Here is a 143435-nt window from a genome sequence, read left to right on the forward strand (position 1 = left end):
ACTGCAAGTAATTACTATCTTGGCACAGAAAAACTTTCCGGAGCAGCCTTCTGTGTTTGCTCACAATATAACATTATTAAAAATTTTGTAGCTGCTTGATTGTTGCTAAGCAGGCAGTGTCCTCAGTCTGCTTCAAGCATTTGTGTGAGTGTATGTGTGTGTGTGTGTGTGTGTGTGTGTGTGTCTGGGCATGAATACAGAAGCTGTGAGTATGGTTAAGTACTTACTAGTACAGCCAAAAAGTCTGGTGTGAACATAGTCTCCCAAACAGTTCAAAGATTACTAATTTAACAAAGCAAACGCTGTACATTTTAATCAGGAACGCTGTGTTCTGCCACGATACCCTCAGAAATCTTACAAGTATGTTATTCCAAGTAACCATTCCAACTGTGAGGAGAGATTAAGACTTTCCACAGTCAAACTTCAACCTGTGGTTGTTTGCAAAGAAAACAAACATACACTATCCTGTAAATGGATAATTAAATGACCTTGAAAAACAGGTTTCTGTTTCTGTTAACCCATAGTGGAAAACATCCCTTCAAATTGAACTGGAAAGCACCGCAATGATCGATTTCTGGAAAACACCTGACTCAAACGTACATTAACATATCGAATTCTCGTTAAATCCACCAAGTCTCCATCTTCTGTCATCATTGAGTGCGTCCTATACTTAAAACCTGGAACACAGAAAATGTGAGATTCATAATATGGATATATTCTGAGTCTCTTCACAGTTTTACACTTCAAGTTAAAGGCACAACCTGCATTTAAATCTATCCATATGTTCTGTATTTAAGGTCATCTGTGTAGTACCCTGTTCCTGGAAAGCTGAGGGTTCTACTGGTTTCAGTTTTCACTTTGCAATCAAACAGCAAATTCCAACCGAAAAACCAAGTGAGTTTGTTGAGCAAGAAGCTGCTTTCACTGATCAAAAGAAATCCCAAGTTAAAACCAGCAGATTCTGTGTCTCTCTAGGACCAGGGTTGCAGTCCTATCTATAGAGTTTACAGGAGATGAGAAAATGGCCGCTGTTGTTTCTGAAGCTGTGAAGCAGGCACACGCTGACCTGTGACCTCTCCGAAGCACTGGAACACGCCCATGGACATGGCCTTCCGCCTGAAAGCATTAAGAAGCGTCCAGGGGTCAAACCATCCCTCGTTCTCCAGACCTGAACACACGGGGAACATCAACATCAACGCGAGAGGTGTCAACCAATCGCTGTGACCCATCTCTGTGTCAGCGTGACACGGTCAAACCGGTCATTACTGCAGATGACCGCTAAACTGTTGGATCCCAGAGTACAGTGGCCTGATATGATGCCTTCAAATCAGATGGAAAACAAGCCAGTTCCGTACTGCTTTGCAGTGTGCTGTGGTTGCAATTATCAACCAATGACGAAGAGAAATATACTAGCAAGTTAGCGTCACATGACATGAGTCAGATCAGAGAGGGGGCGGGGCATACATACCGTATGAAGCCAGCACCACTTCCTCAGTGTTCATCCACGGGAATTTCTCCTTGAGTTGCGTCGGGGAGAGCAGGGTGACTTTCGCCCCGGCAGACCTAATATTATGAACAGCATGAAAAGAGCAATCCTCAAACACTGTTAAATGGCCACAATGCATACCTACAACGACTTATTCTTGGTCCATCAATGGAAAATTTTACAAGGAATTTAACCACATCACTGATATTACTCTAACTGAAAGATTAGATAACATAAAATCAATGTGCAAATACACTAGTTTCCTTCTGAACGTCTGACAGCTGGTGCAATATGACTAAACATTTGTAAAATACCCAAAGGTCAACTGTTTTCATAAATAAGTAAATGTATTAATAAATTACATTTTAAAGGACCGGGACCAAAAAAATAGGAATGACTGGAAAAACTGGTCCATTCCTAGGTTAAAAATAAACATAATGAACTACTGGGAGCTACTCCGTGCCTCTGGATCCTGTAGTTTTCCTCCATGATCTCCGCTCCATTTTCGCTGGCCAGAAAGAGGTACCCGGAGTGATTGAACTGCAGGTCAACGGGGTCCTCGTTCAACACGCTGAGGTGCTCCTGCAGAGATTTAAAAATACAGGCACAGTCACACATGCAGTATAAGCAGAACAGCCTTGTCTTGAGCGGGGCAAGTGTTGGCAAAATGGTGAATTATGTGAGACGGCTCTTTGTGCCATTTCAAACCGCATTGTAAAGTAGAGGAAAGTCGAAAGGTTGGTCAGCTTAAGAGATGAGTGCCACTGTAAACCTCTGAAAACGTTCTGAGTGAATGACTGACCCTCACTCACGACAGAAGTGCACGATTATTAACTGGCAACTGTGCAAATAAACAGTAAGAGACACAGTGCACATTAACTTAGACGTTAAAACCCTGAAGCGGCTAAACCCCGCCCACTCAGTCACCGTACGTTGATGTTCCTCATGAAGTCGGCCGAGGCCATGGACAGGTGGATGTTCTCCGGCATGGAAAACTGCTGCCGAATCCCTCCGGCCGACAGCACGGTGGAGGCCTGGGAATACTGAGAGCAGGGACAACGGATTAGGAATAACGGGCACAACATCAGCTTACTAGCCGATAATGTAGGGCTCCACAAATCAGAGTACTATGGTGACAACCAATAGGCCAACGCCAATGGGTGACTGAAGGATATGCATCCAGGCACATTGCAGGGACAATGAAATATAGCTAAGACAGTCATGAAATTATGATATATTGCAGACTATGTTGGAAACAAGCAACAGAACAACGCTGATGGTGATCAGTAGATACTTTCTGGCCATTTCCTGGTAATACGCAGAGAGATCCTGGAAGTTCAGACAGGACGTATGCACCAATCAGGGTTGGCGTTGTTGCACTGGTTGTCACCAATATAGTCTGTGATTGGTCAAGCTCCTTTCTGTTGTCTACCATTATGGTGATGGTCAGCAATATTTCATCCAAATATTATTATCCCTGGAACCTAGTGGGTATCCAGGAAATAGTATCCACCGATAAACATTAGTGTTGCAGATTTTTTTCAGTGTAACAACACAAATTTACACTTTCCTTATAAACAGTCAAAGTGAGATTTCAGCATCATGGAAAGCTCACGTGGGCCCGATAACCTACCGTGGGGTCCTTCTCCACCACCAGCACCCGCACCCCGTCCCGGATCCTCTCCTTCTTCTTCAGCCAGTAGGCTATGGACCAGCCCACCACGCCCCCGCCCACAATCAGGATGTCAGTCCTCTCTGGAGGCAGGCCGGGCGTCAGGTGCAGAGGGTGCCAGTCACTGCCGGGGTTAATGGCCCTGGCCTTCTCCCGGAAGTCCTTGACGTACGACTCCACATCTGCGCCTACAGCAGACAAAATTCCCGTCAGACCAGTGAGACTCGCAGCCCGGGTCAGTGTCGTGTAATTCAGACAATTTGGATAAAGACGAGAAGCCGGGCAAAGAACTGCGCTATGCAAATCGATTGTGTTCAGAAAAAGTTGAAGGCAAAATCATAAAAATGGAACTAAAAAATAATATCGTAATCATGCACTCCAAGTGTTATGACGTCTTAAAATGATTTTAAAATGGTCCTGGAACAGTGCATCAGTATTAAGTAATTAGATTAGATTGAACTTTATTGGCGTTGTGCAGAGTACGGGTACAAAGCCAATGAAATGCAGTTAGCATCTAACCAGAAGTGCAAAATATAGTATTATTTACAGATAAGTGCAGGAAAGTAAGTACTACAGCATAAGTGATGCTATATCTTACAGTATGTACAGTGATGGACAGTGGAGAGTTACAGTATGGATAAAGATATAAAATACAGCATAATAATAAAGAGATCGTTTGGATACTTGCAAACTAAGTTACCAGGAAGCTGCGAGGTTTGTATCTTGCAACAGGCACAATAATAACACACAAAAAACATCAACGCAAAGGTCACCTTTGAAAAAATCCTTTCGTACCGCTGTTCCTGTGCTGAAGCTTCGGGATCCAGATAAGGCGACAGACGTGCAATAGACATGCGAGGGAACACTACTTCTCCTATTTATTGCGCTGCAAGCCCGAGCTACCAGTCTCCACGCTGTCATCATGGTTTTGTTAAAAACAATCACCATATGATCACACTACTAACTACAAGGCTAGCTTACTAACTACAACAATTGCATTAGTAATGCATTAATGTGCCGCACCTTGTCGTCAAAACAAGTAACACGGAGATCCCTGTGCCTTCGATACAACTACGCCTCTGACTACAATCAAAACTAAGTTTAATTCATATGTACATAGCAGTAGACACCTCCTTTAGCCACGACACGTGAACATAAAGGCGGAACGGCTTCCCAGTCATGTGACAAGGGTGAGCATACTGAATGACGTATGAAGTCAGTGCCTTTCCCCTGCAAAGAAAAGATGTTTAACAAGAGGCTAGTTTTTTTATCCACTTCCATTTATAACGACAGCTTTTGCATGTGCTGTGTTTTTTGATTGTCAAACATCGTGTGTCAAGGAAGAATTTGGATGCAATCCACTTACCTGTTTATTATTTGCTTCTTGTTTCCATGGTAAATGACAGTAATGACGGTGCTAGACAGTCGTGTCTAACAATGCAGTTCAGTGTGACTAACCCTGCCCGTCAACTCAACGAATAGCTTAAAACCTCCTTGGTCTTAGTGGATAAAGTAGTTCCTGGGTCCTGCTACTTTTACAGTTAAGTCATTTTGGAATTGATGCTCATTTTTTGTTTGACAAATCAAATATTTCAAACAGAACTCCCATCCACCGACCTTAAGCTCAAATTCGTATTTCCACGATTGACCAGCAGAGGGAATACAGTTCTATTTTCCGTATATTGATCAAGACTATGAAACAAATTCCAGAAAGACATATTTATACCACACCTTTTAACGGCGGCATCGTGCCCAACCTGGATAACAGCGCAATTATTTTAATTTATAACTGATGAAATTATTGAAAGAAACTGAGGAATATCAAGTAGAAAAAAAAAACATTTATTTTAAAACAATGTATAAATATTTCAAACAGTTCCACACGACCACACATGCAATACAGCAAATATAAAAGATTACCAATAACTGTTTACAAGCATACTTTCCCCCCTCAACACAGTAATGGCTATGCCGTAGCAAATGACTTAATCTACTGTACACTGAATGGTACTGCTGGACTAACATCTTTCTAACACGTGCGATTTGCACCATTGAACCTATGCTAGTAAAGGTAGCATCAGCCAATAAGAGATTTCCCGTTCAAAACCAAGCATTCCATTCACAATATCAGGGGAGGAAGAAGTTTAAATTGCAGTTATTGCCCCAAATTAGGAATAAACATTTTATTCCAGTACCATGCCTGGACATACACACATTTCTTTAAATGAATGCTGGCCTTTGTAGTTTTTAATAAGAACTGGGACAGGAAGAGTACCCTTGCTGTGGACAGCCTGGCTGTCCTCCCCATGCAGTACAATGTTGGGGGCTCGCGCCCGGACTCTGTCCTTATTAGAGACGCCTCAGTCTCTGCGGGGGGCCCTCAGTCTCACATGGGGGGGTGAGTCAGGTGGGGGGGCCCTTTTAATATCTATCCCTCCATTTCCCTTTGGAGTGAGCGGCCGAGTATCAGCCGTTCGTGGCAGACGCCCCCGGGGGGGTCTTTGTGCGGCTCTCCCTTTCCGAACAGAGCCAGCGTGCTTCAGGGAATAAAGGGGACAGGAGGGAGCAGTGGTCTGACAGTCTTTCAGTCGCGTGTATCCAAGCCTCAGATCTCTGTGGTGGGGCCCCTCCAACCGCGGGGACAGAGAACGATCCCTAACCTTCTGTGGACCCTGCTGGACCTGTCAACACCGGCAGTCTAGTGAAAGACAAAGAGAGAGAGGGAGAGAGAAAAAGAGACAGAGAGAGGGAGAGACAGAGGGGGGGGGGAGAGAGGGATAGAGAGACAGAGAGAGGGAGGCACAGAGGGGGAGAGAGAGCAAAAGAGAGAGAGACAAAGTGAGAGAACACTGATGAATAAAAACAACCACAAAGGCCTGCCCTACTTTCCTGCATCAAAGTTTTCACCAAACTCATTGATTTTGCCCGCTGCTCCAACTGATCTCTGTCCAATAGCAGTTACAGTGCCTCATTACACTGCTAGTCACAAACCCTGGGCTACAGCTGGCACTAAGCAGATGTGGTCATAGCAACAACAAAAAAACACATCAATAATGATGATGCACAACTTGACATCTATAAAAGTTCTTATCTCAGAAAGCTGCATTATATCTCATTAAAGCATTAATAGTCCCTGCATAAATACAAATATGTGGATTTACCAGCAGACTGGACAGTCTTAGTGTAATGGTACTTCTGAACAATTCACCAGCCAATAGCCCAATTCATGTCTCTTGCTATAAGACTCAGAGATAGCAGTATAACAAGGTTTTAAATAATGTACTTGTATGTATTTTAATATCTAAGAGAGCAGGCAGGCAGTGGACACCAAGGGGGAGGGGCATGTATCAGGGCAGAAACACAATAAATAAAGCAAAAATGTACTACTCTAACACTCTGAACACGCAGAAAATAGCACAGGCAGCGAACACCACAGGGTCCTTACCGGCAGACCGCTCCCTCGGAGAGTCAAAGTCATCCCGCTCTTCATCCTCTTCTTTACCTGCGGACCGCGAGAGAATTAGCAGATTAGCACACTGTTGCCCGCGGTTATGACAACTTTCAAAAGGGCTGTGTGTGTGTGTATGAGCCCATATGCGAGTGCTCATGTATGAGCACATGTGTGTGTGCAAGTGAGTGAATGTGAGTGAGAGAGAGAGAGACAGAGAGAGAGAGTGACTGAGTGAGTGTGTGTGCATGTGTGTGAGTGCATGAGAGAGTGAGTGACTGCACGTGTGTGTGAATGAGTGAATGAGCGGGTGAGTCTGTGTGTGTGTTTGAACCCGGACACACAGCCCATGTGCAGACGGTCCCGCCCCTCACCGCTGCCGTTGACGCCCCCCGCCTCCTGGCAGCAGATCTCATTGGCCAGCCGCTGCAGGTACTGGGGCAGGTGGGTGTACTCGTCGCCGTAGGAGATGACCTTGATGCCCTTGTCCAGCATGTTGTCGCGCAGCTTCTTGAACTCGCTCACGTCCTCGCGCCGCACCAGCATGAAGTGCTCCAGGTCCGACTTGTTCTTCACCGCCTCCAGGAAGAGCGCCTGGAAGGTGGTGTCCTCCACCGTCCGCCCGCAGCCCAGGAACAGGAAGGACTTAGTCTCGTACAGCTTCTGGATCTCCCTCTGAAAACACACACGCGCGCGCGCGCACACACACACACACACACACAGTACCCCACCATCAAATCAGACCATGACCCCCTAGGGATAATCTACGACCTAAAGAAAGTCTGATGACCAATCAGGATGTGCCTTTCATCTCCAGCTTGTTATTCTTCCAATCAGTAACGCTGTCTGATATGAAAAGGGAAATGAAGGTAATCCATGGGTACATGTTACCTTCCCACAGATGCAGGTGCAGCACAAGCTGCTGAGTCATGGACCTACGGTACTAAGATGGTGGGAAGAGCTTCAAACATGGCGGATATGGCGGCCGGCTGCCCTCACCATGACCTCGGTGTTCCGCAGGACGTTCTGGTAGCCGGCGGGATGCAGCACGATGCCGCTGGGGTTGGTGTAAACGCCGTGGATGTGCAGCACGCTCATCCTGCGCTTCCCCTGCGCCCACTCCAGCACCTACACACACACACACACGCGCATACACAGGACACACACAGGACACACACACACACACATGCGCATACACACACACACACGCACGCATACGCATACACACATACACACACACACACACATGCACACACACACAGGGGAACACGTCACTCAAGGCAGAGCCCCCAATGGCTTTGGAGGCCAACCTGCATTGACTGACCCAACAAAGACATACACACAATCAACACGTCTAAGGGCTCATCCAGGAGCTTCAATACCTCAAGAAACCCAATCAGTGGATCTGAAGGAAACTTGACAAATGGCATCACACTCTGAATATCTCCTTAGAATTAGAGAGACAGAGAGCAATTCTACTGCTTGAATAGGGCATCCATTAATCCATTTATCTAATTGTGGGTGGGTTTAACCAATCCAATTTGTGGGAGGAGTTAACTAGACTAATTAGTGAATGGACTTATGAGAGTAAATACGGACGTGGACTTTATCAGGTTGAATAAAGTCTAGTAAAGGTGGGGCCCGTACGGCACCTTCTTCTCGTCGGTCAGGTCCAGGGACTCCAGGCGCGCCCCCTGGTGGGCGGAGTAGAGCTCCAGCAGGTTGTCGAAGTTGGTGGTGAGGACCAGCGCCCCGCTCTCCATCAGCTGCAGGACGGAGCTGAGCAGGTGCTTCCCCGCGTGCTCCATCTTGCACTCCAGGTCGTCGAACACCTCGTACAGGCAGTCCTTGAAGAAGGTGGAGCGGACGTTGTCCGTGCGCTGGGGGGGGGCAGAAAGAGTCAGACTGGGCGTACGTGATGGGGTGTGCCTTTCCTGGAGAGTCACACAGCTCTGAAACTTTTTAAGTAACTTTTTTTTTAAGTAAGTTTTTTTTCACCCTTTTTGGACTGTCCAGTGTTATTTACCAGCTGTGGTCATTGCTGTAGTCTTCACTATCAGCTTGGGTACACAAGCACACACTCTCAGTTGAACACTGAACACACACAAGAACACACTCTCTACTGAACACACACAATCACACGCTCTCTACTGAACACACATAAGCACACACTCTCTACTGAACACAGAGCACACACAAGCACCTGCACGCTCTTCAATGAACACACACAAGCGCACGCTCTCTACCAAATCATGTGATGTGAACCCGCTGCCTCTTCTCCCACCACCATTTATCCTGTTCATCTTGAATGTGTTGAGTCTGAGGAAAACCTTTAATATGCAGCTAGGTTAAGCAGACTGTCTGACTGACCAGCAGGGGTCACCGATGAACAATGAAACACATCACCCTGGGCCACTGAACCCCCTCCCTCCCTGGATGACACCAAGGCCAACTATGCACGTTGCCCAGTGGGGCAGCCGGCCACAATCAGCAGTGACACAGCCAGGCCCACCCACACACTGGAACACCGCCTTACCGCTAAATGCCCATTCTTTTTTTTAAAGATGGAGCTGCAGGCACCCTTCAAAGACAGGGAATAACAGGCAGAACATTTCTGATGAACGGATAAGGTCTGAGTTCCAGTTGGGGGGTTTTTGAGCATTAAACGTGTGGACACAGAGGATGGGAATGTAAACTTGTCGAGACCAGTGGAACTGAGATAAGGGAGGTAGAGAAAACTCTGAAACTATGCACGCGATTGTGAGCTTTTAGTGCATTTTGTTGACGAGTTGCTCTAATCGCTGGCGCCATTCTGATATCCTTAGAATCCTGTATAAATACCAAAACAACAGCAGACTCTGCTATTATCACACTGACACCGTGTACACTTACAGAGTTTTATATCCGGGGCCGGTCTATAAAAGACAGGCTCCTAAATCTCACCACAGGCACTGTTTCTCTATGTGTGCAGGTGTAGGAGTGCACATGCGTGTTGGTTTGTGTGTCTGCTCAACAGATGTTTGTTTTTTGTTTATAGTTTTTGTGAATGCCTGTTTCTTTGTGTTTTTACAGCAGATACATCCTGGGAAACTGAACACATGTATATATACTAAAGAACATGTGTGTGCATGTATATATACTAAACAATGTGTGTGTGCATGCGTATACGTGGATGTTCATGTGTGTGTATGCGTATGTGTGGATATGCATGTGTATAAATACTAAAGAACATACATGTGCATGTACATGCGTGGATGTGCATGTGTGTGCAGGATTATGTACACTGTGTGCATTCGTACACGCGCGCGGTCGGTCACTCACAGGCGAGAGTTTCTGGATGAGGTCGTGCGCCACGTGCACCAGGTTCTTGTCCTCCTGCAGGCTCTTCTGGAAGCGCCGGCTCTCCTCCTCCTCCAGGAGGTCGAAGTCGTCCGCGGCGTCCAGCAGGGCCTGGATCAGCCCCTTCCAGGAGCGCAGCGCCGGGACCTGGGGCGCCACCGCCGAGCTGATGCCTGTCCCGATCACCAGCACCAGCTCCGGGGCCCGCTTGGTCTTCAGGCTGGGCAGCAGCTTCCTGTGGGTGACAGAAGCCACATGCTCACAGTGCCAGCATACAGAAATATTCTGTCCATCTCTTCTAAAAGCCTTCACTACAGTGCATGGAGGACCATGGTATCACCCTTCTTTGGTAAACCAAAATAATAATCACCAAAATTTGAATAAACAAACAAACAACAACAACATTATTATTATTATTATTATTATTATTATTATTATTATTATTATTAACAATAATTTTAAAATACTGAAAATACATCAAAGCTAGCTCCTAGTAGCAGTTTGGCAATTTTATTTATCATATTTTGAAACAGTGTCCGGTCATAACCTTGCTTTAGCCACTGGCTAAGCTCTTTACAACGGCCATCTGTCCGTGTCAAGCTTATTTTGATCAACGTAACGGAAATACAGATTAGGAGACAAAGCGTGGGTCCGCGGCGGGCTGGAGCACCTGGGCTTTTTGCCGTTGGACTCGACGTCATCCTGGGCGGGCCGCTTTTCCCTCTTCACGGTCACCACGGAGGCCATCCAGCTCCTGAGTCCACAGACAAGCGCGTCACCCACAGCCCTGGCAGCCACAGACAATTCCCGGCAAGGACTAGTCAATATGTCCGCGCTCCACAACTCAAGCTTTTTATATGGCGCAAGGGTGCGACACGGTAGCCTACTATATCACCGTCAAATAGGCTGCCAGGCGAAATGTGCCAAATCGGTAGGGTGATTTCTCATGGGATTGTCTTAATAGCGACGTGAGCTCAAGTTCTTGTTTTCACGCCTGAAAAAAATTTACACTGCAAGGCGTTTTGTTATTTTTGGCTCTTGCACAGTTGATTAAACTAATGTGTTTGAATCAGAATGAATAGTATACGCGGCACATTTGAGGGGATGCACGTTTTTGCCCGGTATTATGACCGTTTGTTATTCTCCTCTACAATGCCGTTTTCGGAAACACTGAACAACTCCGTGCTTAGCTGCATCGCAATGCGCAACTTGTAAAATATCAAAGAAAGCACTCATCAAAAACTCATATTCCTTAGTCTTTGTGTACTAAATGACCGGTACGAACGCGGAAGTTGTAAATTCCTCTTTGTTTCCCGAGTTACTCCCAGCCAGAGGCGTCAGTGTTGCCATATTTACCATATGTCAAAGTGGAAGACTTTTCACTGACTGGGCATTATCCAAAAGTATCCTAAGTTCAAGCAAGTCAGTAGTATGAGATTTTAAAAAATATATTTTAATATAGCGAGGCTGATTTTTAACTGTAATTAAGAAATGATGAACGTATCAATTACTATACTTGCTAAGCATTAACAACGTTGCACAGTTAGATGCACAGTTATGATAGAAAAATGTTTCTTGTAAACCAAGTTATCTTGGAACAGATGCAACTTCTGCCAACTTTAATATTTAAATATTCGTTTCCGGGCCAGTACATTTCCGTCTCTCCTTTCTCTGTTCCTGTTTTAAACTCAATACTATATAACGCTGATTGTCTCTCAAATGTAAACAGAAATTGCTACGAATTGGTGGCGCTATAAGGTTCTAACATTTTGTACACGGTAACCCTGTGGTCACCGTATGTGGTAGCAAGAAACTTTATAATAGGATGACTAACTAGATAGCCAACTGTTCGTGCAGAATAAATGTTTCGTGTGCGGGTGTTTGCGTGTTAATCTTGACAATGCCTTCTATTTTCATATTAGGCAATATTCCTTACTAAAGACAAAGTAAGCAACAAAAGCCTGCTTGCTACAAATGACACCTTTGAGTTTTTGCTGTCTACCCAGCAAGTAAAAAAATTAATCTACTTACCACCCAGAAACTTCGGCAACAGGTTGTCTTTTAGCTATATACGCTGAAATAACGAGCTTCTTGTATAAAGCCTGTCAATTTTCTTCAGCTATTTCGATAGCTGCATCTTTTAGCAGATTCTTATTCATCTATACCATCGGTCAGCTTTCGGTCTATACTGACATGCTCTCGCCTCGTAATCACAGCTCGACAAACTGCCCAAAGCCTGATTCAGCTACGGCGTCCAGCAAAGGACAAACTAAATTATACCGGTAAACATCATGCTTGAGTGACGTCGCTATGTCTCAAAGAAAAGGTTAGTTTTTGGCACTCAATTGAATTAGTTAGGCTACGGGGTCTTCTATGAAACTCTGAGTTCAGTCCCCGAAATGGCACTGCACAGGACTTTTTGGTTACACACATATATATATTAGCAAATTAAGATAATACTCTCTATCAACTCAACAGTGCCAGTGTCATGGTTACATTGTTATCTTATATTCTGCAGTTAGGCCAGAATAGTGTTCACTGTTCTCGGCTAGAAATAGCTGTACAAAATAAGTATTGTACCTTACTGAACCCGTGTTCAGCAGTTGTCTACGACCATGAAATGCACTTTTTTTGTACGTCGCTTTGGATAAAAGCGTCTGCCAAATGAATGTAATGTAATGTAAAGAGTTTTTCCAGAACACTTGAACCAAATCTTAATGGGTCCTAACAATGGTAACACAAATATTTGTGATGTGTGCAATTTGGAAGTGTCCACATGTAAAAGACCTTGTTTTATTTATTAAAAAACCACCAGCAGGAAATGTGCAAACATGTATTGTCATTTGCAGTTTACAGTTTTATCTTAGCAAATATAACTTAAAATAGCTTTGCCTATAATCTTAATTTACTTGTATATCTTATAAGTTTCCTTTTTTTCCGCATTAGTTTACCAAAATGGAAAATCTTGCATCATAGTTTTTGTTTGGTTTACAAGTCAACTAGAATAATACAAGTACATGCAAAAAAAGTGTTTAAAATAAGGTGATGCAAATGGAGATGAGGCAAAACTGACAACACATCTTCGTACCCACAATACACTGTTTCTTTGGAAATTAGCCATTTGTAAAGAAGGACAGAAAACATGTCACCCAGTTTAATCCATTGGTTTATTTGACCACGTCATAACAACTCCAGCCCGCAACTGACAAAGTTGATCTCTCGGGCACTTTAAGCAGAAATCCATTCATTGGCATTAGATTTGAACAATAGTGATACTTTTTTCCCCCTTCTTCTTTCCCCAGACTAGACACCAAATGAAAATAAAAAATAGGAAACAAATCTCTTTCTGCAATTGCAAACCAAAGTATAAAAAGTATCATCTTCTCTTTTTCTCTCTCTCTCTCGCTCTCTGGCGGGATGCTCATCGCACGGGAGGTCTTTCAGTGCGCGGTGCTGAAAGGGCGCGCGTGTGTGTGTGTGTGTGAGCGTGTTGTGCGAGAAGAAGAAATTACGTTCGAGACAGGCCTCTGTTATCCAAGTCTTTCACCTGCGGGAGACGGGAGAGGAAGTCAGCGCTGAACACGACACGGACAAATAACCTCAAACGGACGGAGTGCAGTGAGTTCAGTCCTGACTGCGCACCAGTGGTTTTCAAATTACGACATTGAATATTTCCACACCCTGGCAGAAGTGGATAGGATGGTGCGATGCCTAAGACTTCTGTTGTTGCGGTGGCTGAACTGTGATTGAATTGTTATTCTGAGCCACCCACAATGCTCTGAGTCAGCCCATGCACCCGAGGCCACTGGACCTGAAGAAATCCTGGTGTTTTTGTAGTCTTTATATGACAACTCTAACCCCCTCATGTCATTCTTTTTTCAAGTAAAACAGTGAAGAATTACAATACAGAAGTTCTTATTGAGACTAATGGGTTTACTACTTCCTGGAAAAGTGGGCGGCGTCTGGCTTGCTAACCAGACATTAGTATACGGAGCTTGCAAAAGGAAAATAACTAGCACATACCATCACTCTTAGGTCAGAGATGCAGTTACAAATGACTCATGAATGAATCCTCATTGGATTTGTGCTCTGTAAGTGTTAGCGTGTGGTTGGATGGCGGCAACAGCCATGTGTACCTTGTATATCCTGACCAGCCAGTGCTCTGCGAGTGTTAGTGTGTGGTTTCAAGGTGGTAAAGGTCTTGTGTACCTTGTAGCCATCCTGACTAGCCAGTGCTCCGTGTTAGCATGTAGTTTGATTGTGGTAGAGGATTGTGTACCTTGTATATCCTGACCAGCCAGTGCTCTGTGGTGTAGGCCTCCTCCAGCACGTCCAGCTCAAAGTCCTTGTTGCCGATCTCGGCGTTCCTCACCCTGTCGTAACCAGGGGGGCGCTCTGGGAGAAAGATGAGACACCGGGGTCAGAATGAGCCACGTGGCGTAAGGTCAAACAGCCTTACTGGGTCATTTCAGCAGCATCTGGCATAGTAATATCAATACACACATACCCAGCCAGTCAGACTACACACAGATTTACCTTCAGCACATTTAGTGCACCACCCTGTTCTTTAAGTGTATGCAGTATAAAGGTCACAAACCCCCCCCCCCCCCACACACACACACACACAAGTCAATACTGACACGACTCCAGGATGCAGTACATTCATGCTCAACAGCCAGGATGACCACATATGGTCCACGACTCCAGGACCATATATGGTCATCCTGGCTGTAGAGCACCGAACTACTCCTCTTTAATGGAGCTGGGCTGAAAGGCACTGGGCTCCATCTTTTGGGCTGCGCTCCGGAAAGGGGCGGGGCTACTCACTGGCCTCGGTGTAGACCTGGCCGAAGCGGTAGTAGCACATCTTGTACATGAGGCAGTTGAGCAGGACGGGCGAGCCCTCGCGGTCCACGCGGAACTCTCCGGTAGGCGTGTAGTAGTCGTGCTCCTTGATGTGCCGCCCGGTGTCCGTGCTCCCGCCGATGCGCACCATCCACAGGAACTTGTTAATGTCTGCGAGACGGAGGTCGCGCACAGCACGGTGTTAATTAAACTCTGACAGAGCACGGGAGACACCCATGAGCTCCCACGGCCTTATGGGATATCTTCACAATGGAGGCATATCACAGTGCTCCAGTTCTCATATAATTTCATTACATTAATTAACTGCAGCTACATAATCAGATTTAGATCAACGCAGAGCTCTATGCCTTCTACCTTCACGCACAGGAGAGAAAGAGTAAAATTTGTTGCACCAAAACAAGAAGACTTTTTGTGGCACTGCACACAAAGCAAATGTCAGTTATTTTTCCAGAGGTGAAAAATCTGGTTTGACAGGTCTTATGAATAATTTACAATTGTTTACACGCATGCCACGTGCACACGTAACAGCAGGTGCCAGGTACATCATGTTTCTTTTTAATTTACTGACGTACCGTCCGACGAATACCCCGTCAGCCCGCCGAAGATCACCAGCACGTAGCTAACGTCCAGCTCCCGCATGATCTCGTAGGCTCGTTCCTCAGTGGAGGCCATGGCCTGTAGGGGGCGACAAATCCTCCTCAGTATAATGGCAGTTGGCACTCAGGGGGACGGTGCTAACGAGGTACGGCTCAGAGGACCGCTGACCTGGCCCACGCGGGAGATGTGAGTGTTGTTCCACGTGTTGTTGTCCACCAGGATGGTCCGGTTGGCCATGGCCGTTATCTGGTACCCGTAATCCCACCACGACATCACTTTGGCGTCCTGGAAACAGAGCGGAGAAAGGGGAGGCGACAAATCACAGTCAAGGAAACGTTCGATAGCCGAGGAAAAGGGGTGACGGCAACTTTCAACATCAAAAAACAGACAAGAAGCAGTGTTGCACAAAGACAGCTTTGAGCATAGTTCTGTGTTGTTAGCCAAACAATATGTTCAAATGGACTTAGAATTAAGATTCAAAATTAAATAAAAATTTGAATAAAATGACATGTACAATATGCAAATTGACTGTGCTGAATGACTTCCAGCTGAAAGAACCCAAGCCGCCTTCTGATTGGCCGGGAGGTGGTTCTCCTCCCGCTCACCTCGGGGGTGTTGTGCCTCAGCCAGTAGTAGGCCTCCCGGAAGTCGTCGAAGATGATGCGGCTGCCGTCGCCTCCGCGGGCAGAGAGCACGATGGAGGGGGAGGAGTAGGCCTCGCTGGTCACCCAGGTGGAGTGGAAGGTGTAGGTGATGAGGAAGAAGGCCATGACCAGGATCATCCCGCTGGCCACCTGCGGACGCACGGTCATGAGCCGTCAGGACGTATCACCGTCATGACATATTACCGTCAGGACGTATTACAGTCACGGCATATTACCATCATGACATATTACCGTCACGCTTTCCATGAAATCTGAAATCACTTCAGACCTCAGGAATAACCAGGTGAGGCGAGTTAAGTATCACTACATCTACTAATTTCTCCACTATCTTTGCTTCTATTAGGCCCTTTCTTTGTGCATACCAGCGTTCAAGCTTGACTATCTTTTGCAGTTCTGGAGAGCAATTGTTAAGGGGCGTGCGGTAAAGGGCGCCTCACCTCGTTCTTGATGGGGTAGGTGGAGTCCTGCTGCTTCTTGGTCTTCTTGTCGGGCCGGCTGATGTCCAGGTTCTTCATGTAGGTGGTGAGCACCTGGGACACGCCGATGCCCGACAGGATGCACATGACCGGGGCCAGCACCAGCATCAGACGCACCTGCGCGGGGGGGGACCAGTGATGTCACTCGCGTCGCCACGACAACCGCCAGCGCACCACGCTACACTACACTGTCTATAGCCACCACAATATACTGAACTTCATACTTTATTCAATGGGTATCAATTCTGAAACAGTTGTGAAATGGACAGTTACACCTGTCTACTACTTGACTCAAACCTAATAATACATGTAAAAATGAAGATAGCCACCCTTCTTTCCTAATTGTCATAAGTAGGTTGCCTTGATGCCGAACCGCTGGAATAAATGACCAACTATGCCTGAAACTACGGCAGGTTTTCCAGCGGCTACTGTAGCCTGCAGTAGCCTTACCATGACGGCAGAGAAGTACATGCTGGTGACTCCATACATGATGATGAAGATCCTGGCATCAGACAGGTTGTTGAAGCAGTAGTACAGCCCCACTGTGGAGAGAGAAAGAGACGCGTGAGCCAGAATGGCCGCTTCCTGCAGCACGGTTACCGCACAGCGCAGTGACGTGTGGCTTCTTACCGGGAAACATGAAGACCAGCAGCTGCAGGTCGAAGTAGTAGGAGGACCAGGTGGTGGGCTGGTGCTCGGACACGGAGGCGATGATGGGGATGTTGTTCTTGGCGTAGGAGGGGTCCAGCAGGGAGTAGAAGCGCCCCGTCCAGGGAGAGATTTTACCTGCGAACCGTACCCAAGTCACAGAGAGGCCATTCAACAATGCAGAGAGAAAGCATTAGCCACGAAGGAGGGGAAAGGCCAAGTTTAACCATGAACACCGCAGAATGTCATAGATCTCAAGTTCCCAAAATCCAAATGGGGGGAGGAACTGCTGGTACAAAAATACATTTTTTATACCAGTTCCACAATCTAAAATGCTTAAAAACCAGTAGGCCAGCCTTCACAACTGAAAACTTCACGTCTGAAAATGATGTCTTACCACTTCAATTTAAACTTTAATATTAAATTTTCAAATGAGGTACAAACTCAAAAGGAAGGAAGGGTTTGCAAGGCCCAGAGAGAGAGACAGAGCAGTAAAATCCCCATCTTAGTGAAAGGGCGCCACCTACCGGTCAGCATGAGAACTGTGCCCACGGAGAGCAGGGCGAAGCCAACCAGGGAGATGACGCTCTTGAAGAGGACCTCGAACTGCTGGGCGTTGAGCTTGCTCCGCAGGTAGTCCACGAAGGCGTGGATCTGGCACAGGCCGAAGACGCCGAAGGCCGCCATGTGCTCCGAGGACTGCACCGGCTGCCATGGTGACGGGAGAGGGAGGGGGGTATGGTCAGGTTAAAGTTTGATTTGCATTCAGCGGCTAAAGAAACGCTTGTCGGGGGTTAACGATGTGATTTCAGGCTAGCGGGCTATTCTGGGACAACCGCCACGCGTTGAGTGTGTCAACAATACGAAAGCAATCAATCCAGGATCAAAACATGCAGCCATATATTCCCACATCTTTAATCAAGAGAGCACGCTTGCACAGCTAATTTCATGAAAAAAAAAAATATATATATATATATATATACTGGGGGTTGAGCCAAGATCCACGCTTCACTGCTAAGCCAAAGTAATTTCTCCATTGAATCAGCACCCAAGAGGTGTGTGTTGCGCTCATACATTTTAAAAGGTGATCTCAGGCAGCAAAATGGCTAACGCCACTGTCTTTCCGCCGCACTGCATGATGGGACTTGCACTCACCTGGAACCCCACGAAGGAGATCTGCATGGAGAGCATGGTGCCCAGGCAGTAGACGGTGCAGTACGCCACGTAGATCCGGTGCGAGAACCGCCCCGTCAGCATCAGCACCAGCACGTGCAGCGGGATCAGGTTAATGAGGAACACGTAGCCGCCCCAGGAGGACACCTGCCAGCGCGCATTCCGATTGGACGATAGGAGGGACAGAAGAGAGGACAGTGTTAAACCTGCCGTATCATTGGTCACTTTCTCAGACCAGTCGTTTATGCATTTAGGATCCTTCTACATCACTGCATCAACAGCAATAAAAGGTTTTCATATATATATCAAAGTATTTAACAAAGTTTTTATGTACATGTTTTCATAGCAAATTAACTGTACCGTACTTTTGTAATCAGTAATATTGTTGCCCAAGAAGAAAGGATGCATACAGTAACTGGTGTCAATGTAACATTCAAAAGAGCACAATGCTGACACAAAATACATGACCCAGAATTTGTTACATTCAGAAGATACCAGTGAACCACATGAATGCAGAATAACACTTCTGCAGCTCAGAATCATTCTTACTAGCAGCCCCTGCAGGCAGGAGATCACCATTAAAGCCAACTGTGCGTCCAACAACATTAAAGAATATCAATCAAAACTACTAAAAGTATCAGTCAGTTTTCCCCGACGCACGCGATTTTGTATGACTGCGTGTGCTTGTTCATAGCCCCGCACCAGTTCTACATCCATCGTTTAGCCCTGAACTCACCATGTAGAAGTAGGCCAGGGCACAAATGGAGGACCAGTAAATGGAGCCCGTCTTCACTGCTTTGATCCACATGTAGTAAGTCAGCAGCATGCAGAAGATGGCGATCCCTGGAACACAGGACACGGGAGAATGAGGGCTAACAAACAAGGAACGGTGCGGAACGCCCCTTTTCCGGAACGTTCCGTGATGGGAGGAGCCGCAAATTGCCGGTGCTCGTACCTTCGTTGTCGTAGGAACCGGCAACGGAACGGGATATGTACCCGGGAACCACGGCGATCATGGCCGCGGCCAGGAGCCCGGCGCCGGCATCCTGGAGGACAAGGACATTTATTTGTTCATAACAACACCATCTCAGAGCTCGTCCATTATGAGCTGAAAGAGAAAACTGACCCCAGTTTCTAAGTCAGTGTTCTAGAATCCCACTGCTTTCAGTTACCAGTAGTGATTGTTACATCAGCCTTAGAATGTTCAGGCTGAGAGCATTCTAATAGCTAGTGATCACATTAGTGATCTAACATCTTAAAGCAGGTCTGCCCACCCCTGTTCCTGGAGATCAACCGTCCTGACGGTTTTCAATTCAACCATAATTTGACACACCTGACTGTACTAATTAGCAGCTCATCGAGATCTCTAGTTGTTGAATGAGGTGTGCTTTGTTAGGGTTAGAGTGAAACCCTACAAGACAGTAGATGTCTAGGAACTTGGTTGGGCAGCCCAGCCTTAAAGGGTTAAAAACCCCCCTCAGGGCCTGACCTGCTATACATTTAATGAGAGCATGACAACAGGCAGCAGGAAGTAGCCTGTAAGACTCATCGGGAGGCTTCTAAGTGAAATCACACACGTGCCGAGCTGTGCCGCACCTTCAGCTCCTTGGTGAAGTGGTAGGTGACGATGGCGGTGAAGGAGGAGAAGAGGGGAGCCAGGAAGACGCAGACGTTGCGGATGTCGATGGTGATGTGGAAGAAGTGCAACACGTGGTAGAGCAGGGCCGAGGTGATCATCAGGCCTGGAGGGCAAAGGGGGGAGGAGTCAGCTTCAATATGCTAAAGCTAACGCTAACACACCAGCTCCAACACAGGCCTGGAGCAACATCTGTCCTTAACTCAGACTGACTCAATTTTTGTATCTTAGTCACAAAAACGGATTTACAAGGCAACTTTAGTGAGTGCTGAGCACTACTACAAAACACTGAACAAACGTTGGTGCAGATAAAATTAAGACGTGCATACAACTTTGAAAAGGACTAATGCTGGTTGAATACAGGCCACAGGTCACATGACAGACAGCTCAAAAAATTTCAGACTGCAAAGCAAGTCAGCACTGGCACACTCAAGGCAGTCATCTCAAAGTCTCACCCCTACGCCAGAACTTACAATCTCACAAAGCCAGCCGCTGCATTCATTCCTAATGAATCAGCTTCAATGTGCTCGCTAACCGAGAGTCAAGGCCAACCCATGAAGGAGGAGTTAGCTGCAGCACTCTTTCACAAAAAACTGTTAGGTCACAATTTCCTGAATAATCGCCAATGCTCTCTCACACCCTAACTCACACCTCAATCTCTCACACCCAGCTCGAACTCTCACAGACACACAGCTCAATCTCTCAAATTCAGTACCAACACTCTCTCACAGACACACCTTAATCACACACAGTTCCAACATCCCCTCACAGACACACACTTCAACCTCTTAAACTCAGTTCCAACACTCACCCAGTTAAACACACATCAATATCCCACACTTCACTCTAACTCTCACACACAGTGCAGTCATACAGTCAGCCATGTGCACTTCTGCACATGGAAACACTTCCTAGCGAATACCATTTGCAGTCTGTACATGCCCATAAAACAAACCCACACAGTTATACAGCACAGTTTCCTCCAGCACTCTCCTACACTAGATATAGCTCCAATACACCCACACAACAATAGAACAATTAGGTCTGGCATAAGGCAGTAACACACTCCACTCCAACCCTCCAGTGCTTTGCAGTACCAGAGCAGCAACTCATCCCTAAAACTGCAGCTCTACCAAAGAGATACAGTATAAAACGCCAACATGCAACCATAATTGAACTAAAGTTCCAACAGATAAGAGAACGGGGTGTCATTGTACCCCATTGTGGGCGGAGCTATGGTGCACTGCCAATCAATTACCCGTTTTAACCAATCCATTGGCAGTACTCTCCAAATCAACTGGTCACTGAACATATTAGAGATCCAGCCATTTTGAGGTTCATGAAACCTCACTGTCCCATTGCACAATGTGTTCCTACATCTTATCTCAATGGAAGAGGTTCATCCCACTGGTCAACAGAACAATGCATATCATAGACTAAAAAAATCATGTACTGGATTATTCAACTCTCTTGTGTCCTTGGTGATGCCAAGCAGACTGTGTCCATGGAAACCTGAGAATTCAGGACGTGTAGCCAGTTTAATTCATACCAGGATAAATTGTGCCACCAATGATCCTGCCCAGAGGGTACCATGCCCGGTCGTCAAACCAGTTATGGAATTTGTAGAAGCCCTCTTCTGCCAAAAAACGGGTTGTCCGGTAGTTGAAATACCTAAGAGTGAAAGGGGAAAAAATGAACAAAAACACTTGGCCTATTTCAACATCCTCTGAGTCTATTTCACTGACATTTCCCTTTTTATTCACCACGTTAAGACTATGCTAAAATAAGTGAGGACTGGCTCTAACAATAAAAAGTCTCTTAAAAACACACATACACACACACGCATGCACGCACACAGAAGAAAAAGAAGGAAAGCTTACGGATCAAACTCGTGGATAACACTCTCGAACCTCAGCACTGAGAACAGCCTGGTGGAGAAGGCTATTGACGGAGGGGGGAAAAAAAGAACATTTAATTCCATCTCCCTGGCACAGAGAGACATTGTTTACACCACTCAAAGCTAACATGGAGACATGCAAATTACAAACAGAAAAATACAATAAGGTCTCAGACACTCAAGTCACACGTTAATACAATGACAATGTGTGGGGAGTCCATGTCGTGTAACCGGTCCTGACTGAACAGAGGCGGGGTCACACTCACAGAGGATGGCAGCCATGGAGAGGATGAGCAACTTGAGCAGCGTGTCCTGCTTCTCGTAGGACAGCCGCAAAAAGCCCAGCTTGGTCATCTTTGCGAGGGGGGGAGGGAGGACCAACCTTAGATACCTTCAGAAAAATAGGACCACAGACACACAGCTGCGTCACCATAGCAACCAAGACTACTCAAATTCAGTACAGACAGTGGGCCGGTTAAAGCATAACTTCAGGGCAGTTTGCCCTGTGTGTGTGTGTGTGCGTGCATATGTGTGTGGTAGTGTGTGTGTGGTGGGGGGGATAGGTGTTTCTAATGAAGTCCTGCGTGGAACCATCTTGCTGAAGCCGTCAGCATCATCATCGTGTTTCTTCATTCATGAAATGGCACCATGCTCAAGAACAATTTAGCTAGTACAATTTCACCGTGCATAAGCCGTGGTTTAAAACGAGGCTAACACGCTTCCTGAGTCCATAAGCACCATATACTGACGTGGACTTCCGGTCTTATTCGTACGTTAGGTGAATGTTTTCCACTTTTAGCTTTGTTGTAGAAACAAATGGAATCGACGTCACTGTATCAGTGCAACCGTAATTAGCTAGTTGGTCAAGTACAAAATATTTGGCAGGGTAACTGACAAACGTCAGAATGAACCGCGCTACACCAAAAACGAGTCGCTGACGTGCAAGTATCATTGAGTTGAGACTAAACACATGACCTTAAGGTGACGGGATCAAGTTCAAGTCACCGCAGTCAATCGAGATGTAAATCGAACGTGAAGAAAATCAGGAAAGTGTTCCTATTTAAATGTTACTGGAGAGTCAACGTTAGCTAGGTAAGCAGCGCTCAAAACCTAACTGAAAATGTGACTGATGTCATAGGAGTCTACGTAGGCAACATAACTACCTCACTATGTTTTTAGACAGTTTGACGGAACCTGGAAGGCTAAAAACATCGTTATTTACACCCCAGTCAACATTTGCTTATTGCCTCCAGTAAACATTATCTAGCTATGTAACAGTTACTGCTAACGTTACTACTAGCCAACGTTAGCTGACAAGATGCTGGTCTAGACAGTCAACAAGAAGCCTCTAGCATCTGCTGACAATAACCAATGTTCGAGCAACAGTATCACAGATTTTGCACATCTATGTTCAACTGGTTTCTAGAGGTAGAAACAATGAAAGTTGCCTAGTTTTCTGAATTACCTTCTTTCATTCGCGACTCTCACCCACTTCTCTTCTGCTTACAAGCACACTTTTCCACACACAAACCGTGGAGCGCTTTCAGCCCCGCCCGACCGAACCACAGCATGTGCTTATTGGCTACACACTTTCTTTCAGGTCCCTGTGCCTTTTCTTATTCGTTGAAGGGTCGTCAATCTAAATTCGACCAGGCGTGTCTCAAAGGTTAAGTCAAGTTTCTCATGGCGATTAGGAATGACGTGTCCATAGCACCGAACGTTGAATTGACAGATTCCATTAAAATGGGATTGATGCCCTTGAACAGGTACTATACTGACTGGACACATAGTTCATTTTACAAATGTGCAAATTAACCCGTATATGCAAAACGTTTCTCTGTTATTTTGGTTCCGAACACGGTGGTTGGCTTGAGCAAAGTAAGAAACTATTACAAAAAGGCGCTCGCGATAGATTCCATACAGAGGACCTGCGAGGAAAACATAAAAGCAGTCCCAAATGTAGTGCATACTGACGACTTTTAATAAACGTGTAATACTTTTACAAAATCTCACTGACAGTAATTCAAATGCATACATACACTCACACTGTGTGTACTGCTGACAAGAATTAAATACTTTATTTTTTAAATAACATTTTAAAATACTACCATCTTCCAAAGAACAGACCCCAGTTTGTCAACACTACGTGATGGTGAGATCGTCAGTGTAAGATGAGAGTGCTTTTGTGATAAGCGGGGTACAGAAACATGCCTGTACCCCACTTTTTGGCACAAAACTAAATACTACTGCTACTTTTCACAGGGAAATCTGAATTTGAAATTTTCCAGATGTGTTTCAAGCCTGCTTCTAATTTGTGCAGGTGTTTCAGGCGATGGAGGGGAGAAAATCAACACCGCGATTGTGTAAGGGCTTGTGGAGTATAGTATAGAAAACACACACTTTTACACTTCAGAACTTGCTTCAGGACCAGGACACAGAAAATTGAATTGTTCAGGCAGTTTGGCAGCATCCCCTTTCAGCCAACAGTAGAGTCATAAATCTTCATTTATCTGTTTAAATGCTGAAAGATAACTGGCTTGCCACCAGCAACTTCTACCCGACGACCCGGGACCAAATGTCCCAAACTGAAGGATCAACATACACACACGTCCGGATAATTATTTTTTATTCACTACCGCAGAACAGCCTAAGATCTTTGTCCAGGATTCTAGCATTTTTATTTTTATGCTTATCCATTTTTTTTATTATAGAAACACAATGTTCCGAACACTAAAATGAGATTCTTCTCATAAAGCCATTTAAAAAATTTAAAAAAAAACTCCCTTTTAGCCTTCCTCCAGAACAGGCCGCTAAATCCGGTTACGCAGATCCCCGAATTTACTGGGACGTCGCTGAAAAGAAAAGGCCGTTAAAACGTGTAGCAGCAGCTTCTTTGATTTAAAAGAGAAAAGAAGAGAAAAAACATTTTTCATCACGGAAAAAAAATAAAAATAAAATAAAAATAAATCAAACTACAAAAAGACACCGGGTGCTGTGCTCCTGCACGCAAGCCTGTCCCTCGACAGGAGAATGAGGACCTGCCTCACACTTGCAGCAAGCTTTGATATATAGCTCGGATTTCAGTCTGTGCCTCTTTGCTGACTTAACAACAAAACCCACGGCTGTCCGGAGAACACACTAACATAAATAAATGCCTTAATGTTTCCTGGGTTCAATTAGTCTTTTTAGGGGGGAGGGGGGGGGAGATGACAACAATATTGATTTCTTCATCATATCATATATGGTCTCAAGCGCTAACCTTTTATAAAGAATTAACTTGGGAGGCTGACCAAAAAAAAAAGATAAAAACAAGAAATGGGATTTTTTGTAGCAAAAAAAGATCAAGGGAAATTGAAGCATTTCTGTGTCAGTGAGGTGACATTTCTTCAGACAAATGGCACGTGCTGTGTTTGAGGTGAGAAAAAAAAAGGTTTGTATGTCAGTACGTGTCTGAGGCACAGAGCAATACTATCCCATGCATAACTGAGTCACATACAAACATAATTCACATGAAACACGTCTCTTCGCTTTGCATTACAGGTATTGAAACAGACTACGGAGCACAAAAGGAAACACTTCATTAACACTCCCGCCGACTCACAAAAAAAAAAAAAAGAACAATAAAATAAAATAAATACAAAAGTGTAAATCCATCCTTGTCTGATGAGTTCAGGGTGCGAGAGTTTGAGTGCTCCTTCCTGTGGGGCCGCCCCTGTTTCCGGCACATTTCGGCGCTGCCCGCATAGCCTCAACGAGGAGGCAGGGGGCGCTGGCGGGCCGGGGAGGCCTGGGGGCTGGACAGTCTTTCTGAGGAGGGCGAGGCCATCATGGAGGACTGCAGGTGCATGGTTTTGTGGAAAAGCTTGTTGCTGATCAGCACCACCAGGGAGAAGAGGCGCAGCTGGAAGTGGCTGCAGAGAGGAAGAGGAGTGAGGAAGAGGACGAGCGGAGGTGAGAGGGGGGCGAAGACGCTTACAGACGCACATTACGCTACATTTCGCACAGAGGAGGAAGAGTCTCGAGATACCGTAAGTTTGACGTGTTATTTGATGGGGAAACCAAAAGCAGAACTCACTAAAGTTTAGCTGGAGTCTTGGCCTCGTTGGCACTGATGATGAACAGTGGGAACAAGATGGAGAACAGGCATCCACTGAAGGAGAGAGAGAGAGAGTGAATGAGAGAGAGAGAGAAAGAGATGTTGACAAGTCAATTCACAAGTCTCGACAGGTCAAGAGATAACCTGTCCCTCTGATACAGGTAAACGATGGTTTTGGGACCAACATTTCTTCCGAGCAGGTACGGTTACACCTGTACCTGACGATGTAGGAGGAAGGCAAGGCCGTCAGCAGAGCCATGGGTAAACCAAAGCCGAAGTAGTACGGCCAGTTCCTCTCGATCTTGGACAGCCGCTGGTGCATCTCAATGCCTATGGGGGGGGGAACGAGAACGGCTAAAAACTTAGCAGGGTAAGACCTCTGTCTTAAAAGTACAGCAGGGTAGGGTACTGTCAGCTCAAAGTAGAGAAACCAGGAGGCTAGTATTCTAAAAACAAACACCACACATTGCAATCATAAGCTGTAAACAGTACCAGGTTAAGCACCTTTCAGAACTTTACTGCAGCATCAAAGCCATGCAGGGTCATATCCATTTTAACAGCCTATGGAAGAGGAGCAGCTCGCTCTTCAGGGAAGACACATGTACAGGAAACATGTACACTCACCGTGGTTGAACCAGCGATACTCGAAGCAGTACAGCGAATAGAGCAGAGACATGTGGAGAAGGCTGACCATCTGACCAATGGCATCGATGGGGAACAGGCTGACAATCATGCCCTAAAGAAATTTAAATAATAACATCAACTTAATTAAATGGCGACAGCTATCGTGACAAGTTAAACGTAAACATTTCCTGGAATTGACCTGAAAAAATAAATTGTCAGTTGAAATATATTCCTAGTCTTGTGTGTGTTTGTGCTTGTGCATAAAATAGACAGATCGACAGATACATAGATAGAGATATATAAATAGAGACAGTGATAGAGATAGAGATAGATAGATAGATAGATATCGTTCCCAGCTGAGGTGAGATACCTGTATAAGAAAGAGGGCCTGTAGCAGGAGGTTGAACAGCATGTCCGCGATGATCTTACTGACGCTGGGGAAGGGTTGGGCCTTTCGACCGGACACCTCAAACGCCAGGTCAGCGATGTCCTGCGGCAGCCACACACACACACACACACACACACACACACACACACACACACACACACACACACAAGCACACGCACACACGTTCACGCAGGACCTTACTACCCTCAGAACTGACGATAAGCCATTAAAATACAACACATAATCTTTCAAAAAAACCGACTTATATATCAGCAAGCGTACTCACATCCCTCGTGGTGCATGCATTCTAAAAATCGTAGTGTCAAATTCATAGGGGAGGATTCTAATGAATGGGGTCAAGGGAGAACTGGCACCCAGTTGTTTAAACAAGGTCACATGGTCTACTTTATGACCATTTCTTATCTGACAGTTGGCAACACTAAGCGTTTTTTTATTCAAACAGAAACACACCCTCCCTCACACGCGCGCACTCTGGAAGTGCTGAGGTCAGAGCCTCACCTGAAACCAAATGGCATTGACGATCTTGCTCAGCACAAAGAGGGGCAGCACCCAGAGGGCGCCGAACACCGAGGTCAGGAAGAACTCCAGCCAGGTCCACACGTCGCCATGGAGAGAGGGGTCACCTGACACGAGAGAGCTCTCATGAGCGGCAGTCAACTGCAGGCCTCAGTCCTAAAGCAAGGCCACTGTAAGAACTTGCCCCACAAGTTAGCGATACTTACCTATGATTCGCGCTGTAAGGGCCTGAAGCAGTGGTATAAAGACCCGATAGAAAAGAAACAAACTCAGCTGTAGGGTAAAAAAAAATATATATTTTTAATGAAACACCACATTTATGAAGAACAAAAGCACAATGCGTGTGAATCTTAGGACACATTTCTGAAGCAATGCTCTTTAAAAAAAAAATCCAGGAAACCTCTTTGTTAAAGATTAAAATGCTTTTATTAACATGCAATTATATTACCAAAAAGATTTTAATGACTCGTCAATGTGTTGTGGTCATATTTCAGCTTTCAACAGGCCATTACACCATTTTTAATTCATTCATTCATTTATTTAATTCAGTCATCTCTTTTTTTTTGTTCTCCCATCTTCAGATCAGTTAAAATTTAGCGGCTTAAACAGAGAGATCCTTACCCAGAACACCCCACCATTCCACGCGCAGCACTGGAAGATCCGGCTGATTAACTTGGGCTCGCTGGAAGGAAAAAGATGAAGACACAAAGTCTGAGTCAGGAGTACCCTGCATTTTCGTCTAAGTTCATTTACAGCAGGCACTCAGACGTTGCGCTCGCTGGCAACGTCTACAGCTCCCACAGTCAGCTGACTACCATCAGTCACTTCTACGCTTGCGTTCCGCCATTATTTATCTTTTACAGCATTCTGACTGGCAAAAATCTGAATGCAATTTTCCTGATTACATTTTATTATATTGATCTTCGTTGCACTAAATTTACCGAATGTCAGCTCAGGCCCATCTATCTACACCGAAGCGCTTCATGCCAAGAAGCACTGCCTTGGACAAGCAAGGTCCTGTATAATGCACAATATGGCCATGTGGACACCTGACATCCAAAATCTCATCCAGAATTATGGGCATAATAATTGCTAAAACAACCTCCACTCTTCTGAGAAGACTTTACACTAGATGTTGGAGCACTAGCCGTTTGGGTTCTGAATCAGGACAGTGTTCGGGTTCTGAATTATTACTATTATTTTACCTTGTCTGTATATTAATCAAGGGGAGATAAGCTAGTCAGCTCTGCAGCATCTGCATTTCCAGCTCCATGTCACTCTGGATAAGTCTGCTAAATGCCTAAATCCAAAGCGATGTATCGATGCACAGTGACCGTCACAGATTAGGGATTAGCTCTGCCGGTGAGGACAGTTAACAGGCACGCGGCTCTCCGGGCGTCAGTCCGTCAATGGCGCGTTCGGCTCGCCAGCGCCCCCTACCTCTCCTGCTTGCACTCCTCGCTCTGCGCACGTCTGAGCGCGAGCGCTCCCGTGGACCGTCTCCTCCTCTGCTCCTCCCTCTTCTGCTGGATGCGGGAGTCCAGCTTGGAGATCGTGCCGATCCCCAAAATAGAGTCCTTGATCCCCTGTGGGGAAAAAGCCCAAACACATACAGGAGGGTGCATAACTTTAGGTCTGCCACATTTTATCTCCTTCTAGAGTCCTACAAGAGACGTATACCCGAAATGCCTTTCAAAAGCACATCGTTCAGTTCTACAAACAACAAAGAAAGACACCTGAATTTGAAGCAGCTATGACTCCACAGGCATACACGTCATGCAAATAAATACAAATATATATAAATGAAAAAAATATTTCAAATACACAACAAAAGCATATCCTTAGGTCTGCTCAGTGGGTACACCTTAACAGCCACCCTGCCGTGCGGGAACGTGGAGAGATAACGCTGAAGGCAAAAGGCCAAAGGTAAGAAGAGCCAGAGAGCACAAACAGCTGTGCAATCAAGCATCGGTGGTGAACTCTGTGATAACGCCAGCAGATCAGGAGTTGGGTGGGCGGCTGGCTCTCTCAATGCAGCACTGGCTCCGCTCACAACTCAGACAAACTCTTCTTGTTGACAGCTAATACGTCAGACAAGAGGTTTTTTTTTTTTTTTAAAGAGAGAGAACAGGTCACTTCCCTGGTCACGTAACACTAATCTGTGCCCAAATCCATAAGGCCTAATTTTGGACAATTCCAAGAATAAGTGCATGTATGTGGTTGAATTACTTGCATTCAGTGATTCCTGCCTAGAAAAGACACTTGTCAAAACCTGTCACGGGATGCTTTAAAGGCACAGAATGTAACTGCGTTTGTATTGCACAATCCACGTTTCAGGAAATTTACATGGCTTTTCTGACATCCAGATAGCTCACGCTGGCCAGACAGCTCACAAAAGGTTGACAACACACAACATTGCTGAAAGTCACTCTGGGCCACTGTGAGTGCACTCTGTAAGAATGCATCACCGGTTTAACGTCATTCTTAAGTATATACTTGTTTGGACGTTCGTACAAGCCTGGTACAATGTGCTTTCTTAATCCATTAATGCCCTGATCTTTCCCAGAGATTTCTTACATAAGCATCTATAGTAGTCATCCAAAAAATATTCACAGATGGAAAAAGAGTGGTAGAGACTTCAGTAACTTTAGTTGCCCGTGGGCTTAATTGAGTTTCTGGGGAAGGAAAGAGTACTGACTGTTGCAACATAGTGGATGAAGGTCCTGACACTGTCTGCCATTTCCTGGTCATCTGTGATGTCATCAACCACAGAAGGAAGAGGGGTTGGGGACCTGGGAACTCATGGCGGCGAGAGGAGAACCTAACAATCTGCAGAAGAAAACAAATGCGAAGGTGGGATTACAGCATGACCCAGGGAAACCTGCTATACAGCACTTCACTGTGGACTTACATATCCCAAGCAGAACTGGAGGGAAAAATGACATAGATCAGCATCATAGATCAACCAAAATTACAGTAAAACACAAAACACGATAATCACGGCAACATTTTAGTTGACTTTGGGGGAAGAAGAAACCAATTCCAAAAAAATCAGTAATCTTCCACTTCCCAAAGCAAGGAGGCCCCAACCCCAGCAGGGTACATTTTTCTTTACTGACTGAGTGTCCCGAAGCATGGAATGACCCAAATCAACCAACTGTAGCAATATTTCAAGTGGCATTTACGTTTTATACACTAGCTAACGTCTGTCCGTTTATTGCAGGTAGGTAATTCGTTTAATAAACTATTCTAAAGCATCTTCCCAGAGAACGACAGATTTAAACTCAAAATTGTTTTACAAAAACGGGCAAAACGCGACTCTTGGAATATTGACGCCACTAAGTTGATGGCATAAGCCTGGATACTGCAACATCACAGGAGCATTTTCTTTATGTTATGAAACTGGAATTTTGTAAACGTGACCCACACAAATATCGAGCTTACAGTTTTAAAATCTCCAAACAGTTTCTTCAGCAACATAGTCGTTACCTTCTGCAGACTTCACGTACATAACATCGCTAGGCGAACAGTAATGGTGTTAACAAGGTAAATCGTCATAATTAGGTATAAGTAATTACCAAGCTAACCTACGCATACAGTAATGTTGTATCACCAGTAGCATTCAACTAGCTAGCCTTTTGAAACCTTTGCTACCTAGCTAACGACGCAAGTTGGATAGTATATCTATATAAATTGCTAGCTAATAGGTTAACAAATGATCTTTGTGTTTTATCAGATTAACTAGCTCATGTAGATATACTTAGACAGGCAGCCACCTAGTTGCATGAGCTTGCCACATATTACCGCTGGCTGGCTAGCATACTGCACTTGTAATAATTGGGCTTGTTAGCGTTAGCTAACCACCCCACCTATCTGTACTTCAGAGTGCGGTGTTCGCTATTATATCGAACGTTAGTTATCGAGCCAAATTCGAGCTCGGATAACCAGTATGAGAATGACATCAGTTAGGACACAATTCGAGTATCTCTGTTCACCTCCTCTTACCTCATACAGCTTCTTCTTGGTACTCTGTTCACCTTGTTTGGCTTCTCGATTCAGTCTTTATTCTCATTGACAAGTCCCGCACGCTCGGGCCCTGTACAGTACAGTAACGCACTGCGCATGTTCCAGCTCCCAAACGGGATTATAGGATATGTAGTCATTGGCGAAAACAAAATTCACCAGGTCAGAAAAACGTTTTGACATCTTAAAATCGTTTGGCTTGTTCATGCACAACGCAGAATCTTTCTGTGTTCGATTATGCATAGGCTATATAGTGGTTTATAGTCCGCCTCTGTTTCAACTTGTGCAGCAAAACGAATGCTACATTGTTCATTTGACGATATATGGCCTTATCACAATCTTCTCTTCGATCAGCACGTGAGAAAATGAAATGAACAGAACATCTGAACACATTAACAATTCAACTATTTTTTTTCCAGTTTATTTGAAAGTCCATTTAATCTCAGCAACCAATCAGCATAACAGCACAACTCCAAACTGTATATCTCTTTCTAAAATCATTATTTATTTATTCCCTTGGTTCCCTTGAAACACACACACACACACACATACATATGCTCAAAAATGAACACTGATTTTCTTTTTGTTTGGTTACAACCAAATGTCCCCAAATATCCAAGATCTTATTCACACAAATAAAACAAAATCAAATAAAATCACTGGTGATATTGCTACTTTGGGTTTGTACCACCATCTTCCCTTGAAATTATTCAAAATAGTGTGGTCAGGCAAATAGTGTCCTCCAAAACTATGGGAACGGCAGAGTTAAAATAGTTATTTTCGCTATATACTTAAGCCATTTGGATTTGAGGTTAAAAGATGAATATGAGACAAAAGAACAGATTCAGCTTATATTTCATGGTATTTATGTGTGTGCACATTTTCACATTTTACAAAGTCAGCTGTTTTTAAAAAAATATATACTTAAGGCATTTTGATTTGTAGGGGACTCCTAACAAAAACAGCTGTTTCATTAAAATGGAAAAACACACAAAGACCATGAAATAAAAGCTGAATGTCTGTACTATTGTCTCATATTCATCTTTTAACCTCAAGGCCAAATGCTTTAAGAATACAGCAAAAATAAATTTAATTCTACCATTAGCATACTTTTTGAGGGCACTGTAAACGTAGTATTAGAGCTGTTTATTACCATAAATAGGCAATAAAATCAGAAGGCCTTATTTCCTGATTACAATAACACAAAATGGGATTTCAGGTGCTTGTATTTTCCATAAGGAAATACAAATATGAATAAAGATGCAAACCAATAGCCCAACAGTGCAAGTTTAAACTCAGGCAGTGATTCACTTCATGCCACAATCTCTTCTGTGTACAGCCATAGTAAGATTAAAAATTATGAATATGCATACATTTTATACGTTGGTTGAGTGTTACATTCAACAGTTAGAGGCACACTATTTTTAAACCAAACACACGGCATCATCTCATGTCAAATAACCAAACCTGTTATATTCATTAGCAGCTCAACTGCTTTTGAACATGCTATCAGTAGTTATTTTTCAAATCTGTTCCCTATTAATTCATCATTAATTAATATGAATGTTCATATTCTTCATAAAGTGAACTCAAGTGGTCTATAGATAAAACCATGGGTAAGGGGAAATCTAGCATAATTTAGATTTTTGGGTAAACTGCCCCTTTAAGATTAGCAAGCTCAGTTAATCATTTTCAATGCGCAACATTTAGATAATGACTTTCTCCAGATCGAGGCTTGTGTTATTTCTAATTAACGACATGTGAAAGCATCATAATCATCCATCAGTGCAAGCCTCGGATTCATAAATCCTGTTCTCCATTATAATGCTCCACATGATATACTTGGCAAAATTCAAATAGCTTTTGCAGTCAGTCACCGACCTCTCTCACACATAGTACCGACTCATATTGAACAATGTGTCTGCCTGAAATAATGTGATTAAATTAAATTACACTGGAGAGGAATTTGTGAAAACCAGTCACAATTTCAGAATACACATGACTCAAATCAGTATAAATTACATGGAAGCCCAATCATCATCAACACAGATTAAAAACCAGGGATATATACCAAAAAGAAGGTTTCAAAACCAGTTTTTTTTGGAGGCCGACATAGGCCTGTATGGGTGAGATTTTTTCAGGCAAAACGCCTCTCTCTCCACTTCCTACTTTCGCTTGGTAAGAGCGGTGCATCTAGGGGAATGTCGGAAAGCGAAGCGCTCTACGGTATCCGCCGTGCGTCTCAGCAGATCCTATGCTTTGGATTTCTAGGCGGGAAGTGTTAGCCGCGGCGGCGCTCGGATGCTAGCAGGGAGGACCCCGGCGCCCCTACACCGAGATGGAGCCGTCTCTGAAGTTGGTTTTGCCGATGAGGACGTTGAGCAACGTCGCCGTGCCTTCGCGGCTCTCCCGCTGGGCCTGGCGGATGATGTCGTCCAGCCGGCCCTCGTCCTCGCGCCCAATCAGGTGGCCCTTGCCCCCGTAGCCGTCGGCCACAACGTGGTAATCTAGAGAAACCGGAGGGAAAAGATCGTCTAAATTTCTGTTGCTTTTTTAAAAAAAGGAACGCGTTTCTGAAGCTAATCAGACAGGCGTCTGGTTGGAAAGTTCCGGATGAGAGGGAGGGACCTACCTGTGAAGGCCAGCCCACAGGCCACATTGCTCCCCAGAATGGGGACCTGCTCCCTGGAGATCTGGCTCCAGCAGGCGTCGTTCCCCACCAGCGCAATCACGGGGGTCTGCCAGACAAACGAGAGAAATGAGAGAAACACTTCCCGTGGATTCTCTCTGTCAAAGCCTGCCATTTTCTGACCCTTTGAGAACCAGACCTTCATCTTTTTCCATAACGCAAATCACGGACTGATTCAATTAATTCAGCGGTGCACACGCTTGTCTTTGGAGAGCCGTAGCATATGTTGGTTTTTTGCCTCCACCGTAAAATCCCAAACGGTTCAGACCCCAGGGACCTGGCAAGCCGAGCTCTCAGCAAAGTGCCGGGTAACAAGGAAAACCCGGCCTGGCACAGCTGGAGCGGATGAAGGGGAAAGGTGAACGCCAATGAATTTGGTAGGGCAGAGGTGGGCAAACAGGTTCCGTATCCATTTTTGGTTTTCATGTGAACTTTTAGCCTTAATTACTTAATTAGCCCAAACATTCATGGCATATGACATTTTAGCTACGTTTCTTGATAAGTGCAAGAACGACAGCTGAAGACTGCTCTTGCATCCCTACATGGAACGTTTTACTGTGATCTAATCTACCAGTGAACCAGTGTTCGTGTGTACAGCCCAATTAGCACATTTAGCGGGGGTAATTGATGGAAACAAAAATCTGCACACACACCCGGCCCTCCAGGACCAGAATTTCCCACCCCTGAGGTGGGTGATATGACGTAGCTCTTCAGTCACTGCGGAGCAACAGCGCTAACGCTACCTTGTGCCGCGTGAAGGTGTCAAACTCAGCGACGCTGTAGCCCAGTGACCCGTCTCCGTAGACGATCCACACCTAAAATAAAACGCACCCAGAAAACATCACCCCTCACATCCAACCCACCCGACAATCGGAAATGTGTAAATGAAAGGTAGGCAGCACACAACGTTACATTTTAAAATACATTTCAAAAGATTTCAAACCTGGCAACTTCCAACAATAACAACAACTATGTGCATTACAACATTTGCTTGGAAGCATTTTATATGAGAGAACAAATTCTTTTCAACACAGCTGTGAATCAGGACCTTGTGCAACACTTATTTGTCAATGTCATTGTTGGAAGGTATAAAAAATAATAAAATCCCTGAAATTTCTGAACTATAATTTATATATTTGGTATTCATGCACAGGAGCGAGCAATTTTCTCATTTAAGCTTTTGGCACTGTCGCTATCATTACAGTTTGTAATGCGATGACGGCTTTGCCCAGGAAACCCCATTTTAACCATACCTCTGAGTCAGGACGGCAGAGTTTTGCCCCGAGGGCAAACCCTCCTCCAACACCCAGAGTCCCAAAGGCACCTTACGGGATGAAGAGAAACAGTTTAACTGAGTAAATTTAGGGTAAACCGAGAGCTTAGAATGACAGGGTTCCAAAATTAGTTAATGGACATAAGAATGCTCTGTCATTTTTGCAGTTTGGATGCATTTCATTTAAACTCAGAATAAAAGCAATGAATCAATTCAACTTTTCAATTCATTGAACATGTAAAACTCAAAGAGACATTTGAAACTCCAAATGCCACACACTATAACCCGGACCTTCTTGTTGTGAGGCATCATCCACTGCACCACCGTGCCACCCCAGCCCTGCTTCTAAAAATGTTTATTTGTGGAGCGTGTGTATATGAGCTCCGGGTTGGGAAGGCGGAGCTCCAGAGGGGGAGGCGGGGCCTAACCTGGATCCAGCCAGCGAAGGGGCCCGCGGGGCCTCATGATGTACGCGGCGCTGCCAACGAAGTCCCCCCCGTCCGCCACGATGATGCTGTCCTCCGCCATCAGGGCGTCCGCGCGGTGCAGCACCTGCAGCGGGTTCAGGTGTCGCTCCGTCTTCTCTGCGGCTTTCTCTCTGCGAATGCCAAAGAAGCCCACAGTTACACAGACAGCATATGGAGCGTGAAGCCATTATGCATATGGCTTTTGCAATAAATCTCTCTATAATCTCTTTATCTCTTTATAACTACAATTCTCCACAGATATTAGAGGGCACACCACAGAAGAAGACATAGTGTTGTTAATCACTATCTAGAAAATGGCTGACAACCATTCGATGGCACCATAGAGATAAATTTGATGGTCAAGCATACACTAGTGTCGTCCAATGAAAGAACAATAGACGCGTGACACCATTCCATAGTCATACAGAGATATAGGCGGACCTTTGGGGCCAGCTGACAGAGAATGTTCCATTTTTCCATCACGAAGTGCGTCGGACTCCATTGGTTGATCAAAGTTCCGTACCTGTTTGAGTTCTCTTTGGTCCGGTCTCCGTCTTTCAGGCTCCGGGGCCAGTCCTCGGGGCAGCGGTGGCCCTTCAGGCCCCGGGAGAGGCTCAACAGGAAGGACCCGGCGTCCCCTGGAAGGGACACGTGCGGAAGGAGACACGGAGGGGCGACAAGAGGGGGGCGGTTACACAGCAGCTAAACCCCGCCAGGTATGACGCAGAAGAGTTAATAAAAGCCGTAAAACTCGTGCTCGAGCACCAGCGTACCCTGGATGGCGACAGTGGGCTTCCAGAACATGTCCGAGTTCTTGGTCAGCTGGCCCGCGTCGCGGTTGACGGCGATGATCTTGCTGCGGCGGCTCAGCACCCGGCCGTAGCTCAGCCGGAAGTCGCACACCGTGCCTGCGGAGCCGCGGCCAATAAGGGTGAGCGCCAGGCGTGACTTAACAGGAGAGCAGGACCTGCTGGCCCCTACTGGCTAATGCAGGTGTGCAGGGGATTTTAACAGAGGTGCAGGACCTACTACTCCATACTGGCTAATGCGTGCGTGCAGGGAGCCCCTGACCTAACAGATCATGGATACTCTGCAGATGATTGCTGAGTTCAGACAAAAAGCAAAGACTCAATTAGCATTTAAAAACAAATCTACACAACTAGTAATGATATATGCAGAACAGAGCAACACAGCTCAGATTCTCATTATTGGAACTGAAAGCCCGTATCGTGTCTGTTGAGAGACCTGTCACTCACCGGCCAGCAGCACAAGGTCCGCCTCCTTCAGGGCGTCCCGTCGGTTCTGCCGGATGTGCAGGGGGCTGTCCCGTCCCAGCATGCCCCTGGCCATGCCGCCGAGGAAACACGGGATGCCCAGCGACTCCAAAGCCTTCCTGCAACGATCGTTCAGAAACTGAAATAACGTCACGCGCGATCACCACAGAGCCTCTGTTATCGCTTACACGAGCGGATTCTCCACCTGATTTCATCCACGGGGGTCGGGGGTAGCGTTGCCTGGCTACCCAGGAGAATGACAGGCTTCTTGGCTCTGCTCACCAGCTCCACACATTGTTGTATCTGGAGAAAGACCAGAAACAAAGACCCAAAAATACCAGTTTACTACTATGAAAAGTTTGCTAGCAATTAATGAAAATGCGTTTCTTACAAAGTCTCGTTTCTTAGTCCTTCTGAAAGCCTATGGAAACTATATGGAAAATACCATCTCTGCTGATGAAGGACTATACCTAGGTACAGGCTGGCTCCAAAAACTTACTTCCATAACCTGATCCTTCCTTCTTTAATCAGGCCAAACTTATAAACAGGAAAATGTATATGTTTCCCATTTATAAACTTGAAGAACGTAAGTATAGTATCTTTATCTTGCAGCTTAATGAACATATTAAATGCAGTATAAAAAGTGATTGCATGGTGACATTAATCATTAAGAGCTTCTCTGTAACAATAAACCTCACTGACATGTTTGAAGAAGAGTTTCAAAGCCTTCTGGGCTCTACTTGACCTGGTAATGCATGTGTTATATTACCCAACACACGGCAGTGGTACCGAACGAGGCAGGTACAGTGATGTCACCTGTGAGTCTGTAGCCATAGGTATGTGCACAGGCAGCGGGGAGACGGCTCTGGCCTCCCAAGCCCCAGCGAACAGGTTCTTCAGGTGATTGTGTAGGTACCTGCACAAGGAAAAAAAATGTCTTAATGAGCATCACCTCAGCATTAAGGATTCAGGTGACAGAACCAGTATTTCAGCACGCCACAGCTCTCCTTCCACACTTCCAAGTGAAGGAACAATAGAGTTTAGCCAAAATAACTTTCTTAAATAAGGCGAGCCATCTCACAGGTTAAACCTGCACCGGACTGGACGTTAAAAAAAAAGAAACGTTATATTGCTGGTGTCTTGGTCAGGTATTCATTCAAGCAGGAGAGCCTTTCCAAAAACAACGTCTGTGACATCTTTCCTGTATGTGCTGTCATTAAATCCCAGTGCACTGAATCAAATCAGCATAACAATAACACGTTTCATTCCAGTAAGTTCAGGAAAATGTAAACTGTATGGCATATTTTCTTTACCAGGCAACAACTTTCCCCATTAATCCTTTGGGGGGGTTTTTGACAGCGAATTCTTTCTCCACCAGGTGGAAGGGGTAGAGAGTGTCGATAGGGAATTCCACAAACACAGGACCTGAGGAAAATACAAAAGCAAGAGGAGATTCTGCTCAGTTATTTACAGACTGCACATCCATGATACCGTATCTACAAATATACTATGACAACTATAATCCCATTAATGTGCATATATGAGCATAATCCAATTACAACCACTGGGGAATGGGGTAGTGGATTTTATTTTTTAAATTTGTATTATTACCATCTATATTTTAAATTAGCAGTATTACCGCTTAACTTGATTGCATTATTTGCATGTGTGAGGCCATTATTCCTATACAGTCACAGCAGTATACTGCTGTAAAATTCTGTTAAATAAAGATTGTCAATTGATTCACTTGCCAATGTTAACGATAGTGTTTCTTTTGCACAGAAGCACTGTGAACGACCTGATCCAGGGGTGTTGCCAAGGATTTTGCGGCCCAAAAAAAGATCTCACATTGGGACCCACCACCCAATCCCTGAATAATGACAACACAATTGTTTTGAGGGCCCCTGTTAGTCAGGGCTCTTGGAATCATTCTAACCCCCCCCCCCCTCCATATGACACCCCAAACCTGATCTTCTACTTTCAGGTGTGACATCACAGCCCTTCATGAGCAGGGCATCTGGTTACAGGTGCGCTGTACCTGGCGTGCCTGACTGGGCGGCGGCGATGGCCTTCCTCACCACCGGCCCGATCTCGCGGACGGTCCGCACGGACGCGCAGAACTTGCAGAGCGGCTTGAAGAGGGACATCTGGTCAATGTCCTGCAGGGCCCCCCGGCCCTGTGCGCCAAAACCGCCGAGAACAGAGTTACAGAGAGCAGGCCAAAAATCCACTCCAGGGGGTTCCCAAACAGTTTTACACACTCAGCACGGTCCAGAAAGCGAACAAAAACCAGCTCTGTTCCGCGATTGGTCAAGCTGAGCGAGCGAGCCAATCGGTGCACAGGTAATGAAAAGGTGTAGCCCTACCTGTAGGAGTGTAGCTGCTGCTCCTCCAATCAGGAGCAAGGGCGACTCGGCCATCTGCGCGTTCTTCACCGCCGTCACCGTGTTGGTCAAACCGGGACCGGCGGTGACCGCGGCAACGCCGATGGTGCCTTGCATGGTGGGAAAAAAACGTCCACTATGGTCAGAACAACTGAGAAACCTCACAAGTAAATTAACACTGATTTCAGTTTGGTAAAATACCACAGTGGTACAGTCCGAAGGGTTTTAGTCGTAATTATGCAGATGTACAAATATGAAGTCAAACTGAGGCAATTTATTATAGTATTTGGCTATCCAAAGTGCTTATAATGTAGCACAACAAGACACAAAGCCCCTGTTTTCAATCCCAGCCCAAAAAGACCACTACGATTGCTGGCTTTGGTTCCAGTCAACCAAATGACAAGTCGAACTGAGCAACCAAACGTCGCATTCAACTTAGGACACAACTTCAGTTTGCTTTCAACTGTCACACCGCCGGAGACAGATAACAGGTAACAGTCTGAATGAACCGAGAGCTGGACGGAATCAAACATGGCGGGGCCAAAATCGAAGTCCGCGGACGCGCAGGGTGAACCTTACCGGAGAGCCTGGCGACTGCGTCGGCCGCAAAGACCGCGGTGGCCTCGTGCCGGGTGTCCACGATCCGGATGCCCAGCTTCTCGCACGCCACCAGAATGGGCGAGATGTGGCCCCCGACCAGGGTGAAGACGAACTTGACCCCGTGGGCCCGCAGGACCTCCGCCACGCTCTCCCCCCCATGACGCGGGCTCTTGGTCTCTGTCTGTGGAGGACGACACAAACCACAAACCACAAATCACCTGTAGCAGGCAATCCAACTGATTTTTTTCTGTGCTTATGTGTCCTCTAAGCTTTTTATTTTTTTTCCCCCTCAGAACACTAGCTTCTTCTTTCAAATGTCTTCAATAAGGACCAAGAGCTTGCAGCCACCTGCAGCCGCCTCCAAAAAAAGGCTGACGTTTTTCTGGGTTTTTTTGTTTCGGGAACTTGGTTCAACTTTTCAGAAAGGCACTGTGAATATGCCTTCTCTAGGATTTACAAATTCTCACTCCCTGCGCCTCACAGTAGTCTGCCAGCACTTCTCTGCCAGAAAAGGGCACTTACTGGACACGCCCATGTGGAGCTTTCATTGTGACGAACGACAACACCAACAGACGAATAAACCGTCATCAATGGGATCTCTCCGTAAAGCTGAGTTAATGTTGTAGGATGCGCAGCCAACAGTCAAAGGGTTTTGTGTTGCGCAACACTGATACCTGCAATTTTACCTATGACCTGCAATACGATAAGACCCTGATGTACTGATACATGTGAGCTTTTTTGAACAACCTTGAGTCTGGCCTTTTGTTAAAATGTACATTTAAATCGTCTTTACGTTTAAAATGTACAAGTGCATATTATAAAACGTCTAAAATGTAGACGTTTTATAATATGCATTTGTAGCACTGTCACACGAACAGCTGAGAAAAATAAAATATTTTCCACTTCTCCCGAAACTGTAGTATCAGCTGGTCATATTGGCCGGGTTTACTTAAGTTGGAAAACATGTAAGTTTAACTATAAAAAGGCTTAAGCAACTTTAGGGATATCTTACCTTGTGAATCAGCTGGTAGAAAACACCAAGTCTGTAAGCAGCGAGCACCAGCCCTCCCAGCACACAACCAAGAATGCCTCCCAAAACTGTACTGATGTCCATTATTAGACAAAATAAAATCTATACAAAAAAACTCAAGGAAAGTTCACTAGTTACATGCGATTGTTACTGTTGCATCTCCCAGCGCCCAGTTCTTCCTGATGAATACAGAACTTGGCAGCTAGCTATATCACAGTTGCTGGACAAAGGAAACTCAAGCATAGAAAAGCACAATGGAACGAGTGGATCATTTGTAAACTAGTCGGATAGACAATGTATCCACTTCCAGCACTAAAAAAACAAAATCGGCTTGCTTGTTAGCCAGCCCCCACTGCTCATTGACGTGAAGGCAGTGCTGACAACGTAGCGAACTAGCGACTTAGTTTGTTGCAGATTATCTGAGGGCATCAGCTAAATATTCCCTACGGTTTCAAGTTAAGAAAATAAACAGTTATCTAGCTATCTAAGTCAGTTACAGAACTATAACTACGACGCTTGTAGCTAACAATTGCACACGAGCTTGCTGATAAAGCAAGCAATTTCAACTAGAAATGACCGACGAGTTCTCAGTCGCTGTCGCTGAATGTCCCGCAGTTTTCGTAAAAAGAGAAATAACACTCGTAGTTACGCGGAAAATATCTACTGAGGCTTTGTGAATTCCGACAGGCGTTGCACTCTCCGTGACAAGCAGAGGCATCAGCCAATGGTATACCAAACATGTTCAGCGTATCAGAAATATTCTAAAGGCGGATACGGCAGGGACAGGTAGCCACTATAACCCCACCCACAGCCAACCAAACTTTATGGTTTTAATAGATATGAATAATTATCATGGAACATTTTTAGAAGGGAATAGGTCATATTGAGTACATATTCAGTTTCCTCAAAATTCAGCGGACAAAAATAGCATCACAGTGTATTAAACTAAAGTAAAACTTAGATAGGCCATTGTAGTAGCATTTCCCTACTTTGCGGATTGGTATAGGGCATAATTTAAATTAAATGAAATATGGGCCTTTATGAGAAACTTACATTGTCTTGCTCTTTGTAGGCTGTAAAACCGTTTAAAGCCCTTATATTAGCTTTTGAAGTTACCCAGGTACATATGTATGCGCATTGTCGAGTAGACTTGCCTACAATAAACATTTCAATTAAAAGGGGAAATGAAAACGTTTGCAACACACTTAAACAGAAAATTACATCATGCAGAAACTCAATGTAGCCTTTGTAGCCTATGCATTTGGCGTTTTGCTCTCTGTCAGACACTCCAAGGGACACTTGCAGTTTACAAAGGACTACCCTCGGGGTGGTGCACGTAAATAATTAGGCTACGTCACAGGTTGAGAAGAGCGGCTTTTGTAAATAGGGTGAGATTGTTCATCACCGTTATACAGCATTAACACTGGATAGGCCTACTGCATTTAACACATAACAATAATAATAATAATAATAATAATAATGTTATTATTTTTATTATTATATAACAACGCTAATAATAATAATAACAAAACAATTATGATAATAATAATAATTATTATTCGTATTGTTATTATTAATTACAACAACAACAACAACAATCATAATCACAATAATTTCGTATATACAGCTGGACCAAGCAGATCGACTCAATATTTTCTGTGGATAAAATATTGATTTTAAATTAGGCTATGTTCAGTAAATCAACATCATTGTCCGTTCAATGGCTTGAAAATAGATCAATGTCGTGTTTGATGTTTATTTTTGTCCGTTAATTTAGCGGTCCTAAGCGCCAAATTGCACCGTCAGCCTATATAAAATTACAAAAGTAAATCAGGGCAGTTTCTTGAATAATGTAGGGTAACCTCAGCTTTCCATAGGCTACGCAGCGTCAGGTTTATTATTAGCCTATGTATGACAGCTTGCGCAAGCTAATCTTTCCTTAAAAATATAATATACAGCAAATAAATAAATCAAGCAACTTTTCACGTTTCTAATGGGCGGGGTTATTTTCATCTTTTTTGGGAATCTGTTTCTACGTGACGTAGGCAATCCTGTTACCTGGGCGAAAGTGGCAACCTATCGGGAGATACGCTGCGTCCCCTCTTCTCTCTGCTCCTTTGTATTTTGGGCTGTGCGACAGTTGTCACCATGGTATCTATTGGTGCCTGATCTCCCGCAGCTGACATCCAGAAATACCCAACCAAAACTGCCTACCTTAAGTGCGGTCAATAACCTGCAGCCTATTCTTGGTAGATGTGTGCCTGGCACTAAAGTGTTTTTCTTTCAAGGATAAAGTAATCAATGGTTGTGATTAGAATAAGGAATGTTCACAGAAGACACTATGCCCTTCTCTGTTTTAGTATCGCCGGGTTTATTATATACAACTATATCGGGTAAGTTTATGATCATCTCCGGGAGCGCGGCAGCTTGTTGCTTGATAGGCGGGTAGGTTATTCTTTGCTGTTTTAATAGCGGTTTGCTCTGTTTGTTCCAATTACATACCTGTCCAGGTCACCTGTTTCATTATGCATTCAAATATATTTCATTTGTGTCACTTTTCAAAAACATTTCTCGTGAATGATGAGTATGCAATTCAAAATTTGAATTCTTTAGTAATGTTATTACAGCATTTATTCAATATTCTCAAATTAGTTGCAAGCAACCACATGTTTGGATTAGGTTTTATTAGCACTTTACAAAATGAAAGTGACCATGCAGGGGAATAGGACGTTGGGCATTGACTCATTTATATTTGTTTTTATTTTTTTGGAGGTGTTGAGGAGGTGGTATTTCACTTTGTGCATTTACTATATTGCAGACAGCTCTCTGAACTGAAAAATCGCACACCAAACATTACTACGGACATGCACATGATCCAGTCACTTGCATACAGTGCATTAACCAGCGGAAATCAAACGTGGGCTTTCTTAACTGTATGTGTCTCGTACTGCCAGCTTTAATAATTTCTCGCAGAGCCTGGGTGTATCTGATGACCCCTCGGGACACAGGCAGATGCTGAATGTCTGCCTCCGGGCCCAGGGTACAGGTGACCTTCCAGGTGCTGTCAGGGCGTGGTGCTGCGGTCAGCGTGTTTTTTGCGCAAGGTGTCCGTCGCCTCTGAGCCCCTCCTGTGTTTTTTATTTTAATTTTTTTTTTTTTTCTAGCATGCAGCCGAGGGTGAGGAGGGTGAGCAGGAGCAAGGGGCTGAGCGCGAACTCCTCCCTGTTCACTCTGGCGGGGGAGGAGTTCCGCGTCCTGGGGGGGTCCGTCCACTATTTCCGCGTCCCCAGGGCGTACTGGAAAGACCGGCTCCTGAAGATGAAGGCCTGTGGCCTGAACACCCTCACCACGTACGTACGGTACAGCACGCTCTTAGAGAAAAAAAATGGGGTTCGGAAGGGGCTCTTTGGCTTGTCTTCAATGGGGAATCTTTTTTAGTTATTTATGGAATCCTCTATGGTAGGTGTGAAAAGTGTGAAAGCTCCCAGATTGATGCATTTTGCCAAACAAGGAACCCTGGAACTAGATAGGGTGCATGTATGGAAACACAGAGGGACCTTGTGGAACCCTTCTGAGAATGTAAGGGCAGTTGCACCCCCTTGTAGCCCCTGTTTTTCTTTTTGAGCCCAGCTTTTTAAAGAAATGTTGAACACAACGGCTCACCTGTAATCTCACCGTTTTCTCTTGCAGCTACGTGCCTTGGAATCTACATGAACCTGAGAAAGGTCTTTTCACCTTCCAAAGGGAGCTGGATATAGAGTAAGGATGGACCCTTTCCTGTCCCTGAACTGATGCACAGGAAGTCAAACATTAAGACAGCCCTGCTAACGAAATGTCTTAGTTTGTCAACAAATTATTGCAGAAAGGCATTTTAACATTCTTAACATGTCTCTTACTGTCAAACAGGTCATTTTACCTTTGCATTCTTATAAGGAAATGATGAAACAATACATTTTACTGGCCAAAATATCTTTTTAAATGACCTCCAACGCAATAACAAAAAAATAATCTGAAAATCCACTGCTGGTATTCAAATCGTTTCTTTATTTAATTCTGAAACTATACAGATATATCTTGGCTTTCTTGTCCCCTGACAGAGTTCCCTGATTATAATTCTCACAGGAATGGATTTTTCGGGTTGTTGTTTGGTTCCAGATGGGATCATTAAGCCTGGTCTCCTGTCAAGGGAGCAAGGCTCCAGTCCCCTCGCTAGACAACAGCATCATTACCACGGCAACAGGGTTGCGATGTCGTCAATTACTCGGTTGTAATAAATAGCTCGAGCTCCTCCAGCAGCCGCCTAATCTCTCACTCCAAAGCAACGACTGTGCACCATCTGTAACGAAACAAAATGTCTGTGCTGAAAAATTATAGACCGCTTATCGAAAGTTGTTCATTATATTCAGGCGCATCCTGTTTTATTCCTGTTTTGGAAAGAAAACAAAACAAAAATCCCGGTAGATGAATATCTTAACGCAGTAAGCCGGGGTCATACTGAATCTTTTGGGTGGGTTTAGCGAGATGTCTTTCTTGTACCGTTGTGTTATTTGCTCTCCTCTCTCAATGTCCCAGAGCTTTTATCAACCTGGCAGCCGAAGTGGGCCTCTGGGTAATCCTACGGCCCGGGCCGTACATCTGCTCTGAAATGGACCTCGGAGGATTACCGAGGTCAGCCTGCTCTCTCCTCTCTATCGCATTCACCGTTCTGCACGGCAGATGAGTCTGTCTTAAGTGTTTCAGCCTGTCTTGATAGCTTATTTTTCTCCCTCTCAAGTAGAAGTTATTAGCTTGCTTTAAGTTACTGTTTGCTTGACAAGTGAAATTGGCAATTCTAGAAATGGGTCAAACTGTCTCACCTCATTGGCAATATTTCTTTCATATTTAGCAAAAAAGTAATTGAAATAAGATTTAAAGTGTAAATATAAGACTAAAATATTTGTGGAGATTGACCTATATAAATTATTATTATTAGTTTTGCCTGTGTTAAAAAGTTTTGCGCATGCTAACCGTCAGTATATCTGGCACTTAGTGTTTAGTTTTTTTTTCATAGGAAATATACTGTATCACATCCGTTTTGTATGAATAAAAAGAAAAGTACTGAAGTAAAAATGCAGTACTGAAGTATATTCAGTTAACACTAAAGCTGAAAGTTAGTTTTGATTTTGGAAATGTACTTTCATATTGATATTAACATGCCGGATGTGACAGGGTGGGAGTTCTTGTTATTCAAACAAGCATTTTTGTTTTTTTGTTTTTGTTCTGATGAGTACTGGCTGCTTCTCAATGAAGAGTGAATTATGTGGACACCATACCCTGTCCTGTTAGCTTGTCTGTCACTTTTGGCTCCTGCCAGCAAAGCTTAACTTTTAACGTATCTCTAGTTGGCTTCTACGGGATGAAAACATGAAGCTGAGGACAACGTACCCAGGCTTCACAGAGGCCGTGAGCAACTTCTTTGACAAACTCATCCCAAAAGTCGTTCCACTTCAGGTAATGGTCGCCCGGGCAATCTCGGTTGTAATTCTAAAGTTGGCATTGGTTCAGAGTCATTCGATCCCTCATCCACTTTTCATCCAGCAGGTTATTCTGACTGGAGTACATCACTGAACGATTCTATTAATTTTTTTTCCCCACATAACTTTAGAGGACAGGTGCCGATTGGAGGCCTGTGGCATTTTGGACGCTGTTAGCATCCTGATGGATTTCTTTCTAACTGTGGGGAATTGCACCAGTCCAGCCTGTGTTCCAGTCTGTGACAGAGATACATTTAGGCATTAAGCAGACACTCTTTTCCAGAGCAACTTACACTTCTTATTACAGTACACGCAATCCATTTATACAACTGAATGTTCACTGACCTCTTGAGTTACAAGTTTCCTAAGCATTATACACCTACTGCCACCTACTACTAAACAAGGCACAATTAATAGTTCCCAGAAGCATCGTGGGTAAATTTACCTGTTGACAAATGAGAAAACCATCGTAGTATATAATTATATATTTTTTCAGTTTAAAAAGGGAGGCCCCATTATTGCAGTCCAGGTGGAGAATGAATACGGGTCCTACGCGAAGGACAGGGATTACATGCCTTTCATCAAAGAGGTAGGGTCCGGATTTTTCCAAGCATTGATTTCATGACATGTCTGAATTCATTAGGATTAATATAGGATGTGTGAGTGGTTCGCCAGCTGTACTCTGTCGAGGTGACATTCATACGACCTCACAGACTGACAATGCTTCCTTTCTTCCTTTCATGGATGCAGTATACTGGCCGTGATTGTTCACTCCAGGCATTTTCATTTGCATATTATTTTTGTATACTCCTCAGTATAATGTCCTCTAATACCTTGTCTGTGGCTATGAGTTTGTGGACCAGGGAAGGGGCTGAAGAGGCCATTGTGGTCCCACGGAGCAACAGTCTAGTTGCTCTTCTATTTCTCTTTAAATGGCCATCCTTCATTAAAATGGGAAAATGGGGCTCAGTCAGTCTAACGATTGCAGTAGACAAATCTGCAGTGTTAAATCCACACAAATAGAGTTTATGTGAGTCGAAGATAGACCACATTCACTCTATCAGAGTTGATTTTGCACCAAACATTTTGCTGTGTAGTTAAATGAATAATGGCTCTGGTGCAGGATTAGATGCCCTTTTCATATACAGTCAGACCATTGTCTGCTCTCCTCTCATAGGCTCTGCAATCCAGGGGGATCGACGAGCTGCTTCTGACGTCTGACAACTACGATGGGCTGAAGTACGGGGGCGTGGATGGAGGTACTGTCTGGGGGTCACCTTTGACCTCTCTTGTCATGAGGTCAGAGGTCACAGTCCTGCAGATCCACACACCTGAAGGTTCTAGATGTCTTTAAACTGTCTAATGGTTGATATTTAAAACATTTGGGGCCTACTTTGCTAAGACCTTTAGCACGTGCACAACCTTTTTTTTGCACATGAAAAACCAAGAACACGAGCAATGTTTGGTCGTGGTATTTGTTTTGCACCTAACATTGGTTGTGTTATTAGTTTCACATGTCCTAAAAGGTTTTGCACATGCTAAAGGTCTCAGCAAATCAGACCCATGGCGATTTCAGTTCCCTCTCAAATGGAGGCTCTGTTTAAATAATAAGGCTGTGACTGCGTGGCGTGTGCAAACAGCAGCCGTTTACTTCAAAGGGACTGCCCACTTGGTAAACAAGAAACGTCCTACCAATGAGTGACCTTCTCTTTATCAATTGCTTATCGATAAAACATGAAGTGCACATAAAAACACACCAGCTTTACTTGCTGTGTGACAGAGCCGGGTAAAATACTTCATTTGAAATACTTTCCCCTTGATACATTTATATATTCCAGACCATATAAAAAAAGAAACACTACTTTCACCAGTAATCAGATCTATTCTCTTTGTTCATGAGATTGTAATATGATTGTATGCTGGGGTGTCACCAGGGATTTTGTGCCCCATGAAAGGATCTCACATTGGGCCCCAAAGACCCCAGAAAATTAAAAAAAGAATTAGCCCCTGTCAGTCTGGGCCCTTAGAAACATCCTAACTTAACTATCCTGACTACAGCAGCACTGAGTGCATTTTGGTCTGTAACATGATTTGTTGAAAATTCTCAGGGATATGTGTTTTAAAATCTTTCTGGCATGTGAAAAGTTATAGTAATTAAAAGAAATATCACACCTAGGTCTGCTGTGCTTTGACCTTTCAAATCAGTATTTAACATCAGATATCACTGTATTTATTATAGCTTTTGTATGGTCTTACCACCCATGTTCAGTAAAGCTGTAGTTTTATACTTGTTGTGGGAAATTCTCATGTAATACTCCGGGCTTCTCTCTCTACCGAAGCACTCAGGACTGTCAACATGCAGAAGCTTAAGCCCGAAGGATTGAAATACCTGGACGCTGTGCAGGCAAGGCTCGACTTTTCGATGAATACTGATGTTCTGTTCCGTTTAGTGTTCATTGCTCATGTCTCCTGAGTGGAGATGCTATTTTCATGTTATGCAGTAACATTAAATGTAAGTGTGTGCAAGTGCTACCAATCAGTTTGGTTTAATTCCATTTCCAGTTCAGTCATATCAAATAATTAATTGAAAAAACATCCATGGAACTTTATACCCTTAGAAGATTGAATTTCAATTAATTTTCCAAGTCGACTGAATTGAAGTGGTTATTGGTCCCAAACCTGCTGCTGGTGCAGATTTTCTTCAGTCAGTGCGTATGAGATTTAGCTGGAGGGCGTACTGGTATTCAGAACTAGCCGTGCATGTTACAGTTACATTGCATTTAGCAGGCGCTCTGGATGAGACATACACAACATTTTACATAGCATTTACATTGCATCAATTTATACAGGTGGATGTATACTGATGCACTGCAGGTTAAGTATAACAGCAAGGGTTAACAGCAGTGGTGCTCAACATTAGCGTCCTACCTGGGAATCGAACCTGTGACCTTTCAGTTACAAGACGAGCTCCTCACCCATTGTACTGCCCTGTCACCCTACATGTATGTCTGCCGCACGTCTGTCCAGCAACGTGTGGTTCGTTCTCAATAAAACACAAAATGGCCCTGGTCAGTGCTGCCTGCCTGTCTGTGATGTGGTGTGAAACCGATGTTGTCAGAACTGCCTAATTTTTGTTGAGCTCCCCGTGATAATCCTGTGTGCCTGCTGGTTGCTCAGCCACACCGCCCCAAGCTGGTGATGGAATACTGGGCTGGGTGGTTCGATTCCTGGGGCGACCTGCACCACGTATTCGCGGCAGAGGGTGAGCCATTTCAGCTTAAATTCAACTCCCCGGCATGAACTCATTTTTTACAATGACTCTGATCTCTGATCTCTGATTCTATTTGTTAACAAGGACAGGACTTTCACGTAATTCTTTTTTTTTTTTTGAAAATTTGCTGCTTCACATTTTGATAACCGCCCGACCCTCTTCCCCGGCAGACATGGTTGCCATGGTGAGGAAGATTCTGAAGCGGGGCATGTCAGTTAACCTGTACATGTTTCACGGGGGGACGAACTTCGGCTTCATGAGCGGAGCGCTGGCTGAGCCGACGTACAAGGCTTTGGCCACGAGCTACGGTAGGCTGTCCAACTCCGTCTTATATAGAAGTTTTATATGGACCATTACATTACATTACAATACAGGCATTTGGCAGACGCTCTTATCCAGAGCGACGTACAACAAAGTGTATAACCATAACCAGGAACAAGTATGACGAAAACCCTAGAGAGAAGTACCGGTCCAAGTGCAGGGAACAACCGCATAGTTCAACTTGGACCCTGAAGGTTAAACTGATTAACACTACCACAACGAGAACGGCAACAATGCAGTCTATGGAAAAAATACAAGCAGTAGTTAAGACAGTTAATGCACCTAACATGACCAGACATGGGTCAAAAACTTTGGGCTGAAAGCTTTAGTCTGTTAGAGGCTATAAAACAGTAAAATACTCTTGCGGATCCCTGTGAATGATTAATGATTAAATATGTCAATAACCATCACATTACAGTAAATAATAAATTTGTTCTGAATATTGGTTAAAATTCTGTTTTCTTTCATCAATTTTTGATGTTTAGAATTGACAAATATCTAATAGGTTTATGTATTTCAAACAATTAAAGTATTTGACCTTGGTATCTATTTGCTTTATAATGTCTGTTATATAGAAGTGTAGGGACTTGCATAATAGAGGTGGATTTTAGATTTGTGATGTTGCACCTTAAAATTTATGCCATTAATATTTTACTGTTACAGAAAAAAATATTCAATGTTTTCCTGCCAACTGTTCTTTAAAACTTGCAATAACATTGATTAATTATCTGGCCATCGGAAAACTAGCTAACCAAGTGCAACCAAAAGTTTTTTTTTTTGTTTTTTTGTCATGGGTCCACAATAGTGTAGCGCTGCATTTATGGATAGTTCCATGGTTGTACCAATAGATGGCGCCATCTGACTTCCACGGTGTTACTCAGCTACTCAGGGACATAGCGTGTTGCCACAGCTGAGTACCTGTCTGTGTGGATCCTGGATTTTCTGTTCAAGTTGTGATGGGTTTTATCCAGAGTCCCTGCGGGGCTTTAGAGCTACCTCACTGCTAAAAGCCAGGCTTATAGCTGGGAGGCTGGAGTGAGATGTCTTTCCGCTCAAACGCTAAGCTAAACTACGCTGAACAGCTGTGGCGTGGTGCTGAATAAGAACAACGGATTGTGGGATACTGGAGGACCAGCCGTGCATGTCCGCTGTACACCACAGCCCACAGCCTCCTGCCACTAAAATAAAAACATCTCTTCACCTCTGTGCTGGAGACCCTTATGGAAATTAACATGCCACAAAAAATGCACTTAACAATATTGCAATATATGAAAGCAGTTGTCATTTAATTTTTTTTTTTGCCGTATATTATGAAGTGTTGCAATATCTTTATGCTAATGTATTTTTCTTATATTCAGTTTCTGTAAGGATAGGCCAGACAGTAATGAAATTCCCCTCGATGACCCCTTAAAATGTCCCATAAAATATGCTCCCCAGCCAGAAAACATTGACCACTGGTGGCACAGCTGTGGTCAACACCAGTATTTTCACAAACTGGCTCTGTGCTGCTCCACTGTTGGACAGCTGAGGCAAGGCAGACAAAATGATGATTGGCTATAAAAAAAAAGACTGGCAGGTGAATTATCCAGCCAGTATGAGGGGCGGGGCCTATCATCATCCAGTAACTGAGGCCTGATTTTGTTTTAGATTACGATGCCCCGTTAACTGAGGCCGGGGATTACACCCCTAAATACCACCTCCTGCGGGATCTATTCAGCCGCTATCACAGTAAGTTCTACAATCCACTGCAACCTACTTTCAGCACACTTATGGTATTGGCCTACAGGGGGCGCTAATGCATTGGTTTGTGGTTTAGAGGTAATGGTAGTACTGTTGGTAACAGACACATCTGTGCGTGTAATACCTTTTTTTAATTTTATGCATTTTACGTGACACTGAGTTGGAGTTGTGTAAAAGCGAAATTGAAATGAAAAGGAAATGATTTAGTTTAAATAATTTCCTATAACTCATAGCATAATTATACTTTTTCCACTTTTGCAGGCCTTCTTGTACTTGGTAGCTATTAACATTAAAACATATTCTTTTAAGAATTAGAAACATGCTACTAGCTCAAATGTACTGTTCACAGTCACGGCCCAAGCCCCATGTGAGTTTGATTGACAGCCCCGTTCAACAAATCAGGTTAAGGGAGACATTTTACAGGGGCTCATATCGGGACACAGGGGCTCGTGCGGTAGGGACTGCAGGACGTCACGTGTTCTGCGCCCCTTGTTTGTCTCAGCCGAGAAGCTTCCGGAAATGCCGCCCCTTCGCTGGAAGGAGAGTTACGAGGCGGCGATCATGTACCAGCACCTCTCTCTGTGGGACGCCCTGCAGTTCACCGGTGAGGTGAGGGAAGGTTCCTGTTCTGATCCACCTGCATTGGGTCGCATTGGAAAACTAAAATAAATTAGTGTCACTGTCACAAAGCCGACTGATTCCAGCGGTTCAAAATGACCAGAGTCAATATATATATATATAGAGCTCACAGTTCACTATGTATATATATATATATATATAGTGAACTGTGAGCTCTATAACGTCTGGGACAAATATTTTTTTAAATTTTATTTGACTCTGTACTCCACAATCCACAATTTTAGATTTGTAATCAAACAATTCACATGTGGTTAAAGAGCAGATTCTCAGCTTTTATTAAAGAGTATTTTATACACTTTAAAGCTTACACATACACACATTTTCCCACATCTTTCTCGAAAGTGCAGACTACTTCTTCTCAGTGATATGACTGTCTAAAGGCTGGTTTAGATCAAAAAGTTACAAGATGACCAAGCAGTTTCGAAAGTTATCTGCAGAGTTTTATTGAAGTGAAAACTTCTCCATTCCACAAAGTTTGCTGGTGGCTACTGTCATCTTCCACATGTTAGATGAGGCAAATCCTCGCAGCCAACTTATAATTTTTTATTATTGAAATGGCCATTTCATTTGTTAGCTGCTGTGTTCATTTTGACAGTGTAGACTTCGCATAGTTTGACAAATTCTTTTCATGAAAACGAAGAATTCTCATCTTGTCTGTTGTCAGTTTTTTTTCAACCCTGTCCGTTAAAAAATTAAGTGCTAATGTAACTTGGTGTTTACCGCTAAGCACTTTACAGTAGTAGTGTCCAATCATGGAGGGCTGAGAGTGTGCATTCCAACCAATCACACATCGCCATGGCGCATGATCGAACGCTACTGCTGTAACGTGTTTAGCGGTAAATCATCCCTGATAGGGTATTATTTTATTAATCTGAACTCAGAGTTAAATAAACATTTAACATTCACTGCTTTACCGTATGAACCATAAATTATGAAGTGATCGTCCTGTGTCAGTTGGGCATCACTGAGTGAGCACATGTGCCTACAGCCATGCCAGGGGCCAATGGCTGACCCACAGCAGTGGGAGGTCCATTCGAGAAAGGTCAAAGGTTAATGGACATTTCTGTTGCTCCCCGAAGCCTTTCAAATCGGCGAGGCCGGTCAATATGGAGAACCTTCCCGTGAACAACGGCAACGGGCAGTCTTCTGGGTACACTCTGTACGAGACCAGCATCACCAGCGGGGGCCTCCTGCGCTCCGGAAACAACGTGCGAGACAGAGCGCTGGTGAGTCAATCCCAACTGACATCATCCAAGAGAAAAACAGGAAACTGCGTTACAGAAAAAAGAAAATGAATCTAACCCACAATATATATACTGTATATGTATACTATACACACACACATTAATTTCTTTAATGCCCCTTAAAGTGACAGAGGTTTCCTTGTAATTTAGGTGTTTGTCGACAGACGTTACATCGGCATTTTCAAATACAAGAGCCTGGAACTTGCAGTGCCTGATGGGAAGGTAGAGTGCTCTTGCACGTCTGTATATTGACTGTATATTCTGTATATTATAAATATTTTAACTAGACAGCTGTGAAATATATTTTCTTTATGTATTTTTATGTATTGAAAATATATTGCAGTATATTCAATACCATATAGATAATATATATTTTTTAAATCTTGCTTTTGGCTGCAGGGCAAACGAACACTGAGTTTTCTTGTGGAGAACTGTGGTCGAGTGCACTATGGGAAATCTTTAGACAACCAGCACAAAGGTAGAGTGAAAATGACATCTCTCTCTCTCTCTCTCTGTCTCTCTCTCTCTCTCTCTCTCTCTCTCTCTCTCTCTCTCTCTCTCTCTCTCTCTCTCTCTCTCTCTCTTTCTCTCTGTCTCTCTCTGGCTGTCTAACATACTCTGAGCAGCAAGGGAGACATTTTTGGCTCATATGTCTTCACATGAAAAGAAAAAAAAAAAAAAAAAAAAAAAACAGTAGCAAGCCAGTCTTTCTGCGTTCGGTATCACATTTAACCATGCTTGTAAAAGAGTATTTGCTGTGTAGAGAGTGTTCAGTCATGTGCCACATATTTATTTTCAGTGGGGTGAAAGAAAGATACTGTATCTGCAGCTTAGTAGTGCAAATATGTGAGCTTAGCTGAAATCGAATGCATTTGGATTGAGTGTTTATCTGCCTGGCTGAGCTTCCTGCTATACACATGTACACAACAGACACACATATTGATTATACACAGAGCTGGAGTCGGTTCAGTAAATTCAGGAAATTAATTGAAATTCAACAAATTAACTGAAAAAAAAGAATCCCTGACTCTGATTATGTGTTCTGTGTTCATTTTCCTAATGCACATTTTAAAATGTCATTTTTAAAACGTGTTTCAGGTCTGGTGGGTGATGTCGTACTGAACAACATCCCACTGAGAGACTTCACAATTTACAGCCTGGAAATGAAGCCCAGCTTCATTGAACGGTTTGTGCGTTTCATTTTGTTTGCCGTTATTGTTCCCTCTGATGTAAATGTCAAGTTATTACACTGTGCGGGTACACCCACTGCTAAATAAATTGTTTGAGAGGATTTTTTTTTTCAGTAAATAAATTATGTTTACATATACACTGTGTGTGCCTGTACACTTGTGTGTGTGTGTGTGAGAGAGTGAGAAAGAATGTGTGTGTGTGTGTGTGTGTGATAGAGAGGGAGTGTCATGGTCCTGTGTTCCTGTCTGCGTTTCCCCTGTTGGGCCGCCAGATGGCGGCACTTCTGTTTTGTGTCCTGCTCCCCCTGTGTTAATTGTATGATTGTTTTCAATTGTCTCATTATTGGTTCTTGATTGTCTCGTTTTCCCTTCCCTCTCTGTGGCCTGATTGTTCATGGTGCCCTCCTGTGTCTCGTCAGTGTCTCTTCTATTTAAGTTTCCCCCTCCCTTGACTCAGGTGCTGGATCCTTGTGGTTATGTCAGATTGTTTGTGCGTAAGCCTCTGCCCCATGTGGTCCTGCCAATGTCTTGGTTTTCTAGTGTTGTTTTTTTTGGAGTTTCTGCATTTCCTTTGTTCCTGTGTTTGTTTCCTACGTATGTTTGCGCCGACCGTATGTACCTGCCTGTGTTTGTGACCTGTTTGTGTTTGTTTGACTTGTACTCTGCCCTGCCTGTGTTTTTGAGTTCCTGTTGTTTCAGTAGATATTTTTTGAGTGTTTTTGCCCTTCGTGGCCTTCTGTTCCCTACTTGTTTGCCTGTCGTGTTAGTAAAGTCTTTGTTAATTTTCCCTTTTGAGTTCGTGTTTTTTTTTTTTTTTTTTCCCTCTGCGTTTGGGTCCCCCCTACCCGTACCGTGACAGAGTGTGTGTGTGAGAGAGTGTGTGTGTGTCTGTGTGTTTGTGTTCTTTATTATGGCTCCAAGCTTATGTTGTATTATATTAGAAATATGTGACTTAATGTGCATACTGAATTATAGCTGTAGCACAGTGTTCCGCACTCTGTCTGGCGCCCGAACCTCAGCTGAGACATAAATGTTTTCCAGACAGATCTGTGGATTGTTTACCATATGAAACAAATCCACTATTGTAATAACTTTGTAGGCTTTATTTTTTTTTATAAGTACAGCAAACTTCTCCACTAACAACTAGCATATCGGCTGTGCCACATAGCAAAAAAAAAAAAAGAATTAGTTATGAAGCGCAACAGGCATTTTTAAGCAGAGCTGGAGCCAGGCTTGGTTCAGGCTCTGTGCAGATCTACATCTGTCTCGCCTCGCTTCCCTGACCTGTGTCAGCGCAGCCTGCTGGAAGTACTGCCGCCGCAGGCTTTCAGACGCACTGCGGGGAAGGGGGGAGGGGGGGGGGTCGGCAGGATGCGTGTCGACTTGGCTTCTTTGAGGAAGTACTGTACCTTCTGGAAGAGAAGTAGGAACACGGTGGCGCGATTGATGTCAGGATTTAGTGAGACACCATGTGCTACAGCACTCTGGCTGTGCGGTCATATATAAACACACGTTCATGCTGTACACGCTTTGAGGTCTTTGCCTCTGGGTTAGCTAGCTTGGTTCAAATTCTAGGGAGGTGCTTCAGATAATCTCTATATACCTCACTCAAATTATCTAAATAACAGTAACCCCAGTCAAATTGTCCCAATAACCTTAACACTCTTCAAATTATACAATTACTGTCACAAACGTCAGTACAGTTATTGCCAATCCAACACCTCTAGCCAGAATATTTTACCAGAACCTATCCTCTACATCATGTGTTGTACAGTACTACTCTTTTGTTATTACATTGTAGTATATAGTTTATATACCAACTGTATGTATTATAAATATAATAATGCTAAGTAAAAAAAAAAAAAAAACAATCTGGAAATGTTGTTTTTGGGGAAGTACTCTATTAAAGCAGGAAAGGTCTCTGCGTTTCAGTCTGTATTCAGCGCCATGGAAATTCCACCCAGCCCCGCGCGCCTTCCCAGGATTCTTCCAGGGCAGGCTGTTTGTGGATGGCTATCCCAGTGACGTCTTCGTCAAGCTGCCGGTGAGAGAGCCTTAGAGTCTGCTGTGGTGCTAACCACCGAAAAATATTTACTTCAGTTGAACATCACCCCTCCGGTGAAAAATGTAGCGCTCACTTGTCTTGGTCCAAAAAAAAAAAAGGGGACGCCACATTGCCAGCACATTTTTTTTGTACACAAAGTGTTTTATTGATATTTGCATTGAGGTACTGCGGCCCATTTCCTGTTTAATGGGGTGTCGGCATGGTAACCGTGCTCCTCTTGGTCTGCAGGGCTGGAACAAAGGAGTGGTATTTATAAACGGGCAGAATCTCGGGCGGTACTGGGCCATCGGGCCCCAGCAAGCCCTCTACCTCCCGGGACCTTGGCTCAACAGCGGAATCAATCAGGTACCCAGACCCAGTTATCCTGTTCTGACATATTCTTTCCCCCCCCCCCCCTTTTTTTTAAATCATAAAAAAGAAAACCGGCTTTAACTTAAATAGGTGAATTGTTACTTTAATGGCATCACTGAGAGAGAAGGGCAATAGAGAGTGAACCAGCTTAAATCAATGCATTTTCATGAGCGATTAAACTGCGGGGTCTGTGCGGATTGAGTGATCTTTATGTCCTGCTGTTCAATTTTGTTAAATAAGGAGAAAAAAAACTGGTACCAAAAGATAATATTGAGAAACGCAACGTAACTATCAAGGGGAATTGATTTTTTCAGCTAATTAATGGCTTCGCTGGCAATCGAGCACGGCAAATGAAAATCTTTCGAGAGCGAACGATCGTCTCAAGCGTGCGATTTTGACCTCCTCCAGTTCCAGCTCACGTACTGCCGGGCATTTCACAGGCTTCTAATACCGTTGCGCAATCCCTGTCGTGTCACAGTTAAGCTAGAAAACTTGCTCTCTCTCCTCCAGATGTCATTACATCACAGGCATTTAGCGGACACTTTTATCCAGGATGACTTACACAACTTTTACATACATTGCATCCATTTATACAGCTGGATATATACTGAAGCAATGCAGGTTAAGTACCTTGCTCAAGTGTTTACAAATGGCAGTGTCCTACCCGGCAACCTATGACCTTTTTGTTACAAGCCCAGTTCCCTACCCGCTGTGCTACACTGCCGCCCTTATTGTACAAGAGAGCACGGCCACATACGGCTCAAACTCTGACCTGCTCTGTCTCAAGTCAACTTCCTGTCTCTGTTTATTTTAGGTCATTGTGTTTGAGGAACAGGAATCAGACGGCAAAGTCCATTTCGAGGACTCGCCGGATCTGGGCATGACCGTCGACGTTTAGCAAAGAACATTCCAGACAGACTTTTTTTTGTCAGCTTTTAAAAAAAATTTTTTTTAAAAAAATTTATTTCTCCAGACCTGCTCTTGTGTGGGTGGAAGTGTGTTTGGTTCTGGGAAGACAGCCACGTCCTTTTCATTTTGTACATAATGGGCTGCCTCCGTGGCTTTCTGGGGCCAGCTTCGCGATGTGCCCAGTGTTGGCGTGTGACGGACGGACCGATACAAGGTCTAAAGAAGCCTCACGTCCAGGCGGCTGTGAGGTTGGGCATTTATTTGTTCATTCTATTTTGTAATGTGCTGAGGAACTCACTAAAATGACTCAATAAATGCCCATTATAAACACGGGTACGAACAGCCTTGTGTATGTCACTCAAATGGCATAAACTGCCAGTATGGTTTTATGGTTTTGAAATCATTCAACCATTTTCAGATTTTTCACACAAACACACACACTCACGTACACACTCCGAAAACATAGAATCAGTGTAATCATATACAATGAAAAAATCAATGTTCTAAAATAGCTCTGTTCTGTTTGATCCTTCTATATGTCAATATAAAGTGATATGTTCTTTTGTAATTGGGATTGATTTCAAGTTATGCCTAGACCATTTAATTATATTTTTTTTTTACCTAGTTCTTTCCCCACCCCTTTCATTGGGGAAATTTGGTGGTTCAGTTTGCACAACCATCTAGGTTTTGAGAAACCATTGCCCTTTCCTTTGTCTGGTTGAATTGAGTTCTTAAACATAACAAAAAGATGGATAACTTAATAAATAATGCCTAGAGTTTCTGGAAATGTCAAATCTACAGACAGTGCAGTTGTATTGTCATTGATACACTCATCACCGTGGCAACTATTATAACCTTGTGTATAATCTTCTCAATCCAGCCACCCTGGCCCCCTCCTTCTGTGGACATTTCATGACATTTATTAATATTGATGAATTATGAATAATGCTTTCTTAACGATGTGTGACTCATTTATTAATGATTTACTAAGCATCTGCAACCACACCATAGTTGAAAGTGTTGCCATTGCTCCTTAGCCAGAATGTATCCATTGGAAGAGCATCCAAAGGTCAATGTTTTTTAAAGAGAAAAATTCATGGAAATGCACCATTTGTCTAGAAGAGCCTGCAGGCCACTGCCTGAAAGATATGAAAAGTATAAATAAATCATAGTTATGATTACATGGTCCCACTCTACAGTTACTACAATTACATATCCATCTCTGGGCAGAGAAACCAGACGTGGATTTAGCTGTGTGATTACATTACATTATTATCATTGGCAGGCCCTGGTATCCAGAGTGACTCACAATGTTTGAGAACATAACAAGTACATTTACCTGATTTGTATGATTAATAGTGCTGTGTCTGACAAGGAACAGTCCCAGACCAGTGAGTGAATATGTGACTGCCCCTAAAGCACAAATGTAAGTTGTAACAGCAAAAATTGAGACCTTTTATATAGAGAAGAATGGACTCTGAACAGATGGGAGAACGAGACTCTTGGTTTTTTTAATATCACTGAATTGGCACAGCTGATCTCGTGAAAAAGTACACGAAGCACATAGCCAAGACAAACCTCCTTCAATTTAGGCAGGTTTTCAACAAATAAAAATGTTAAAATCTGTGCACAGTTTGACCAATGCATGAATTGCATGCTTTGGCTTGTAACAAAAGCTAATATTAGTGTAAAATCAACACAGGGCCTTCCTTGCTTTGGATGAAAGAACCTCTGTGAAAAGAATCAAGTCCTCAGAGCTCTGGACAAATTGAAGATCAATAACAAAATGGTGAGGCGAACAAGGATCCTGAAACCTTGTTTAAAAATGGGTTATAAAATGTTCGTATTTTTTAGGTTTCGAAGATGCATAACACTAGCAATAAAGAGAAAAAAAATTTGGGGGGATTTGTAGCACAGCTTTATGAACTTCATGATTTTGTCTCTCTGAAAAACCGCAGGAGTATTTGATACTGATATTTAGGAAATGTCTCCGTGAAGTGAATCTGGCAGTCTGTCAGGGTTTCCTTGCTGTAATCAGTAATTCATCACCTTGACAACTAATTATCTAACGAGCGTTGAGACACAAGTGTAAATGTTAACTGAGGGCTTTGTTCTTTGATGCGCTTCATTAGACCGTTCTGCTCATCCGTGTACTTCTGCTGTCAGCAAATGCATTGTTGGTAATAAATTTGAAAATGTTGGGTCAATGTTGTGTTGTAATTAATGTTATAGTTTGGCTCAGAAATGTAGAAATATTATAGAAGCCACTATGAACAGTATAATAATAATATGAAAGTTACGCACACACACACACACACACACACTCACTTTGAGTCCAGAGTTGGGGGGAGGTCTTTCAGTGTTGTGGAGGATGAAGAACTGATGTTTGACATATTATTATTATGAACAGCAATGCCTTTCTTACAAGTGCCTTTGAACAGAGACTGTATTTTTATTCTTCCACACAGACACAACCATAAGAATTTAAAGGAAATAAAAATATTGGAAAACCCTGATTGAAAATTGGCGTACTGCCATTTCAGTCTGCGATCAAAAAACTATGCCGAACCGAGTATGTCTGTGTAACTTAAAAACAGTTTTTTTTCTTTTGTGCTGCATGCACAACACAAAAGACATCTTTGAACTAAAACTTTCAATGGCAGGAACACAACTTTGACACATTTATTAGGAAGGCCTGGATGACTAATCTTGAGTGTTTGTTTTTGACTGCTTTGTGCCGGTCTTATCAAACATTCGCCATTCCCCAGGTCTTTTTATCTCTTCTGTTCTGTCAGCTTGTCAACAACAGTCAAAAAGTATGTTAAACAACTTATTTGTTATTCGGCGAAAAATGAAGGGAACAAATCTGTCAAGCAACGAGACGGCAGCTCTAACCTTTGTGGGGGGAAAAGAAAGCAGAGCCGCCTTCGAAACAGGGCTTCCATTTTGATAAGAACTGAAACTTTCAGTCAAGTGTTCACAGAGTACTCATCAGCATTTGATGGGTGCCTTTTGTCACATCGCAGAAACAGATTGATTTCTTTATTTTCAGGCGTCTGCGTTGACTTGATTCCGCCTCCCATTCCAACAGTCGCCCCTTGTTGCATTTGACTTTTCCAGTTACGCTTTACTTGAGCTACACGCAGTAAAGCCTACGTTACATAACGCTGTAGTACTTATGACACGACGCCTGTCATTACCTGCCATGAAGTCACAATGAGGTCATTCAGACTGTGGCTTCAATGCCTGTCAATGCACATAAACAAGACAAAGCGCCTAATCTGTAATTCCCAAAATGGCCAGATTCACCCAGGCACGGGTTCAATTGAGCAGTCGTGGCTGTTTGTAGGGCTTTGGCGTGAGAAAACGTGCCACAATCACGGTTAGAATTAAAGTAGGGCATGTATGGTGGCCTTAGGGCACTGGAATGCAAAGTGGATGCATTTCACATTTATGCATTTGCGTTTTTGCGGTAATGAAATAGCTGTGTGATCTACTCGTGATCAAAATTTCATAGCGAGGCCTCGCTTCCCACTCCTCGTTAATATTTACATTAATTTAATTTACGAGAGCAGCTTCCACTTAACTTTTAAGAGCCCACTCGAAATAAATATGCCCTCAAGCATCATTGATGATGTGAAATGAAAACATCAGTTGACTTGCAGACGTACAAATTGCCAGTTTTTCTGTTTATAAGTTCGGGTGAAGCAAGCACATATGACACATTACAAGAGGATTGCAGTCATTTCTTAATCCGTAGGAAAATTCAAGACAAGCTTAAAACAAGGGAATGGCTACTTGTTCGTAAACGGTGGCCTGTAGCATTTATTGATCTTTCACTTTCCCCCTCGAACTGAACGGTGAAATAAATGAACACTTTAACAAAAAACAAGTGTTCAAGTGTCAGAGAAGCGTGAGTGTGTGAATCATAGCAGAGACGAATTATCTCTAATGCAGCAAAATGTCAAGCCACGTTCCGGAAACCTGCCCCGCATTATCGTGAAACAAAGTCAGTAGAAGCAAATTTACAAATTTCATAAATATCAGAGGCGTGCCATGGTTTAGGGGTGGCACCAGTTTCAGTAGACATCTGATGAAGGAATTCTTCACATGACCCAGGACCCTGTACCCCAGACCAAAGTCTGAAATCAAGACAGGATTCAGTAGTATTGGACAACCGCGTGTAAACATGGAACAAACAGAAAGCAATTAAGAGGTTTAGGGAGGCTAAGTAAAGCTAAAAGCAACCCTTCCCTTTAAAAAACAAAAAACAAAACCTTTATGTGCCAAAAGACTAGCAGGTGTCCTGGTCCCCAGCGGATGTCACATGTCAGGTTGGGGGGGGGGGGGGTGTTTGGCTGGTGCTGTGCCTCTTTTTTCGGGTGGGGGGGGGGGCTGGTGCTGTGCCTCTTTTTTCAGGATTGAGGGCCGATGGTTGTTTGGTTGTTTTCCTCCAGTCCATTCATAGCTGCTGACTCACTCCAAACAAGCATCTCTTTCTCTTGTGCTGCCCCCCCCACCCCCCCTTCCCACCCAAACCCCAAAAGTGAGGTCAGGGCACGGCCAGCCAAATGACGAATGAATGGGTGACAGTTGGAGATGCACTCTGATTGGTCAGCTCCTGGGTGAGTGACATCGATTCTGTTTGCCTTCTGTGTGGGAGGGGCGTCGCTCGTTCACGGGATTGGATGCTGGAAATTGTCACAGTATCACACCATGCAGATATAAAAAAGAAGAACAAAAAAATTGCCCAAAAATAAAAATACATATATTAACCCACCCCCAAACCCCACAAAAAAACCAAGCACACTCTGTGGCCCTTTTGAGATGCACTTGCCCCTGACTGGGTCTTCAGTCTGTTATTATTACATCGTATTTCATTTCAACACTAAAAATTAATAAATATTGCCTTCTTGGACTAATCTGTGCTTTACTTACAGTGCATTTATTTTGTACATCACGGTCATTGTAAGTGTTTATTTTGTTTTTAGTTAACATTGTTATGGTCGAGGGATTCTTCTCCCTAGTACTCTGCGGTCCCTGAAATGGAGTCGCTCGGCAATACAGTTCTTTCCTGCCAGGCTTGTCCAAAATGGCTGCTGGAGTTCAACCCCCCGAAGGTCCAGCCAAATAAAGTACCTGTGGGGGTAATAAAGACAACAATGTATGATCCATTACATTACAGGCATTTAGCAGACACTCTTACCCAGAGCGACTTACACATCTTTTTACTTAGTGTTTACAATGTATCCAGTTATACAGCTGGATATATACTGAAGCAATGCAGGTTAAGCACCTTGCTCAAGAGTACAACAGCGGTGCCCTACCAGGGAATCAAACCTGTGACCTCTAGGTTATAAGACTAGTTCCTTACCCGTTATACTACACTCCCGCCCACTGCAATGATCCAGTAACGTTAAAGCTCGCAAACTAGACATTCTTGTAGAAACAGACAACTGTGATTCCATCCAATGCTATATCTTTCACAGAATATTACTTGTCTTGCCAAGCAAATGTGGTGCCATTATAATGTTATAATACGTCAGAACTGGGGTGCCTGCAGGAAAAAGAGAATGTGTGTGTACAAGGTAAAATAAAACTGCGTTTGGTCACAAAAAAACATCTCGGTACCCAAAGCACAGCAGTATTTGGAAAAGTTCTAATCATTTCCAGGGAGCACGCCCCACTCATGAAGTCATGAAGACTGGGCGGAGCCTCAGCTTGGTTCCCCAGCTTCATTTTGGAGGGAAAACGCTCTTTCCCACTCACTGGTGAACAGGGCGCATACAGACAGAGGCGTCTCTCAAACACTGTCATCAGTGAAGGACACGCAGGGGTGTGATGATGTCACGTCTGCTGCTGTTCTCTCCGCACGGTCGGGCCCGATCCGTATCCACGCGGGATATTACCGGTGTTAGCGGCGGCGTCAGATCTCCACGTCGGGGTCCGTGAATCCCTTCTTCCCCTCGTTGACGAGGACGGGCTTTTCTGTCCTGGTGTGCCACACGAGAATCTGCGGAGGAGCCCAAGGTTCAAGAGCTCGGATTTAATACAGAATTATAAATTAAAAAAAGAAAAAACTAACAAAAAAACCTGAGGAGGAACCAAGTGCTGAGGGTCAAGTGCTCATATTTAATGCAGAATTATAAAAAGAGTGGAATAGTCTGGTGCTTCAACAGCAAGCACAGTCTGGTAACACTTCATTTGAAATATAGGCCATGAAGCCAGTATTACCCTGTTATAAGCGTGGCATAACACCTGTTATAAAAATGCAATTAAGCTAGTAATAAATGCCATTGCAATGACATAAATGTATACCGTGGTGAGTTATTTCAGAGTCTGCTATGTAAACTTTGCTGCATACATTATGACAATATCACAGTCACATGATGCTTATCATGAACTGTAATACAGTTACAGGCTGGTGATTTGTCACGATTATGGCAGCATTATGTAGGGTTATTGGTACACAGCTCACGTAAAAGTGACAACCTAATACAAAAATAATTCTTGTCTGCAAATTCCCATCTGCAAATGCTTATCCGTGTCACGGTCTAATCTGTGTAATGAAGAGGGAGGAGAGCATGACTTCTCAGAGCTTTAATGAACAGGATGTGACTGATAATTCAACGCTTAGCGATGACTTCCTCAGAGTCAAGTGATGTTTGACACAGAAACGGAAATTAAACTTCAGCTCTGTTCCTTGAACGAGCTCCGGTGTTCCTCCTTCTCCAGTCTAGACCTTTCTTTGAAGTTACGGTCCCAATGTACCTAAACTTTACTTCTCCCGCAACAATATTCAGCTGAATCATCTGCATTATCGCCATGGGAGCCTGCATCGTATCCTGTTTTCAGTGTGTTCATTTGTATGTTTATGTAGGTGTGAAACTTGAAACAGTGGTAACTGTTCTTTGCTCTGGTAAGAGAGATGCTACGTAGCCTCGTAGCTTCTTGAAAGTGGGGGGAACTTTTTTTGTCAGGCACCGGGAGCACAAAAAGGCCAAAAGCCTGAAATGTGTGGAAGAGCAAAGCAGCAGCACTCTTGTCTTACGGTGCTGAAAGAGCCTTTTTTCTCTTATCATGAAAGGAAATACATCAGGGGAAAGGGCAGTCAATGCCAGCTTTCACTTGAGTCTGAAATAGCTTCAAAACAGCCCAAAACCCCAGCAACACAGGATGGGGTGAATCATAGATGGGTTGTATAAGCCTTTACGCACATGAAAGAATGATTCTTGCCAGTGAGCCTTTTTACTCAAAGAACATTGCTCGAATATTGCATTAACGGTATTCTGGTGCCCACGGTGATCTGTTTTATAGACCGTAGAGTACACCTGTTCATTTAGAGAATGGATTTCCCTGTCCTCCAAACACTGTGCCATTGTAAGTATCTCAGAAACCCTTGTTATTGATTCACACTGTTAAGCCAATAGAGTGATTTGGTGTGGCTGCATGAGAACCCTAGCAGAGGTACACTTTCAGAGTAGAATGTAATCTCAGCAGTGTTCATTTCACTGAGCCTGTAGGGCCTCCAGGAGAGATGAAGCAGGGTGCTAAGCTTCACTGGAGACCAGCAGGATCTAAAATTCATTTCCACCTGGCCCACCCCACCACTGCCCCCCCCCCCCCCCATGAATAATGCACATACACGTCTGACAAGCCGGACGCCCTCCCCTTGGGTGCACCGAGGGGGGGTAATAGATGGAGCTGAAGAGGGGCATTATGAAGATGAGAGCAGTCAGAGAGCGGTCTACAGCCTCTCCACTCCTGCTGAGAAGACCCCGCTACCCCCCCGCTACCCCCCCCCCCCCCCACCCATCACGCAGCCGGGGAGAGGTCCTCCAAGGCGGCCCTCAGCCAAATCACTTTCCTGTCTGTCAGGAGTCACAGGCCTCAGCCTGTCTCTCTTCAATTAGCTGCTGTCAGTCATGTCAAACATATCAATCATATTTAGTTTGAGTTTATTGGCAAATTAATGTTTCACAACAGGGCTGCCCAGCCCTGTTCATGGAGATCTGTCCTCCTGTACATTTTCACTTAACCCTTAACAAAGCACACCTCATTCAATACATGAATGTCATTTAGCAGAGTGACTTTTTCTTACATAGCATTTACATTGCATCCATTAACACAGCTGGATATATACTGAAGCAATGGAGGTTAAGTACCTTGCTGAAGGGTACAACAGGTTACAAGACCAGTTGCTTACCCATTATACTACACTGCCACCATTCAACAGCTAGATGTCTTGTTGAGCAACTAATTAGTAGAATCAGATGTACTGAATTAAGGTTGAAACCTACAGGACGGTAGATCTCTAGGAACAGGGCTGGGCAGCCCTGTATTACAGTAGTACGGTCACTGGAATCTTACCCGAGGTGCCCCCTGAGGTACAAGCCGCCCCTCCCTCCTCACCTTGGTGCAGTTGGCTGCTTTGGGCTCCAGGTCGTTGAGGGTCACCAGTTCCCTCAGCAGGCTGCTCTCCTGATAGCCTCCCTTGACGCCGCGCAGCTTGAAGTAGGCCTGGGGCTTGAAGAGCACGAGCCGCAGGTTGACGGCGAATCCCGCCATGTCGATGGCGAAGGGCCGGTGGGGGTCGAACACCGTCTTCCAGCCGTACACCTTGCCGGCGGCGTTGACCTTGGGCGACTCGTAGCGAAGACCCCCAACGAAGGCCACGGGCCACACGGAGACCTTCCGGGTCAGCCGCATCTGAACACGGAGCCAGAGCGTTAGCCTCATAGCGCTGGAGCACGCTAGGAACGATCCCCAACGAGGTTCGCTTTAAAGGGGTTTGACGCAGGATGCTGGGGCGAAAAACCCTTTAACATACATCTCGGAGTGGATTATTCTGCTTATAATATAACGATTAAAATATAACGATGGGTCATTGACGTTTTGGGGACATTCACTCCCCAAATATCGACTTTTTAGCCATGTATTGAATTATCATATCAACAATGACACTGGGCATGGTACTGTTTCAGTATGTTGCTATGGTTACATCGGTTGGTTATCTAGCCAGGTAGCTTATAAATTTAGAAGAGTGAATAAACCTGACCCAGTCTACTTGTAAGTTAAACATTTTTAATGGACACCTTACAGCCAATCAGAATTGAGGATTCACTTAGACACTTGATAACAATGTGTTTATCAGGTGTTCCTCTGTTAAGTATTTGTTAAATAGAGGTTCTTTCCTGAAATGGGAGTAAACAGACCAACAACCAAGACAAACTGTCTAAGTATAGCTATGTTTGATTAGCATGTGGAGAATATTCATTTGGGTGGGAAAACTTTCAGAATATTAATTTGCATGGTTCATAAAATTCAGAAACTTACACCACTCATTTATGTCATATTGGGAGAGGCTTCTGCAGGTACACTCAACTCTCAGCTGGCCCTTTTATAAACATATAAGTGCAGGCGGAGATATTTTCTGTATTTTAGATTTAAGGTACCCTGTTTCAGTTGATTTAACTTGAATGTGTTACTGGTGTCAGTTGATAAATTTGTAACAAGGCATACACTGATATATGAAAAAGTTCATGTTGTTAAAAGTGAAATAAAAGGTGGTTACTGCAGTCTAGCTCTTTGTTTTGTCATAAAATAAGTAAATGCAGAAAATAACAGTGAACATAAATTTACCCCGGCTACAACACTCAGAGCGAGACAACTGTGTATAGTCTATAAATATAATTTATTCCATGATCTACATCAATCTGATTTTAAGAGCAGCAAAAGCAACCTCTTAAGAGAAAGTTTTTTTATTGTGTTATTTTGCCTATCTGCCTAACTGTGTGGAAACAATGTCAATCGATCAGTATTTATTTTTACAGCACATTTTATACACAGATCTACAATGCACAAGGTCGTGTTTGTCAGAGCTGATGGCTTGGCTTCACAGGGAAGTCCAAAGCAATGGTGTGGGAAAAAATAAAACTGCCCCTATAAAAGTGATAGGTGTGTATGCACGTGCACACAAACACACACACATACAGGGAGGTATGCACATATGTCCATGCACAAATGCGCACACACACACACACACACACACACACAGACCACACACATGCACACACATACTCACGCATGTACCCACTCACTCTTATATTGTACTAAGATGTGATATCTGTTTGGAATCTCCATCCTTCAGTTCACTGGTGCTCTCATTGGAACCCAGATAAAGACACACTGCCTCTGAGCATAGCAGGCAGCTGCAGCTGGAACCAGAGGTGTCCTCTGATGGTATTAAATCAAACCTGCACTGGCCTCTGAGGTGCATTGTTACATATTTTTTTTCTGTTAGTATATGGGGACACTTTAATGCGCGGTTCACTGAGCTGAGACCGTAGGGGGTATGGGGCAGAGATGAACAGGGGGAGAAAGATAAAGAGAGAGGGAGAGGAGAGAGAGAGGACAGAGACAGATATGACAGACGGTGTGTGTTTATGTTGCATGTGTGTATAGTGTGGCATGGCTCAGGTAATGCATTTATATTAGTGACAGTGTTATTGTTGTCTGTGACATTTGCTTGGGCAACACTGCATGTCTTGCTAACAAAGCACCTTGAAGCTGAATACTTAAAAATTGAGAGAAAGAGGGAGAGAGATACAAAAAGAGAGAGAGGGAGAGAAAGAGGGAGAGACAGAAAGACAAACAGCACCTCTGAAGGGAACAGGGGAGAAAGAAGGACATAACAGCAGTACCTGGAATATAAATAAAGAGCTCCTGTAAATAAGCTTCGCCGTTTCCAAAAGAGGCAGCATAAGCACTTTTTTTTAAAACACCGGATGAATAATTAATGTGCCCTTCTGCGTGATGCATGGTTTCTTCACAGTGAGAAATACATGTTTTATGGGTCATTTTAATTTCGCGCGATTCGCAGAGGGGGCCGGCGGACGTGTTCCTCTGTCAGGGCTGGCTGGCGGGGAAGATGAATGGAGGACAGAGAGCGGCTCTGTTTCGCGGCTCTGTTTCGCGGCTAATAGTCCTCGGGCCCTTTACCGGGGGGGGACGGGCGACGCGACGACCCTGCCGACGAGGCTGTGAGGGATCGGCGACGGCCGAAAGCGGCGGCTCTTCCGTCTGCGCAAAAAAATCCTCTGTCCGTACCGCTCCCGCCGGGGTGGTACACGGCGGCCATTTTAGAGTGTGGACAGCGGGCGAGCTGGAGGAGCGGAAGAGGATTTATTTACACAATTAGCCGCGAGACTATGAGATCAATAGACGTCTGGGAGAGAGAAAGAGACGGTCGCTGTGTTTGTATGTGGAGAGAGAGAGAGAGAGAGAGGGAGAGAGAGAGAGAGATATGATAGTATGTGTATGTATGTATCGTTTATGTCGTATGCGTGAGAGATATTGGAAATCTGCTCCAAATGTCACTGTTGCTCACCATAAGTGTTGTGAAATCTAACAAGGCCGAACTGGGATCCAGATTTAATGCTTCCTCCAGAAGGCAATTACTGTGAGACACACAGAGGAGGCAGCAGCCCAGGTGTGCTGTTGACCTTTCCGTGCTGTGTGTGGAGGGGTGGGGGGTTTTAGACAGCGTAAATTGGGCACAAGCAATCTCAGACGATGCTCTGAGTCACTTTGATTTGTTGCTCACCAAACCCATTGACGACATGGCAATTTTGTTCAAGCAAGGCCAAGCAATTACTCCGACTTTGTAAGTGGGGATCCATATGCCAGGAGAACCAGATGGCTTCTAGATGATTCTAAGGTCACCTGCCTGGCCGGGCACACTTTAATTATCACTCGCCTGAGCGATTTGTACGTCCCAGCTTCATGGCGAATTACATTCGAGGAAAAACAAAACAAACAGAACTATAATAACAAGAAAAGAAAACAGTGAGGTTTTTGATTTTGTGCCTGTTTTCTGTGAGACTCGGTTTCCAGAATTCGATGCACATTCTCGGGCAATCTGGCAGCGAGCGCCACTGCCCCCCCCCCCCACCCCCCTACCCCCCCCCCGGCGAAGCGAGAGGTCGAGAGCGAGGCAGGATCCGCGCAGGACACAAACGACCGCGTCCCCCGGAACGGCGGTAAAACGGTCGAAAGGCCCGACAGCCTTAACGGCCGCGGCCATCATTCACCGTGACGACCAGACAGCCGCGCCTCCTGTGGTTGCTCGGCTACCTCGTTAAAAACCTGAGGGGATGGAGAGCTTTTAGGGTGGCGTGTGTGTGTCCTACCAGCGATTAGCCAGGAGAGGTACCGGCGGTCTCATCAAAACGACAGGTACCAGTATTTACGAGGGCACTTTAACACCAGCAGGATGTGACTAAATTGTAAATTGTAAACTTTAATGCTCTCAAATCTCCTCTAATACTTGTTATGAAGCCACTCATTTAGGCTGAGTTTCTGTGGCCCTGAACACTGATTGCTGGATATGACCTTTCCTCAGTTCATTGTCTGCATTCAGATTTGTGCTGGTGAAGCCCTGTGTTGAATTAATTTGTGATTAAATGATACGCGGGCATCACATTGCCCGACATCTACCAAACTCTGTCTCTTTTATCTCCCCCTGCCCACTTTCTGTTCACCATTCAAATAATGCGCACAGAGTTCCTTTTCAACCTGAAAGCAGCGAGTATTACCCCGTTATATTTTAATCTGAGAGGACGCTGCTTTCAAAGCCAAAAATGTGACATTTCAGTGCATTATGGGAGTCAAATATTGAATGGATGGAGCAAATACTCCCCGAACACACAGTCATGACATTTCTGCATATTTTCAGTTTCCATGGAGAGAAGTCTATCTCAGCCAAGCCTTATTACTTGTGTCCACATAACTGTCGGCCATTCTGGTTGATTGTCCACTAAATGAATACATATAAAGATGAATATTAACTGGTAAGGCCTGATTCATAAAGTGTTCCACATTAGGAGGGCTGACCTAGGATCAGCCTTCTCCTGTCCCCATCATGACCTTCTCCAGCATTGGACAACGGCCAACACTGATCCCAGATCAGCCCTCCTGCCCCGTGACGGTGTAAGGAGCGGCGGGCCGTGACCTCACCTCCTCAAACAGCTCCAGGCTGTAGGTGTTGTCGTCGTCGGCGAAGTAGACGACCCCCGGCTGGCTGCCGTTCAGGCTGAAGGTCTCCCGGAGCCAGCGGAGGGCCAGGTTCCTCTGCATGGTCCCGCGGGGGATGCGGGGGTCCCGCGCGTCCCCCCTCAGCTTGTAGTTGCGGGGCGTCTCCACGTTGAGGTGGGTGTAGTTGAGGCCCGTCTCGCGGAGCAGCCGGGTGACCAGCGGCGTCTGCCGCTGCGAGTCCTCCACCAGGATCCAGTGCAGGTTGGGCACGTGCAGGAAGGTGTTGGCCAGCCTGGTGAGCTCCGCCTTCTGGACGGGCCGGCTGTAGGTGGGGGTGACGACGTGGATGGTGGGGAGCACGTCGGACCAGGGCGGGGGGCGGGTGTACACGTACTCGGTGCGCACCACCTCCACTATGTCCTTGTCGGGAGAGCAGTACTCCCTGGAGTCCGAGCCCTGGCCTGCGTCTCTCCTGGTAGGGCCCCTGTCATCTAGGGGTACAGGAGGACAGGCCAGACATGGAGCTGTCCTGAGTTACTGAATTACTGTCTAAGTTCCATGCCATGTGGAGCAGATTTCCATTCCCCACCCCCCCTTCCACCGATCCAGAACTTTAAATAGCTGCGAGGCGGTTTCAACGTACTGCGATCGTCCTCAGAATGATAAAGAGCTCTTTTTCTAAGTGGTAGCAAGCTGTACAAAGGCGAAAGCACGTACCAGCGAATGGAGAGAAGTCTTGACAACTGAACAGCGATGGGATAGCTTTATCGAGCGACCAATTGGAGTAACCACTGAATCAGAAGTGAAGTCCGTTTTCTGCTGATTGCATTCCAGACTAACAGTGGCCTTCGTCCCTGTGTTATTACAGATCAATTCCTGTTCCACACTCTAAAAACACTGTCCGCTCCACATAACTCACCACAATCACCACTGGCAACGTTCTTAGCAACTTCTGCCAGAGAAGGCCTTCTCTCTGTCCATTTTGTATAAGAAATATACAATAAACTGCCCTAATGCTCTCTGAGCTACGGTACTGTGCTATGGGGAATAGGGTCCAGACTGACTGATCTGTGTGTTTTGTGCTGATCTTCATTCACAAAGCGACTCGGTCCGATTCTCCGACAGCTCAACATTTGTTTGCAGAGTCTCCAAGTTCATTTGTTTTTTTAATATAAGGCCGTCACCTTGCAAATACTGGAGGAAGCTCGCGGCTCCCTGTGCTGCTGTCAGTCTAAGGGCATCACATTAAACTCCTCCTCGCCTAGGGCTTCAGACGAAGGCCGTGAATCAGCTGGGAGAGACTATTACAGCAAACACTGCTTAAAGTCACGAGGATTAAATGCCATCTCCTTTTGACTCGAGCGTCTGTGTTTGTTTATTCATTTTTTATGCTAACACTCCATTCTGTGGGGACAACAGGCAACTCATTTCAGTGGATCTGAAGCACTTTTCATTTTATAGTTATAGATGATTTGAATGTCATATATATATATATATATATATATAAAACAGCATCAGCCAATATAGCCAGACTAATATCAATAATTGATCCCAATCAATATCGCATCCCACACATATTTATGAGTCCGACAAGCAACTATAACTCGCTCTTTTTTACAGCTTATCAACCAGCAAGGATAATTCATCAGTCTTTTTGCAGAAAGTCAAATCAATACATTGAGCTCAATATGTCAGAATTAAATCCTTATTAGAGATACAGTTACATATGGGCTTGAATGTGTTCAGGGCTATAGCTGACAGCTCATGTATGTATAAATTATTGTGTAAACCACTCACATACCACTGGGGGGAAAAGACAAGCAGAAAATATCTTCAAAGACCTGTCCCAGTCCGAGACGAGCCTGGGGGGGGGACAGAGGCGGAGTCCTTACCCTTCCGGATGGCGAGCAGAGGAGCGATTGCACTTTGATGCCAGACTGTGATGAGTAAGGTCCACGGTAACACGATCAACACGATGGCAAGGACGTCTCTTCTCTTCAGCATCTCCAGCGTCAGGCTCACACTTCGTCATTACCTGTGAGGGCGTAGAACAGGCGTGAGCATCATTACCTGTGAGGGTGTAGAACAGGCATGAGCATCATTACCTGTGAGGGCGTAGAGGGAGGGGGAGGAGGGCGTAAGAGGGTTGCCTATTGAAAATCCAGGGCACAGGAAATAGCTATTCTTCATTTTAGTGCACAAAACTTAGATAAAACCACATTAGCTACTTTAATGGTAGAAAAGACAGCTACTACAGTAATTCTTGCTTAAACAGATATGGAATTAAATATATTATGACATAACAGTATTTAAGATGATCTACCCATCATTACATTATATGAATGTCGGAGAGCCTGTCATTATCTGAAATGGTAAGGAACCCAGCCACTAATTGACATCTGTTTAAGTACAGTACAAAGACACTACGGGGATTCCACACCATTCAATGTTTTGTTTTATTCTGACTTATCTGTGAGTAACTAAATGGACAGAATGACCTGCACAAATGTTCTCCAATCACACGGCAGCTGCCAAAGGGAATGGGCGCCATTTTGTGGTGGTAAAGCACCCACAGAGGAAACCATAAAGCCACCGGTCTCCTGTACATGGGGCAGCGGCAGTTTAAACCGCTCCCAGAATCCCACTGAAAAGCCAACGAGGGAGCGATTGAACCTTCTGTACTGCATTACTGCAGCAGAGCTGCTGGTGTAATTACATTCAGCTCAGCTCAAGAGGATTTTCATTACATCTGATAGGACCCATAGCCTCAGTGATACAGTACACTTTATTCATTTATTTATTTATTTTTAATTTGGCCCAAGCTGTGTTGCCATGATACAGCTAGAAGTACAGTAGTCCCTTCTGAAAGCAATTCAAATCTTCATCAGAACAGAAAGCAAAAATTACGGTTTTGAGAGTCATATATAGGACTGGGGGGAGGGGCATTTCAAAACGGTATCGTATGGAAAAAGATTTTGGTGATTATAAGGATACTTTCATACTGTCCTAATAAATGATCAGAGAGACTAGCTTGTGGTGTTTCTTTCTCTTTTTCCACAGAGGTGCCACTGAAGAGTTTGATTCAGTCTCCATTTTGTCCCTCTTTCAGCATTTAGCACCTTAGCCACTGTTTGTGGGTATCTCCGGGTCTCTGTGTGTATCGCAGGTCCTTGAGACGCTGGGGTAGATTTCACACTGGAGACATGATGGTCATGTGACCTCGTTTCCTTTATTTTATTTGTTGGTAACTGGCTTCTCTGGCCCTTTTTCCTTCCCCTGGAAAAGCCTCGTTCTCTTCCTCTGCCTTCATGCGCACATTAGAGCCCCTTTTGTGTCGGTCTGAAAAGCGATGGAGTAAAATCACAAAAGAGACGGTGTGGCGTCGGGCCTGAAGCCCGGGGACCTGAGAGCTCGTCTGGCCGAGAGCCCAAGAGGCCGTCTTAGCGGGCGAGCGAGCTCCTCCTGAAGGGGCCGCCTCTTCTGTTCGGCTTTTTGTTCTGAACGCGTACGTGCGCATGCAGACCAGGCCTCTATCTCTGCTACAGCCACACCGCCCACGCTGGGAAACAAAGGGATCGGTCCTGAAAAACGGGGGTCCGTGGATGATAAGAGGCGTGGATAAACAAACCCCCCCCCCCCCCCCCCACCACCCCACCCCCGGTGTCTTTGGTGTCTTTAACGTTGATAGCTCTTTGTGAGCGAATGTGGAAGGTTAGTTCAAACCCTTAGAGGCACGCTGTCCTCCTCTTCTGGAGGAAATGCACTTTCTGTCCTCTGCATTTAACCCATCCTAGCCACTTAGGAGCAGTGGGCAGCCACAGTGCAGCGCCCGGGGACCAGCTCCTGTTCTGAGGCCAGTGCCTTGGTCAAGGGCAATGGCAGGAGTGCACCTAACCTGATATCAGCCACTGCCCTTTATCAAGTGTGTAAATGCTGTGTGGTGTGTTGTGCTGCTAAGCGCTGGACATGCATGTGCTTTTGAAGCTGAAAGTAACTGATAATCAATGCAATATGAGCTGTTGAGGTGGGTCAGCTTCGATCAGCACTCCCACACATGCAAATAATCACCAGCCGCATTGTATCCAATGAAGCAAACGTGCTCTCATTTGCTCTCTAACTGAGAATAGAACCATGCTGTCCATGGTTCAGGTTTGCACATGAGCTCAAATAATTGTAAAATGATTTAATTGAGGTAATATGAGCAGTGCTATTTCTTTCAGTGTCTACTCTCATGTGTAGTCCTGGCAACTTTTTTTCCCCAGGGCTGCTCGTAGCTCTGTATCCGACACTAAAAGAGGAAGTCTGCGAAATCTGTCTCGTCTTATAAAGCCTTATAAAATGTTCAGACACCATCACAGTTGGCTGTCGTCCTCGAGGGGGAACCAGGAGACCTGCTTCATGTCTTTAAACAGCCGCAGAACACAACCTTTCCCTTTTTCACAGGATCAAATCCCCAGATACAGTCACAATGCAGCATTATTCAAGAGAGATTTGGATTCATATTTCTGCAGCAGAAATACCCAGCAAAACCAAAAGGAATAATAATAAATATTCTACAAATAATACAATGTGGTGTCCACTACATGCCAAGAGTCTATAATTTTATCTAATTACTAAAGTGTTTCCTTAATATGGTGTAACTGTTAAAACATGCGAAAGTATGAACATGCAATTATGACTTTGTGAAGGGCAATGAGTTGTTCTAATGAAACATAGATGTATCATTTTATGGACAATGACAAAGATAAATGTGCTGTTCCAATGAAACACATGAAACATAGATGAGACATACCCTTTTATGGATAATGAGGAAGGTATAAATAAATTACTGGTGAATAAGAACACAGGAATGCATAAGGAAGAGAAGATAGCATCCAGCTCATCTGGAAAACCCAGAACAGCGTCAAAACCCCCAAGGGCCTCGGCCTTTATGTGAGGTTTCAGGAATTAAGGAGAAGTGGAACATGGCGATACATGACAGCGCTGTTATATATTTACACTGCCAGTGTGCCCCAGGGTCTGAAGCAGGTGAGCTAACGCTGACCTTTTGCCACCTTGTGTTGTGTCTGAAAAGCTCTGGAGAGATTCTGGCCTCTTTATTCAGAGCAGGGGGCAGCAAGAGCTGCTGCTTTGGGGGGCATATGAATGGGGGGGTGGTGGCTTTTACCACTGTTTCTGTTCTTTAAAAAGGAAAATAGAAGAAAACCACTTAGAATATGCTTAGCATGAATAAACAATGATTGTGGTGAAGAGGCGATAAAATTGATTGAGATTTTACATAACTGAGGCAACTTCTTAAGAGCGGCTATAAACGTAAGTGGCAATACTTGTCACAGATCATAATCGTTATTGACCGGGCTGCTTATAGGGTTTTTACGGGTGAAATCCGCCGCGGTCACGTGACATAAAGGATGTTTCCCCCGCGTGGCTGCGCTAGCCGTACTCACCTACGACCGCGAGGCGCTCATGACCACGCCCAGCTGTGCAGCAGAGGTCATGTGCCGCTGTGAGGAGAGTCAGCTGACCATGACCCGAGGAGCGGACCACTCCCCCGCCCGAGCGCCTGGGAGACAGGAAGAGGAAGTTGCGTTCACGCCTCAGTGTTCCAGCGACCTCCGAAAGCTGAGCTCCTGAGTTAGAAAGCCAGACCCACGGGCTGTCTGAGGTCACTAAGGCCCTCTGCCCAGTTCACTGAGCTAACAATTAAAACCTGGATAGATGAGCAAATCCAGACCATTAATATTGACTATATCATTACACCATAGAGAGCAACTACAGGGTCTTATGATGGAGTGGATATGGTGGCTTGTTTTCTTGAAATCAAGACAGATAAAATATTTTTTTCAAATTATTTTTTTCAATCTGCATTTCTTTTGGTTCCCTATCAATCAGGCTCAGGTATCTGAATCATATATTGGCAGGTAATCCATTCTTCATATCATGCTAGAGAATTTAAATGAAAATTAAAAAAAAAAAAAAACAGACTTCAATTTGATTAAATAAATCTAGACATTACAAAAAATGGACTTGAATTCTTTTATTCAAATAAGTCTATTAATTACATGTCATGGCAGATTAGAGCACAACAGGCAAGATTAATGTTAGCTATGTTAGCTACACATTGGTATGGATTTTTGCAGATAATTAATTGCCTGGTTGTTAATCAAGGTAAGATAAGACAAAATGATTGAACGGTAAGATTACAGCCTCTTCTATTAACAGGTTACAAGTCACTGCTGGGTAGTCATGGATCTCAGCCCATTTGCCATTAAGGCAGCTCTGTAGGATCATGGTCGGGCACTGGGGAATCAGAGTTCCAACTCCAAGGCTGTGCATGTGATTCCCAGCTTTAGCACTGCTGCTGCCCTTGAGTACGTGTGCATAACCTGAATTGATTCAGTAAATATTCAGCTGTCTGAATGGATCGTGTATTTGAAGAATATAAGCTGGATAAGTCTGTCTGCTCAATGCCTAAAATGCAAATGTAATTGCATCGGCTACAAAGGCTTGGGATCCCCAATCCTGGGAACCTATTTGTCTTACTGCTAAAATATGTGTAGAAAATGGCCTCTTCTCTCTGCACAGCAGGTCCAGTGACCTGCTTGTGTGTGCTGCGATTTGATTGGTCAAAGCACCGTCTAATGTATCAAATAAGTCACAGCTGTTTTGTGTGTTCGATTGGAAATGCTGCGCCACATCAATTTATCCACTTCAAATCAAAGCGGCTCAAATGGCTAATTTTCTGAGTGTGAAACAGGACATGATGCTGTTAGTCATGGACACCTGGGGGGAGAGGGGGGGCGTTAGTGAAGCAAACAAGCAGCCAGAAGCGTGTCCTGAATTCTTTCATGTCTCTTCAGATGTCCACTTGACCACTCCTGTTTCTAACGGCAGAGCGCTTAAAAGTGTGCACTTCTTTTAGGGCTAATCAGCGGAGAATAGAGCCCTACATAGGGAACACGCAGGACTGAGGAAATGAAAATTTGTAACGCATGTTACTGGCTCACACTGCTTTCTTCTGCAAACTGATCAATTTTCTGTCAGAACAGTTCCAGATATAAAACCTAGCCATCCGTGAGAAGAGAGAACAGCAATCTCGTGTTCTGACGGAGCAATCATTATGCCCCTTTCTCCTTAATCATTGTTCTGTATTCTAAGGATTTTAATTTAATTAAGCCCACAGGCACTTCAGAGTGAGGATAAGCGATCGGTGTACTGTCACATCCAGAAAAATAACTTTGCCTTGAGGTCCCAGTTAGTGTGAATTAAATATTGAGTTATTACGCATTAGTCAGGCATAAACTCTAAAGGTTGGTGCATTGCCTTTTCTTGAGGGAGAACTGAACATTCCCCAAAAGGTCAGCAGAACAGGATTTAACAGGAAAATGAAAACTTGCAGTCAGTGGAAGAAAAGAAACATGTCACAGAAGGATAACCGGCAGTAAGTAATTAGCCTCTCCGGGAAACAATTACTCACTGTTGAGAAATTTAGCTGGGATTTGGGGGTGGAATAAATTTGGATTTTGGGGTGCCTAGGTTTCTCAGAAGTTTTTTCACATCACACAAATACATACATGCATACATACATATATATTTCCCCTGTGTCTATGGGCTTGTTTATTTCTAAAAATAGTGGAACTGAATGCAAATTATAGAAAACTTTTCGAACCTCATTTGTAAATGTCAATCAAATCCAAAACAAACAGCAACAAAAACTTCAGATTGCTGCTTTATAACTCACGTTATATTTCGGTAACAATGGAGGGATGGTTATATTGTAGACATTGTTCATACATCCTTATATAGGCCCTGACCTTCAAAGACACATAAAGAGACACATTCATAAGTCAAACTTTATGCAGTATATTTGGCAGTGTTGCACTGGGTGATATGGAGTTATTTATTTTCTATTCACGGTTTTTTCTGCAGGATTTACAGTTTCTTCACCTTGTATAATCTGGATAATACCAATATAAAAAGAATATTTTTAAGAACAGCACCTGTGTCTATATTGTGTTGCTGCCAATAATATGGTCTCTTGTGATTCACTGGATTTTAAAGCAATCTAACCTCCTTTTCACAACCCACCCCACCCCCACCCCATGGACACTTGAATGAGTCACACCGGGCACAACGGCTGTGCTTTTGACAGGGAAAAGTACCTGAGACCGCAACCCAAACTCTTGCTTCAAATGCGTTTCGATTTATCGCTCCTCTGACCAAAGCTTCAAACTGAGCCCCACCAGCTCAGACAACATTTCATTAATGGAGCAACTTCATCAACGGGACAGGGAATCAAACGCTCCCCGAAGCCTCTTCAGGCAGATTGCCACTTTTCTCTCTCTAAATGCCTTTTAATGACTTTCTGAGAGATGATGCCATTGTTTGTGATGAAACTGAAGCTCCTCTTCAGAGAGAAAAAGGATTTGGACTCAGCGGTTGGGAGCTACTACAGGGATTCTGCTTTGGGCAACCAATAAAGTTTGCAGAGTTTTATGCTGATGAGGCTGCAAGGAATCTGAAAACAATCTGAATAATATTCTGTTTCTAGCACTTTTCCCCCCATCAGTATCCTGTTATAATTACTTAATTACCATAGCCATTTTACTGGATTTCGATTTCACTCCTTTCCTTAATAGGAGGCCAGTACACGATTAAAGGAAATTTTCTTTTAGACTTATAATGGAAAATCCTTAATACTTTCCGAAAGAGAAAAACCATTTATGCTTAATTGTTTTCTTGATTGACAGGAAGTCGGAGTACCAGGGCCAGAAACACAGGAAGCTCCTCAAAGATCCTCTATGAGCAAGCTTAGAATGACATGGAAATGCATTATGTATTGTTAATTGTTCATTATATATGCTCATATTTATGCAATATTGTGATCAGAGTTTTGGTAGCAGTTTCCGCTCTACTGATTTCACTGACTGACTTTTGATTGGACCTTGATTAGCTCATCAAGGTCTCTAAAAGTCATCAGACGACATAAGACCATATGCAGCCATTTTCAACCAGGATTTTTTTTTTTTGGAATGAGAAATTGACACAGACAGATCCATTGAGCCTGTCATACACCAACGCTCTGCATTTTATTTCTTTATTTTTCTTTATGTATCTATAAAGTTAAAAGGTAAAAGCTTAATATATCTGAACATGAATAATGGTTATAGTACAACAATGGCAATAGCTGAACATACCCTGACTGAGCCCGTATTAATCTCCGTCTCCACTGCGAAAGAACAGACTGATCTTGTCCCTACCTATTATTCTACAACGCGATAAATGACAAATAAAATGTGTTTACGAAAATGTGCGTCTAGAAAATAATCAGCGAAACACAAAGCACTCTCGTTCTCTGCGGGATGCCGTTTCAGTGCTTAGTCATCAACCAAACAGCGTGCGTTTGCTCTTCTTTATTATTCCTCTGTCTCCAGAAATGGCAAAGCGGCGTTCTGTAATAAGACCCGTTCGGTGAAATATGGGCCCGCTGCCGACACAAGAAGGATTCTCAGGAGCGAAGGCCGAGCACATTTACAGGCCTGTGTGCGGCAAAATATAATTAAGAATTTGATAACCTCTAATGAAACACTAGCCGAACAACACGGGTCTTATTTTAAATATGCAAATGAAGACGGCAAATGCAAGCACCAGCAATCATTTCTGGTTTTATAACAGCAGCACCAATGTATGGAGTACAAAGCACGGTGGGTGGGGCATATGTGTCACTGTGTAATGGCCAATGAGGATGTTTCCCTATTGTTCTCTTAGTAAACTATTTTGACTGACATTGACATTTCCCAATCAGTAACATCAAAACTCTGAAACACAAGTAAGAACTTCCCAAGCATCTGAACAGCAACACACTGCTACACTAGACAGACAGCCTGTCTTTATGCTGCCAACAACTTCCTCTATAATGATCAATAGTGAATGGCTAGGCACCATGGAAGGTCATTGGTCATCAGTGACGTGTCATTCATGAAAATTCAACAGGGCTGTTAAATAAAAATTTCTGTAAAAAAGACAGCTACCAAAGAGTTCAAGCTGCAGATGAAGATAAGGACACACAGTGTCATTGATGTGAAGCACCATGAGTGTTAATAATGCTCCCTTGTGGAGAATCTTCACCCTGCTAAATGTGAGTGAGTGAGTGAGTGTGTCAGTGACTGAGTGAGAGAGTGAGCGAGTTACAAGCGAGGTCCATGAGGTGCTTTGAATCTAAAAAAACAGCGCAAAGCCAGAAAATAAAGTTGAGTTATTATTAGGGACAGAACTCAATATTGGGCAGTAATTGCAACCTCCTTCTCTTTCATCTTCCATTTTCACACACCAAGTTTGATGTTAATAAGATCCTGTCTTAGAAAGCTGCACTCAAATGCCTATCAAACAGTACCTTCTCTGAGACAGAAGAAAGGCACTGAAACAAGAAAAAGATCTTAAAACTTCAATAAAATCTATGTTACCTCTGCCTGGCATGGTAAGACGCGATGTGATTGGACATCTGTTCTTTATAGATGTTTTTTTTAAAGATTAAATGCAACTCAAAGGTGATTTCAAGGTGGCACTTTTTTTGATAAAAATTATTAAAAGTGCTTTTGTCTGGGACATCACTGGTGTGAGTTTAACTTTGGAGAAGGAAAAGCTGGAGCTGGAAATGATGACGTTGGATGAAACTGGATCAAGCTGAGCTGCACCTGCTGAATATTGAAACCCTGAAGGATGGGCCTGGACTTTACAGTCACTGTGCCTGATATATTACTGTAATACGCACTTCTGAAGTTTCCCAGCATGCCACAGTTTCACTGCGGACTGACCGACTTCAGGGGATGTGATCACAACTGGACAACGTCTGCAGTAAGATGGCTTTCCCATAAGATGCTTCAAGGTCATTCAGAGGTCACAGTCTATGTGGGTCTATAATTCCTTTTTTCTTTATAAGGTTATAATTATTGGAAGCGGGTAGATAGGCTGCAGCTTTGAAAGTCCCATGAAATACCTTTCCTGCACAAATTTCAAAGTTTTCATAAAGTCCCAACTGTCAATCCACCGGTATTGCACACTATTGCATTTCATTCATAAGTCCCCTGGTGTTTTTATGTGAGTGAGTCACCCACTGATGCTTTATTCATGCATGACTAAGACTGAATATATGTGTTATGAGTTGCTTTATATTGCATTCAGCAATGTTGTAATATGATCATGCATTTGGAAAATATGAAATCATTCTGAATGTCACAGAAAATTGCACATGATCAAAAAGACCACAATGATTCATACTATCCACTGTTAGAGAAGTACAATGTCGGGTACAATTTCCAACACATTTCCAAATGGTCTAATGAAAGTACATAATCACAAAGAAGCTATGTATTCTGTATTTATATAAATCATCAGGAAACACGAGTTTGTATTTAGGGAACAAAGAAAGAAAATGAGAAAAAGTTTGTGAATAACATAGGCTTTTTGGAGATGAATTAACACTATAATTTAACATAAATTCAAAAGGTTCTAATTACTTTTTCATTACATTGCTTCTGTGCTGTAATTTTAATCAGTAAATTCCATCGGACTTGACCTTTCATTTATAGTTCAGTGTTGACACTGTCTCAAATTTCAGCACTCATTTTATCCATCTCTTACACTAGATACTGTAATGAAATGAAATCATGATCCAATTATTGTGTGAGGAAGCTGAGCGGCGTTTCCTCTGGGCATAAACTCCCACTAAATCACTTCACCTTGAAGCTCGACAATGCCGGATATTAAATGTTTATATTCATGATGTCAGCTCTGCGAGTCGTCGATGGAAATTGGGAAATACATAATTTCCATTGCACCTTGGAGAGCTGGTGCATGTACAGAATAAAGCCTAACAGTGCTTTAACACCTAACAGCCAATGTCTCAGGCAGATCTGTATTGAGCCAGAATTCTGTGCCTTGCAGGCTATGTTTTTACATGGGAAAGAGAGCTATAGGTTCTCACATTCATGAAACATGCTGCAAGAACAGCACTGGATTGTCACAGATACCACTGTGCTATTGTGATGCTACAGTATGTGATTGTTGCACTTTAATGAAATAAAAAAGCACACACTAGCCTTCAATTGTGAATCAGTTATCAAGACAAATGTTTTCCAGGATGCAGGCCAAAGTGTGGCCTTCAGCTGAGGTCACCATGGGAATCCACTGAACCCTTTTGTGGTGTTCACAATCATGAGCATTGTGTCTCTGGTGTGGAACACTTTCTGCTGCTGAGAACTCAATTCAATTCAATTTTATTTATTCAAACACTTTTTACAGTCATGCAGTCACTAAGACACTTTACAGAGGAAACAGAAAGGAAAACTGAGCCCTGAAAACCAGCCCGGAACGCCCAAAAAGCAAACAAAAAAACTCCCCAGCAGGTAGAAAAATACTCAAATGGTGGCTAGAAAAACTTCCATAATGAGAAGAAATCAGGGAGGAACCCAACTACAGAGGGAGAGCCCATCCTCCACTGGCCAGCCCACTCAAGCACTTCCCCTGTACAGAGGATCAGGAGAACGATGGCAGAACATCGGCAGAACAGTGTCAGAATGTTGGCAGAACACTGGCAGGATAGTGACTGAACATCAGCAGCAGATTGAGCCAAACATGCAGGTCCGGGGGGAGACCGCTACTGGCTGCGGTGGACCAAACCATTAAACGCTCCGGGAGGGGAGCCAAAATGCAAATAAGTGCCTTTGGAGACGCAGCATTACATGTGCAAATGACAGCCATTAAGGCTCCCGGCCATAAATTACAGAGGTGGGCTGAGTCTTTTTTTCTCGTTTTCCTGTGACCGCGGGGGTTAACAGAGTGCTGGAGGTGTCCCTTAATGAGGCGCCACCAACGGAAGATTAACAAATAGACACACAAATTAGGCCCAACTGTCTCCATTCTTTTGGAGCCTCCCAATTAAACGGCACAATGGAGCCTTTTGATTTCTCTAAAGCTACATTCATTCTGCTGTCTGTAATTTGAATATTAAAGTGCATTTCAGGGCTTGCATCCTCCTATGACTAATGCCTCATTGTTAAACATGCTTTAGCACACACAGGACTGTAAGCCTGGCTAATGCACAGGTTGCCCTTTCACATACATTCCAGTTCATGCTAACCTGTGAAACAGCCATTATTATGCTAGGAGCACAACATGGGATGACATGCTGACATGCTTTGAAGCAGAACAAATAACAACTTAAGACATGTCAGGATGGTTACCTGATAAGGTTACCAGAGCACTTTCTAGAAACGACACCTGGAATTCCAATGATTTCAGAAGCTCATATTATATGAATGTTGTTGGTTTCTCAAATTCTCAACAGTTTCTGCCTTTCCACACTGATTGATGCACCAATCTCTTTTCCATGCAAATGTTCCTTCTTAATTCTGAATATATTACGTTCTAAATATAAAATCTGTTATAGACTCACCGCATAAGTACTGCAATATAAAATATTGTTTTACAAGAGGACGGAGGTACCACTCTGGGTTTAATTTGAGATTGCATTACCCTTCTGAACCAACTCCTTTATGGTTATCAAAATCTGTGGAACCAACCAAGCTGTACCCTAAAGGTTTGACTCATGAGAATAGAATGAGGGAGTAAAGTAAAAACTTTTTCACAAACGTAGCCACACACTGAAATGTCCAGTGTTAATTCAACTCTAACAGAGTTCATATGAGTCCAATAGTGGCCAGGGTAGGACCATATGCACTCTGTAGGGCTGATTTAATTCTGAACCTTTTACTGTGCCGGTTTTAACCAGAACTCCTAGATGACTTTTCACCACAAAAATTTTCATTGTGTTTGGAAACGGAAAGCTGATGAAAGGAGTATCCATCTTCCTGCGCAGGTCCCTCAGAGAGGCACTGGATCTGGGGTTTGTTTCAGATGTGGATGCCCTCCCTGCTTAAACTCAGGGTTCTGGGATTTCCTCCAATCTGCTGCTGGGTTATTAAAACAAAATGGCGGATGTATTCTGTCAAATAAATTAAGGGTAAATAAATAAATGAAGGACAAATAAATACATGGGGAGTATCCAATCTTCTTTCTTTTGACTACGTTGTTGTATGACTGAATATGCACCTGTCATGTTCCTTAAACAACTGCATGTTTACACACTTTAGCAGATATTATGTATATGTTGTGTGTAATCTGTGCACACTTGTTTAGGGGAAACGTGCCACGTATTAGCTGGTGTACTTTGTGGTTACAAAGACTTTCAGCAGTGAGAGGATTACGCTCACAACCAAGACTGCAACAAAAACGCGGAAAAAAAGAAGATTAGGGGAACTTGATGCTGAGCGTTTGAAAGCATTGCTTAAGATTATAGCTGCATAATCCAGAATTATGCTTTGTAGAATTTACAGTTTAGTCATTTGGCAGATGCTTATACTCAAAGCGACTTACACCAGTGTGTGTGGCATGAAAAGCAGTCATCACCAGAGCCTGAGCGACTCTCTCAGAAAAAAAGGTTCTTTGGCTTGTCTTTGTATAAGAAGCCATTTTTAATTCTTTATGGAACCCTCTGTGGTAGGTGTGAAATATCCCAGATTGAACCATGTCTATAGAGACACAGAGGAGCCTTTTAGAACCCTTTTTTCTGAGAGTGTAGGTAAAGTTACAGTTATTTAAGTGCCTCCGTCAAGGCGCATAGACCAAGACCTCAGAGATAAAGGGAGAGAAGAAGAAGAAGTTTAAAAAAAAGAAACACAGAGGTGTCATCTGCAAAAGGTGGGTGTTTAGATGTTTGTGGAAAAGATAATCTGCCTTCCCGTATGAATGTGAAAGGTCCTTCCTTCACAAATCCACAACCATGCAGTGTTTGGTCATGCGCTAATGGTTCTTGACTTATTGTCCACACACGGTGGACTTTTTTTGGATTTACATTACGATATACAAACATTAAAAATATAAACTATAGCCACTCACATTTGAATCGGATTCATATTAGGACATTCAGACATTCAAATAACGAGATGGAAATTACATAAGACTGCCTTATAGGTCCAGGATTCAGTGCTATAAGTAGCACAGGTCCGTATTGCGCAGTATTTAGTATGTGTAACAACTAGCCAAAAACTGTGTTTTATGTGCATTGTCAGCCTGGTTACAGTTGAAAGCTCTGTGAGTGATCAGAGAGAACTGGCTCTATGAAAACTGGAAGACAGTCTGACTCATTATGTAAGCTGAAATATTGAAGGCTCTTTGCTTTCCATTTAATGAATAGGAGGCTCACAGCCTATTAAGGGATGACTCCTGAAATCGAACCGCTCAGGCATAGGCTTTTAAATCCTAGAACTGCGAAGCTTTGCAAAAGAATCCACTCTGATGTTGAATCCATTAAACAGTAACATACAGCACAGTAACAAGTATAGAAGATGTCAATCTGCCTGAGAGGAAGTTTGTATCCAGAACTTACGCTGCCCATATTAACGGGTTGCGTGAGTTATTTTCATTACGCTCTTATTAAGAATGATGTACGCAGGCCATTCAGAGGTAATAACTGGCCTGTTTAATCACCACGGTGATATCTCCTGATTAAACTGTCAGCTTATTTAAACGGGCGTGTGGATGGGGAGACGTTATCTGCCATTCGTTCTCCCGGCATGCCAAAAACCACAAAATGGCCGCTTTTGGTGGGAGTTGTTGGTTCAGTAGTGATTCAGTGCCGAGCTTATGGTTGCTGGGAGTTTTGTCTCTGGTGGTTTGGTGAGACATGAATGAGTGTTGAAGTGCTTCACTTATTTGCACTGAATGGTGAGAATTCTGTAGGAGATGCAAGTCTTGGGTTGGGCTCTATGAAGGGTTTCTGTAAATTGTGCTTGAGAGAGAAAGAGAGGGGAGCAGTGGTACCAGGATGAGTAGAGGAAGATATGTGTGTATGTGTGTGTGTGTGTGTGAGAGAGAGAGAGAGAGAGAGAGAGAGAGCACCAGAGTGTTAATGCACTGGGCCGTTTTATTTTATGTGGCTCGCCTGCAGTAAGTTGTACAGTGTCAGCCCTGAGGAGTTCCGTATGTCGATGTGTGAAAGACCGGCTCATTCATCTCCCAGGAAATAAAGAATGCACAAGACCAAGCCCTCGGGTGGGCAGGCTGCTCTGAGACACCTGGCCAGACTGCAGAAATCCCGCCAACAAGGACAACACACGCCACAGCCTTAGTGGACAACACACACCACAGCCTTAGTGGACAACACACGCCACAGCCTTAGTGGACAACACACGCCACAGCCTTAGTGGACAACACACACAACAGCCTTAGTGGACAACACACACCACAGCCTTAGTGGACAACACACGCCACAGCCTTAGTGAACAACACACAACAGCCTTAGTGGACAACACACGCCACAGCCTTAGTGGACAACACACACCACAGCCTTAGTGGACAACACACGCCACTGCCTCAGTGCTGAGTGCTGTTTCCAGACTGAGCAAGGCTGTGGCAGTGACCATAGGAGTGCACACTGTGGTAAATGGAGACAGCGCTGGAAACTAGTAAAAATATGGAACTTTATATTTTTATTTTTTATTATGATCATTTTTTCAGTGACCAAAATGCATCACACCAGACTCTCTTTCTTTGATCGAAAAAAGCAGGAATGGAGTTTCAGGATTTAAGGTTGCCCAGCAACCAGAAAAGATATTCAGAAACTGATACGAGCCCCTTGGCAAAACTCGCTCAATTACAGTACAGTTAATTGCCTTTAACTTAATTGCTGCTTCGTCAATATATAAAGAACCTTCAATCAATACTGAGCTGAAAGGCTCTTTACGGCCATCAGAGCAGCATTTAAGCACCAGCTAGGGAGGAGTGATTTTTATTCTTTTTTTTTTAAATTCATATTATTCCATATTATTATTCTTAGATTTGCTTTCATCTTTTCCCCAGAACCTCCTTTTATAATAATTTTTTGCATGCAAAAGCAGTCCATCCATTTTCTGGGCTCCTTGGCAAAGCGGACTATTTTAAGTAATGAGCAGAAATGCTCTGCGTCTGATGTGGGAGGAAGTCATCTCTGGTGGCTCTGCTTCCTCAGAGTCTGTCAGAATCCTCCTGGCTCTGCTACAGAGGCCTACTGGAGCTGCAGGAGCTGACTGGCTCTACTTTGCTGCGCAAACTGAACCTGCTCTCAGTGAAGACCCAGTACGGTTCAGCTGCTTTCATTTGTAATGTCTATTGGACATATTAAGGCCAAGGAGAGTCTACTGATCAGCCTGTGTTTCCTAGACGGCTTATAGTGAGCCTGTCAAAGAACAGAAAGCGCTTTCACTCTGATAAATGCATGTACACACACACACACACACACACACATGCACATGTGCACACACACTCACGCACAGACACACACAGACACACACAGAGATAAGTTCTCTCAGCACAGATGGATATGTCTCTAGCCTACTCCCATCTCTCATAAAGCAGACTCTGGTTTCTCAGTGTGTCAGAAAAAAGAGCCCTTTCTCCTCATCTCTCTAACTCAGTTAATTTAGCAGATTGCCATGTTTCTATTGATGTTTTACACACACTCACTGCAATGAGTGCACTTTCCCTGAAAAGCTAATATGGACTATGCAATGCCATTGTTTCAGTCCCTGACTAACTAATTGACCAGAGAACACTGTCTCTGGCTAACAGGATAAAGAGAATGTATTATATTTTGAGCATATTTTGTTGTGTTCAACAGCCATTTCATTTATAGTTATTGGTCTGCTGCATCTGTCATAATGGCGGGTTACTAATAATTTTGATCGGTGCTGTATGCATGCTGGCTAAACTAAGGAAATAACAAACCAACCAGTGTGAACACATTTATTTTCATTCAAACAATTTGATGTTCAATACTAAAATAGTCACATAACTAAATAGCATGCACTCTCAAAAACATAAACTGACAAGCTCGGGGAAGGAGAATACTGAGAAATGTCACTTACTCTTCACAGTCCAAACACACAATTGTTTAGCACACCATGAAAAGTAGGTCAAAGCTTTGACCCTACCACGGTCTTAATCCTAGTCTTTTCCCTTCTCTCATGGAATGAATAAGATACTGAGACCCCAGAAATGCATCAGGCTCCTTCAACATAGGGCGGAAGTGTAGTATAATGGGTAAAGAACTAAAGGTCACCAGTTTGATTCCCGGGTGGGAAACTGCCGTTGTACCCTTGAGCACAGCACTTAACCTGCATTGCTTCAGTATATATCCAGCTGTATAAATGGATGCAATGTGTAAGTTGCTGTGGGTAGGAGCATCTGCTAAATGCCTGTAATGTAATGTCACACACAGAGCCAGCCTGCCGGGACTGAGCAGTGTGGCCAACGCAGTTTGATGACATCACGCCCAGAATCATGGCTGTGGCCTCAGGCTGTATGAGAGGAACAGGGAAGCTGGGTCCATGTACAGCCAGGAGCTGCACACGGTCTTACAGGAGTCCCTCTTCCTTCCCTCCTCCATTATTTACACCATATGTGTATTTTATGAGTCTTCATTTGCTCAGCATAGAAGGCCAAGGGCTGAAATGCATGTGTTTTCTTGTCTTTTCTTTGCTGCTGTGCAATTACAGATAGACTGTATATATATATAAAATATACATTATGCGAGCAAGGACTTTTTTTTATGTTTTTATATTTTTGGGGTCGGCACCCGTTTGAGTTGTTTATGTTTTTGAGTTGAGCACGCCTGTCCTCTTTATTCTCTTCTCCACTGCCCTCTGTGAGTTCAGCTGTGCTTAGCCAGCTGGTAATGCCACGCCCATTTCCCATAATTCCCTGTCGCCATGCCAACACCCACAACCCAGAGGTGCCTGGAGAGCATTACGGAAGGTCGAGGCGCACAGATGTTTGACATTAGCAGGCGTGTCACATAATCTGCTCCAGTGGCGCTCTAATCTCAGCGCTGTAATCTGCCGTTCTGTGGAAGTGGGACTGAGGTGGGGAGGCACGCTACGGTCCACTGTGGACCGCGTCTTAGCGTTAGCGCTAGCCCCACGCAGCCCAGCGTGTGGACACACAGCCGTGTCTTAGTGTTAGCGCTAGCCCCACGCAGCCCAGCGTATGGACACACAGCCGTGTCTTAGCGTTAGCGCTAGCCCCACGCAGCCCAGCGTATGGACACACAGCCGTGTCTTAGCGTTAGCGCTAGCCCCACGCAGCCCAGCGTATGGACACACAGCCGTGTCTTAGCGTTAGCGCTAGCCCCACGCAGCCCAGCGTATGGACACACAGCCGTGTCTTAGCGTTAGCGCTAGCCCCACGCAGCCCAGCGTATGGACAGACAGCCATGTCTTAGCGTTAGCACTAGCCCTACACAGCCCAGCGTATGGACACCCAGCCATGTCTTAGCGTTAGCGGTAGCCCCATGCAGCCCAGCATATGGACACCCAGCCATGTCTTAGCGTTAACGCTAGCCCCACGCAGCCCAGCGCATGGACACCCAGCCGTGCTCTTTGTCCTCCGATGGCGACGATGTAATTTATTCAAAAAAAAAAATCACAGCAAAATGGGCAGAGTTATTTTGCACTGATAGTGTACGATTTGTGTGGACGTGCATAAACTGCTGGTTAATGCTGAACATTTTATTGCGTGAAAAAACTGAAATTTCAACAAACCATTCCAGGGCTGCTGATTTGCTTATTTAGTTTTGGAATATAGAGTTGTTTTTTTCCTCTAAAGAATATTCTGCCAAATAAAGAATTGCTTGACTGCACAACTAAATTCTGAGTGTTAAATCAACTGTAACAGATCATATATGACTCCAGCATAGCCCATATGTAATCTATGCGAGTTACGAGTTACTCCATACTCTCTTGATTTTATTGCAATGATTTTGGCATCAAAATGAAACTTTATCCTTAGCAGCTATAGTAGATCACTACTGAAGGACACACTCAAGAATTCAGTCAGTTCAGACACATAAAAACAAAGGAAACTGAACCTGGTGTCGAGTCTGGTCACTAGTATGGAGTTCAAAAAATTAAATAATTAAAAAATCCACAGTACTCACAAATATCAGTGCTCCCTTAGCCCGGCCTGAAGTCGAGGGTCTCCTTCTACCTCTGCCCTGTACACTGGCTATTTGAAAGAGGGGGTCCCATGCGTTTCTCCGATGCCGAACTCCGGACGAGCGAATCGGAACGCGGGAGCTAGGGGGCGGAGCCAGAGAGGGCGGAGCCTGGTGCAGCTGCCGGTGGCGTTCAGTCTGCCCGCCGTGTCACGTCCTCAGTGCCGGTCCCTGTGGAAACCGGGGGGGGGGGTCACTCCACTGCAATAATGGCGCTTCTCATCCCAACACAAAGGCTCAAATTGTGTTGAGGGGAGAGGGTGGGGGGTAGGGGGGTCAGAATATTGGGCGGTTGAAGACAATAGAGACCCATCAAAGAATGTCATGTTCTCCCCATTGAAATTCTCCTCTGGAAAATATGAGGGTGAAATCCATACAGCATTACTGTAGCAATTAGGCCACAGTGAGCCATATCAGGCTCTTTCTGGCATGACTGTCTCATTTGGAAGAGTGGAATGGAAGCTATATTTGAAGCTTGAGCTGGCACAGAACACTAGCTCAGTGGGGGAAGATTACAGTTTGATGTTGTGAAGTCTGATTCTTTTTTCTGCCATTAGTTCAACCGCCCCCCCCCCCCCACCCCTCCACACACACACAAACACAGAAACAAAAAACAAGCATTTGAATAGAATATGACAGAGACACAAAGTCTTCCAGCTATAATGCAGGACTTCTTTCAGTGTCTGATTCACAAAAGCCTGCAGAAAAGGGTAATGTTGCTGTCGCGTATGCAAATTGCTATTTTGAAAATAAATGTGTCAGACGAGGCAGGAGCTGTTTTGAGGCTTGTCAAAATGGTCAGCATCACGACTGAAAAATGACAGTTGAGTCATTTTTCAAATGAGTCAATCGAGGTGGTATTATTTGAGTAATTTGAGTCTTAGTATTAGTATCCATTTACCTTAGTCAATACACAACCTGTATGAGTAGGCTACAATACAAAGCACAAAGTGCACGTTCATATTTTTTTACAAAGATATGTCAGATATAAATGTTTGAAAATGAAAAAATTGGTCCACTTATTTTTTTTTGGACTGAAACTCTAATACGCCATAGCTATGCGTGTAATGTGAATTGTTCAAAGCACATTAACGGTGATGTTAGAGGAAAAGGACATAGTAAGTAACAGAATCGTAGTGCCTAAGGCCTTCCCAGGATGATTAAAATATTCCCAGTATATTTTGTCCTGAGAATTCATGGCTGTGGCCCTGCTTGCCGTTAAATCATTCTGGCACTGCGATTTCTACACATCGTGTTGTACTAACGCAACGTAGCAGTCGGTCTGCCGGAGAGACGGATTGGTCTCAGCTGCGCCGGCTGGTGGAGAGAGCACACGCACCTGGGCTGCATTGGCTAATCAGCCCTGATACTTAAAGGTGTGCTGCTCTCCACAGTTCGGGGGCCGAGACCGGGAGCTAACACTGAGAGCGCAGTTATGATTTTCATTTCATTTCATTTCATTTTGAGCATTAAAAAAGAAAGCAATCCTCAGCTGGGATGCTGGAGGAGCTGAACCTGGCCGGGAAGGCGGGTCAGCTACAGAGCAGGCGAACTGAAAAGTTGCTGCTCTGTTTTACTTTCTTTTGTCTTTGTCATTTTAGCTTGTTGATTTAGTTTATCGTTGTTGCCCGGAACGCGTGAGGGGGAAGGGTGAAGGTGTCCGTTTATTTTATTTCATATTTGTGTGGGTGCGCTCTTTCTCTCTCCATGCAGCGGTGTTCCCCAGCATTGTCGGCATTGCACTCCCTGGAGTGCAATGCTTGGCTTGTGACGCACAAGAACACGTTCCCATGGCTGACTTCTCTAATGGGTTTTAAATGCTGCTGATTGCAGTTAACTGTTATCATCTTCCTGAGGTTGAGAGGCTAATGTATAGAGAGCAAATCTCAGAGACTTTGTTTTTCATTGATGGCTACCACACATTTTGCTGCTAATTACTTAAATTGCATAAATAAAATAAAAACATCTTAAATTAGAATTCTCTGAAGACACCCAGTACCCTAAGTCATTCATTAAACTGCTCAGCCGTGTGTTCGGTTAGAAAAAGCATTAATCTCAGCATCCGGTCATTAACCCAAATATTTACAAGCCCGCTACAGTTCAGAACACCAACACAAAGATCATTCATTGTGCAGGAGAACTTGTCACCGTGTTCCAAGAACAAGTTCCTGTGCGGCTCAGCTGGTGGACTGTAGAGAGAGGAAGGAATAAGCCAGGTTCAGTAGATAACGTGATTCCAAAGTGGCAGTGTGGATTTCAGATTGTCATCTCTCTTTCAATGGGGGGCTTGGATTTGTTGCCATGAGTTAAGTACTGATTAATCGCCAACCGGAAAATAGAAGTTCTGATTGACAGTTACTCTTAATTGGCTTGCACACTTACTGTAGAGTTTGGTTCACAAGACAGCCACCAGCATATAACATCATTTCACTTTTGGAGAACACTGAAATCTTTGAGCCTCATCTAAACTGAGGATGGAACTTTTCTGAATACTGTTCCAACTTTTTGGGAAAAAAAAAGGATAGAAAGATGGAAAAAAAATAGATGTCCTTTACTGATTAAAAGAGTGATGAGTAAAAAGGTTCTACATTGGCTCAGAGCATGGAGAAGGGGAGACTAGAATTCTTCAGTCAAGCTTCTCCTGCTACACCCTCAAGAGATCCTGTATTATTAAGAGCTGCCCAAAGGCAATGATCGCCTTAAAATGGGCAATACAGTTATTCAATTTCCCAAGAAGCTCTAGGAATATATGTTACACATAAAGAATGAAGCTGATTCAATCATGTGATTAACCACTCTGTCCCATAATGCATTGTGCCTGATGGTTTATAGCTCTGCTTAAGGGTGGCTATCACCTTTCATTGTGATTAAGTCCAAATCGGGCATCATAAACACAACATCCGTAGCAACAGTTCCACTGCACCTAAATAATTAATAGGTGTTTTGCTTTTGGTAATCCAGGTAGAGGCATGGCCCCCGGACTTATCCAGCGTGAACACGCAGTAAACCGGTGATTATAAGTGCGGTAATTTATTCATTTGTGGCTGAGAGGAGAAGAGGAGCACCAAATCACAGACTCTAAAGGCTTCAGCGTGAGGTTTTAAGGAGGTAGATTATTCTGGAAGCTCTTTCCCTTGTGCTTTCAGCTTCCCTTTTACAGTCAGAGACGTGACACAACTGGGGCTCAGGCTCACGAGCTGGGCTCGCTCATTAAGTGAAGAGTTTACATCAAAGCTCTTCTCCTGTTTTTATTACCAATAAGGGTTCTTATACACGTTTATTTTTGCATCATTCTCTCCCTCTCGGTGTCTCTCTCTGTCTCTCTTTCTCTCTCTCACTCTCATTCTCTCTCTCTTTCTTTCTCTCTCTCTCTCTCTCTCTCACACACACACACACACACACACACACACACATTTCATAATTGAAAAAAAATCTTGTACGCAAAACCCATCACATTTCCAGAGTACCGACTTGATGACAATTGCGTAAAATTGTGAATTATCCACTATCTGACTAATAGCACTGATAGAAAAGAGAATGTCAAAAAACTCAAATTAAGTGTGCGCACTTTCAAAGAGAAAAATCTAATAACTAAAAATTTACTAATCATCTCTGCTGGAGTTCAGCGCTGATCCAACCCCTGAAGACTAACACGGTTTTAATTGCAATTTGACTCCCTTCTCTGGCGCAGCGGTGTTCTTTAATGAGAGCTGCCCAGAGGGTAACCTGCCGCTAAGCGCTGAGCGCTAGCTCCCGTCTTCAGCAGAGGGGTGTGTGGGTAACTGCTGCACTCTCAACATGGCAGAGGAAATTCAGAAAGCATGGCTTATATATCAGCTATAGTTTTGTTATTACACAATATATACTGCCACCTGCACCATGGAGAGATAATTTGTTTTTGGTATACTGCAGTAAAGACTTGCACTATAAATCCTGCCTGTGCCCTAACCGTCCTTGAGCCAGTTATACTGTCACCGAGGATGAGGGTGGGACGGTGTCAATGTCATGTGCGGATGTTGTATAAATACATTGTGGGTGATGCTTGTTGCTTCTGTGGATGTTATATAGTCAATGTCATATGTGGTTGTTCTTATTACCGTGTATTGCTATTCATTTTTGTGGCTGCGGGACATTCAGCTTGGTCCCCGCCGGCTCCGCCCCTCACGCAGGGCATGATGGGACATCGGGGACAGTGAAAGATGGCCGCTCGTGTGACCTGTGCGGGATCAGCGGATTGCTATCGATCGCCCACACCAGGAACGGCAACAGAGGAATGAATCACCTCCCTCCTGCCCACCTTGTTCCAGCTCCTCTCACCCCATTAACTCCCCCGCAAATCCGCCCGTGGGAGACGGAGGGTGAAGACTCTCTCATCTGTCACATGACTCGGCTTTTGGGGGACTCTGGAGGACTAGCAGGAGCACGGGCCCTAGATACTCTAGCCTGCCACTGCTGTTCTTTTAGCTGACAGTTAACTGCTCGATTAATGTCACTCTGTTTTTGACCCTGTCATCTACCACCATCATCTAGTCTCTTTTAACACACAATGTGCAGTGTTACTTCAACTTTAACAGAGTACATATGAGTCCAATCAGGGCCATATGTACTCTGTAAGAGTTGATATAACACCAAATATTGTACTGTATCCCCTTCACAAACCTTGCCTCCCTTTTTACAACAATGTATAAAATAGATTTTAAAGAGAGTCAGGTCCAAGTAAATTTTTAAACATCTCTGCACTTGATTCTTTTAAACCCTTATCCTCATATAATGAAGACAAAAGACAACCTAACAGAGATCCCAAGTCTAAACAAGTCCCTGAAAAGAGGAGAAGAATAAAAACCAGGAACACTCCTGGCCTTGAGGGCCTGATTGGTGCATCCCTACCGTATGCTCAGTAGCTGTCTGCTGACCTGACCCACGCACCAGTAAACAGTCAACGTACGAGGTCACGGGAGATGGAAATTTTAAAAAGCGAAATCATTTAATTTAAAATCACGATTAATTGATTTGATTAATCATGTGTCATAGTGCTGGGTTAGAACAAAGGCCACACACACACACAGACCCATTTTTTGCAGGTTAAAAAGGGTAAAACTCATGGCCCTACTTATGCAGGTGCATGCATTTGCACTTTGAATATGAATGCACTGATAAATATATTGTGACACAATAAGACAATGTTTCATGAATAAATAAAACTATACTGAAGATGATGACAGAGTGAACATGGCTAAAAAGCCAGAAAAGGCATTCGTCATTTAAAGAGCCTTATAAAACAAAAGACTCATAATGAATCATTCAGTACAAACTGGCAAGATCCCAAATACCTCTGCCAAAGCTCTTTTACCCTCCCATGGCTCTTTGAGGGAATGCTGTTTCAGCTTTTTATTATTTTTTAAAATTTCATTTGTCCCTTCTATTTATGTTACAGTAGAGGAGGCCTACATGTCTTTGACCCCTGTTCTATTGAAAGAGTTTGGCAATCACACGGAAACGGAGGCTGTTGGGAGTTTGGAATTCGAGACCGAGCTGCCAGATCGATCCCCTCGTTGCTGTGGCCTGTCTGAATGCCAACTCAACCGTCCTCGCCACCGCTATTGAAGAAAAGAAAAGAAAAAAAAAACCTTCAGACTGAAATTACTGTTCTCCAGTTCAGTTGAAATGGAAAGCTCACATCTGATACTACACCTCCAGCATTTAATTAAACTATAATTAAAGAATAAGTAACATGTTGGCGTGTGAATAAATGCATAACTAATCTAAATGAAGTGCTGGATGGTAAACAACCTTAAAAAAACAAATGAAGAAAATATATCTACTACTACTGATAAAGGGCAAATGAAAAATAAATCTTGCGAGAGTTCCAAAGTTGAATGGGCAAACAGAAAAATATAATTTATAACTTCATTAGGGGAGACTAACCTCTGTCTGCTTCAATGCTTTCTTTGCCATTGCCATAGACCCTGGAAATTGCAATTTAAAAAAAACCCCATCAAGCGCTACAAAATGGATTGAAACAAAATTAAGTTTAAATGTTAACCAGTAAAGATCGTGAGATTTTTAATTTGCGCAGTTCAATACTTCAAACTGCAACAAACCGATGAAATCAAATGTACGGTAACACAGAAGATGGAAAAGATAACAAGAGCGGGAAACTCATCAGCTTTGTCCGTGTCACTGAAACCGCGATAATCGGTGTTCTGCTGCAGAGGGAGTTTCCTGTGCGCAGATAATCATGCAATGATTTTCTTGGCTTCATTACAGACGCGGTCGAGTGGATCTCATCCAAAAATCGTTCTTTAATCGCGTTACTGTCGCGAACCACCTAATTCTGCTGAACAAGGCCAACGGAGAAGACCTGCAGAGGTGGGGAAGGGGGGGTGGAGGGGGGCAGGGTACCTGTAAACTGCATCAGCGTTTATAGGACCTGATGTCAATATTTAAGCCCCTGTGCTCTGTAGGCACAGAGACAAGACTTCATTCTGCATGTTGAGCGAGGGGGCGTGTGAGGGTAATGTAATGCGTCCCTGTTCTCTTGTTCCCGGGCACATATCACACCACAACCCAGACACTGGCCTCACACGCACACACACACACACACACACACACACACACAGCAGGTCTCTCACTTTCATAACCGTCTCCGGATCATCTTTCAACGCCTCCAGGATTCAGTTAAAATCGGACCGACGCAGGGAGGCTCTTCATTCTCCTCCTCGGCGAGTACGACGCTCCTTCTCAGGTTACACGCTCTCTCTCTTTATATAACAAAGAGAGAAGTCTGAGCCCTGGACCCAGAGCTGCGCTAATGGGGCATTAGCGAGCGGGAAGCTCCTAACTGCAGCGGCTTAACTGAAGCTCCTGGGGTTCTGCTGCACTTTTAGGGACACCCCCATTTTCCCTCCCACGTTTTCCTACCAGAAATGAGACCCTCACCGCTACAATAAGGGACTCTCTGGAGCAAAGGAGGAGACAGAGGGAAACAGGTATCAAGGGCGCACAATGAAAGATTAACGTGATTTAGAATATGCCTTCAAAATATCGGCAGTTTTTTTTCGCAGCAAATAATCCAGGTCTCCATGTGTGATAAACTATAACCATAATGAAGACACAACAGCATGCAGCCAATGAAGGAGCTGCCTCATATTACCCAGTTTTAAAGATGATATATTACATTTTTGATGTCTGCAGTATGGAGTTTAAGAGACCCCCCCCCCCCCACTAGCAAACTGATAAGAAAGCCCTCCGGCATTTAATATGGAAGTAATCTGTGAATTCAAATTATACGCATCACGCAAAAGCACCTAAAAGGGAAAATAACTTCTGTCAGGGGGCAGAGATCTGATTCATTACCATATTTTTTATTCAAGTAGAGGTCAGCTGTGGACCAGTAGCTGATATCAAGGGTGATTTCCCCCCCTTAGTCTTCTGCATAAGAAATCTGAGCAGAATGTCTGCAGTTTACACATAAATAAAGTAAGAAGCATTTATCCAGTCATGTCTAACTGTTGATTAGCATTCTGTAAAATAAAAAAAATAAAAAAAATAATCCCAGAGTCCTTGGCTGGGTTAACACAGAGATGGGCTGCTTATAAACAGGCGGAGTGAGGCATGGCTGTCGGCCATCTTGGAGTGGCGCTGTCTCTCTTTCTTCCTCACTCTAATGGGCTTGTAGTGCCGACTTCAATGCATTGAGCATTTTCATCTACAGACAACAGGCGGGCCCTTGATTAGAAAAGCCAGGCATTGAGATTGAGGTTACGGTTACAAGTGACACCCGCACGATGAAAACAGAACAACGGCTCTTTAGGTTTGCAAAACAAAGTGCTTTTTTCGCATCAAAGAGAAAAAAAAGCCTCCTTTCTGCCTCCCACTCTAATTAATGGAACCCTTTGGGTACTTCTGTTGTTTGGTGTTTAAGAAGAGACAGACTCTTAATCTGTCATCTCTCCGTCCCTCCGTCTTTAATCACAGCTTCTGACTAATTGCGAACGTTTTGCGAAGCTGCCGCTCAGCTTGTGAGAGAAGCTCCGTCTCAGTGATCAGTGTTCCAGGAGCAGGAGGAGAGTGAAAGCTGACCGCAGATCAGCTGGATCGTACGGAGCAGCTGCCTCAGACGAGACCGATCTCCCCTACGCTCGCTCAGAAACCGAAACGCCTCCGTTCATTATTCAGGGCCACACGGCCCGTGGTGTCCCTGCTGAACAGAGCAGGTAAATTCATTTTACAAAATGTAGTTTCCATTTTGTCAAAGTGTGTAGTGGGAATGGTCTGTGATCGTGTGTGGGTGGAACTGGAAGTATAGGGAAGGTGCACTTTTACTAGTGTGTAGGGGTGTGGGGATTATTGCTATCATTCAAAACATCACATGTTTAAAAGTAAAAAAAAAAATATATAAATCCATCATTGAGTGTCAATGTTTTTAGTCTGTGTAGGAAGCAAAAGTGCATTAATTTGATCTCCCAGAAGCACAATAACATCACCTCAAAACTCACAATTCATCCCCCAAGCAGTGTGCCAGTTATTTTGCCAAAAAGAAAAAAAGTAGCTACAGTATATGGGTAATATGAGCAATGGGTAATATCATCAACGCTTGCCTCCATGTGGAAATTCCACTCTTCCCTTCCTGAAATACCACTGAAAATTTCTGAGGGACTACCATGGGGTACAATTCAAACCCCTGGCCTCTAATTCCCATGATGCCGTGGGAGATCACACGCTAATCTCTGGAGGTGTTTATCACCAGGAACAGAGACTACTCCTCCCACGGCACCTCCCCTCTCAGGCCTGCAGGGAGAGCGTTCAGACTCCTCAAGGAGACGGAACAGAACAGGAGCCGTTACCGTCTACACACAGAGGAACTCCCTACACGTCCCTTTATATTAGTGTGCGCACTGCACGTCCTTTCATCCATTCTGCAGTCAGACGCTTAAACAAGGAAACTGAATATAAAGACTCAAAATATAGTTAATATACAGATACTATATGGGGATCCATATATACATTGATCCATATGACTTAAAGCTTACAATGGATACACAAATTAATGAATGAGATATATAAATATATATTGTAGGTATAATCCATAATGTCATAAAAACTGTACCATTACAATGGGAATAACAACCTCTCTAAGATACAATGATATGTGCATGCAGTCGTTTGAGCAACAGCTCATCCCTCAGGCTGAATCTGTGTGTGTATGTGTGTATGTGCGTACGTGTGTGTGTGTATGCATGTGTGTGTGTGAGTGATTCCAGGGGATCAACAGATTATGTTTTTAAATTGCCTGCCATTCATTGACAAAGCTTGTCCTTGCTGGTCCACAAAACGCGATGTCCATTATAACGCACTCATGTTATGAGTAGTAGTGGTAGGTGAGAGAGCATTAATAACAGTATGAAGCGGCTATTTATTCCACATAAACGCATTTTAAAGCCATTGAGCTGATCAGTGTGGGTCTTAAACCCTGAAGTATCCCTTATCATCTCTTTGAGCACGCTCTACAATTAGCATGTAGAACCAGCAGCACAAGGAGATTCAACTGAATAAAACTGGAATAAAAATCAACTTCAATCCGAGGAGATAAATCTACAGCGATTACTCTTTTTTTCCCCCTCCACCTCAGGCGCTCCATAAAAATCAATAACGTGCGCAAACAACAAACCGAAAAAGATTTGCAATACAGTCTTCATAAAAAGAAATGCATGAAGCAGAACAGCAGGGCAATATCTGGAGCCAGGATCCATAAAGCGATGTTTTTTTCAGATGTACCGGGCCACACGTGTTGCATCACCGCATTCATCAAGCGTGAGACTGAATACAATGAAATAAAGCTCTGCGATTCAATAGAGCCCACAACTCTCTGCAGAACTGTCAGAGAAAACGTAAGCATGGAAAAATCTGGTTCAGGGGGTGTCACAATTCAAAGGATTCAGGCACTCTGTTGTAATCATAGAAAATTTCAGTCTGTTTGTTGTTGTTGTTGTTTAAAAATTCTGAGAAATTCTTCTGAAAGAAAGATTCAGATTTATTTGAAGCTGTGTACTTTCTATCCAGGCTGTGTGCGCTGAGGTGAAAAAACCTTGAGCACATGCAAAACCATTCAGCACCAATAACAGGACCAGTGATTGGACATGGTCTTTGTTTTGCACCAATCAGTGAAAGGCCTTAGTAAATCTCCATCTTAATAAATGGCCTTCAGTTTTGCCCTCAGTTTTTCTGAGATGTGGAGCACGTTTGACCTTGTCTTTCCGCAGTACACCACCAATGTGAACGTGTAAGTGGTGATGTGGGCCAATGTTGAGCTGGGCTAAAAGGATGAAGAATGATCTATAAAAGAGTCCACGGGCAATACAGGGGATTTCTTTAGTGTGTGGGGGCCATGAGGAGTGGAGGCTTGAGGCCATCCGCATTATGTGCTTTTGAAACAAAATGAGAACACCCCCCTCCCCCCCATCCACTCACATGGTCTCAGCCATTATTCCTCTTCTGGCCCACTGTCTATAGAGAGCAGTAAGCTTTGATAAACAGCCCTACACGCTCGTGCCTGTGAGTTATCGAGGGATTAGGAAGAAAGGAATCTGCCGAAAGCATCTGTTACGGGGTCCCTGTCTATCTCCATGGTGGGCTTAGCGAAGAATACGTGCCGTTTAGCAGTAAACAGCAGGCCCATTTGATAGGGTTTGACAGTGATGATAAGACAAGGATAAGACAGCTGCAACATCTCCTTACTGGCATTAAACACAGAAATCCACCAATTACTGAGCACGTTGATGAGAACTGACAGAACAATGGTGACAACAATTGGCAGACAGTTTCTGGCTATATTGACCATCTGTGGAAAGTATCCACCAATAACTGCAGTTTGCCCTGATATTAGCCCCGATTTCTCCATCCGTTAAACTGTGGCTAATGGCATGTGGTTAATTGCCTGTGATCATACATGTTTGAATATGTCCTCTAGAGACCTGAATTTGATTTCACACACTCTCGCTGCACTATTTTGGGAGCCCCAGTCCTTTATAGGAGAACAAATCCTCAAACTGCGCTGAGCTATCTTGCACGAGAGGAGGGAGATCTTTAATGGTTGTCCACATCGTCACTCTCTCTCTCCATCCTCTACCCAAATCTATTCCAACATGGCTGCCCTTCAGAACTCACGCTCATGCTCTGTCCTGCGGTACGTCTAGTCACAGGCTAATCCATCGCTGTTCCACGCTTCCTTTTTGTGATGATTACTATCAGCCTACCCTGCAGCTGCAAGGTCACTTCATATTAAAGACACAAGGGCAGTGCTGGCTGCCAAACTTTGAAGACTTTCTGCATTTAAAACATTGTGCCTGTGGCCCGTTACAGTCTGCAGCTCCCGCTGTGCGATTCAGAACCTTTACTGCAGCTGGGCTTAAACTCATCCTTCTGCTCGAACTCTTGGAAATCTCTCAGGAGATGTGCCGATGTGCCACCCGGGCTAGGGGAATTGGAAAAAAAATAATCTTCTAAGAGAACAGTCAGACCTCTGAGAGTGTAATCAAAGTGTTCAATGAACACAAGGAACAGGAAAGGCAAGTGAATCTGTAACAAAACCATGAGGGGACCAAGTTCAGAAGCTGGCACATAGTCAAAGCTTAGCACCCGTACATGCATGCAGTAAGAAGAAGAAGAAGAAGAAGTAGAAGAAGAAGAAGAAGTTTTATTTCTCAAGACCAAGGTCACAAGCAAGTACAATCCATTGAGATGCATAGAGTGGGATATCCTCCCTTTGTGCAGTGATCTTTTTCTCAGTGATTTCTACACGTCATACAATTATTGGGTTCACAGTTGGTGGAGGTTTGTAGTCTGTGATCCTAACAATGTCAACAGCCCTCCAATACTTTAAAAAGGAGACAATTGCTAATAGTTCATGCATCATTGGAGAACTACAGAGGGAGTTATGCAATCATGTAACCTATATACCGTATAATCCAGTGAATACATGCAAATGTGCACTTTAAATCAGGTGGGACCACAGTTGAATACTTACGTTATGGAAGCTATGAAGTGACAGGTCAAAGATTTATGAATGTTAAGGACAACCCTGAAAGAACGTATAGTGCAGGGAAGGGACACTCTTTCTGACAAGTAGTTATTCATTAAATTAATTATCGTAATTATTCCCTTGTCATTATAGTGGAAGATCTGAATGTACACACACACATGCATGCACGAATGCACACATGCATGCACACAAAACAGCTTAATCAAAATTAAAATGTTTTGACAGTTCAATTGGGTCTCAGTAATGAAAATACAAAGACAAGCACTGTTTCGTAGAGTGCAGTATAACACTAATTAAAAACAAACCATGCACTCCAGAGTTACTCAAGGGCTATTTCAGGAACCTATTAATTATTCATAACGCAGAGAAAAGAGTACAATGCATGCACGTTTGAAGGAGAAGAAATCTCTTGTTGATAATTTTAAGGGATTCTTGCAAAACATTCAACCGCAGTCCCATGTGGGGAAAGTTAAAAAGCATCATTGCACTTTGAAAATAAATAACTTATTTTTCCTTCAAAGTGAGCCTGGAGGTTTGCATCCGTCTTGAATCTTTGCCTCTAAATTCCACACAATGGGGAACAGAAGAGTGAGGCCTTTTAATATAATGCTTACTGATGGAGATTAATACATTGCTGAAAATGACTTTCACAAACCACAGTGGGCATGGAGTAATGTGACTAATAGGAAACTTATTTCTGTCCCATTGCGGTGAAGCTGGTAAACAACTCCAACTCCAAAGGTTATATTTGTACTTGGCAAGGTAGTTGTGGTGAGTTTGTCTAATTCTTGCATACATAATTCTCTCTGAGACCTACTGGGGGGAAAAAAAAATAAAATTTTTTAAATCTATATACAGTATGTAGATCTTCAGATGGAGACTGAAACTCAAAGTTCATGTGAAACACATCTAACCAAGACAGTAGAAAATGCCACCCAGAGATCAGGAAGATTTCACTGCACAGAGTTCACTGCTATCTAAAAAGGGAAAAAGGCCAAATAAAAAAGAACAACGAGCGACTTTCTTTCCTCAGTTAGAAGGAAGCGTGTACCATTCTTTTTCAGAGGGACGTATTTGGCCGCAGTCGGGTCTGATCTCCGCCCCACTCAGTGGAAGAATGCGCACACTTGTCTGGTTTGCTGTCCGTCAGCTCGTTCTCCTGGGCAAACAGATTGCTTTAAAAAGGTCAGCCAGGCAGAACAGGCTCCGCATTTGTCATATGATTTTTTTTTTTCTTCGTGTTTTTGCAATGGAATTGAAAAAAAAAAAAATCACTGCCATTATTTTATATGTGCGTGCACGCGTGTGTGTGTGTGCGTGTGTGTGTGTGTGTGTGTGCCTTTCAGTGACTTTGAGGTCTGACATCTGGTAGACTCATTCACAGCAGTATGACTGTGTAGATTTCTGTTGCATGTGGACAAAACAACACAGCAAATCTGTTTGTGTTACAGGAAATCAAATCTCAATGTGTTTGTACTAGTTCAACAGGGACAATATGCGCTATATTAGAGGTAAACGTACTGGATTCTATCAGAGTTGCCTTCACACTTTTGCTGTTTAAAGTTATACATCAGGTTTTGAGTACAATGCTTTGGAGTTCAGCAGTGTATTGGAGTTTATTTTCCTGCTTTAAACCACAATCCTGTTTTTCAGCCATTGTGTAACCAGAAGGTCACAAGAAACTACTGCATGCTTCTCAAATGCCCTTCACTGCACACAGACTGTCTTGGCAAATCAAATAAAAAATAAAAAAAAAAACTAAAAGAAAAACTATTCAGTTTTATTTTTTTAGGTTTAGTATTCAGAAACAAAACCTTCAGAAAGTGAACTATCCCTTTTAAACAGGAAACACTCACAAAACACTCGTGTTTGAGAAACAGTTGTACGTCGTCCCCATTGGTATCTCAGCCTGCTGTTAAGATGCTCTTGCTCACATCTGAATCACAGATTGTTCACAAACAGTTCGGGATGCAAACTACTGAAATTAATTTTTAAAAATGTGCGTCGCAAGAAATGTGTGGTGCACATTTCCTTTCAAAGATGTGTGCTGAATGTGCTTTTTGGGTATATGCTGAGGATAACGGTTCTGTGGGGGCGATTTTAAAATATTGAACAAAGTAAAATAATCTCCACATTGATGAGCTGGCAAAGCTGATGTTCATAACAGAAAACAGGAATGTTCAATAAACGCAGCTACCAATGGAAGCATGTGCCTGTTTTATCCAAAATTTTCAAGAGATGCAAATAGTCCTATTTAATGCATTTATGATGAATATTTAAATTATTTAGGGAGGAAAACATCAAAACCAAGCATTCAAAAAGGGAGCAAAAATATGACAAAGTAGACCCTAAAGATCCAGGCAGCCCAGTGAGGTCATTACAGAAGCCTTTATTGTGGTGAGCAGAGCAGGAATCGCCAAAAAGGTCCTATAAATGAGCCAACAGTAACCTGTGTCAGGATCCAGTCTCCATGACTTCACCCCTGGAGGGGAAGTGAAGTGTGGGCCTGGCTCAGATTGGGGTCTGCACAGAGTTAATGAGATTCCAAAATGCTCTCTCTCCAGGTGTACATCTCTGCCATTCTCAGAGAAAAATGTTATTATTATTCTTATTCTTACTAAAGATGAAATAATCACAGAGCTCTTTCAGAAACAGGAGCTCTAATGGCTCACCGTGAGTCCCATTTCCTCCCGATGGCCGGTCCCCTTAGCAACCGTTACCACTGCCGTTAGTACGGGCGACTGGGGGAGTGAGGCTCGGGCCAGTTGGACGTTCTGCGTGTTTATTGGCCGGGTCTGGTCCCCCACAGGCCAGGTTTTTATTGTGTGTTCGCTTCATGTGTTCTTTTGCCTGTGTGGTTTAGGTGTGCTTTTGTCTGCCTGAGATTTGGTCCTGCTTTTACCTGCTGGATTTTGATTCTGTTTGTACCAGCATAATTTGATCCTGTTTTAACCTGCATTATTTGGGCCTACATTTTACTGCACCCGCTTAATTTGGGGTTGTTTTTACCTCCTGGATTTAGGCCTATTTTTACCTGCGTAATTTGGTCCTATTTTTACCTGCTTAATTTGGTCCTGTTTTTACCGATGAAGATCTCACCTCTCCTGCATCTCTCTCTGCATCTCTAGTCTCCCTTGCACCCAGATGCAGTCAGAATAATGAGTAATGTCTCGAGTTTGCTCTCCCAGTCCTAAGCCTCGTCATAAATGCTTCTTAAGTCTCTTTACTCCGTCTCAGACGCACCGAACCTCACAAACAGCGACTGTCCCGCAGCGCATCGGCGATTCCGATGTTTCCTCTCTCGCCGTCTCCTGACTGCCGTGTATTATTCATGATAATTAATATGAGGCTAAAATAATAAAACATGCGGCGCAATGGAGCCGCACTGCGTAACTAGTGGGCCAAGAGGATATTAGCATTCATGGATTTGTGGTCATTAATATTGTAGCAGAATCCCTGAGGGAGCAGGTTGCAGAAAAACAGCATGGAGAAACTAAGCCTTGGTCTAATTATACTATACCCTATTGGCACATGGACAAAATCAATAGCTGCTTCAAAGGGATCATGCAGATAGCTTTCAGAGCAGTTTACACCAGCCCCAGGGGGACTGGGGAGAGAAGGCTGACTGAAAAAAGATGCTGTGGCATTAATGAAGTAGATAGGGTGCTGCAACAGGGCTTTGGATATCAGACAGTTCAGGATTTATCATCTGTGTACACATATACAATCCTGAGCAGTTCTGTCCAAATGTAAATTCATTTTAATTGACCGTATTATAGAGCTTCCATAGACACCCAGTCACAAACCCTTAAAACAAGGTTCTTCATTTTGTTTGAACGTTTAAGAAAAGAAAAAAATGACACACAAAAGACACAAAAAACTTAATACAATGAGCAAAAGGGTTTTGTAATAAGCATTCAACCTTTAGTACTGCATTAGTTTCCATTTAATAGCCTTCAGAAAACTGCATTGGGAAATTAGAGAAATATTATTCCACTGATAAATCTAATTAAATGTGGAGATGTTCTGAACAATCTTGAAGGGAAAAATAAAACCCAAAAAAGGGTGGAAAATATGTAAGTACGAGAATAATGAGACAGGTGGGTATCATAGTAACAATAAGGAAGGGAGAGTTATTCAGCCAATTAAACTGGGGGATGGATCAGGATATTTAGCTACCAATGCATAAATGTAGCTTACAATGCATCTGCTAACCCATAGGTTCAATATCAGTATTTTATTAAAAATATCTGGAGCATTTCAACCTCACTACAGAATCTAAATACAGAAAGACCCTAACCACAGTCATTTTCCTCCTTATTACAATAAACTTGCATAATGTTCACTTCAAAATGTGTGTTCATGCTGTTACCTGTAGAATCTATAAAAATGATATCATTAGCATTCAGTTCTGGAGCACTTTAAGCCCACAGCTGCCAATTAAATGGAAGCGATGGAGCTTTGTTTGAGTGGACTCTCTCTCCATGGGAACACTGCAAAAATACTTTTACCCCCTGCATGATGTAGAAGCTATTTCACACAAATAATATATTCTGAGGAAAGCTATATATTTAGCAGGAATATGGCCTACTCTAATTTAAAGGTTTAAATTTGGTCCCACTGTACATGATTAAATACTATATTTAATCACAGACTAACTAGGGAAATAGAGTTGTTATGTTCTGACTGTCACTTCACTTTCTAGTTGGTTATCTGTTTCTCTCCTGCACAATCTTTGCTTCGGTTTGTAGTATGGGCGTGGTTTCCTCTAACTCTCTCCCCTCAGCTGATCACTCTCACCTGTTCCGGTTGCATTCTCATGCACTGGTTAATCACTCACATTTCATTCACCTGTTCCCTGTTTGCATTCTCACTCTCTGTTCAATTATCTCTCATTTCACTCACCTGGTCCACTTAGTATATATTCTCTGTTCCCGCTGCTCTTCAGTGCCAGATTGTGCCTCTGTTTCCAGTGCCTTTCCAGCTGTTACGCCTGTCATTTTTTGGTCTCATGCTTGATCTTGCCTGTTTTCCCGACCACCGATTTTTGCCTGCCGTCTTTGCTTTATTGATTTCCTGTTTTTGACCTTCGCCTGTTTTTCGACTTTGATTTTACATACTGTTTTGTACTTTCGTCCCGGTGGATTTTTCTGGTTTTGATCTTTTGCCCGAACTGACTACAAGACTGCCTGCAGTATTGTGTGCTGCTGCATTAAACTTCTCCTACAGGAGTTTCGCCACTTCTATCTGAGTCTGCATTTGGGTTCACCAAATTTCGACCCGTGACAAGGGTATAACCACAGACCTACGAACACAATCTCGCGTGGTATTTGCAACTGTAAAACCTGTCGCTGCTCTGTCAATATTTCTACTTTACGCCAGATTTACCCGTATAAATAACACATTCATCACTGCCACCAAGGCTAGCATTTTCTGTTTTCCCACAACTATAAAGATTTCTATACATTCAGAAATTCCCTATTTTAGGGACTACATAACAAGCTAGTTGCGCTGTGTCTATGGTCATAGTTATAGTGTAATAGGATGTATTATTGCCACAATGTAAAATGGAACAGAGCCTGAAACGGTAAATTTAATGCATTTATAGAGGAGCCATTAACCTTTTGTAATTTTTGTATGATCAGTTCTGACCCACTCCTGTGAAATCCATGTATATGCCCTGTATCTATGGACTGAACAGATGGTGGCAATCATGGCTTCTTGTCACTGATTTATTATGTGGGTAATGCCTCATAAGCAGGGTAGAGCTGAGCACTAGGGTGCAGACGTTGCAGTTTCCCCCATACAGAATTCTTCAGTTTGTGTGATTTAGCCGGATGCTTCCACCTTGTGATTGACTGCATGCTCAATTCAAAATATCCCCGATGATGACAGTAGATAAGTTTTTTTTAAAACATAAGAATATGTAATGATGAGACTCAGCCAAAAGAGGTTTTCCTTTCACCTGCAGTCAAAAGAGCAGCACTGTGTCAGGTCCAAATTTTAGCGCGGGGCAAAGACATGAATAGTCACAGAAAATGTCACCAATATGGATGACAGAGCTGTTCTGACAGATGGGGGTATGGGAGGGGTGGGGGGTAATGAAATAAAATGTGCTCTCCTCCTGTGTGGCAGGTCAGATGGCCCTTTTCCCCGCTGCCTGTGGCTCAGACGCTGCTGGACAGAACCCTGAACCCCTGGCTCTTAATCAAAAGGGCTTAAGACTTCACATATGGGCCTGAGCAGTGGGGTCCCTTTCCTGCACTGGCCTCACACCTACTGCTAATGAGGGCTTTGGGTCACCTGCAGTGCTCTCTCTCTCTCTCTCTCCCTCTCTCTCTCTGTCTCCCCCTCTATCTATCTCTCTCCTCTCTCTCTCTCTCTCTCTGTCTGTGCATATCTCTCTCTCTCTCAAAAATATTTGGTACTGTCCAGCCCCCAACCAACCCCCCCCCCCCAACCCCCCCACCCCCGTTCAGTCACGCACACACACACACACACACAAGCCTTTGTTGCCAATGTCCTCGCTTATCCTATTAACAGAAAGAGTCAAAGAGGGATTGGAGATCAAAAAGAAAAAAAAATCCAAATGGAATGTGCCAAGTTAATTATATTCTGTCAGACAGCTCGTGGCACTGAGCTGGCTGGTTTCCTCTTTAACACAGATGCTGCGGCCCTGAGCAAAATGTCTGCTTTGGCAATAGAATCAAGATTATTTTCAAATACAATAACCGGTTAATTCGACAGTGACCACAGGGCACAGAAAATACTCATGTCTGGTCGTGATAAATAATAATATTAGTTATCTTCATACCCAAATCAAACCCCAAAGGCTTTGTAGGAAAAAAGACAGAGCTCGGTATTATGAAAAATACATTTCTTCCTGGCAAATGAGTCTTATTGATGCTTCAATCATATTAAACATAGCTACATCTGATACAGTACATGCTTTATAACTTAAGGCTAACATACAGGATATCTCTTCTAATTCATAATATTTCCAGATCAGCTGGACTGCCAGAGTTCTGAACAAAAAGACACAGCTGATATTTCCTTTTTAGATTGATTGAAGGGTTTCACTAAAATGACACAGAAACATTGTACAATAACAATTGAGGAAGAAGAAACAGACGGCAGTTATTCATTTCATAAATTTGATTTGTATGGTTAGAGTTGCAGAAGAAGCGGGGATGGAAGGCACACACATTTTCCAGAACAGATTTGCAAACTATACAATCTTATGCAAAATAAACAGCAAGACGGAATACAAAAGCAATGTCAGATCAAATCATTCAGATCAGATCTTCTCCACATCACTGAACTCTGACAGCTACAACAGTCATGTACTATTTGTTTGTGGAAATGGAATACGCTGCCATACTCTTGAAATACCAAAATATTGCAACACTTCAAATATGATCAACAAATAGGCAAATGTGGACAATATTAGCACTTTCAGATACTGTACTACAAATATTACTGTGAGACGTTTGTCATTTTTTAAAAGTCCACTTATTTACAATGGATTTCAAAGTTTTCCATATCCATAAGAGAGCCTGCAGATTTGTATACACAGCAACACTGTCTGTTTGTGTCCTGGTGTGTTTACCATGTCTTCTTTGTGCAGACAAAAAATCCATTAATCTGCAGAGAAAACCCCTCATGAACTGCTCATGTACATCTACTGTGCATGCATCCATATCTATTTCCATCTTGTTTAGTGATTATGAAGAATGTCAATTGGTTGCCGCAGTGCCAATTTCTTTGCACTTTTCATAAATGCATAGATTGCCACCATCAGCTTCCACAGAAAATTTCTGTGGGTTGTTTTATTCATCAGTTAAGACTGTGTTGTTTTTGTAAGAGACGTTAAGCTGGTTTCAGGCTGATTATTTGTAGATTTGCATTGCTAATTATTGCAAAGGAGAATTACTGATGTGGTTAAATGTAATGAGGAACTGTGTAAATCGAGACAAGGAGGTGCAGGTACATCAGAATCAGCGGCTAGGAGAACACATGCCAATGAACGCACAGTGCGTAAAGTCAGGTTCCTTATATTTCTACAGAAGGCATTCTTTGAGTTACAGTCAACATTAGAACATTATGCAATGTAGTAAACAAAAGAGCTTTATAATGATATCATATATATTATATATCTGATAGATAGATAGATAGATAGATAGATAGATTTTGAAAGATATTCATATTGTATTGGATGCACTTCAATTTTAAAATAGTGAATCAGAATAATATTCACTGTGAGCATAGTATCAGCACCTATCTACAGGCTGGAAGTTGTCCTTGTTCACCCATCCTAGTGATTTTCTGCCCAGAAAGCCTTCCGCATGGTGACAAATCATCAGGAAGCTTTAGAGCCTGTGCTTTGCACCCACTCCCCTTTGATCCTCTGAAAGGTGACACATTGAAGTTAGGAGCGTTTGATTGGCTGAGCCAGTGCTGTTGCATCAGTCTGACACACATTGAGCATCGGCCAAAGGGGAGAGTGATGAGCGGCTTCACGGCTCCACCAATCATCATGGCTGAAGGCCCAGTCCCATATTTCTGCTTCCTCAGAAACTAACCAATCATATTTCTGCTTTAAGTGCTTCCTTAGAAACTAACCAATCATCTTTATGTGCTAAGTGCTTACTTAGAAACTAACCAATCATAGTTCTGCTCCATGAGCTTCCTCAGAAACAAACCAATCATAATTCTACTCTAAGTGCTCCCTCAAAAACTGACCAATCAAAGGCCTCCAGTAGAACTCTCTCTTACAGAAACTTTTCTATGTAAAGTTATGTGTGACCATATGCTTGGATACCTTGTGATTCCTCACATTACTGTGTGAAGACAGCCTCTCTTCTGCCCAGGCTTGTGTTGTGTGGGGGAACAGGGATGAAGGTGAAAGCTCAAGGCAGAAGTTTCCCCTCAGCACTGACACAGAGCCAGTGAAATCCCAACCTCAACCGCCAAATCCCAACCGCAACTGCCACACAGAAGACCCCAAACCGACCTCAGCCCAGCGCTCAGGGGCAGCTTCCACCCCCGAAGGTGAGAAGGCCTGCCGACCGCTGCCGCTCCCGCTCGTTATTCCGCTCCTGGAAAGCGCGGGTTTCTCTCTGATCTCCAGAAGAGCGCATCAATAATTCCCATCCTCCGCCAGGCTGCCCTGCTGGCTGGCCTCCCCCTCCCCCTCCTCCTCCTCCAGGATTGATTTACTTTTTATTGAGCTCATTAGCCCGACGCTGGGCGATTATTCACCGATGGAAGGGGGCCGCCGCGAAACCTTACCCCGGCAAACAGAACGTGGGATCCATTTCCTCTTTTCGACCGGCCCCCACGCCTCGCGCCCCTCCCCCGTGCCTCACTTTCCCGTCCGCGCTCATCCGCATGGCGAGTGGAGGGGAGCGTGTTGGCGGCGTTTCAGACGATTATTTTTTAATTACCTCCTGCGACGGCCCCTGACTGAACACGAGTGGTGGAGCGGGGGGAATAGCGCGCTAACAGCCGCCATCATTGCCGTGGTTTCAGACCCAAAACTCCGCCTCTCCGCTCCGCTTCACTGCGTACGCACAGCCAGCTGTTCTCACGTAAACATTAGCGCCTTTCGACCGACAAGCCTCCATTATTTTACTCTCCAAAACTATCAATAAAATTAAAACCGCCATATATAAATTCCCTCTCATCGTGTGATGCCGTGTAGTAGAGCTGAGCAGAAACAGAAGGATCCGTCGTAAAAAGCAGGGGTGACTCGGCGTGCCTGAAATCAGTCTGGAGGGGATCAGTGAGGCTGTGTAAATGTTTAATCTCACTGAGGGGAACAGGTGAATGTGCACTATTAGGTGACGTTAGCAGGAAGCGTTACGTTTTGCACACGATCAGGATGTCCTCCACTGCAGTAGGGTTCACACATGAGGGTCCCCTGTGTTTTAGAAACCCAGGGTGGTAACCCACCGCCACCCCTGATCTCTGATTTTATATAAAGTATTAAGAATGAACTTTTTTCCAGTATTAGAATTTGGCCACACTGTTGAGAGAAAAATAGTAATCAAAGAGTAAATCAAATATTAGAGCTGGTTGAGGGGTGACCTTTCTTCTCTATCTCATCCTGTTGTTACAGAGGATGCCAGGGAGAATAGTTGTACAGACTCTTCAGTGAATTAAACTCAAGGTTTCACCACATTTCAAAGGGCTCACTGGATCGGATCCATCAGTCCTTGTCATGTTGTTGTTTTATCGCACACGAGCTAATCGTGCCTCATCTTGACAGTCCAAATGCTACCTCCATCTGCAGGGAGACTGAAGGCATTTTAGCGGGGGTTTGACAGGAGCTATCGACGGGCTTTGGCTGGGGAATCGTGGGCTCTCGGCTGCTGAGTCCGGCCTTGCAGACAGCTGACCAGGGCCTGCTCTACTGAACGCCAAGCCTTCTGGAACCTTCTGGCTCACGTTTCTCTGTCCACAACGATCTCAGCCAAGACTGGTTATGAATTATCAGGATGCCACAACACGGGGAAACGTGCCCATCCTTAAATTTACAATCCTTCTCATCGTGAAAAAGTAGTCTCTGAACATTTTTTTTTGTTCTGTGATTAAATGTGAGCAGGTTTTGTAGTCGCAGGGGCTCTTTTGGACAATTCTGAGAAAAGTAAGCAAATTAATTTTCTTCGCTTTAATAAACTTTACAAAAGCATATTTTTATGCAGTACACAAGGGCATAACAGACCTCAGAGGACAGAGAAAGTGTAGGTAATTTCAAAAGCTGTGAAAGCACTCCATGATACAGCCTGCTCAGTGTTTAATTTATTTTTATGGCTGGGGACATTAATCCTTTGATGTATGAAAATTAAAAGACATTTATGGACAAAATGACCAAATCATTAACACAGATTTTTTCTTGCTATTGATTACCCTCTAAACAAAAATTCAGTTTTACCTTCTGAAATACATGCTTTGTCTTTAAACACTATTGGCTAAGTATTTGGGGTACTTTTACCTCCCCTAAACAGTAAAATGTTCTGCATTAACTCAACACTGATAAAGCACATATTCCTCTGGTAGAGTGTATGTGATCCCTATTGGACTCATATGAACTCTGTTAGACTTGAATTGACTCTGAACATTTATCTGTGTGTGGATTTATGTACCTCTAGGGCCCACTCTCGGTCCCCACTGACATAAAATCTACTGAGCCTGGGGCCTTCAGTGAACAACATCCTGAATCCTCACAACCATGACAGAAAGAAATGCTTTCATGTTATCGGAAGGAAATTGCATCATGCCTGCTGTAGCTGAGCTCTCAAAAACGTTGATCTTTGTTAACAAGGAATCATGACAGACAATGATCTTACCTTTGAGAGTTTATCAGGAAACTACCTAACAGTGGGATCTGTTTGTACAAAGAAACACTTTTTTTCTTTTTTGTGTTCTGCTTCTTTCAAAGAGCTGAAACACTGGAGGGAGACTGAAGGAATTCAGTCAAATAAAGTTTGCTAAAAAGTTTGCTAAAGCTTTACCTTTCCCCAACAACAAATCCAGCTGCCTCAACATTACCATTTGTCAGTGACATCTGCTGAGCTGAAAACTGAGGAGGCAGAAAACTTAAACTTGAGACTTCTGGTCTCAACTTTCTTTAAATTATTTTCCTTGAGTAACAATACAGTGAATAAGTCACAAAATACTCAATACCACCGGATATAGCCAGTTCCACTCAAATGCGTTATGCAGGAAATAAAATAATTTTTATTTGCGTTGCAGAATTTAGCACATTTTATTCAACATTTTTCTAAATATATACGTACTCTTAGTTTTCTGCATTCACACGTGAAGCACATTTATGGCAAAGTATGCTAATTTTGTGATTTTGAAGAGCAGGTTTTGTTAGCCTTTATTACAAGTTGTGCTGAAAGCTAATATCTTAATTAACAGAGTATTTGTATATTCTTTTAGTTATTTGTACTTATTGTATAAAACAGGTTTTTCTAAATTGAATTTATTATTTAATCTCCCTGACATGATGTGAAAACAGAAGAAGTGTATTTACCTGCCAATGGAATATTCAGATTTTTGACAAAGTATTCTGCCTTCCCAATTTTCAGCTCAGCAGCTGCCACTGCCTTTCATTTCCCCACACCTCTGTGTGGATCTGTCACATTGCTTATTAAAAGTGCTGCAGTGTATGCGAGACTGTGTGTGTGTGTGTATGTGTTTATGTGTGCGTCCGTGTGTGTGTGAGAGACTCTGTGTGTGTGTCTGTGCGTGTGTCTGTGTGTGTGACTTTGTGTGTGTGTGTGTGTGTGTGTATTTGTGTGTCCATGTCTACTTCCAGCTGTGATAGGGTAGGTGCAGTTATGATAGGCCCCTCCCCCTTCAGTACACACAGAGCTGAACCCCAACAGGGCAGGAGGAATTAAAAATAAAAGCTGTGTCACATGACGGAAAATAAAACCAGTGCAAACAGCATCAAGTGTAGAAAAGCAAGAGTTAAAAAAAGAAAAAGAACTGTTGTTCTGCCTGGCAACTGAAAGAGAACAGGCTGCTGGGTCAGGTTTGGGGTGCATTTAGAGGGCTCCAACTGGCACCCTAAACAGAACAGGGCTGCTGGTGTTGAGGGCCTGGTGGTGCAGCCTGTTCTGATGTGAGGTTTTGGGGGGGGGAGGGTGGTACAGATGTCCTCTTGAAGGTAAGGATGCCCCCACAGGGACAGTAAGCAGACAGGGCTATGAGTCTGCGGGGTATGGGGCAACACTGCCAAAAATCTGCTTTTGTGTTTGTCCAAACTCTTCCAGAACATTCTGTGTACATGTCAGAAAGCGGAAAGCAGATGTTGGCTGTGTATTCAGAAGAAGAAACAGATCATGGAAATGTGTGTTCTTTTATCTTTTTAAAGGAAACAGCTGATTGTGTTGCTGGATCTGGATGTTGTGAAAGTTGAAGGAAGCCTAAGAATCACCACTGACATACTGGTGTGTGTGTGTGTGTGTGTGGTTGTATGAGACTTTACTCAAAGAACATAACCCAAATACACAGAGTCACAGCAGCTGTCCTCCTAAAGGGGGGGTGTCATAAATCACTTTTTGGCAGAGGTCCTGATGGGCTCAGTGATCTAATGTCCAGGACGGATGGCGATGGCTCTTACAGCGGCGTTCTGCTCTCACAGAGCGAGCTAGTGTTCTGCCTCAGCAGCTTGATGATGTCATAGAGGTAGGGAAGGGTTCTGTCTCAGTGGCTCGATGATGTCACAGAGGTGGGGAAGTGTTCTGCCTCAGTGGCTCGATCATGTCACAGAGGTGGGGAGTCCCTGATCTCACTTTGGGCTCCTGCTTAACACTTTGCCCTGAAATGACTCCCTTCAACAGTAATGCTACACAAACACACAGACATTCATGCCATGTCTACCAGCACAATTTCAATTTTCAGTAAAAATGAACGCAAAAATGAACACAATGAAATAAATAAATAAATAAATAAATAAAATTAAAAGGGGAAGTTTCTCTGCTTATTTTTAACACAGAAATGATTGTTCAGCTGTTTACAAGGTTGCTGCCATTGCACTTTTGCTCAATTAAGGACAAGACATGAAGGCTGTGTTTCCTTTTTCTGCTTTCCCAAATCCCAGAAGGCCCTAGCCAATTCAGTGCAGGTCAGCATGCTCTAACAAAGCCTTTGGGGCATTCCTGGGAACATGAGTGAATCGTGAAGCCTGTGCTCAAGTTTAAAACATTAAAAGACCCTTCTGCTTCATATTAGCTTTGGCAAAAATATGATGGAGTAAATGAGATGCTTGCTGCTGCGTAGAGCTATAAGCTTTATCAGAGGTTAAAACATTGTTATTGGAGCTGCCGTCTTTAGCTGGGTAATGGCTGAAAGAACTCAGGACCTTGTCCTTTTTGCTTCTGAGTCTCAGACACACAGTCTGCAGCCAAGCTGGGCTCTACTGGTGTCTGACAGCAGACTGGTGAAGTGAAGAATAAGAGCTGCTGGGGGTCCTGGTATGAGCCAGCCAGACTGGCAGTGCACTGCGGGCCAGCCTGAGTGAGCGCTGGACCACAAAGGCACTACCGAGGTGGGGGAGGGGGGGGGGGGGGAGCGGTCGGAAGTTCCGTCCCTCACTGTGAATTCTGCACCATAGAAAGCTGTGCTTGGCATGGGCTACGCTGATGGCCCTAGGGAGGGGGGGGGGGTGCAGGGTCCCTCCGTTGATTGCGTCATTTGTGTGTCCAGCTCTGAGCCCCTGCAAGATCGATGCCTCCTGGCGAGATGCAGAGAGGGACGGGGGACAGGGATGGGGGGGGTGTCCCTGTTTAAGCTCCCTGTGGGCTGGTGCATTAGCATGCTGAGGTCTTCCGGGTTCATTGGGCCTTGCTTTACCAAACCTCTCATTCGTGAAAAAGCTGATTTTTACTTTTTTTCACGCCCTCAGAAGGTCAGGTGGGAGGGGAGGTTTTTGGGAATTAAGCGGGGGATGACCACGTGCTCATGGCCTGAACAGGAATACTGTTCCAGGGGAGGGAGGGGTTTGGAGAGAGTTTGCCCGGACAGTGATGAGGTAAAGTCTGAGGAGCTCGCCACACATCACTCCTGTCAGTGTGGAAAGAGTGACTCCACTACAGCCATGAGTTCACTTATGCTTATGAGCTTTTTTTGTGCAGAGTTCCGGCATAAATTTACGTTTGAATACATACACTCATACATACATACATACACACACACACACACACTCATATGCACTCGTATGCACATGCATACAGACATATGCTCTCTCTCTCTCTCTCTCTCTCTCACACACCCACACACACGCACATGCATGCATGCACACACACACACACACACACACACACACACACACACATACGCACACGCACACGCACACGCACAGACACACACACACAGCCCCTCAGATCTGCCACTACTCTGAGCAAACCGCGTCTACACACAGCCAGCGTTACAGAGCCCTGCAGTCACAGTGTAAATCCACACTCTCCATGAATACTGATTCTGCACTTTAATCCCCCCACTAAGTACAGACACAAGACACATGGCAGCGGCTGCGCTCCCTGTCCATTAGCCTGCAGGACCGGGAGACAGCGGGTGTCCGTGCACAAAGCAGGGCTAAAGAAAGGAAATTACCTTCACCTGAAGAGCCGGGATGGACAGCTATTCCCAGCGCACGCTGCGTGAGGACTCCCATTCATTCCCACAATCCCGTCTGGTCTCCGCTGGCTTCGCTCCGTTTCTCTTCCTCTCCTCTCTTCTGAGAAACGCAGGCAGCATTCAAAGCAGCCCCGCTTCCTGTCAGGTTTTATCCCCCAGCGTGGACGCTGACCCTCGCATTCAAGTCCCCAGCCAGGAGGAGAGAGAGAGGAGTGAAAAAAAACCAACCAAAAAAAAAAAAAAAAGAACAGAAGAATGAAGAATCAGGACTAATGAGAAACCTCTCTCTTTCCCTGTCTCTCTCTTTCTCTGGTGTCTCAGACACACACACGCAGACACACGCGCGGGCGCGCTCGTGTGCACACGGTCGTCGTAGAGAGAGAGAAGCGAGCGGGCTGCAGTCTGCTCCAGCGATGTGGCGGCTAAGCGGTAGCCCGTGCTAACGGGAGGAAAGGACGGCGAGTGAGGGAAGACATCTGCGAATGTGTTTATATGGGGCTAAAGTAGCCTCTTATCTCAGCCACAGACCACCCACCCCCTCACAGGGATGGAATTGTTAATGGCACGTACCACTTGTGCCAGAAAGCGGGGTGGGCGACCGGCAGTGGGAGAAAGAGAGAGAGTGAGAGAGAGGGGAGAGGGGGAGAAGGCAAAAGGGGAAAAAGAGAGAGATGGAAAAGGAGGGGGAGGGAAAAGAGAGAAAGAGAGAGAGAGATGTGTCCCTCTTCATCTCTGGGTCAGGAGAAGGATCTCTCCTCCTCTTTGGAGGTGGTATATTCTATTTGACTGAGAATAATCCAGCTACTTGGTTGACTAATCACTCTGTGTTTTCTTGCACAAGCAATCTGAGCTCTAGATTCCCTGAGCCACAGATGCGCTGTGTGTCCTGCCAGGAAGGTTTAATCACTCATTATTTATTTATTTATTTATTTGTTATAGAGAGGAGGATATTGTTTAAATTCTATTAGAAAATGGTGACACGCATCCATCTTAATAAAAAAATATTATCTTCACGTCCACAAATTATAGAAAGGCACACGTGCATAAACATATACACACACACACACACACACACACACACACACACACACACACACACACACACACACACACACACACACACACCATATTTCTAGTGCACCATATTTCAGAGCAAACAAAAGCCTGGGGGTTCTGTATTTTGTGACTTGCGAGAAGATCCCAGGATGAATAAATTGGCTGTCATCCCCAACACACCTGAGACATGCACAGATATGAATTGAACATGAATTTGATGATGACAAAGTATGGCAGCCTGTCAGCCGATCCATCAAGTCAGTGTAGCACACAAATCCCCAGACGTGTGATTTAGAGCCCAACTGTTAGTCATTACACAACCAACCGTCACAAAACAGTAGGAAACACGGCAAGCGTCGTCTGGGAAGAGGAAATAAAATGATGAAGAATCCAATTCTCAGTCTCGCGTTGGGCCAGCTATTATGTTTTGAGGCAGAAGTGATGTGGATCCTGCTGGTTACGGACGTTTGCTTTGGAGAGAAGAGTCCGCCTCCCCTCGGGGAGCATCTGTGTGCTGACAGGCACATCGGCCTCTTCTGGAGCTGCACTTGAAAGAAGCACCAGCCTGGAGCCTATCCCAGCATGCATTGGGTAAGAGGCAGGATTAGACCTTGGACAGGTCGCCAGTCTATCACAGGGCCTATTGGACTCATATGTACTCTATTGTTGAATTAACACTGGACATCTTACTGTACGGGTCATGCAGCACAGACTGTTTAAGTCCAGGCCCAGCACAGTGCTGCATGCTCTGTAGTTTGTAGATGAACACTGAGCCTTGATAGGCTGAATGGCCACCGAGTGTTCTTGAGATTTCATTGTTTGCCACGTCTGTGACTATTGAAAATGATAATCCATTTTAACACAGCTCTGTTAGCTGTAGTCTGCTCTCGCTGTTAGGCAGCTTTTCACAGCTGCTGTGGGTGTTCAGCTCCTTTCTCCCTCTCTTTCTTCTCACCTCCAGAAGCCAGCGCTTCAGATTGCCTTCCTGCCTGTCCCTCGCTGCCCTCGATTATAAAGAGGACAAGAACAGCAGTTAACAGTCTGAGTTTTATGCAGTCGCGTGAAAAACACGTTCTCTCCCTGTGAGCGTGAGGGGAAGTATATTTTCTCTGATCATGTGCGACAGGCGAGCCTTTTTGGCGCTGTGTTTGGTCCTGCTGTTAAGTTCAGGCACGGCTGTGCCGGAACGAATTCCCGTCTGAGCGGCCCGTTCGGGCGCTACGCTAACGTGTCGCACGCCCGCCGGTGAGAGAGCGCTCATCTCCCCCTCGGTGTTCACGCCTCGCGGCGAGCTTCGGTTCGCTTCTCGCGCGGGTCGTCTCTCAGGCTGATGATGTCACTGCGCTCGCGGTGTCTCTCAGGCTGATGATGTCACCGCGCTCGCGGTGTTTCTCAGGCTGATGATGTCACCGCGCTCGCGGTGTTTCTCAGGTAACGCACTCAACCGCAGCGTGGATGTGTCAGTGCTTATTTTTCTTTACTTTTGCACTGAAGATATTTTCATATTTCAATATGTTTTTCAAATTAAAATATGGAAATTTGCTACTGAGGCTGATAAGGATGAGCAAGAAAAGTAATTTTGCCCCCAAACATCTACAGCTACGACACCCGGCTCTCTTTCAGTTCTCTACAGCGCTGAGTCCCCATTAGAACAGGAGCTTGGGATTTTGCTCTCTTCATTTTAATTGAATGTCCCTTGTAGTGTAGGATTCAGCTTAGCACAATATATGGTTCTAAAGGTTAACACCTGCGTCTCATGTCCCCTGCAGGGGTAAAGAAAATGAACTGTCAGGCCTTAGGAGGACATACAAGAACATGAAAACCAAGTGGCTCAGCTATAAAATGATGAGTAATTCTGTGATGGAAAGAGAGAGGGACCATGGTGCTCTAGGTTTACATTCTCTCTCTGCTCTTTCTCCTTTCGCTCTTTTGGGATCCTGTTCTGTGAACACTACTGCAGTAACCATACCTGACTGTCCTGACCTCCTTACTATGACCCTCACATAAAGAAGTGCTTTTAAACTGGGGAAGGGGGGATGATTCTGTTTATTTGTGCATTATCCGTAACTATTTCAGACAGATAAACAGCACTGATCTGCTCCCTTCAGCAGAATTATAGAGTGACTTTTCCAAACGTCTTTTTTCGCTTCACTGCTGATGTTTATTGGAAAATACTTCACACGAAAAATGCACACTCATTTTTTATGTTGACAAGTCAGGGTAGCTTGTAGCTTGACAATACAATTACTCAACTCAACAAGTAGCATGCGCGTTTATCTTTGTACCTGGAGAGCATAATTTGCATCGCACGGCCTTTCTGTGAGTTTCAAACTTGCCGTTGAGAGCTGGAGGGAAGGTGATGAATGAAAATATCTTCTACCAGACTCTCTTAGTCTGTCGCAGAATGGAAAAACACTGAATAAATACAACTTACCCTCCCAGGACTCCACACTTCTAGCAATGAGAGGGTCACAAAATTGGGCCCCATCATTTAGAAACAAAACTGCACTGCTTTGCTTTGAGGTTACTTTGAATTAATTTATAGCAAATTTATGGTAAATCCACAGGTTCTCTGAACATTTTATATGAAATAGTTTATTTTTATTCAGTTCTGTCTGTAATGAATTCCTGATGCGTTTACTTTATTTATAAAATCATAAATATATAGAAAAGTTAAATGCAACATATTTCTATGCACTGATGTTGTCAGGTTATTCACCTTAGACAAAAGTAGCGCATAAAAAATGGTCCTGTATTGCATAAAAGAACACAAATAATATGACCAGGGCTTTCATTAAAAAACAAAAAATTTAATACGAACGAATATCTACCTGGGACTGGGGTTAAATAAAGGTTAAATAAACAAATAAAAGACAAGGAATTAATTCATTCTGGAACAGTGACTGGGGATGCTAGAAGCACTAAGTCATATAAATGAACCCGCCTTGTTTCTTAAATGAACCTGTTAAGCTGCTACATAGTCAAAGCAAATTAAAAGCAGTGCAATATAAAGCTGTGGATTGCGGTGGGGGGGGGGGGGGGGGGGGGGGGGGGTGGGGGGGGGGAGGGGGAGGGGGAGGCAAACCGCTTCTTCTAAATGACAGTTTGATGAGATTATCTCCGTTTCACCGTCCTTTCACTTATCTCCCCAAGCCCCTGGGAGAAAAATGTCTTACAGCAGGGAATCTTAATGTGCAATTAAAAGGCTCTCTCACATTTTAATCAACCAAATACCCAGGCAAGTAATCAGCCCGGCCTTGGAAGAGCATGCTGAAAGTCACCGTTCGGCAACGTGTCGTGGGCTATTGCCAAAATAAATGTTATCTCACCTGAGCAATTCAACACGACCCTTTCCTTGACACCATAACAAAAAAAGAGATTTAACTAGAAGCAGCTCCAGACAATGAGCAATTAAAAGCCTGTGGATAAGACCAGGATAAGATGGATTCTGTACAGATCAAGGCTAAGAAATCACCAGGCTGAAATTAACAAGGCTGCTGCAAGGAGGTAGAACATGAAATGCACTGAGCAGAGATCACTCAACAGAAGCATAAAATTATGTGTGGAAAGACCTGGAAAGTAGAGTTTTAAAGAAAATGATGAATGGACATTGCATCACCAAGACGACAGTGCTGTAAGCACACACATGTAAAACTCAATGATCCTTTCCCATGGTACAGGTCGTATACACCGTCTGCTCACTGAACAGCACATCACAGTGAACCCTCACAACCTACAGCAGATGTGGATCTAGAAACATGCAATTAAAAACTAATTTGGCAGCTCTTTATAAAGTTTGTGCGTGTACTTAATAAGCTACTGAGAAATTCACATGTAATTGCATTGCGTGTATTCTGTTACACAGCAAATCATGGAGAACAGGTGTTTGCTGATTATGTCATTACAAAAGGTCATCTGAGCAGCCTTGTGTCTCTCTCTAATCTCTGCCGTAACCTCAGCTTCAGATCTCCCACTCAAACGCTCGACCTTAACCTGACCGCATCTGCGGTTGAGCAGCCATATGAAATTGAGCATCGGCCACACAGAACTTGCTTGTCATTATGTGGAGGTTCCATATTCACTTACACTGTAATTACTTATAAAGGTCAGGGTGATACTAAATGTAGGCAAACTCAGATCTGTGTTCTGATGAATGCAGTGCGATAACTGGAAATATAGAGTTCAGGGCCAAACGTGTTCACAGAACTAGGAGACCAATAAAATTCACCAGGCAGTTAAAAGCACAGGAACCATAATGGACACAATCAGATGAAGGCATTCTGATAGAATGTGACTGCAGCTCACTTTATCTAATGTTCAGTCCTGATAGGGAAAAGCAGTTTTTCAAATACGTGAATCTCAAACATTTTATGTATTTGTGTTGTACGAGATACTAGCTCTTTTTGTATGTTTTTTTGTATGGTTTATACTTCTCTGTGAACCAGCCTATGCCTCCATCATTTTGAATAATTTATAATCATTTAATCATTTTAATCATTTGAGTATTTTGTACAGTATTATGTTTTTAAAATATACTTGACTACAGAGCACATCACAGCATATGGGCAAACTTCAAAGATGAAACATTCAGGATATACTGTATATGTTATGGTCAATGTGAAAAATCAGTCATTTTGCAAAACAACTGGTTATTTTGAATTCTCACAATGACCGTAACATATATATTTGAAGAGCGGCTGCTGTCCATTCAGCACCACTCTGTGTGTGAGGCAGCTCACTGTCAGAGAAGGTCAGTACCCTGGACAGCGCCATCCTGACTCACAGGGCTCATCCCCGAATTTCACCGTCTCCACATGCAGCTGCTGCAGCCAATTGAGTAATTACCACCACAGCCAATCACCAATCACCACCTAATAGAGCAGATTCACTGAGCTCACCACCACAGCCAATCACCAATCACCGCCTAATAGGGCAGACTCACTGAGCTCACCACCACAAGCCAAATAGAGCAGGCTCACTGGGTAGTGCGGGAGGAAAGCTGCCACATGATCACACACATATCCCGCCTTAAATATTATGTTTTTTCCCATGTGCTTTCCGGGTTTTGCAGCCATGGTTCTGGAAAGCTGCTGAGCTTTTTTTATTTATTTTTTGCTTTCATATTAAAATAAAAAAACTAATTTGGACTCAAGAAACCAGGTGAGGTGACAACCATGTCATTAATTGCTTTAATTACTACTTTTATTAACTGCTTTTAATTATAACAATGAAAGCCAACGGACCCTGCAGCACCACTGGGGGTCCCCAATCAAAGCAGGCCAAAATCTCTACACCAAAAACAACATTTTGTGCCTAATTACATTGTTTTGTTGTTGGTGTTTTTGCGGTTGTTGTTGTTTTTTTTATCATTATCTGGGATGTTACTTGTGGTGGGTCCCACCTGTGATGGAAACCAGTAAACCCTTATGAAGAAAGGGTTGGGTTCTAGATTTATTGTTGAGGTTTTATTATTATACTGTAAAGACTCTACAAAACAATCATACCAAAAACATTGTCCCTGTCTCTTGAAGTGCTGCATTGCATGCGCATTCCAGTATTTTGACAGGAAAGCACATACAATGCACTAAACTTCACTGAGGCAAAACTTCAGCCTTTTTAGACTTAACCAAGAAATCTTAATTTCTGTTGACATTTATTTCAAAATAAATGTTCCCTACTAGGCTCTCATTCATTTACTCTTCTCTGTTTATGAAGCCAAACTTTGTTTTAGATCACAGATAATGGTTTTTTAATGGTCTTGCACATCCTGACTACTGCAGATTTTTTTCCTCATTATATGGCCCAGTACCAAGTGTGGCATAGATCCATTTGCCCTGCTGAACAGTGTGTCTGATTCACATCGTGCTGTGTTTGTGCAATGTGCACATTTTCTGCCCTGATGCCCATTCATGAAAAACCCATTATAATAGTAATTTTACACACTCTAAACTATGATTCAGTTAACATCAAGTCTTACATGACAACGTGTTTTCACATTCACAAACTGCTATATTTAACACCCCCCACCCCACCCCCCACCCCCCCATTCCAGAGCCCATGGGTGAATGAGCAAGCTTAGTTAAAGCAGAAATGATGTTTACCAATAAACAGATGTTACTACACTAGGCCTATTAAAAACAATGCCAGATGCAGAAACTCATATTTTTCCCCTCCAACTTTATATTCTTTAAAAAAACATTTTTTTATTTATTTTGTATGAGCTTAGATGGTACTTAGAGCCAACATAGCTTCCCTTGTGGGAAATGAATATGTTTTGGGTACCAGTAGTGGTTCAGCCTCAATGCTTTCAACCAAAGGCTTGCAGGTTCAATTCCCAGGTGGGGCAGTGCCGCTGGTACTTAACCCACTTTGCATCAGTTAACATCAGGCTGTACAAATGAAGAGCACTTAGACTTCAGAGCTTTCTAATTGGCCCTGGGCAATGGTGTCTGTCAATAAAATGAATATTAATAACTGTGGCTGCTTGGTAATCTAATGAGGTGTTTATATTCCTCTATGTTTAGTAAATTGGCATTGAGTGTTTAATGACTGTATCCCACCCCACCCCTAGTCTCCCAGTGCTCAGCCAATCAGGCAGGGGAATGCCCTTTTCTCACCAGCAGTCAGAATAACTGTCCTGCTGAACGCTGAAATGTGATCAATATATAAGTGTAAGAGTACTTACACATCCAAATAAGCAACCAAACATACTCAATCACACAGCCATAGAGCCATTATACAATGGTATATATATATATTAGGGAGCTAGGAGTAATAAGCTTTCTTTGTTAGTATTGTACTTTCTCAGCATTTAATGTGCTTATATATTCAACACCAGAAAGCATTGCTACAGTTATATGACTTCTGTTCCAAAAGTAAATGTTCTAATTATTTATACCTGAAATGAGGAAACATCTCACACAATGTGAGTGTTAATTAATGAACTTGCCAAAGTCCCACCATGTGAGCTGTGAGTGCTGAGGTCCTGATGTTATTGCAACAGATGAGATAGACGCGAGAGGAAACGCTCCCTTATATCCTGCTCAAAATTACGATCATTAAGATCTCTATGCAAATGTGACCCATCAGTCACAGCTGAGAGTGTGAGTCTGTGTCTCTGAGCATTTTGGGCTCTCTTCCTTTAGGCACGTGTATAACAATAATGGCCCCAACGCGTTCCCTTCTGGCAACCCTGAGACCACACTTTGAGGGCGTCGATGGCTGGGTCTGTTTCATGGGTTCCAATGGGGCGAAACGACGCCTGTCATTGGTCAAAGCTAATTTAGCCGGAGCTGCAGTCTCTACGATAAACAGCACTGGCTACATCCATTTCCAAGCCCCCTTTCCAAAGTCACGCAGAGTGAGTTAGTTGCATTTTAATCAACACATCCATTAATAAAACACTCGCTATGCAAGGCTTACTGGAGAGCTATTAATTAATACAGCTGGCATTTGCAGGAAATTGCTCCTTAATTTTATTGCATGCAATTATTTTCTTCATCTCAGACTGCAGTAATATCCAACCTTTGCTCTTTTATAAAGGTCCTTTGTTTCTATCAAATAGAAATGTGGGAATAACGGGTGCTTTGTGGAAACAATCAGAAACGTATCCGATTGCCAAGAACTATCTAAAACTTTACATGCAGTAGTGATAAAACAGTGTACAGTTTCACTCCAATAAAGCACTGTGCATGTTCAATCTGAGATTGTTGTGTAATTGTTAAGACACTTGTAAACCTTAATTAGGGAACGCGTCTATCCTTCCTCTCGTCCGTCCTTATCTCTCCCCCTCTCTGTCGCCTCTTTCTCCTCTCCGCGGACAGATGGCGGGTTTAGTGCCGATGGGCAATAAACTCTGGCTGGAGGAGGAAAGGTCACAGATCTGAGATAAAATGGATTTAATGCGGTTAAATCCGAGGGCTTTGGCCGAGCTCGGCTAATAGTGTGCATACGGCCCTGCACCAGTTTAGGGGATCAGGCAAAGACATTTCTGCTCTCTCCAGCGATGTGTGTTTTTCCATCACCTGACTTCTGCTTTCAAAGCAACACTCGGGGTAATTAAAATGGAAATAACGCATTATTGTGTTTGTTCTTGGGCATTCCTTGATGACAAATAAACAACCAAATCATTTTTGCATAACTTCGCCAGGTGTCGAAAAAATGACTCTAGTTTTTGGATAAAAATATTCCTACAAATGCTTCAAACCTGATGACAAAAGTTGTCAATGCTGCCTTCTGTGAGTAGAATATAAACATTCCAGCAAAGCCATCATTTGAGCAAATTACAATCTGTTTATACTGGTCATTTTATGACACGTATAGGTTTCATATTTTATGATTGCAGCCTCAAAACAAGAATCAGTCAAGGGATCTGATCTGTTCAATTCCATTTCGTTTTGCATCGGGAGGTATGTAATGTGTCTCAGATTCTGCGAGCAACTGAACATAAACACTCCAGTATGTGTCTTCCGTTGCCAATATTCTACTGATGCATAATGACACATAACATATGCGTCTGATGCTTCTTCACAGGACTTGAACTGCAAATCAGTGATGTCAATTTTGATGCTCCCAGTTTTAGTCCCGTGTGTTAGCAGCCTATGCTGTACATTTGATGTGAGAAAGAAAAGTTAAATGTTGCTGACATTCTGGGGTAAAATAAACAGGGGGCTCGTAGAATCAGAACAAGGAGCTTCTCAACCTGAATTACAGTACCCGTCAAATCAATTATGTGGGTTATTCCAATCCCAGTATCTTCAAAGAAGTGTTTTATCTCGACAGTATTTTTGTTTTAGAATAATGGACAACATGAAAGAAAAGACATACATCCTGTCAACCTGAAGAAAATCATGTGCTCTGAATTACGAGCGGTCTTAATTCCACTCAAAGCCCCTTTTGTTCTTGCATGTCCCTGAATATACTACATCTTTTGCATGTTTCATGCTCTTATTTTAGTTCTTGGTTTCTTGGTAGATTAATTTTGTAACCTATATGGTCAGACTGTGCACGTGTGTGTGTGTGTGTGTGCTTGTGAGTATCTTTAATATTCTTCTCAAATTGTTGCCTGATCCTTCATTCATGTTCAGTATTGAAAAACAGGAATATTGTATATTTAATACACAGGTTTTATAGAATGCAGTGTTTATTTTTTATTATTCTGCAAAACACATTGAAGTTGACTCATCTCAAACTGTAAACTACAGAAATGGACTAATGAAGCATATTGTGGAAATAATTTCAAGATGGGTTTTGTCAGCAGAAAAAGATCGCAAATTAGTTTGTTACCCTACAAAATGAAGCACAACTTCACATACATATCCTGTTAAGACTCAGCAATTCATTTTTAATATGACCAGTGTCTAACTGGGTGAACAGTAACAGTGAACATTTATATTGATCTGCAACAAACAATCTGTAGTCAGATATTGATCTACAGCGAATTATAATGATGTATAACGAACATGTTTATGAAGTCTGGGGTAATGCATGTGAATTTTTCCCCACTATGCTACCCTGCTAAAAGAAGTTTATGGCCTGGGCTGGATCTAAATTTGTCCGAATCGTTTATTTACAAGTGAATCAAAGTGATAATTTTATTATCTGCAGATAGTTTTGAAAGTTAATTCAAAGTTATTTAGACATGTTTTCTGAATCCTAGTATTTGTTATTCTACATTTATCTTGCGAATACAATCTTGTAAAACCTTTCTCTTTAGAGAGATATTTTTCACAAAAACAATATAAATTGGCTCGGCTCATTCTATCAAGCTATCAAACCTTCAGAGCAGTGAAATGAGCATTTTGGATGTGTGACACAGCCCGTTGGTTTATCACAAGCACTGAACACAAAACATTGCTTATCAGCGCTGTTATTACGATTTGAATTACATGCCATTCTGTCGCTAGATAATCTGCTCTGTCACCATTCAAACAAACAAAAGGAATGTTTTTATAGCTATTATATACTGAGCATCAAAAAGTATTGCTCTCACATTCTATTTATGGTTTCTGTATCTCTGATTAGTGGATTTGTTTTTGCTGCCTTCTTCAAATATCTTGGCACAGCAGGGGGGGTGTGAGTCAAAGGGGAGGGGAATTATTTTGGAAGTCACTAGGCCTCTAAATCCTCAAGGGGATTAAACTTTCTAAACCTCAAAAGAGATCAGTGCTGGTGGTGTGGTGTCAAACTTGAGTACTTGTGGTGTACTGGCACTCTAACCCCTCTGACCTGACATCACAGGTTGCCATTTGTCATATTGTGCATGTCATTAATGCAGTTACCATGACATTACATTACATTACATTTACTTGGCAAACGCTTTTATCCAAAGCGACGTACAAAAAAGTGCATTTCATGGTCATAGACAACTGCTAAACACAACTACTGACCACCTGTACTCTCTCAACTGTCCTAGCCTGCATTAAGAAGTCTGAAATGTGTACATTCTGGTTACAGTACTGGTTTGGTATTCACTGTACTCACTTTTGGTACTCAATCTGCTGCTTTTTTCTGTGTTTTCTATTTATTTATTTATTTATTATTGGGACATTAGATTAAAGTATTAAAGTAAATCAAAGTAAGAACTTAATTATTACCATTATGAGGGTTTTTTGAACAACAAAGGATTTTTATTCTTTTAATATGAAGTATGTGCTTCATGAGATCACTACATGACCAAGTTATCAGATTAAATTTGTTTTTCACAGTTGGTAAAGCAAGAAAAGGTCCAGGATAGCCAACCCCATCCTGTAAAATGTAATTTGGTACATCAGAGTGCCTCAGTGCCCTGTAGTGTCCTATAGCTGTGTGCTGCATTATGTAATAAAACTTGGGTCTGGGAAAAAAAGAAAAGAAAAAAAAACGAAAAGAGGAAACCATGGCAACCTGGTCTAAGGTCTCTGCGGCTTTTCAATGCCCTGATAACCGCGGCTGTCACGGATACAGCGGACGAGCCACAGAGCACGAACTCAGCAGACGCAGGTTATCATCCCCAAATTTGATCGATTTGCATACCTGGGTCCAGGTTAGACACTGGTGTAGGACCCAGCGATGAGAGATGAGTGTGCTTAAAAGGTCGTGAGGGTGAAGCCTTGGTACTTAATGTCCTTCATGTCATTTACTGTTGGTGTAGTAGAGCAATTCTGACAGTTCACCGGGTGTCACACGCTGAAACAAACAGCCGCATGTTTTCAAGTGTAATTGCTGCCAAACAATGCGATGCATGCATGCTTCATGACCCAGGTTTAACACGATGGAAAGCTGAATTGACATGGAAAAAATATATATATTCCTGTGCAATAAATACAAACAGTTATACACAAGAGACAGGGGAACGAGTGTTTTATGGATTTATGGCAGAGATTCAGATGCGTATGGGACAGATAATTCATAGAAGAGTATTTATTAGCAGAACGCAATAAGTGCATCAACGCATCGTTTTCTTTTTGCTGCAGCCTCTCTCTGCAGCACTAATTAATTGCTGCTGAGTTTAACTGCAGTGAGATGTACTTACAAAATGCCTCAGCTGTTTTTTTCTATTGATCTGGCTCTCAGATACTCAACCATTGCATTCACGATTGAATAAATCATGTCCATTGACAGCTAACCAGTGCTGATGCAAAGGTGAAAATATGGAGCACAAGCAGTGCATTTTTATAAATGCATTAGGAGAGCGGAGGTTGTAGAGGAATGTGGTATTTATGAGGTGTGCTCCTTCTCTGAATAAATAAACGATGCTTTCTAGCCCAGAGGTTGAGCTGGTTGGTATTGATTTGTTGTTTTCAAGATCACGCTGGAATGTGTAAGCTTGGTAAAAATTTATGGAGAGACTTAGATACTGTTCTGGTTTAGCTGTGTTTAGTGAAATAACAATACTTAATTCCAGCCATTATAAATATATAAATAAACACATAAGAATATGTAATTTAATAACTAGTTTCAATGGGCGCTTGAGGGTTAATTATATATCTTCTCATTAAAGTAGGCAGGATCGATGTTATGCTTCTTTGTTGCTGATAACCTGCTGAAGAAAAGGAAACTTTTTCTCATTCTGCTGCCCTCCGTAAAGGAAAGGAAGAGAAACAGTGACTAATGAACACTGTAGGAAGCACTCTGTCTTCTAATGAGGCCCGGGAAATACTATTTATAATTAGTAGTCCCTCTCTCCCCAGTCAGACCTCCAGAGACCTCCCAGAGTGGTTAAGTTCTTTAGTTATGCAGAGCCAGATGCCATCCTTTTTGGCAGCTAGGCATTGGCAGTCTTGTGCAGCAAACTGTTTGAAGAATATATTTTCGTTAAACAGTCCACAGAGATCACAGAGTTCCATTTTTCAAACCGCTAATGTGTGTGTGTGTGTGTGTCTGTGTGTGTGTGTGCATGTGCGTGTGTGTGTGTGTGTACGTGTGTGTGTGTGTGCACATTTGAATGAGTGTGTATATGCACACGTGTCCATTTGGTCCCAATCTCAGGCCAGTAGAACCAAGAAGTGAATAAATGAAAAGCTTTGATTCAAGCAATATATCAGTTAATTATGTTATTGTTAAGTAAATGACAATCCATCTTTACCCTGGGAAACTCAAACAAACACACATAATTGCAATCTTTATTCTCAAAGCTTCAGACAAAGAATTCACTGGAAGGAAAAAAACATGCTCTGTCCTTGCACTCTGAGAAGTTTTTAAAAAAGTACATAACAATAATATCCATTTACAGTATTTCTCTCCTATCTCTCTCTCTGTATCTTACTCTGTTCTGCTCTGGGAGATGTTTGCTGGGATTCTGGAGAGAGAAACATTGACATCAAAAGAAACATCACTCAAATATATCCGTATGTCCCAAGAAAGTTGCACACAGTAAAAATTTCAGAGATTTTCTCTAAGTTCAGCTAAGGATAAAGTTTATTACGTCAGTGTTGGGCTGAACATTTACTGTGTACAGAATAATATGTTTGTTGAGTATGCCTCCATTTATTTTCTAGCCAAAATATCAGAAATGAGAAAAAATTAAATACCATCATACAGCATATAGCATCATATATTCTTTGCTTGTTTATTTAGAAAATAAAGCCAATGCCAGTATAGCATTTTCTGGATACACTTAATGGATGATTTTTGCCTATACTGTAGTTTTCACACTAGTAACAGTTATATTCATCCAGAGCAGTTCTGTGCATTGCCTTATGGGATACTGCCTAGCAGAGAAGAGTGTCTTTTATGCTTATAGTCATTGGGAGCTGAAGGACGAGCTCCCCTCACTCATGTTATATGGATCGGAACGGCCCTTAAGATGGAGGCAGCAGTACATTTGGGTCTCAGTGGGGGTTCCATTGAGAGGCGAGTGAAGGGAGGGAGCGTATTTTAGTGCACTGGAACAGGGCCCTTGTGCGTTTTAAGCCGGTCAGGTCCCGCTCCTGTGCGGGCTGCTAAATGCCTTCTGTAATTGGAGCACAAACACTGTTACGGGAAGCCTTTGAAGGACGATTCTTCACTCGATTTGTCAACGCTCGTGCGCACTGTTCTTAAACAGCACAGTTAAAGTGCAAGCCAAGTGCACCTCTGCGTTCTGTTTTAATTAGTCGGGCTGAAGGATTAAAACTCCTGCGCTGTTCATGGAAAGTGAAAGCCAGGGCACATCTTAAACAGACTGAGATTACATCACATTGCAGGTACTTATCAGATGATCGTATCCAGAAAAAATTACACAGCTTTTTCTTTAGGATAAAAAATAGGTTCATCCATTAATTCTTACAGTTGGATATACAGTGCAGCTGGGTATACTGCAATCCAGGTTCAGTATCTGCCTCAAAAGTGCAACAGCATTGTCCTGCCCTGGGAATAGAACCTGCAAGCCATTCCTCTAAATGCTGTGCTATGTGGCTGAACTACGGCCTTGAGCTGTTTTCCCTCCAGGTGGGCATCTTTGTGAAGGTAATTGGGAGCAGATCTTCAGTATAACCTTACAGCAGACAGCTGGATATTACCCCGATGGCAATAACCAAGCTGCCTGAGCTTTAACACTGTTAGACCCCGAACACAACCCCACTGTGATGTGCTTTGTCCTGAACACCAAGCAATAAAATCCACGGCTTTATTTACTTTTTCTGTAAGCAGGCTCAGGGCTTTTGTTAGTGAAACCGGTTTAACAAAGGTGGAAAATTGTTTTCTCATAGTGAAGGAACAGGACCTCCTTGACTGTAAGGTTCAGGGCACCCCAAAATTTACAGTTCTCTATCGCAGGAGTGATAATGTTGTGGGACTGAATACTTTTTATCCTGTACCTTTTTGTGTCCTGGATGGGGTAAACCATAAAGCACTGTGAGACTATGGGAGCCTCCTATGTGGAATACAATAAGCAACTTATTGGATGCCCAGCAACCTGGATTCATTTCTGATATGCTGTTGAGCCAAGGGAAGTGCTGTCATTCAAAATTATCTCTCTGAGAGCTGAAATAATCCTTTTGTTTCAGAAATATAACAGACTGCACAGGAGAGACCTGATTCCAAAACCGCAAACCTCTGTACACCAGAATACTCCCAACTGAGCAAACATCCAACCATACTGATGATCAAAAAGAATTGAAAAGTTGTAAAGTCACTGGTTTGAGGGCACCACACCTGGAACCACTTTTGTGTTTCCAGTTTTAGTTCATGACCTGCTCTGGATCCAGGTGCCTTTTAAGGTGCAACAAACAGTTATTGACATGCACTGCAAATGCAATATAAAGCTGTTCAGAATGGACATACATAGCTAGCCTGGATGTGCACTGGTTTAAATATTTATATATTGTACCCAAATTAGCCTGTTCCACAACCTATTTTCAAAACACTAATTGATGTTATTGGTGCGACACAGCTTGACGTTAGCCTGTAATTACAAATGAATTCACGCACTAGCTATGAATGAAAGCTAACTTTAGCTGACATTAAAACAGAATTGTTGGTACTTTGATGTTGGTGGAAACAGAGTGGAAAATGGATGACATTAAATTTTTTCTGCTTAATGAAGTGACTTATTCTTCAGATAACTGGAAAAATGGAGGCAGCAGTTTATCATGCGTGGATGGATCATGCTACAATTAAGGATCCATGGGTTCACAGATGAGCTCATGCATTTAATATGTGTGCAAAACACAGCTAATTCAGGATAGCTGACCTGTTTCGTAGGCTCTGGGGGTCCCTTTGGGGGATACAGCATGGTGAGGCTGTTTTAAATGGAGGCCCAAGCAGATGTGTTGCATTTAATTGTTTTCTTCAAGTAATGATCTTAGTGCTCTGCTGGTTTGCTGTCATCTTGTTTACAAAAAGATAACATTTCAGCTGAATTTAAAGACAATGTCCCAGATGTATTTCTCTCCTTGTCTATGCTTTTGATGTATTAGTACACTAGTTTTTTCATACCAGCACTATTATTGGACCCTAACGTCAGACAAAGAAGGCCAGATCATATTTCAGTTATTACCCATAAATGGATATGTCATCGTTCTTTTGGAAGGCTTGTGGAACTGCAGTACTTTGTGGCTGTAAAAGGAGCAGTTTCTTTCTTTCTGTTGTTTCAGGCCTGTAGTTTACTGGCTGTAATGAAAAAGTGCTGCGGTTCATACAGACTCAAGGGTGATCTGCTCTGAATGCTGTCTCTGATGTCCAGTACAACAGCTGGCCAGTGAAGATTGTGTTCCCATGAATGATGGGTCCTGTATGAACATTTTAGTTGTTTATTTTGACTAATTTCCAGTTGGGGTGAATTCCAAAGCAGTATGACTAAGCTTAAAAATATTGTTGAAATATACTACTACCACTGATACTACTACTACTACCTACTACTACTACTAAGAAGAAGAAGAAGAAGAAGAAGAAGGATGATTAAAATGGATATAGCACATTGCACATATTTGCATATTCCTTCATGTCTATGGTGTCTTTTTGATGTTTGTTTCATGTTGTTTCTTTTTGTTATCTTATATTCAGCCTCATATCTTCAAATGACCAGTCCACTAGCAGGCTGGATGTATCATTTAGCAAATTCCCTTAAGTTTATGCAGAGCTGTCCCTTAGGAACCTGGAGGATGCACACGCAAAGAAAACTGGCATGATGTGAAATCGTGCATGTAATATATGCATAAGCATGTCATGCATGTAAGATATGCATAACATTAAGATGCATATGAATTCTGATCAAAATGTAACATCTGCATACATATGTAATCTCCATGAGCAGGACTGCCCCTCCCATAAGAAAGCAGAGAGTGGTCTGCAGTATGTGTGAAAAGGCTGTGCCTTAGAGATGTCAGTAAACCCCGCTGTCTTCAGAGGTCTACACATCGTGACAATTTGAGTGTGAAAATGAACTTCTGTGACCACCGGTCACCACAGACATTGCCAAATCTACCCAAACTGAAAAATGAAGGACAGATACTTTAAGTGACGCTGTTTAAAACCATAAGAGTGCACACCACCCTCCTGAACCACCCTGGGACACAGTCTGCTGCAGGCAGATTCTTCCTCAGAGGCTGTTGGTCTCTTCTTCTCTCAATAGAGTTTTTTTCTCTTCAGGATGTTTGTTCAGACCCCACCAAGCAGCATCTGTTATTTCAGTAATAGCGCTTGTATTGACTCAAACGCACAATCTCCTACATCACCCCAACACTTTCTCCAGTCTGATTAGATTTTCTCCTTTGATTCAGACTCGTCTCATCTCTCCTTGCCTCGTTCCACCCTGATGAAAACATGGCCCGGGGACATCATTCTGCTTTTCAATTTTCAACATTCTCGTCTTGTAATTGTTTTCTGCTCTGGTTATCGGCATAGAAAGGCTTTGTCTAAACCCCCTCAAAATGGAAAGGACAGTTTAGCAAGAACAGGAGCAAGGAAAGATATGTTCTTGAGGGAAAAACAATTGTTTGGGATGATTATGATTTTCATCTTTCACTCTCTAACGACATGTTTACCAGCGGCGAAATGAGGCAGTGATTGTTCAGCTGGTGTAAATACTTTAAAAAAAAAAAAACTTTTTTCCCCAACAACAATAAATCATCAAATTCTTTGTTGAAACAGCAGTGACAATCATTTTGGACTGTAGCTCTAAATGAACGGGTAGACAGCAGAAGACTGACTTGGTGCATAAAGAAGGAAATGAAATGGAAGTTTTACTTTCAGTTACACCACAAGAGGTCATTTTGCACTTGCACTGCAATGTCCTTGTACTGATCTGACAGTTAATATATACCAGTGTGCATCAAACCAACCCACCTTTTGTGTTCAAAAAATGTTTAATTCATTATTGCTCACAAAATGAGAATTTGTGTAGTTTACAAGAGACTGTTCCCCATCCTGAACTGTAGAGCCTGGATCATCATGGACAATGCAGCTGTGTGTTTGTCAGTTTGAAAGCAATGGATTCCGGTATTCGTATTATATTACCATTGTTTTCAATGGTACGATAATAGCTAGCCATTTCAGTAGTTAGCTAGGCTGATTGCCCTTCTCATCCCCCTGATCCAAAGATTTCCTGTATCAGTCTGCTGTATAAATAATGAATATATCTTGACTGATGCACTTGCACTTGCAAATCTGTAAGGCTAGCTCGGTAGAAAACTACTAAATGGATTAGAAAATGATGTTTCATGGGTAACTGAAAATTATATTAAAACTGAATTTTATCTCAAAGTTTTTACAGAATTTTTGAACAGAGAAAATGTGTTTTTGGAAAAGTGCAGTAAATTATATGGGCGGGTGATTATGGTAACATTAGGCCAGGCACATTTTACTGATAGTTGTTCTTTGCGAGATGATACTCACAGTCTTTGCCCTTCCCTTGATTCTTGAATCCGTCTTCATTGTTTCCTATTTCCTGTATAAACTCGAGAAGCTCGTCACACTCTCTCCCCTCTTTTTAAACGTCCAGAGGAGTCTGACCTCCAGGCTTGAAGCGAATTGCTTTTCTGGCCCAGTGAAGTGGAGGAAACAGGACGCACCTTTGGGAATTCTCACGTAATGGCTTTTTCATGGCTACACCTGTAATGTTTACACCAATGTTCTTCTTGACTGGGTTTCCGTCTTACCTCTTTCCTCAGAGAAAGAGGAAGAAGAAAAGAAAAAGAAATGGGGCATTCGCGGCCTTTGTTGCAATAATAAGTAAGTGCATGTTTGGCTTAAGGTGAAGGCCAACTGACAGAGAGAAACAGTGAACTGGCAGGAAACAGTGTCAACACTTTTATACCCAGCCACCAAAGGACTGAAATCATTTGAGATCCTCACAGTCACTTTTACAAATGAGAACAAGAAGGAACAACACAATAGCCTGAGATGTTGTTCGTGCCAAGTAAATTCTCCTAATGGGTTAAACTTCCTTTATGAACATGTATATATTTACTGTATGTAATGTAATGGGCACTTTCACAATGTCTTTATCATTTGAATTTGTAGTGGTTTTCTCTGCACTGAAGGCCATATAATGTATTACTAAAATGAAGCTCTAGCAAAGTGCTGGTGAGGATGAGGAATCAATATATATTTCTGAACATTGCCAGCCGTGACCAATAACAGCAGCAGCACCCACAGCAGTGCCATGGCAACAGCACAGTGTCTTCATTACACAGTGAGTGCTGTATTACCCTCGTTGAACAATGGCTACCATAACTCCTTTACACTGCAGTCCAGGACCCTGGGTTAATCCTGGACCTGCTGGTGTTCCAGTGTCAGCCACACACACCTGAAGAGGCTTCTCACTGCACAGCTTCGGCTGCTGGGCTTGGAGTCGGGCAGATCTCTGATATGAGCTTTCTGTGTTTCCAGGGAAGAAATGCAATTATGTCCGGCTCTCAAAATATGAGCCCCATTCCTCTCTCTCTGGCCCTCAGTGAGCCTGCAGCACTTTGATTCCAAATGATGAATGGTGCTTGGAAAGAAAGGGAGAAAGAGAAGCACCAAGCCCCCCTTCCCAAAAAATATATAAATAAATAAATTAGCTGTATGTCCCCATCATGCTGATTGATTGTCTATAATGAAACTCCCTGTCTTGAATGTCCTTAGAAACCAGGTTCATGGCCTGTCCTAATCATGTAATTAGGTTTGATATAAATGTAGTGATCCTGAAAGATTTCTGCACTTACCAAACAAGGTGAGATTTCCTCATTTTTTAAGGGGTAATGGATTTACAGGTAAAGGGGCTTTATGATGCCCTGGATGCAAGAGAAATAATAACATAACATAAATTGGGACGGGTATTTTTAATCAAAATGGGGCCCAGTGCCATTTCATACACTCAAAGGATACATTTCATTTAGCAGATGCTCTTAGCCTGATATTTTACAGTTTTATTTTTCGGTTTTTTAACAGTCCTTATTTTTCTTTTATAAAGTCAGTTTAAAAAGGGGAAACTTATCTTCTGTTAACCAGCGACTGGGAAGCAACTGCAGTGGGTCAGGATCAGTGTCAAACTCCCACACAATACTTTTCTTGTCATTTCTCACTTGTGTTTTGCTGGCGGACTTCTCTGAAGGGAACAAAGGAAACAGAAACATCTAATTTTCTTGAAAAAAACAAAACAGTGGATTCTAAAAAGCTTAGGGCTTACATCCACACTTGCTAAATGTATTAATTCCGTGTACAGTAGAAAAAAGGGCTTGCATTGTCCACATTGGCTATAAAGGATTAAGCCACATTTTTAATCTCATTATTTGCAAGCCATGTCCATTTTCTGTAAATAGCTTTGCCACTACCCTGCTTCACCAGGTATTTGATATTTTTGGAAAGATGACTCCTCATTACTTTTTAAAAGGTTATGATGGCATGTCCCTGTGCTGCAGACTTTGCAAGGGAAACAAAGGCTTCTCCAGAGACACTGAAATCTTTGTTCAATCAGAAAAAAATCATTCATCAAAAAAATTTATCAAACATTAGTGATTGACCAACATAATAACCCACATTAGTGAAGACATTCTGATGAATGGCCATAAATATTGGTAACTACATGACATACAGTAGGAGCAGCAGAATCAACATTGAGGACAAAAACCTACCCAGAAGCAGCAACACAAAAACTAAAAAATCTGAACCAAATCCAATTTCAAATCACTGAGTGTAGTTGTAGTGAATAATCAACTCTATTAACATCCTTGTCCACACAGCATTGCTATAAGAGAGATCAATAGGTAAAGTGGATTGCCTAGCAACAGTTCCAAAATGGCCAAGAAATGTTGGTTTTTAAAATGCTATAATCTTTCAAATGTCTCATCCTTCATTTCGAGTCTAATTTTCAGTCACTGTTGATCAAGCTCTCCTGTCTCACTCCATTAGTAAGGTTTAGTTGAATTACGTAGAAACACAGAGTTGAAAATAGGCTCTGGTTTTTAAAGTGCTTCACTGCTTTCAACAGTCAATATTTCCATCGACTTCACTGGCTATTTTTGTACAAATACAGACACTGAAACCTGGTGTGTGTGTGTGTGTGTGTGTAAGTGTGTGTCTAGGGTAGAGAGGCATGAAGAAGTTCATGAGTTCTATCCAGGCAACCAGTGAGGTAAAAATAGAACAGCTTTACGGTAAGGATAAAAAACAAGAAATGAGAATTTGCTATTAAACCCTGTGAAGCAGTGAAGTATAATGGGCAGGGAACCCAAAGGTTGCAGGTCCAATTTTAAAGTAGACTCTGGAGAAGAGCTTCTGTTAAATGCCATTAATGTAATGTAATGACAGCCGGTAGCTACTATTGCAACTATACAGTAGAAATCGGAAGTTATATTCTGACAATTTGGGCTCTTGTTCATGGTTAGATTGCAAGAAAGGTTTACAACATGCTTCTTAGCAGGCTTTCTGCAGGGTGCCAAAGTGACATCACTCAATAGTGCATTATTTACACATGGTCATTTCTGTGCACTGCATAAATGCCCAGGTACCAGCAAACAGCAAATGTGATTTAGATTTGCCCTTTTGACTCATGCCCTGTTAAGATCTGCCCTTGCATTTGTCAACTGTGTTTGCATCCTCGACACAGCACCCTGCCCTGTCCTCTTCAGTGTCCTTATTAATGGCCTGACAGCAAGATCTCAGATCTTCGTTTTACTCACAGAAGTCACGGATCACACTTAGAAACAGCAGCACATACTTAGGCTGAACATGGCTTCCATTCTTTTTTTTATTGCAAATGAAGCCTATTTCACTTTCCCTCCAGCTCCAGGGATCAAACTTTGAAGGATCATAGAAATCGCCCTGATGATGATGGTGATAAGATGTTGTTGTACATAACTCGCACCTGCTGGCACTTGATTGTCAGCAGTCTGCAGCAATAACAGTGCACCGCTGTGATAATTCACAGGCGCGGTCATTTTCTTGTTCAAAGGGGCGAGCTTTGGCAGAGAGTTCCTCTGGCTGAGAGAGGTCTTGCTGTGGAGAGGCATTTAGTTCCCTCCCCTGGAGTTTAGCCCCCTGCAAAGAGGGCTGGACTGAGAGAAGTGCAGTGGAAAAAATCTGCTGCTGCAGGGGATGAAATCTCTGTGGACTGAAAATGCACACGTCTCTGTATTCAGTATATGTTTGTCGAAAAAACGCTTTTTTTTTCTTCCAAATGGCGAACTAATTTAGTAATGCCCTTTAGAGATGAAGAGTATATACTTGTCTACATTGTGTTACATATTTTTTGACTGATTTTATTGTTTGAACTCAAATAAGTTATGATGATAACTAAATTCAGTTGGGTTAATACCAAAAATTTCACATTTTTTTGCTTGAATCACAGGATATCTATATGTCTATGTCAGTCCGCTGGATAGCTTTAGGCCTATTTATTTACTGCATATCTCTATATTAGGTAAGGCAGTGTACAGAGAGATGAGCTGACTATGCTAGAGAAAGCACTTCAGCACGGCGCACAAGACTCATAAAAAACATTCCTTATTGCAGGAATGAGCTACAGTTTATATTTGAATCTTCGCTGTGGTGGATTTAGGGGAGTACGGTGCAAACAAAGCTGTTGTGACCAATCACCTCTTCAGTTGGCGTTGGGGATTTAAGAGCAAAGGAAGATTGATTTTTTACCTGAGGCCTTTTTGCAGAAAACACCTGTTTCAGGTTCTAACTGCACTGTCAGGGGCTCATTCCCATAGAGCCCATCTCTGCTCAGATCTGTGTACAGTGCAGTACTGCCCTCACTGTGGGAGAATGACTCAGGGTTTATGAGCTCAGTCAGTCGTAGCACACAGTTATTTTCATCCTCTACTGCAGGTGGTGTTCAGTTCACCTGTGAGTTACAGTTATAGCTGTTTGGCCTGCAGGCGTGAATTTGATATCTTTGACCACAATTCATGACTCTGGACTTCTGCAGTCGAATATAACTCATCATCTCTGCTCAAATGTAACTTTTTTTGTTGCATGCACATTCTTGGTGCAGTGTGGTACTGTGTGTATGATGAAAAATGTTAAGCCAAATTGTTCAGTAATCACAAAATACTTGATCTATATACTCATTTTTACTATTAAAAGGATATGCTTACTTATCTGCTTACTCTCCTGCCAAACACAATCTGACACGTGGATTATGGTAAGTAAGCTTTATTTATTCATTAGCCAAAGTTAAGGAAAAATCTTGATTGAATTGAGGGCCAAACATTGTCTATTGTATAGCCACTCACTACCTGACATAGTACACAGATGTCATGAAAATACTGAGGTAGATCTTCTACTGTACTAACAAGGGGAGATTTGTTTTGTTTTGCCATCTTGGTGAGGTAAATCACTGTTTGCCTATCGCAATGAGGTACCAACCCAAGGGAGCACCGATGCATTTACAAATAAACATTTGTCACCTCACAAAGAACCATTTTCACTGTCAGACCGGAAAAATCTGGACAGCGGCTAGAAAAACGCTGCTCTGCAGCTCACACCGCTACATCAGTTTAATTAATACAGCCGCAGATCTTGCTGAAGTTGTGGCTCTTGAAAATGTTGACCCTAGCTAAGAGCGTAGTTTCTTCCGGAAAACAGTGTGTGTGTGTGTGTGTGTGTGTGTGTAAATTAATGGGGTGCGCTGGCTAGTCAGCATATTGTGAATGTGCTATCAGTGCACATTTAATCGATCTAAACAAGCCGCTTAATGCATGGCTTGCAGATTGCAGGAGCTGGGCAGGGTCTGCGGTGGGGTAGCTGGGGAATAAATCTGAGGGATGGGAGGATGCTGCCGATGACCCTGCGGTCAGCCAAGGTGGAAATCAAATGTTATTATTGGAGAGCCGTGGAGAGACGTGCCTGGGAATTAATCAGTCTGCCCTGCTCGATATCGCCGTCTCTCCCAATGGCCTGTGTGTACTGTGTGAATTTGGTACTGTTATTAATGTGAATTCTCATCTCTAATGGATTTATTTCGTGTTTTATTTAAGGTCCTATACGCTAACTAATCTTGGATAATGGTGTCTACTAGTTGACTGAGAATTTGCATGTATTTTTAAGGGTGAAATTAAATTAATATATTAAATATTGTGAATTTGGTCATCCCTGCTGCTGTTAAACACTTTGATGCCAGTGAATTTGTGAACACTACCTTTTTT

At 43.3% G+C, this 143435-nt stretch overlaps 6 protein-coding genes across 14 annotated transcripts; 1 reads left to right on the forward strand and 5 right to left on the reverse strand.

Annotated features, from left to right (window-relative positions):
* Positions 1–4979: 4979 nt before the first annotated feature.
* Positions 4980–12198, reverse strand: LOC118236770 (protein FAM118B-like). Of its 2 annotated transcripts, none has more exons than XM_035435387.1 (8): positions 11977–12198; positions 10616–10732; positions 9928–10180; positions 8259–8486; positions 7606–7734; positions 6981–7281; positions 6604–6660; positions 4980–5856 (listed from the first exon to the last, which is right to left on the reverse strand). In XM_035435387.1, the coding sequence occupies exons 2-8, from the start codon at positions 10690–10692 to the stop codon at positions 5843–5845; spliced, it is 1059 nt and encodes a 352-aa protein (XP_035291278.1). In that variant the 5' UTR covers positions 10693–10732; positions 11977–12198; the 3' UTR covers positions 4980–5842. The 2 variants fall into 2 exon arrangements, with proteins under 2 accessions (XP_035291278.1, XP_035291277.1); XM_035435386.1 differs by having other exon boundaries at positions 10616–10699; positions 11977–12197.
* Positions 12199–13093: 895 nt separating this feature from the next.
* Positions 13094–23460, reverse strand: stt3a (STT3 oligosaccharyltransferase complex catalytic subunit A). Its single transcript, XM_035434968.1, has 18 exons — positions 23369–23460; positions 22170–22294; positions 21887–21947; positions 21556–21677; positions 19967–20112; positions 19326–19416; positions 19107–19213; positions 18353–18517; positions 17725–17905; positions 17180–17335; positions 17000–17091; positions 16511–16666; positions 16014–16202; positions 15577–15693; positions 15384–15486; positions 14773–14961; positions 14225–14340; positions 13094–13492 (listed from the first exon to the last, which is right to left on the reverse strand). Exons 2-18 carry the CDS (start codon positions 22255–22257, stop codon positions 13454–13456), a joined length of 2118 nt encoding a protein of 705 aa, XP_035290859.1. The 5' UTR covers positions 22258–22294; positions 23369–23460; the 3' UTR covers positions 13094–13453.
* A 680-nt stretch (positions 23461–24140) lies between these two features.
* ei24 (EI24 autophagy associated transmembrane protein) lies at positions 24141–31665 on the reverse strand. Of its 2 annotated transcripts, none has more exons than XM_035431798.1 (11): positions 31554–31665; positions 30247–30377; positions 28989–29134; positions 28170–28230; positions 27755–27821; positions 27531–27655; positions 26994–27113; positions 26624–26735; positions 26218–26329; positions 25979–26053; positions 24141–25814 (listed from the first exon to the last, which is right to left on the reverse strand). In XM_035431798.1, exons 2-11 carry the CDS (start codon positions 30286–30288, stop codon positions 25652–25654), a joined length of 1023 nt encoding a protein of 340 aa, XP_035287689.1. In that variant the 5' UTR covers positions 30289–30377; positions 31554–31665; the 3' UTR covers positions 24141–25651. The 2 variants fall into 2 exon arrangements, with proteins under 2 accessions (XP_035287689.1, XP_035287690.1); XM_035431799.1 differs by lacking the exon at positions 31554–31665 and adding an exon at positions 30993–31156.
* Positions 31666–31963: 298 nt separating this feature from the next.
* On the reverse strand, positions 31964–41913 carry ilvbl (ilvB (bacterial acetolactate synthase)-like). The gene is made up of 15 exons (XM_035434962.1): positions 41271–41913; positions 40238–40439; positions 39641–39768; positions 39313–39451; positions 38588–38699; positions 38091–38190; positions 37480–37577; positions 37257–37393; positions 36774–36908; positions 36524–36638; positions 35962–36131; positions 35514–35584; positions 35004–35075; positions 34204–34309; positions 31964–34078 (listed from the first exon to the last, which is right to left on the reverse strand). Exons 1-15 carry the CDS (start codon positions 41370–41372, stop codon positions 33900–33902), a joined length of 1866 nt encoding a protein of 621 aa, XP_035290853.1. The 5' UTR covers positions 41373–41913; the 3' UTR covers positions 31964–33899.
* Positions 41914–43420: 1507 nt separating this feature from the next.
* LOC118236374 (beta-galactosidase-1-like protein 2) lies at positions 43421–58862 on the forward strand. The gene is made up of 19 exons (XM_035434674.1): positions 43421–43681; positions 44453–44638; positions 44979–45047; positions 45861–45956; positions 46670–46778; positions 47298–47390; positions 47979–48060; positions 49141–49205; positions 49979–50063; positions 50243–50380; positions 52041–52121; positions 52636–52742; positions 53852–53998; positions 54167–54238; positions 54416–54494; positions 55115–55202; positions 57139–57250; positions 57500–57616; positions 58437–58862. Exons 1-19 carry the CDS (start codon positions 43590–43592, stop codon positions 58518–58520), a joined length of 1902 nt encoding a protein of 633 aa, XP_035290565.1. The 5' UTR covers positions 43421–43589; the 3' UTR covers positions 58521–58862.
* A 2486-nt stretch (positions 58863–61348) lies between these two features.
* On the reverse strand, positions 61349–119090 carry LOC118236375 (galactosylgalactosylxylosylprotein 3-beta-glucuronosyltransferase 1-like). Of its 7 annotated transcripts, none has more exons than XM_035434677.1 (8): positions 118822–119090; positions 91596–91823; positions 77014–77129; positions 73459–73636; positions 71549–72057; positions 66944–67240; positions 64441–64544; positions 61349–63670 (listed from the first exon to the last, which is right to left on the reverse strand). In XM_035434677.1, the coding sequence occupies exons 4-7, from the start codon at positions 73568–73570 to the stop codon at positions 64458–64460; spliced, it is 1005 nt and encodes a 334-aa protein (XP_035290568.1). In that variant the 5' UTR covers positions 73571–73636; positions 77014–77129; positions 91596–91823; positions 118822–119090; the 3' UTR covers positions 61349–63670; positions 64441–64457. The 7 variants fall into 7 exon arrangements, with proteins under 7 accessions (XP_035290568.1, XP_035290567.1, XP_035290566.1 ...); XM_035434676.1 differs by having other exon boundaries at positions 73459–73601; positions 118828–119089; XM_035434675.1 differs by having other exon boundaries at positions 73459–73601; positions 118822–119089.
* Between the last annotated feature and the right edge of the window lie 24345 nt (positions 119091–143435).

This window comes from Anguilla anguilla, chromosome 9 (assembly GCF_013347855.1).
Source record: "Anguilla anguilla isolate fAngAng1 chromosome 9, fAngAng1.pri, whole genome shotgun sequence".
NCBI classification, from domain to species: Eukaryota; Metazoa; Chordata; class Actinopteri; order Anguilliformes; family Anguillidae; genus Anguilla; species Anguilla anguilla.

What these genes read in the sequence shown, in the direction of transcription:
- LOC118236770 (XM_035435387.1), bottom strand. Translation starts at nt 10,692, where the DNA reads ATGGCCTCCGTGGTGACCGTGAAGAGGGAAAAGCGGCCCGCCCAGGAT. An exon ending in TCCAACGGCAAAAAGCCCAG is followed by an intron (nt 10,181 to 10,615) that starts GTGCTCCAGCCC and finishes TGTCACCCACAG; the next exon opens with GAAGCTGCTGCCCAGCCTGA. An exon ending in TCATCCAGAAACTCTCGCCT is followed by an intron (nt 8,487 to 9,927) that starts GTGAGTGACCGA and finishes GCCCCCCCCCAG; the next exon opens with CGCACGGACAACGTCCGCTC.
- stt3a (XM_035434968.1), bottom strand. Translation starts at nt 22,257, where the DNA reads ATGACCAAGCTGGGCTTTTTGCGGCTGTCCTACGAGAAGCAGGACACG. An exon ending in CCTACCCCATCAAGAACGAG is followed by an intron (nt 16,203 to 16,510) that starts GTGAGGCGCCCT and finishes GTGCGTCCGCAG; the next exon opens with GTGGCCAGCGGGATGATCCT. An exon ending in CCAGGTCTACACCGAGGCCA is followed by an intron (nt 14,341 to 14,772) that starts GTGAGTAGCCCC and finishes TCTTTCTCCCAG; the next exon opens with AGCGCCCCCCTGGTTACGAC.
- ei24 (XM_035431798.1), bottom strand. Translation starts at nt 30,288, where the DNA reads ATGGCAGACAGTGTCAGGACCTTCATCCACTATGTTGCAACA. An exon ending in TCATCCACTATGTTGCAACA is followed by an intron (nt 29,135 to 30,246) that starts GTCAGTACTCTT and finishes TTTTCCCCACAG; the next exon opens with GGGATCAAGGACTCTATTTT. An exon ending in GTATCGCTGGTTCAACCACG is followed by an intron (nt 26,330 to 26,623) that starts GTGAGTGTACAT and finishes CCCCCCCCATAG; the next exon opens with GCATTGAGATGCACCAGCGG.
- ilvbl (XM_035434962.1), bottom strand. Translation starts at nt 41,372, where the DNA reads ATGGACATCAGTACAGTTTTGGGAGGCATTCTTGGTTGTGTGCTGGGA. An exon ending in ATGGGGAAAGTTGTTGCCTG is followed by an intron (nt 38,191 to 38,587) that starts GTAAAGAAAATA and finishes TTCCTTGTGCAG; the next exon opens with GTACCTACACAATCACCTGA. An exon ending in ACACCTTCACGCGGCACAAG is followed by an intron (nt 34,310 to 35,003) that starts GTAGCGTTAGCG and finishes TTTGTCTGGCAG; the next exon opens with ACCCCCGTGATTGCGCTGGT.
- LOC118236374 (XM_035434674.1), top strand. Translation starts at nt 43,590, where the DNA reads ATGGTTGTGATTAGAATAAGGAATGTTCACAGAAGACACTATGCCCTT. An exon ending in AAGCCCAGCTTCATTGAACG is followed by an intron (nt 55,203 to 57,138) that starts GTTTGTGCGTTT and finishes TCTGCGTTTCAG; the next exon opens with TCTGTATTCAGCGCCATGGA. An exon ending in TCAACAGCGGAATCAATCAG is followed by an intron (nt 57,617 to 58,436) that starts GTACCCAGACCC and finishes TGTTTATTTTAG; the next exon opens with GTCATTGTGTTTGAGGAACA.
- LOC118236375 (XM_035434681.1), bottom strand. Translation starts at nt 73,570, where the DNA reads ATGCTGAAGAGAAGAGACGTCCTTGCCATCGTGTTGATCGTGTTACCG. An exon ending in TCTGCTCGCCATCCGGAAGG is followed by an intron (nt 72,058 to 73,458) that starts GTAAGGACTCCG and finishes CTGTACCCCTAG; the next exon opens with ATGACAGGGGCCCTACCAGG. An exon ending in GCCTGGAGCTGTTTGAGGAG is followed by an intron (nt 67,241 to 71,548) that starts GTGAGGTCACGG and finishes CTCCGTGTTCAG; the next exon opens with ATGCGGCTGACCCGGAAGGT.